The sequence below is a fragment of the Ranitomeya variabilis genome, chromosome 3 (assembly GCF_051348905.1).
Source record: "Ranitomeya variabilis isolate aRanVar5 chromosome 3, aRanVar5.hap1, whole genome shotgun sequence".
NCBI lineage: Eukaryota > Metazoa > Chordata > Amphibia > Anura > Dendrobatidae > Ranitomeya > Ranitomeya variabilis.
In genome coordinates this window covers 783496991-783641169 of record NC_135234.1, presented here as the reverse complement: position 1 = coordinate 783641169, position 144179 = coordinate 783496991, and the positions used below count along the sequence as shown (strand labels likewise).

At 48.2% G+C, this 144179-nt stretch overlaps 1 protein-coding gene across 1 annotated transcript; it reads left to right on the top strand.

The window, feature by feature from the left end:
• Nucleotides 1–65571: 65571 nt before the first annotated feature.
• Nucleotides 65572–142579, top strand: LOC143817516 (uncharacterized). The gene is made up of 12 exons (XM_077298994.1): nucleotides 65572–65704; nucleotides 87182–88112; nucleotides 111129–111190; nucleotides 111350–111452; nucleotides 111676–111761; nucleotides 112458–112558; nucleotides 129603–129673; nucleotides 137002–137109; nucleotides 138985–139055; nucleotides 139301–139418; nucleotides 140556–140720; nucleotides 141353–142579. The coding sequence occupies exons 2-12, from the start codon at nucleotides 87255–87257 to the stop codon at nucleotides 142115–142117; spliced, it is 2508 nt and encodes an 835-aa protein (XP_077155109.1). The 5' UTR covers nucleotides 65572–65704; nucleotides 87182–87254; the 3' UTR covers nucleotides 142118–142579.
• Nucleotides 142580–144179: the final 1600 nt, after the last annotated feature.

The window sequence follows — 144179 nt, the reverse complement described above, 5'->3', positions numbered from 1 at the left end:
AATCTGTAACCATGGTAATCCAAGCACTAAGACATCATGTAGGTTATACAATACAAGGAAACGAATAATCTCCTGATGGTCTGGGGTAAGACGCATAGTCACTTGTGTCCAATATTGTGGTTTATTGCTAGCCAAAGGTGTAGAATCAATACCCTTCAGAGGAATAGAAACTTCCAACGGCTCCAAATCAAACCCACAACGCTTGGCAAAGGACCAATCCATGAGACTCAGAGCGGCGCCAGAATCCACATAAGCATTCACAGTCACAGATGATAAGGTACAAATCAATGTCACGGACAAAAGAAATTTTGACTGCAAGGTACCTGTAGAAAAAGATTTATCAACCTTTTTATCAACCTTATTTATACGTTTAGAGCATGCTGATATAACATGAGCTGGATCTCCACAGTAGAAGCACAATCCATTTTTGCGCCTGTAATTTTGACGTTCGCCTCTAGACAAAACACGATCGCATTGCATATGCTCTAATGCCTTTTCAGAGGTCACCGCCAAATGGTGCACAGGTCTTTGCTCAGAAGACACCGCCATATGGTGCACAGGTTTTTCCTCAGAAGACCCCGCCATATGGTGCACAGATTTGCGCTCCCGCAAACGCCGATCAATCTGGATAGCCAATTTCATGGCATCATTCAGACCTGTAGGCACAGGGAACCCCACCATGACATCCTTCACGGCATCAGAGAGACCTTCTCTGAAATTAGCTGCTAAAGCGCACTCATTCCATCTAGTAAGCACCGACCATTTACGGAATTTCTGGCAGTATATCTCAGCTTCATCTTGCCCTTGGGAAAGAGCTATCAAGGCTTTCTCAGCCAAAATCTCCAAATTAGGTTCTTCATAAAGCAACCCCAAAGCCTGAAAAAACGCATCTACATTTAACAACGCAGGATCCCCTGGCGATAATGCAAATGCCCAACTTTGTGGGTCGCCGCGCAGTAGAGAGATAACAATTTTAACTTGTTGAGTCTGATCACCAGCAGAGTGAGATCTCAGAGACAAAAACAATTTGCAATTTTCTCTGAAACTCAAAAACCGGGATCTGTCTCCGGTAAAGTATTCAGGCAGAGGAATCTTAGGTTCAGACATTGGAGCACGTATAACAAAATCTTGTAGGTTCTGTACTTTTGTCGCAAGGTTATTCAAACCCGCAACTAAACTCTGTGGATCCATGTTTCAAATGGGTGTAACCCAAGCATTCAGAGGTTAAGAGGAGAGGAGAAAAAAAAAAAAAAAGGCTGAAGACTGCAGTTAAAGCAAGGAATACAAATGATCAAACTAAGGTGCACTTTCAAACACAGAAAAAAAAAACCTTTTCTTCTCCTTCCTACTTTAGTGCATATTTTAACACATAGATTTTTTACAGGCCGGCCAAACTGTTATGGTTACCCCAATGACCAGGGGAATAAAAATACAAAACAGACTAGCTCTCGGGTGATGGAAACTAAGGTCGACCGTGACCTGAACCTGACCCAACACTTACAGTAGCCGGGGGATGTACCTACGATGCCCTAGACACCACGCGCCAGCCGGAGATCTAACTACCCCTATAAGAGGAATATACAGGCCTGCCTTACCTCCAGAGATGAACCCCAAAAGATGATAGTAGGCCCCCACAGATATTGACGGTGAGTTCAGAGGAAATGACATACGTAGGATGAACAGCAGATTTAGCACAGTGAGGTCCGCTTACTAGATAGCAGAAGGACAGGAAAGAGTTACTTCACGGTCGACCTAAAAATCACTATTCAAAAACACCATCCAGAAATTACTTTAAACTCCAGTGACAACTCATGCCACTGGAGTAGTAATTTTCTGTCCACAAGAGCTTCCAGCACTGAAGAGTCACATTGCAGATAGCTGGACAAAAATAGCAAAACAAGAAACAAAATTCAACATAGCTGAACTGGAACTTGAGGCAGGTGAATGCAACAGAATGCTACTAGCACATTGTTGGCCGGCATGTGACTAACAGCCAAGCAGCCTTAAATAGGAAACTCCCCAAGAGGGTGGCGACAGGTAATCAGAGATGGAGGAAGGCACATAAGAGACACTACCATAACAGACCACCGGGGGAGCCCACAAACCGAATTCACAACAGACACATTACTGATCTGTGAGTGATGGGCATCACCAGAAGAAGACACATTACTGATCTGTGAGCGATGGCCATCACCAGAAGAAAACACATTACTGATCTGTGAGTGATGGCCATCACCAGAAGAAGACATGTTACTGATCTGTGAGTGATGGGCATCACCAGAAGAAGACATGTTACTGATCTGTGAGTGATGGCCATCACCAGAAGAATACAGGTTACTGATCTGTGAGTGATGGGCATCACCAGAAGAATACATGTTACTGATCTGTGAGCGATGGCCATCACCAGAAGAATACAGGTTACTGATCTGTGAGTGATGGGCATCACCAGAAGAAGACATGTTACTGATCTGTGAGTGATGGGAATCACAGAAGAATACATGTTACTGATCTGTGAGTGATGGGTATCACCAGAAGAATACATGTTACTGATCTGTGAGCGATGGCCATCACCAGAAGAATACAGGTTACTGATCTGTGAGTGATGGGCATCACCAGAAGAAGACATGTTACTGATCTGTGAGTGATGGGAATCACAGAAGAATACATGTTACTGATCTGTGAGTGATGGGTATCACCAGAAGAATACATGTTACTGATCTGTGAGTGATGGGCATCACCAGAAGAAGACACATTACTGATCTGTGAGTGATGGCCATCACCAGAAGAATACATGTTACTGATCTGTGAGTGATGGGCATCACCAGAAGAATACATGTTACTGATCTGTGAGTGATAGGAATCACCAGAACAAGACAAACTACTTACAGTGGGTACGGAAAGTATTCAGACCCCTTTACATTTTTCACTCTTTGTTTCATTGCCGCCATTTGGTAAATTCAAAAAAGTTCATTTTCTCTTATTAATGTTCACTCTGCTCCCCATCTTGACTGAAAAAAAACAGAAATGTAGAATTTGTTGCAAATTTATTAAAAAAGAAAATCTGAAATCTCACATGGTCATAAGTCTTCAGCCCCTTTGCTCAGTATTGGGTAGAAGCACCTTTTGAGCTCGTACAGCCATGAGTCTTCTTGGGAATGATGTAACAAGTTTTCACCCCTGGATTTGGGGATCCTCGGCCATTCTTCCTTGCAGATCCTCTCCAGTTCCGCTAGGTTGGATGGTGAACGTTGGTGGACAGCCATTTTCCAGTCTCTCCAGAGATGCTCCATTGGGTTTAGGTCAGGGTTCTGGCTGGGCCGGTCAGGAATGGTCACAGAGATGTTTTGAAGCTGCTCCTTTGTTATTTTAGCTGTGTGCTTAGGGTCATTATCTTGTTGGAAGGTGAACCTTCGGCCAAGTCTGAGGTCCAGAGCACTGTGGAAGAGGTTTTCATCCAGGATATCTCTGTACTTGGCCGCATTCATGTTTCCTTCAATGACAACCAGTCATCCTGTCCCTGCAGCTGAAAAACACCCCAATAGCATGATGCTGCCTCCACCATGCTTCACTGTGGGGATTGTATTGGGCAGGTGATGAGCAGTGCCTGTTTTTCTCCACACATACCACTTAGAATTATCACCAAAAAGGTCTATATTCATCTCATCAGACCAGAGAATATTATTTCTCATAGTCTGGGAGTCCTTCATGTGTTTTTTTAGCAAACTCTATGCGGCTTTCATATGTCTTGCACTGAGGAGAGACTTCCGTCAGGTCTAGGAAGACTTCTGGTGGTCCAAAACTTCTTCCATTTAAGGATTATGGAGGCCACTGTGCTCTTAGGAACCTTGAGTACTGCAGAAATTCTGTTGTAACCTTGGCCAGATCTGGGCCTTGCCACAATTCTGTCTCTGAGCTCCTTGGCCAGTTTCTTTGACCTCATGATTCTCATTTGGTCTGACATGCACTGTGAGCTGCGAGGTCTTATACAGACAGGTGTGCGCCTTTCCAAATCAAGTCCTATCAGCAGGGCCGGACTGGGACTAAAATTCAGCCCTGGCATTTGAAGTTACACAGGCCCACTTGTCACATGGTGACTGTATAATATCTTTGTACACTTGTAGGCAGGGCCGGTTTTAGGCAAAGTGGGGCCCTAGGCAAAGTTTAAAATGGGTCCCCAAATGCTAACATATTGCACATCACACAGAAGCCTTTCTGTTGTATTTACGTGCGCTGAGTTCAGGCCCCTAAACGAGTTTGATCGACAATACTGAAGTTGTTCAACGCTTGTTTCCCGGCCTCTTTCCACCAGCTGAGGAATAATGATGAGACAGAACGATCACTAATAGATCACCATACAGTATCATGTTTTCAGCAGCACATCTACAGTTTACACTGGCAATGTGCTGCTGACAACAAGGCTTTTTGTTCCAGCAAAAACAATCCGAATATGCAGCATTTTACTTGTTTAGTAAAATACACCCCATAGTCCTCCATATATTATAATGTGCTCCATAGTCCTCCATATAGTATAATACACTCCCTATAGTCCTCCATATATTAAAATACACTGCTCAGTCCTCCACATAGTATAATACACTCCTCATAGTCCTCCATATAGCATAATACAATCCTCATAGTGCTCCATATAGTATAATGCACCGCCACAGTCATCCATGTAGTACAATTCACTTCCCATAGTATAATGCACCCCATAGTTCTTCATATAGTATAACGTATTCCCCATAGTCCTCGATACAGTATAATGCAGCCCACATATAGTATAATGCAGCCACCCCAGAGTATAATGCAGCCACCCCAGAGTATAATGCAGCCACCCCAGAGTATAATGCAGCCACCCCACAGAGTATAATGCAGCCACCCCAGAGTATGTAACCCCCATAGAATATAATACAGCCCACCTCCCCATAATATATAATGTAGCCCCCCATAGAATATAATGCAGCCCCCCATAGTATATAACGCAGCCTCCCCCATAGAATATAATATACCCCCACAATAGTATATAACACAGCCACATAGTACATAACATGGCCTCCCCCATAGAATATAATATACTCCCCATAGTATATAGCAAAGCCCGCATATTATATAGCACAAACCGCATAGTATACAGCACAGCCTGCATACTATAGCACAGCTCGCGTAGTAGATAACACAGCCCACACAGCAGTATTCAGCACAGACCACACAGTAGTATACAGCACAGACCACACAGTAGTATACAGCACAGCCCACGTAGAAGTATACAGCACAGTCCACACAGTAGTATACAGCACAGCCCACAGAGTAATATATACAGCACAGCCCACAAAGTAATATATACAGCACAGCCCACAAAGTAATATATACAGCACAGCCCACAGAGAACTATATACAGCACAGCCCACAGAGAACTATATACAGCACAGCCCACAGAGAACTATATACAGCACAGCCCACAGAGAACTATATAAAGCACAGCCCAGAGTACTATATACAGCACAGCCCAGAGTACTATATAAAGCACAGCCCAGAGAGTACTATATACAGCCCAGCCCAGAGAGTACTATATACAGCACAGCCCACAGAGTACTATATACAGCACAGCCCAGAGAGTACTATAAACAGCACAGCCCACAGAGAACTATATACAGCACAGCCCACAGAGAACTATATACAGCACAGCCCACAGAGTACTATATACAGCCCAGCCCAGAGTACTATATACAGCCCAGCCCAGAGTACTATATAAAGCACAGCCCAGAGTACTATATAAAGCACAGCCCAGAGAGTACTATATACAGCACAGCCCACAGAGAACTATATACAGCACAGCCCACAGAGAACTATATACAGCACAGCCCACAGAGAACTATATACAGCACAGCCCACAGAGAACTATATACAGCACAGCCCACAGAGAACTATATAAAGCACAGCCCAGAGTACTATATACAGCACAGCCCAGAGTACTATATAAAGCACAGCCCAGAGAGTACTATATACAGCACAGCCCACAGAGTACTATATACAGCACAGCCCAGAGTACTATATACAGCACAGCCCACAGAGTACTATACACAGCACAGCCCACAGAGTATTATATACAGCACAGCCCACAGAGTACTATATACAGCACAGCCCACAGAGTACTATATACAGCACACAGTAGTATACAGCACAGAGCACAGCCCACAGAGAACTATATATAGCACAGAGCACACAGTAGTATACAGCACAGAGCACAGCCCACAGAGTACTATATACAGCACAGCCCACAGAGAGCTATATACAGCCCACAGCAGTATACAGCACAGAGCACAGCCCACAGAGAACTATATACAGCCCACAGTAGTATACAGCACAGAGCACAGCCCACAGAGAACTATATACAGCCCACAGTAGTATACAGCACAGAGCACAGCCCACAGAGAGCTATATACAGCCCACAGCAGTATACAGCACAGAGCACAGCCCACAGAGAACTATATACAGCCCACAGTAGTATACAGCACAGAGCACAGCCCACAGAGAACTATATACAGCCCACAGTAGTATACAGCACAGAGCACAGCCCACAGAGAACTATATATAGCACAGAGCACACAGTAGTATACAGCACAGAGCACAGCCCACAGAGAACTATATACAGCCCACAGCAGTATACAGCACAGAGCACAGCCCACAGAGAACTATATACAGCCCACAGTAGTATACAGCACAGAGCACAGCCCACAGAGAACTATATATAGCACACAGCAGTATACAGCACAGAGCACAGCCCACAGAGAACTATATACAGCCCACAGCAGTATACAGCACAGAGCACAGCCCACAGAGAACTATATACAGCCCACAGCAGTATACAGCACAGAGCACAGCCCACAGAGAACTATATACAGCCCACAGTAGTATACAGCACAGAGCACAGCCCACAGAGAGCTATATACAGCCCACAGTAGTATACAGCACAGAGCACAGCCCACAGAGAACTATATACAGCCCACAGCAGTATACAGCACAGAGCACAGCCCACAGAGAACTATATACAGCCCACAGCAGTATACAGCACAGAGCACAGCCCACAGAGAACTATATACAGCCCACAGTAGTATACAGCACAGAGCACAGCCCACAGAGAACTATATATAGCACACAGTAGTATACAGCACAGAGCACAGCCCACAGAGAACTATATATAGCACACAGTAGTATACAGCACAGAGCACAGCCCACAGAGAGCTATATACAGCCCACAGCAGTATACAGCACAGAGCACAGCCCACAGAGAACTATATACAGCCCACAGCAGTATACAGCACAGAGCACAGCCCACAGAGAACTATATACAGCCCACAGCAGTATACAGCACAGAGCACAGCCCACAGAGAACTATATACAGCCCACAGCAGTATACAGCACAGAGCACAGCCCACAGAGTACTATATACAGCCCACAGCAGTATACAGCACAGAGCACAGCCCACAGAGAACTATATACAGCCCACATCTCTTCTCTTCCTCCCCTCACCTCCTCCGAGAATGGCCCCACAGTCCAGAAAAAAAAAACACTCTCCTCACCTCTCCTCGTGCCCAGCGTTGCTTCCTGGTTCCTGCTCCTGTCTCAGCAGCTGCAGTCTGCCCGGGACACAGCAGGTGCGCGATGATATGACGTCATCGCGCACCCGCAGTGTCCGAGGCAGAGCGGGGAATGATGGGAGAGGAGCGTCTGTAGACGCTCTCTCCTCCATCATTGCATTCAACTGTACCGGCGTCTATACGCCGGTATAGTTGAATGCGACGGCGGGGGCGGCGGATTGAGCGGCCCACCACTGGCACCGGCCCTTCTGGCATTTGCCAGAAGTGCCCTATGGCCAGTCCGGCCCTGCCTATCAGTGTAATTACACACAGCTGGACTCCAATGAAGGAGTAGAACCATCTCGAGGAGGATCACAAGGAAATGGACAGCATGTGACTTGAATATGAGTATCTGAGCAAAGGGGCTGAAGACTTATGATCATGTGATATTTCAGTTTTTCTTTTTTAATACATTTGCAAAAATATCTACATTTCTGTTTTTTTTTTCAGTCAAGATGGGTTGCAGAGTGTACATTAATGAGAAAAATAATGAACGTTTTTGAATTTACCAAATGGCTGCAATGAAACAAAGAGTAAAAAAATAAAATGGGTTTGAATACATTCTGTACCCACTGTGTCTGTGAGTGATGGGAATCACCCGAACAAGACAAGTTACTTACAGTGGGTACGGAAAGTATTCAGACCCCTTTAAATTTTTCACTCTGTGTTTCATTGCAGTTGGAGAGCCATGGTACAACCAACAGACAAAGGAGGTTATTACTTTACTTTGAAATAGGTTGACCCCACTGGCAAAACCACGCAGCAAATAATTATAGATCTGTGTCATGACTCAGCTGTCAGGTGACCTGGGACCAGGGGCTCCTTCCCTGTCCCTACCACTAGGGGGTGCCGTAGCCACCCTAGCGTTATCTCCTGAGTTAGCCTTCCATCTGTTCTCTTCCCCAACCCAGGGGAAGGGAATTATCACACTTACAAACCACGCAACAGTCACAGATAACTCCTCCAAAACTCCTTCACATATTCTTCACTCCTTCACCTCTCCTCCTAAGCTGTGCAGTAAATGCTAACACTGACTAGGATTTGAATCAGGACCCAAATTATAAAGGGGATAGGAGTAGCTAACTGAGCTCCGCTGAGAGCTCAGAGTTTCCAACATGGCCGATTATTCCCTGTTCTGCCGAAAGAAATAAACGCCATTAAAACAAAGGAGAAGTGCTTCTTCTCAGTGCAGGAGTAGGAGCAATCAGATGCTACAGTTTTCTGGTTTCTCTCTGCTGCAGTAACCTCGTGACAATCTGCTGCAGGTTGACGCCAAGCAAGCCTGTCACTCGAGACTCGAGCCCTGATCAAGGGAAGGCCAGCCAAAGCATAGGAGGTACCGCTGCAGAGGGCCTACCTGTGGTTGCCGGCCACATCCGTAACTACAATAGCGTGGACCCCAAACCTGCAGATGGCCTTGCAGTAACTCAGTGCAGATGATTGTGAGGGACATCTAAACCTGATTCAGCAATACCGAGAGGCTAAGAGAGACGAGCGACAGGCCCAGGCTGGGAGAGATGAAAGACAACCCTAGCGACATTACCAGCTAGAGTTAACCCGAATCCAGAAGAAGCCATCAACGCCCGCAGTCTGTCAGGGTGGTGGAAGAGTTAGGTCCACAGCCTGTCAGACAAATGGGAAAGCTTTGTCAGCCCCTAGGGAGACAGCCTACATAGCCACTGTTCTCCGCAGCCAGAGTGCCCAGAAGGCATTTAATACAACTGCATTCAGGACCCTCATCAGCCAGCACGATAACACACTAAGTTACTGATCCAGAGCAGGTACCAGAGGGTTCCTGTGAGGTTGGGGCCTTAGCTTTATTTCTTTTTACCTCTAGCCAGGAGTCTGAGACCTGTCTGGTGTCGCCGAGTGACCTCGCGGAGAAGTCCATCTCCGAATCCCACAAATAGAGGGTACTGAGGGATCCAGGAAGGTGAGGCTGAGAAGCTGGGCTTTGGGGGACGACCTGTAAATCTGTCCCCATGACTTCTCAAAGAAGGGGAGGTGTCATAGAAAAATTATAGTCCCTAATGCCGCTCTCCTGCACTAAATCTCCAGAAGACAGACCTGGTAATCTAAACCTCTTTTGGGTTTAACATAGGGAAAGAGAGGAAATTACACATAGCTGAGAAGGGACTGAACTAATTAAAACTCCTTTTGAAGCCCAGGTGACTGGAAAATGATATCTATTGTTCTAAAGAGCCATAAAGTCTAAGGGTACCGTCTCACTATACGATTTACCAACGATCACGACCTGCGATGTTTTACACTGGTAACCAGGGTAAATATCGGGTTACTAAGCGCAGGGCCGCGCTTAGTAACCCGATGTTTACCGTGGTTACCAGCGTAAAAGTAAAAAAACAAACAAACCGTACATACTCACCATCTGATGTCCGTCAGGTCCCTTGCCGTCTGCTTCCCGCTGACTGAGTGCCGCCGTAAAGTGAAAGCAGATCACAGCGGTGACGTCACCGCTGTGATCTGCTCTCACTTTCCGGCCGGCAGACAGTCAGAGCGGGAAGCGGACGGCAAGGGACCTGACGGACATCAGATGGTGAGTATGTACGGTTTGTTTGTTTTTTTACTTTTACGCTGGTAACCACGGTAAACATCGGGTTACTAAGCGCGGCCCTGCGCTTAGCAACCCGATGTTTACCCTGGTTACCCGGGGACCTCGGCATCGTTGGTCGCTGGAGAGCGGTCTGTGTGACAGCTCTCCAGCGACCACACAGCGACGCTGCAGCGATCGGCATCGTTGTCTATATCGCTGCAGCGTCGCTTAATGTGAAGGTACCTTAAGGTTTGTAGATTGAAAATGCAGAATCTGCTAGGATGAAAGAATATGTTTGTCCCGGTTCACAGGGAGATATCTTTATCTTCTCCACCGCTCACACCAATTTGTCATGAGCCGGGGTTGCTTGGTTGCCCCTGGTTCCTTTGTGAAGGGGATTTATCTATATCCTACTTCCCAGTTCCGGTTTGGAACTTGCAGCTCTCTGGCGCCCCTTTACCCTCAGGTCAGTCAGGGTACTGCACCTATGGTAATTAGTCGCCAGAAAGGCTGCCTGCTATGTACTGGCTATTGGGCATGCTGCAGCGAGGGCGATATCACTACTCCCACTCTGGCGGTAACAATAATTATCAACACCGTCCGTCGCTACAAAGATTCCCAACGACACAGGACAAATCCGCTGTCACCAGCTCCGATTTCTTAGCCCCTTCATGACCTTGAGATTTTCCGTTTTTCCGTGTTTGTTTTTCGCTCCCCTCCTTCCCAGAGCCATAACTTTTTTAGTTTTCCGTCAATATGGCCATGTGAGGGCTTATTTTTTGCGGGACGAGCTGTACTTTTGAATGACATCATTGGTTTTACCATGTCGTGTACTAGAAAACGGGAAAAAAATTCCAAGTGCAGTAAAATTGCAAAAAAAAGTGCAGTCCCACACTAGTTTTTTGTTTGGCTTTTTTGCTAGGTTCACTAAATGCTAAAACTGACCTGCAACTATGATTCTCCAGGTCACTACGAGTTCATAGACACCTAACATAACTAGGTTCTCTTTTATCTAAGTGGTAAAAAAAAAAAAATGTGCCATTTTCCGATATCCGTAGCGTCTCCATTTTTCATGATCTGGGGTCAGGTGAGGGCTTATTTTTGCGTGCCGAGCTGACGTTTTTAATGATAGCATTTTGGTGCAGATACGTTCTTTTGATCGCCCGTTATTGCATTTTAATGCAATGTTGCGGCGACCAAAAAAACTTAATTCTGGCGTTTCAAATTTTTTTCTCGCTACGCTGTTTAGCGATCAGGTTAATGCTTTTTTTATTGATAGATTGGGCGATTCTGAGCACAGCGATACCAAATATGTGTAGGTTTGATTATTTTTTTATTGATTTCTTTTGAATGGGGCGAAAGGGGGGTAATTTAAACTTTTATATTTTTTTTATTTTTTTTTTCACATTTTTTTTACTTTTCACACGGACCAGGAGTGTGACTTGCGAGAAATACGCAGCGGTGTTAGTGAAAAGCCGGTAATTCAATTGCCGGCTTTTCATTTCTCCTTCCCAAACCCGACAGGATATGAGACATGATTACATACAGTAAACCATCTCATATCCCCTTTTTTTGCATATTCCACACTACTAACGTTAGTAGTGTGTATGTGCAAAATTTGGCCGCTGTAGCTTGTAAAATAAAGGGTTAAATCGCAGAAAAAATTGGCGTGGGCTCCCGCGCAATTTTCTCCGCAAGAGTGGTAAAGCCAGTGACTGAGGGCAGATATTAATAGCCAGGAGAGGGTCCATGGTTATTGGCCCCCCTGGCTACAAACATCTGCCCCCAGCCACCCCAGAAAAGGCACATCTGGAAGATGCGCCTATTCTGGCACTTGGCCACTCTCTTCCCATTCCCGTGTAGCGGTGGGATGTGGGGTAATGAAGGGTTAATGTCACCTTGCTATTGTAAGGTGACATTAAGCCAGATTATTAATGGAGAGGCGTCAATTATGTCACCTATCCATTATTAATCCAATTGTATGAAAGGGTTAAAAAACACACACGTTATTAAAAAGTATTTTAATGAAATAAACACACAGGTTGTTTTAGTATTTTATTGCTCTCTCAATCCATCCGGAAGACCCTCGCTTGGCAAAATAATAAACCAACAATATACATACCTTCTGAAGGGGTTAAATAATTTTACAGCCAGGAGCTGCGCTAAAGCACTCGCTCGTGCCTGTAAACCCTGGGTGCTGAAAGGAAAGCTGGGTGATCTGTACTTACATTGAGTCGCGGTGAGGCGCCCTCTGCTGGATGAACTCACATGAACTCAAGCGTGGGAACTTTTCCAAGGCTCCAGTTCATGAGAACATCCACCAGAGGGCGCATCACCGCGACTCAATGTAAGTACAGATCACCCTGATTTCCTTTCAGCACCCGGGGTTTACAGGCACGAGCGAGTGCTTTAGCGCAGCTCCTGGCTGTAAAATGATTTAACCCCTTCAGATGGATTTACTTCGTGGGACGTGACAGTTCATCAGAAGGTATGTATATTGTTGGTTTATTATTTTGCCAAGCGAGGGTCTTCAGGTGGATTGAGAGAGCAATAAAATACTAAAACAACCTGTTTGTTTATTTCATTAAAATACTTTTTAATAACGTGTGTGTGTTTTTTTAACCCTTTCATACAATTGGATTAATAATGGATAGGTGACATAATTGACGCCTCTCCATTATTAATCTGGCTTAATGTCACCTTCCAATAGCAAGGTGACATTAACCCTTCATTACCCCATATCCCACCGCTACACGGGAGTGGGAAGAGAGAGGCCAAGTGCCAGAATAGGCGCATCTTCCAGATGTGCCTTTTCTGGGGTGGCTGGGGGCAGATGTTTGTAGCCACGGGGGGGCCAATAACCATGGACCCTCTCCTGGCTATTAATATCTGCCGTCAGTCACTGGCTTTACCACTCTGGCGGAGAAAATTGCGCGGGAGCCCACGCCAATTTTTTCCGCCATTTAACCCTTTATTTTAGCAGCTACAGCGCCCAAATTTTGCACATACACACTACTAACATTAGTAGTGTGGAATATGCAAAAAAAAAGGGGATATGCTCCACTAAACTTCTTTGGTGGGAGTACTTGCAGGTTCGGTCCTTCCTGGCCTCTTTGAATTTGCCAAGGGGTTCGAACTGTAGACTCTCTCCCTTGGAACTGTTGTTTGCCGGTGGAGACGCCCCGAGCAGGGGAATCTCTTCCCTCTACTCAATTTTTTCAACACCTGACTCTGACGCAAGGCTCTATTTCCAGTTTGCTTGGGAGAAGGATTTAGGGCGGAGTTTGTCGGATGAGGAATGGGAGCGTTGCTTCCTGATGAACCATAAACTCCCGAGTTCCAGTGAGGCCTCGGAGAAGGGGTATAAACTGCAATATAGGTGGTACCTCACACCTGACAGGTTACACAAATTTTCTCCCTCAATTTCAAACTGCTGCTGGAGGTGTGGAAATGGCATTGGCTCCCTTTTGCATATCTGGTGGGGCTGCCCCTTGATTAGAACATTCTGGGACCAAGTGTTCCGAAATTATGGTTTGATCACAGGCAAGCACATCACCGATACTCCGGAGATTGCATTGCTCTCCATGATTCCCGGTTCGGTGGGATCCCAAAAAAAGGACATCCTTAAATTTTGCCTAGCGGCTGCTAGGATGGTGGTCCCCCGCCGATGGCGAGACCCGGTTCCCCCCGATGTTGTGGAGTGGTTTTCAGAATTTGAAACCATCTTTAGGATGGAGGAAATTGATGCAGACCTTTCACAGACAAGGGTCTCCTTTTTAGGTATCTGGACTGAATGGATTCTATTTAAAGATTCTGCTCGTTTCCCTGACCTGTTTACCTGAATACACCTGTCTATTCTACAGTCGATTACTAAGCTACTCTTCTTTTCGTGTTCTCATTTTATATTTCTTTTCTTGAGCCCCACCTACTTGGGCTCCCCCCTCTATTTCCTCCTCTTTCTATCTCCCCCCTGGGTGAGCTGATCACCTTCCACCAGCTCGGTGTGATAGGTCTGTACCATGATTTACCAGTTACTTTTATAATGTTACTATTTGTGTGCATGTCTCGCTCTAGGGGACATGGGCGCACTGATTTTAGGTATGCTTTCTTTTATTCACGGTAATGAAAGTCCTCGCCTGTTGCGGGGGCAAGGAGTTATTGCTTATATGTTAAAGTTACCGTAGTCATTCTAGAGGGTTTACTCCCTCTAATTTTTTTTTTTCTTTTCTTTCTTTTATGTAAGATTTATGCAAGGTTTGTGAACGAGTATTTTTTGTGTTACTCTTCTCGAACTGTATATTATAAGAAAAAGTACTTTGATCATTGTCGTAGTTTTCAACTACTGTTTTTCTTGTAAAATTCTCTTCTCTTTAATACAAATATATTTACCCAGAAAAAAAGGGGATATGAGATGGTTTACTGTATGTAATCATGTCTCATATCCTGTCGGGTTTGGGAAGGAGAAATGAAAAGCCGGCAATTGAATTACCGGCTGTTCACATGTATCGCGCTGAATTAAATATAAATACAGAATATATATGTGTGTGTCTCAATGACATATATATATATATATATATATATATATATATATATATATATATATATATATATATATATACTGTATATATGTTTTAACGAACATTTGGGCACATAAATCCATTAGATGACGGTTTTGCAAGCCAGTACGGATGCCATACGGAGGATGCCATGCGCAAAATACGCTGACACACCCTGCCTACGGATGACATACGGATCACTATTTTGGGGACTTTTCTGCGTATTACGGCCGTAAAAAACGGACCGTATTTACATACGCTGAGTGTGACCCCGGCCTTAAGCACATAGTTATACATCTTATTACTTCTACCCAAATGTATTGATTACCCTGCAGAGTTTAGTGTCATCTGGAAATATTGAAATTCTACTCTGAATGCCTCCTACAAGGTCATTAATAAATATGTTAAAAAGAAGAGGGCCCAATACTGACCCCTGTGGTACCCCACTGCTAACCGTGACCCAGTCCGAGTGTGCTCCATTAATAACCACCCTTTGTTTCCTATCCCTGAGCCAGCTCTTTACCCACTTACACATATTTTCCCCTATCCCCATTATTCTCATTTTATGTATCAACTTTTGTGTGGCACCGTATCAAAAGCTTTGGAAAAGTCCATATACACTACATCCACTGGGTTCCCTTGGTCCAGTCCGGAACTTACCTCTTCATAGAAATTGATCAGATTAGTCTGACATGAACGGTCCCTAGTAAACCCGTGCTGATACTGGGTCATGAGGTTATTCCTCTTCAGATACTCCAGTATAGCATCCCTTAGAATGCCCTCCAGGATTTTACCCACAGTAGAGGTGAAGCTTACTGGCCTATAATTTCCGAGTTCACTTTTTGTCCCCTTTTTGAATATTGGCACCACATTTGCTATATGCCAGTCCTGTTGCACAGACCCTGTTATTATGGAGTCTTTAAATATTAAAAATAATGGTCTATCAATTTTATATATTTTACTCCAAAAAGGTAGGTAGCGTTTACCGTAGTATGAAAAGGTATCATAAAAGTAGACAGGTATCGTATGTACAATAAAATTACAAACAAAAAGGGATTAAAGTTGAAAAACACCAAGGTTACTTACTGGTAGCCGGTTTTTCCGGAACCCATGACGGCACACCTGAGAGAGGGGATCCGCCCAGTCAGGACAGGAAACCCTACTGAAAATAAAAGGGCGGTACCTCTCTGTCGCTTCAGTTGGTTTTCAGAGCATGAGAGGCCTTCCTGGTTAGTACACATGGCAATCCAATACCACATTATATTAACTAAGCACACCCAAAACAATAGTGCACACCGAAGGGGTGATAAAGGGGGGGAATATACGGGTGCCGTCATGGGTTCCGGAAAAAACGGCTACCAGTAAGTAACCTTGGTGTTTTCCCTTCCCCCATGACGGCACACCTGAGAGACTTTTGTAGAATGAAACCTTAGGGAGGGACCACCGCTTGTAGCACCCTTCTACCAAAGGTTAGGTCAGCAGAGGAAGAAAGATCTAGCCGGTAGTGCTTGAAAAAAGTTGAGGGTGAGGACCAGGTAGCGGCCTTGCAAATTTGATCAATTGATACCTCAGCCTTTTCTGCCCAGGAGGTAGCCACGGCTCTGGTGGAGTGAGCCTTGATGCCTTCGGGAACTGGAGTGCCACCCGCAGAGTAGGATAAACTAATGGCCTCCCTAATCCATCTGGCAATAGTATTTTTAGCTACCGCACACCCTCTTTTGCTACCCTGAAAGGCTATGAATAGGGTTTGGTCTTTCCTCCACTGACTAGTCATAGATATGTATTGTAACATAGACCTTCTCACATCTAACATGTGGAACTTTAGTTCCCCTGGATTTTCAGGATTACTACAGAATGATGGTAAAGTAATCTCTTGACTTCTATGGAACTTTTGAACCACCTTGGGGAGATAAGCCGGGTCTGGTCTTAGAACAATCCTGTCATCAAAAACCTGAGTATAAGGAGGGCATATTGACAGGGCCTGTAAGTCACTTACCCTACGTGCCGATGTTAAGGCTACTAGTAAAACTGTTTTAAGGGTAAGCAACTTAGGTGATAACTCCTGCAAGGGCTCAAAAGGCTGTTTAGTTAGGGCTTCTAAGACTAAATTTAGATCCCAAGGAGGGATTTTTGGGATAATGACCGGCTGAGATCTACTACAAGATTTTATGAATCGTGAGACCCATCTATTTGAGGCAAGATTACAATTATATAGGGCCCCCAAGGCTGAAACCTGAAATTTAAGGGTGCTGGTTGCTAACCCAAGATGTAATCCTGCTTGCAGAAACTCTAGGATAGGACCTACTGGAGCCACCTCCCCCAAAGGTTCACCCAGGAATTCAAGAAATTTTTTCCATGTCCTACCATAGATCCTAGAGGTTATGGGTTTTCTGCTTTTCAACAGGGTGGAGATTAACACTGGGGAGAATCCTTGGCGACTTAGTAACGCCCTCTCAAATTCCAGGCTGCGAGATGGAAGCCCTTCACCTGAGAGTGGGTTACTGGGCCCTGGGTTAGCAGGTCCGGAACCTCTGGCAGAATCCATGGGTCTGTTACCGACATCTGCCTTAGAAGGGAGAACCATGGTCTCCTTGGCCAAAAAGGAGCTATGAAGATGATTTTTGCCTGATCCTCTCTGATCTTCCGGATCACAGCTGGAATCATCACTATCGGGGGGAACGCGTAGGCCAGAGAAAACTTCCAGGGTATCAGTAGGGCATCTACTGCGAAGGCATGTTCTCCTGGATTCAAGGAGCAGAACTTTCTGACTTTTCTGTTGTGAGAGTTGGCAAACAAGGCTATCTCTGGTGTGCCCCAGGCTTGGACTATTTGTTGAAATATCTGGGGGTTTAAGGACCATTCCCCCTGCCTTAAGCCTCTGCGACTCAGGAAGTCCGCTTGAGTGTTTTCTATGCCTTTGATGTGCAACGCCGACAGATGACAGGTGTTGTTCTGCTAGTTGAAAGAGTAGATTTGATGCATTCATGAGGCCTTTGGATCTCGTACCCCCCCTGATGATTGACATACGCCACCACTGCTCGATTGTCCGTCAGGATTCGAGTATGGCGACCCCGAAGTAAAGGAAGAAAATGTCTTAGGGATTTCTCCACTGCCCATAGCTCTTTTTCGTTTGACCCATAGTATTTCTCTCGTATGGACCAGGTTACTTGTACAGAGTGAGACCTCAGGTGAGCCCCCCAACCTGTACCGCTTGCGTCAGTCGTGATGATGTCTATGACCGGATTTTTCCACTGGACCCCCATTGTCAGGTGGTTTTTCACCGTCCACCAAACTAGGGAATCCCTTACGCCCAGAGAGAGACATAGATTTCCTTCTAAATGCCCTCTTAACAGTTTTTGAGCTGAGAGAACTTCCCACTGTAGTTGTCTTAAGTGGAATTGTGCCCATCCTACCGCCGGAATACACGATGTTAACGAGCCTAGTAGGGACATCGCCTTTCTCAGAGTCATTGTTGGCTGGCGTATTGCTGTACTGGCCAGGTTTATTATTTTGTCTACTTTGTTTTCTGGAAGGAGGCAGAGCTGACGTTCGGAGTCCAGTATTAACCCCAGGAAGGACTGTAATTTTACTGGCAGTAGTCTTGACTTGGGGATATTTATTAACCAGCCCAACTCCACTAGAGTTGATGTTACTACTGATACTTGATGAGTACACAAAAAAGCACAGTGAGGTCAAAAATACTCTGTTGTAAAAAAATCACAGTAATAAGCAAGTGCTAGTCAAAAGATGTAAAGAAAACAGGGTATTTAGTTGATACGTTTTTTTGCAAAAAAATGTATACTAAGCTGCTCCACCAAATCGCCAAGGTATACCCTTATAGAGCAGTCCTAACTAATGTATGCAATCCCTATCTGATGTATTTAAAACCTGATTATCTGTATAGTACCTGTATAAGCAGGGTTCAGAGAGAAAAAAATATACATGTGGACATGCAGGATGGAACAGCTTAAATGCAAATGACCCACAGAGGAGTGGTGGACTCCCCAGTCTTGTAGAAACAAGAGAACAATTATAGAACCAGAAACACATGGGCTACTTGCACACTGAACAAGTCTGTAGGAACCTGTTCACACCACCAGAAAACTTGAAGACACAAAAAAGCACAGTGAGGTCAAAAATACTCTGTTGTAAAAAAATCACAGTAATAAGCAAGTGCTAGTCAAAAGATGTAAAGAAAACAGGGTATTTAGTTGATACGTTTTTTTGTACTGCTCTATAAGGGTATACCTTGGCGATTTGGTGGAGCAGCTTAGTATACATTTTTTTGCAAAAAAACGTATCAACTAAATACCCTGTTTTCTTTACATCTTTTGACTAGCACTTGCTTATTACTGTGATTTTTTTACAACAGAGTATTTTTGACCTCACTGTGCTTTTTTGTGTCTTCAAGTTTTCTGGTGGTGTGAACAGGTTCCTACAGACTTGTTCAGTGTGCAAGTAGCCCATGTGTTTCTGGTGATACTTGATGAGTGCAGTGGGACTCTGACCTTCCTATTATAAGGAAATCGTCCAGATATGGGACGATGACTACATCCCGGGACCGGAGGTACGACATTACTTCCACCATTACCTTGGTGAAAACCCTGGGAGCTGTAGACAGACCGAACGGAAGGGCTGTGTATTGATAATGCTTTACCTGATTCTGAATATAGAGAGCTACTCTCAAGTATTTCTGATATTCCGGATGTATTGGTATATGGTAATATGCATCCTTCAAGTCTATTACTGCCATGAAGCAGTGTTGGAAAAGAAGTTTTATGGTCGTATTTATAGACTCCATCTTGAAAGAGTAGTTCTCTATAGATTGGTTGAGTTTTCTTAGGTTTATAATAGTTCTCCAAGAACCATCCGGTTTTTGGATTAAGAAGAGGGGGCAGTAAAACCCGTCTCCTTCCTCCCGAACCGGGACCTCCTGAAGAACCTTTTTGTGGATAAGTCCCAAGACTTCGGTTTCTAGGGCAGATTGTTCCTGCTGGGACTTTCTTCGGGGACTTATTATAAAGTTTTGTCTGGGTGGACAGATGAATTTTATTTTGAGGCCGTCTCTGATAATATTTATGACCCAGGTACTGGGGGAGATATTTACCCAGGCCGGAAAGAAGAGGGAGAGTCTTCCTCCCACTTCTGGCGTAATGTCATTGGGGGGATTTTTTTGCCGATGTAGAGGGCCCTTTAAACATATAGCCCGATCCTCTCTTATCCCTAAAGTCCCAGTTTTTTCTCTCCCCTGGGGGGCGACCTCTATTATATCTTCTCCTCCGAAAAAAAGGTTTTTTGGAATCTTTAGGGATATTGGGAAATACTTTCTTTTTATCTCCTGCATGTTCCAGGATCTCTTCAAGTTTTTTCCCAAAGAGAAGTTGGCCGTCACATGGAATGGAGCACAGCTTGTGTTTAGATGGCAAATCCCCCGGACAACCTTTGAGCCAAAGGGCTCTTCTTGCCGCATTAGACAAGCTCGCTGCTCTGGCGGTTAGTCTTGCGGAATCCGCAGAAGAGTCTGATAAAAAGGCTGCTGCTCCTTGCACTAAGGATATATTGGCAAGGATGTCGGTTCTGGGTACTTTGTCCCTTAGCTGATCCTCTATCTGCTGTAGCCAGACCATTAGAGCACGAGCCGTACATGTTCCAGCAATCGCTGGCTTCAGGCCCCCCACTGAGGCTTCCCAGATATGCCTCAGAAAACCATCTGCTTTTTTATCAAGCGGGTCTCTAAGAACACCCGAGTCTACTAATGGAAGGGATGATCTTTTTAGACATTTGGCTACTGCTCCGTCAATTTTTGGGACCTTTTCCCAGGGTTCAGAGTCTTTATCCTCAAAGGGATATCTCCTTTTGGATGAAGAGGGTAAAGAACCCATTTTTTCAGGTCTTTTCCACTCTTTCTCAATTAATGCTTTTATTTTTGTATTAACCGGAAACGTGCGTTTCCTCCTCTCTTCTAAGTCACCAAACATGACATCTTCTAGTGACCTAGGTGTCTTCTCCTCTTTAAGACCCATTGCAAATCTAACTGCTTTGACTAATTTGTCCACATCCTCAGTTGGAAAGCATGGACGACCTCCTGAATCACTGTCCGAGGAGGAACCTGAAGAGTGGACCGAGGCCGGGGAAGTAGAGGGAGATCGGGATGTTTTATGACTCCCCTGTCTCTGAGAGGCATCCGACTCTGTAGACGCCTTACGGCTTCTCCCTCTCGGTTCGTTAAGGGCCAATTTCAAGGAGTCTTTTATTTCAGCCTGTATTATGGCTTTAAGGCTAGTGGCGAAATTAGGGGTCTCCTCTTGTATCGTCTTACTAATGCAGTTAGCACAGAGATCCTTCTGATACTGAACTGCAAGCGGGTCTTTACAAAGGGAACACTCTCGGTTCTTTGTTTTACCACTAGCTTTCCTGGACCCCTAGTGATCAAAACAGAGAAAATGGACCCTGTTACGATAAGGGATACATTCACGTAGATCACTCACCACCACCAACAATCAAGGGTACCGATTTTGGAGGCTGGACCGATGCACGTGAAGCGTCCCTCCTGGACGCCGACGAATCTTGCCGGACAGAACGACCACTGTTCCTACCACTTGAGCGGCTGCTCCTGGTATGCTGGTGGCTCGGCAAGGCATCTGGTGAGAGCTCCTGCTGCTGCTGCTGTGAAGGCGGCTGCTGCTGCTGCTGCTCCTGTTGTCCTACTTCCATGGTGAAGTGTTGAACATGAGCACGTCTTCTGCGGTCCAGCACCCTTTTATGGGGGGACCACTGCACTCCCCGCCTCCTTCGGTGCCCAATAGTGGCCCCTCCCCTTCTCTGCCATGCCGCCGGAGTCCTTTTTTTACCGGCCGGCGTTTCTTCATGGGCGCCGCCATCTTGGATCCGGCGCCTGCCCCTGACGTCACACGGGCACGCCCATTCCGAGCGTGCCTGGCGTGTGACGTCAGACGAGCGACCCGGAAGCGGCCGCCGCACCTGGACGCCGGCAGAGAGGGGAGAGTGGCGTGGCAGCCATGGAAGGAACCCGGTCCTCCAACCATGCTGCACAACGCCCGCACGGACGCAGCGACCCGGGGGACCTGCGGACGGCGCCTCCAGGACCCGAACCTCCGACGCACAGGCGCTGCCTGTTCTTCCACGCCGGGACGGGACCTGGGTAAGTCGAACCGCCGTGTTCAGCACAAGGGTCCCTGTCAGGACAGGAAACCCAACTGAAGCGACAGAGAGGTACCGCCCTTTTATTTTCAGTAGGGTTTCCTGTCCTGACTGGGCGGATCCCCTCTCTCAGGTGTGCCGTCCTGGGGGAAGGGAAAACACAGTTCGTTCATATCATTTCATCTCATGGTTGACCATGTGCTGTGGGGGATGGGCACACTTCTAGATGCATCACAGATCTGTCTCTCAGCTAGACCAGGGACAAAAAGAATAGTGAGGACTGATGTCTCACTCACTTACCTCCCTGCCCAAACCAAGGCACTCCCCCTGTGGTGACCTCACTCAGAGGCTGAATACTCCCCTTTCTTAGGGTTATGACAAACAATTTCTATACATAACTCGCTGTATGAACCTCATAGAAGAACGACACAAGGATCATGATGCTCACCACGTCAGGGGGGTTCTTTTAAGTATAAACACAGCGTAGGTATATGACCTGCTTAGGGAGAAACCCGTTCCTTGCCTTTCGTTGGGTTTAGCTCCTAGCGATTTCAGTGAGGTATAGATCTCTGTGTGGACATCCAGAATATGCAACTTTATCTCGCTATCCCTGATCAGTGCCAGTATACATAACTTTTCAAGAACAAAAGAGTCCCATGCAGTTTGGGAATTGCTATACCAGTTATAGCTAGTATCAGGCAGGAGGGGGGGGATGAAGGGTTTAGGGACAGGACTGGCTTTGCAGCACAAAGCCATAAAAATTCCTCAGTTTAGCTGGCACGCTGGTCTCACATGACAGCCATATAGCAGGGGGAGAGAGTTGCCTCCAGGCTAAGAGAGAAGAGCTTTCTAGGCAGAGTGAAGAGGTGGGTCTGAAAAGCCCACAGCATGTGTCTGAAAAGCCATGGACCTTTTAGGTATATACTCAAAACATGGCATATTCATATTATCATGACACCTCCCTCTTTTGGACTGCACTAAGGAGGCAGAACCTCTTGGTACTCCTCCATGCGTACATCGGCAGGTTCGCCCCGGCAGGACAACCCATCTGCATTGCCATGCATGCTGCCCTTTTTGTGTTGGAGGGCAAGGCTCCAGCGTAGCAACCTTCCGTTGGTTCCACACATGGCTTGTAGCCAGCGCAGAGGGTTGTGGTCAGTCACCACAGTGAAGGTGCGACCGTACAAGTAGGGCTGCAAACGTTGCAGGGCCCAGACCATGGCCAGGCACTCCTTCTCCATGGTGGAGAAGGCCACTTCCCTCGGCAGAAGCTTCTGGCTTAGGTACAACATGGGGTGCACTTGGTTCCCCGAGACGACCTGGCTGAGCACAGCATCGAGGCCAAACTCGCTGGCGTCAGTCTGCACCAGGAACGGTGGACTGCGGTTGACTGCTTTTATCACAAGAGAGTTACACAGGGCTGTTTTCAAAAGCCTGGAAGGCCCCCCTCATAGCCGTCCGTCCAGTTGACTATTTGGGGTAGCTTCTTCCTGGTAAGTTCCGTCAAGGCTTTTGCCAGGCTACTGTAGTTCGGTACGAAGTGCCTATAGTACCCTACAGTGCGCAGGAAGGACATCACCTGTTATGACCCCAGTGGACAGGGTCTCAGAGGAACGTGTAAGTCTGCGAGATTCAAAAATCCAGCTCATAGGGCTGTGGTAACTGGGTTGACCAAATAGCTACTCCTAACGCCAACACTAGAAGTAGCCGGGGATCATGCCTACGGTGATCGCTAGATGACTCGCGCCAGCCGGAGAATCTAACTACCCCTAGGAGAAGAAAACAAAGACCTCTCTTGCCTCCAGAGAAAGGGACCCCAAAGCAAGATACAAGCCCCCCACAAATAATAACGGTGAGGTAAGAGGAAATGACAAACACAGAAATGAACCAGGTTCAGCAAAGAGAGGCCAGCTTACTAATAGCAGATTACAGCAAGATAACTTATCTGGTCAACAAAAACCCTATAAAAATCCACGCTGGAGATTCAAGAACCCCCGAACCGTCTAACGGTCCGGGGGGAGAACACCAGCCCCCTAGAGCTTCCAGCAAAGGTCAGGATACAGATAGGAACAAGCTGGACAAAAATACCAAACAAAACAAAAGCAAAAAGCAAGGAAGCAGACTTAGCTTGAAATACAGGAACCCGGATCATAGGACAAGAGCACAACAGATTAGCTCTGATTTCAACGATGCCAGGCATTGAACTGAAGGTCCAGGGAGCTTATATAGCAACGCCCCTGAACTAACGGCCCAGGTGAGGATATAGGAAAAGACAGAAGCTCCAGAGTCAAATCACTAATGACCACTAGAGGGAGCAAAAAGCAAAATCACAACAGTACCCCCCCCCCTTAGTGAGGGGTCACCGAACCCTCACCACGACCACCAGGGCGATCAGGACGAGCGGCGTGAAAGGCACGAACTAAATCGGCCGCATGAACATCAGAGGCGACCACCCAGGAATTATCTTCCTGACCATAGCCCTTCAACTTGACCAGGTACTGAAGCCTCCGCCTGGAGAGACGAGAATCCAAGATCTTCTCCACCACGTACTCAAACTCGCCCTCAACCAACACCGGAGCAGGAGGCTCAGCAGAAGGAACCACAGGCACAACGTACCGCCGCAACAAGGACCTATGAAACACGTTGTGGATAGCAAACGACACAGGAAGATCCAGGCGAAAGGATACAGGATTAAGGATTTCCAATATCTTGTAAGGACCAATAAAACGAGGTTTAAATTTGGGAGAGGAAACCTTCATAGGAACAAAGCGGGAAGAAAGCCACACCAAATCCCCAACACGTAGTCGGGGACCCACACCGCGGCGGCGGTTGGCAAAGCGCTGAGCCCTCTCCTGTGACAACTTCAAGTTGTCCACCACAAGATTCCAGATCCGCTGCAACCTATCCACCACAGAATCCACCCCAGGGCAGTCAGAAGGTTCCACATGACCCGAAGAAAAACGAGGGTGGAAACCAGAGTTGCAGAAAAACGGCGAAACCAAGGTGGCGGAACTAGCCCGATTATTAAGGGCAAACTCAGCCAACGGCAAGAAGGTCACCCAATCGTCCTGATCAGCAGAGACAAAACACCTCAAATAAGCCTCCAAAGTCTGATTAGTTCGCTCCGTCTGTCCATTAGTCTGAGGATGGAAAGCAGACGAAAACGACAAGTCAATGCCCATCCTACTACAAAAGGATCGCCAGAATCTGGAAATGAACTGGGATCCTCTGTCTGACACAATATTCTCAGGGATGCCGTGCAAACGAACCACGTTCTGGAAAAACACAGGAACCAGATCGGAAGAGGAAGGCAGCTTAGGCAAAGGAACCAAATGGACCATCTTGGAGAAGCGATCACATATCACCCAGATAACAGACATGCCTTGAGACACCGGAAGATCAGAAATGAAATCCATGGAGATATGTGTCCAAGGTCTCTTAGGGACAGGCAAGGGCAAGAGCAACCCGCTGGCACGAGAACAGCAAGGCTTAGCTCGAGCACAAGTCCCACAGGACTGTACAAATGACCGCACATCCCTAGACAAGGAAGGCCACCAAAAGGATCTGGCCACCAGATCTCTGGTGCCAAAAATTCCTGGGTGACCTGCCAACACCGAGGAATGAACCTCGGAAATGACTCTGCTGGTCCACTTATCAGGCACAAACAGTCTGTCAGGTGGACAACAATCAGGCCTATCAGCCTGAAATCTCTGCAACACACGTCGCAGATCTGGAGAAATAGCTGACAAGATAATACCATCCTTAAGAATACCAACAGGTTCAGCGACTCCAGGAGCATCAGGCACAAAGCTCCTGGAAAGAGCATCGGCCTTCACATTTTTTGAACCTGGTAAATACGAGACAACAAAGTCAAAACGGGAGAAAAACAATGACCAGCGGGCCTGTCTAGGATTCAGGCGTTTAGCAGACTCGAGATACATCAGATTTTTGTGATCAGTCAAGACCACCACACGATGCTTAGCACCCTCGAGCCAATGACGCCACTCCTCAAATGCCCATTTCATGGCCAACAACTCCCGATTGCCCACATCATAATTTCGCTCCGCAGGCGAAAACTTCCTAGAGAAAAAGGCGCAAGGTCTCATAACAGAGCAACCAGGGCCTCTCTGCGACAAAACGGCCCCTGCTCCAATCTCTGAAGCATCCACCTCAACCTGAAAGGGAAGCGAGACATCAGGCTGGCACAAAACAGGCGCCGAAGTAAACCGACGTTTCAACTCCTGGAAAGCCTCCACGGCAGCAGGAGCCCAATTAACCACATCGGAGCCCTTCTTGGTCATATCCGTCAAAGGTTTCACAATGCTAGAAAAGTTAGCGATAAAACGACGGTAGAAGTTAGCGAAACCCAAGAACTTCTGAAGACTCTTAACTGACGTGGGTTGAGTCCAATCATGAATAGCTCGAACCTTGACTGGGTCCATCTCCACAGCAGAAGGGGAAAAGATAAAACCCAAAAAGGAAACCTTCTGCACTCCAAAGAGACACTTTGAGCCCTTGACAAACAAAGAATTTTCACGCAAAATTTTAAAGACCATCCTGACCTGCTCCAGATGCGAGTCCCAATAATCAGAAAAAAACAGAATATCATCCAGATAAACGATCAAAAATTTATCCAGATAGTTCCGGAAAATGTCATGCATAAAGGACTGAAAAACTGAAGGGGCATTAGAGAGCCCAAAAGGCATCACCAAGTACTCAAAATGACCTTCGGGCGTATTGAATGCGGTTTTCCATTCATCCCCTTGCTTAATGCGCACAAGGTTGTACGCACCACGAAGGTCTATCTTGGTAAACCACTTGGCACCTTTAATCCGGGCAAACAAGTCAGACAACAGCGGCAAAGGATACTGAAATTTGACAGTGATCTTATTTAAAAGCCGATAGTCAATACAAGGCCTCAAAGATCCGTCCTTTTTAGCCACAAAAAAGAATCCTGCACCAAGAGGGGAAGAAGACGGACGGATGTGTCCTTTCTCCAGAGACTCCTTGATATATGAACGCATAGCGGTATGTTCAGGTATCGACAGATTAAACAGTCTTCCCTTAGGAAATTTACTGCCTGGAATCAAATCTATTGCACAGTCACATTCCCTATGAGGAGGCAATGCACTGGACCTGGACTCGCTAAAGACATCCTGATAATCAGACAAATACTCAGGAACTTCCGAAGGCGTAGAAGAAGCAATAGACACAGGCAGGGAATCCTCATGAATACCACGACAGCCCCAACTAGACACTGACATAGCCTTCCAGTCAAGGACTGGATTATGGGTCTGTAACCATGGCAGCCCCAAAACAACCAAATCATGCATTTTATGTAGAACGAGAAAACGTATCACCTCGCGGTGTTCAGGAGTCATGCACATGGTAACCTGTGTCCAATACTGCGGTTTATTTTCTGCTAATGGCGTAGCATCAATACCCCTAAGAGGGATAGGATTTTCCAATGGCTCAAGAATAAAACCACAGCGCTTAGCAAATGACAGATCCATAAGACTCAGGGCAGCACCTGAATCTACAAACGCCATGACAGGATAAGATGACAGTGAGCAAATCAAAGTTACAGACAGAATAAACTTAGGATGCAAATTACCAATGGCGACCGGACTAACAACCTTAGATATACGTTTAGAGCATGCTGAGATAACATGTGTAGAATCACCACAGTAGTAGCACAAGCCATTCCGGCGTCTATGAATTTTCCTCTCATTTCTAGTCAGGATTCTATCACATTGCATCAAATCAGGTGTCCGTTCAGACAACACCATGAGGGAATTTGCGGTTTTTCTATCACATTGCATCACATCAGGTGTCTGTTCAGACAACAACATGAGGGAATTTGCGGTTTTGCGCTCCCGCAACCGCCGGTCAATTTGAATAGCCAGGGACATGGTATCATTCAGACCTGTGGGAATGGGAAAACCCACCATAACATTCTTAATGGCCTCAGAAAGGCCATTTCTAAAATTAGCGGCCAGTGCACACTCGTTCCAATGTGTCAGCACGGACCATTTCCGAAATTTTTGGCAATACACCTCAGCCTCGTCCTGGCCCTGAGACATAGCCAGCAAGGCTTTCTCTGCCTGAATCTCAAGATTGGGTTCCTCATAAAGTAAACCGAGCGCCAGAAAAAACGCATCAATATCAGCCAATGCCGGATCTCCTGGCGCCAACGAAAAAGCCCAATCCTGAGGGTCACCCCGTAAGAATGAAATAACAATTTTTACTTGTTGAGCAGAGTCTCCAGACGAACAAGGTTTCAGGGACAAAAATAATTTACAATTATTCCTGAAATTCCTAAACTTAAATCGGTCTCCTGAAAACAGTTCAGGAATCGGAATCTTGGGTTCAGACCTAGGATTTCTGGTAACATAATCTTGTATACCCTGCACACGAGCGGCAAGCTGGTCCACACTTGTAATCAAGGTCTGGACATTCATGTGTGCAGCAAGCTTAAGCCACTCTGAGGTAAAGGGGAAAAGAAAAAAAAAAAAAAAAAAATGAGAGAGGGAAAAAAAAACCTCAAAATTTTCTTTCTTATAATCCCACTTCTGCAATGCATTAAACATTTAATACAGGCCTGGCATACTGTTATGACCCCAGTGGACAGGGTCTCAGAGGAACGTGTAAGTCTGCGAGATTCAAAAATCCAGCTCATAGGGCTGTGGTAACTGGGTTGACCAAATAGCTACTCCTAACGCCAACACTAGAAGTAGCCGGGGATCATGCCTACGGTGATCGCTAGATGACTCGCGCCAGCCGGAGAATCTAACTACCCCTAGGAGAAGAAAACAAAGACCTCTCTTGCCTCCAGAGAAAGGGACCCCAAAGCAAGATACAAGCCCCCCACAAATAATAACGGTGAGGTAAGAGGAAATGACAAACACAGAAATGAACCAGGTTCAGCAAAGAGAGGCCAGCTTACTAATAGCAGATTACAGCAAGATAACTTATCTGGTCAACAAAAACCCTATAAAAATCCACGCTGGAGATTCAAGAACCCCCGAACCGTCTAACGGTCCGGGGGGAGAACACCAGCCCCCTAGAGCTTCCAGCAAAGGTCAGGATACAGATAGGAACAAGCTGGACAAAAATACCAAACAAAACAAAAGCAAAAAGCAAGGAAGCAGACTTAGCTTGAAATACAGGAACCCGGATCATAGGACAAGAGCACAACAGATTAGCTCTGATTTCAACGATGCCAGGCATTGAACTGAAGGTCCAGGGAGCTTATATAGCAACGCCCCTGAACTAATGGCCCAGGTGAGGATATAGGAAAAGACAGAAGCTCCAGAGTCAAATCACTAATGACCACTAGAGGGAGCAAAAAGCAAAATCACAACAATCACCTGCTTCTTAGTCCTGGGGGTGGGCCAAGACGCGATCGCATCCACTTTCCCAGGCTCTGGCCTTATGGAGTTTCCGCCTAGCCGGTGCCCCAGGTAGTGGACCACTCTCATGCCCATCTGGCACTTTCCCAGCTTGATGCTCAGACCGGCTTGGTAAATTCACCTGATCACCTCCAGGAGATGCTGCAGGTGTTCAACCCAGGAGGTACTGAAGATGGGAATCTCATCCAAGACAGATATTTGGCGCCAGCTAACCACTCAAGCAGCTCCTCGATGCACGGCATAGGGTGCGCATCAGAGGCTGTAATATCATTGAACCCCTGTAGTCCACGCAGAACCGGGTGGTCCGATCCTTCTTTGGCATGAGAACTACAGGTGAGGCCCACGTGCTCTTTGACCGTTGAATCACCCAAGCTGTAACATCTCATCGACCTCCTGGCGCATAACCTGATGCACCTTGTCAGAGATCCAATAGGATGTTCACCGTAGTGGGGCATGATTCTAGGTGGGGCCTAGAACTCCTGGCTAGGGGCAGCCAGAAGCGATGTCAGGGTCCCTTCCCCACGGGAACCCTTTGGGACCTGCTCTGGGTCCATCTCTGGTTCAGTCACCCCTGTGACTGAGGAGGGTTCCAGAAGGCAGAACGTTATCTGCGTTCTGGACACTCTGACTACGGGTGACAGCAGCTGGGGATTTCCACAGACCCATCAGCCGGCGCTGCTATGGGTTCTACGTCCCCACCCCCAACATCTCAGGAGCAGTGCTACTTATGGGGCAGTTACCTGCCTCTGTGGCACTGGTCAGTTGCACCGTGTCACAAATCCCACCATGCTGCCACCAATATGTCACGGATCCCACCGGATATGTCAGGGATCCCACCACTATGTCACGGTTCACGGGGAAGATACCTTTATAATCCCCACCACTCACACCAATTTGTCACGAACCGGGGTTGTTTGGTTGCCCCCGTTTCCTTCTGAAGGGGTTTATCTATATCCCACATCCCAGTTCCAGTTTGGAACTTGCAGCTCTCTGGCACCCCCATTACCCTCAAGTCAGTCAGGGTACTGCACCTAGGGTAAATAGTCACCAGAAAGGCTGCCTGCTGTGTACTGGCTATTGTGCTCATGGGAACAATAATTATCAACGCCGCCATCACTACAAAGCCTCCCAAATGCACAGATCAAAGTATGCTGCCACCAGCTCCGATTTTCAAAGTATTGACGGGTCCGGAGCCAACCCAATCAGTAGCATAATTTACTTTAGAGGACGCGACAGTTCGTTTAGAGCATGGAGACACATGCTAGTAATTTTATATTTTACTCCAAAAAAAGGCAGTGTTTACAAGGTATAAAAAATATATTATAAAGAAGACAAAATCATGTGTACATTACAATTACAAATGAAAGGATTAATATTGAAAAAACACTTACATAGCATTCAGATCATTTCATCTCCTGTTTGCCCATGTGCTCAGGAGATACATCAAGATGCATGTCACATCTATAGAGCAGCTGGACCCCGGGCAAAAAGACTTTAGAAGACTGCTCGCTTCACTACTTGTTTCTTAGCCTAAAACCCTGGCACTCCCCCTGCAGTGACATCACTTAGGGGCTGAAACCTCCCCTTTACTTAGACTTAGGAAAACTATTTTTTATGCCTAGCTCGCTGTAGGAATCTCGTATCTGAAATACACCCGGATCACGAGGTGCGCAATGTCAGGGCGATTCTTTTAAGTGTAAAGACGGAGCAATTACCTGAACCGTTTACTGAGAAATCTGCACTTTGCTCTCATTGCGTTTAGCTGCTAGAGGTTTCAGGGAGTGATAGATTTATCGATGGACATCCGGAATATACAATTCCTATATCTCTAGCCCGGATTGGTGCCAGAATATGTCACTTTAATAGAACAAAGAATCTCATGGTGGCTACACCAGATTCAACTAGCGTGGGAGGGGGAATTAATAGTTTTAGGGAGACTGCTCTGCCTGCAGCATAGAACCATAAAAATTCTTCAGGGAGGGATTTAGGATTCACACACACACAAGCAGCAGGCACAGAGAGAAGAAGGGGGGTCGGAATGGCCCACATCATGTCTGGAAAGCCATGTAACCTTCTGAAACTAAAGTCTCAATATGACATTTTTACATCATCGTGAAACACGGCATCACCTTCCTCACGGTTCCCATGCATCTCCCCATTTCCCTTAGCACCATCGCTTGCTCCGGTTAGGGGTTCCTCAGCCATCCCACTCTGTGGAGAGATGTGGCTGAGCACTCCTGCACCTGTGAACACATAATTCTTAGGAAATAAATGTTAGGCAGGTAACACATGCACATTTTCATCATCGCTATCATCAGCATTCGATCAAGGAGAGGAGTCAGGGACATAATATGCAACCATCCTCCCCAAATCAGTCCCCAATAAAACATCAGTGGGCAAGTTATCGGACAGCTCCACTTCCTTCACCCAGCTCCTGCCATCCCAATCTATATACACCCTGTGCCATTGACAGGGGACAGAGGAAGCTCCCAATCTCTGTGACAGTCAGGGCTTTCCCCGGAATAATCTCTTCAGGGGCCGCCAGTTCGGGTCGGATGAGGGTGCGTTCAGCCCCGGTGTCCTTGAGCGACATGGCCCGCATGGTGAAGTGCTGCACGTTGTCATACACCCTCCCAACCACCCCACCTACCAAAAGAACTGCTGCATTAGGCCCTGAGGCCTTGGCTGGGTTTTTTTTCTGCTTGTATGGACAGTGGGCGCTGATGTGACTATTCTGCTTGCAGGAAAAACATTGGCAAGGGCCAGTGGTAGGTCTGATGCATCGGCAATCTGCTCTGCTTTAGTCACATCTTTGGGCTCTCTGTCCATCACGAACTGTCGCACCTCAGCTGAGCAAAGATATAAGAACTAGTCTTTGATCATCAGGTCTCCCAGCTGCTCAAAAGGTGGTCACTGAGAGTCCTTGGATCCACTGGTCAAAGTGGGTCCCGAGTCCATGCGACACATCGCCGTAGCTGTCGTGTGGGCCACGATGGAGGTTCCAGGACTTTCTACGGTAAACCTCAGGTGTAAGCTGGTACTTTGTTATCAGGATCTGCTTGATGGCCTCATAATCTTCATCTTGGTCTGGCAGGAGAGAAGCAAACCCCTCCAGAGCTTTGCCTTTTAGCCCTGAGGTCAGGTATCGGGTCCATTCGTTATCCGGCAGCCGGTACTGTCGGCAGGCTTTCTCAAAGACCCACAGAAAAGTGTCCATGTCCCCATCCTTTTCCATCACAGGAAAGTGCTCTGGCCGAGGTTTTGGGAACTGCGCGTTGCTGGACTCACTGCTCTGCATGATATATGGTACGGCTCTGAGATGGCCAGTCGCAGTTCATCGTCCCTCCGGACTTGGGCCTCTTGCTCAGCTGTCTCCGCTTCCCGCCGGGCTCTTTCCGCCTCTCGCTTTTCCACTTTATCTTGGTATTGCTGGATCAGCTGCAGACGTCCATCACGGTCATCAGCGAGGAGTTATTTTAAGGCCGCCAGCAGGTGGGGGTGCAATCTGCCCTGGTTGCTAGTAGGGCCGGCATTCAGTGTTTGGACCTCTGCTGCAGCACCATTTTTGCTGATGCTGGCTTCTTCGTTCACTGGGCTCTGATGCGGGCTTGGTCAGCTTCAAATTGTACCAGTTCGGTGACCAATTGAGCCTTGGTTTTGCCATGGGGGTCCAGGCCGTGGTACATGCATTCTCCAACAAGAGTGTCCTTCTTCTGCTGGGTGTACCAGCCTTCTCCTTTTGCGGCCATCATTGCCAAATAAAAGATGGGATTAAAAAACAAAGAGAAAGGGAGGAGGTAATCACAAGTACACACTATTGTCTCAGGACTACTAAACACTGAGGTTTTTTTGCACCAAGTCCTCACAAGAACTGTGGAAGTTTTTGGTGAGAGGAATGATTGCTCAAACCAGATCACTAATGCTCTATTATCCCACCTCTGCCACCAATATATCATGATTCACAGGGAAGATAACTTTATTATCCCCACCACTCACACCAATTTGTCATGAACCAGGGTTGTTTCGTTGCCCCTGGTTCTTTCTGAAGGGGATTTATCTATATCCCACTTCGCAGTTCTGGTTTGGAACTTGCAGCTCTCTGGTGCCCCCTTACCCTCAGGTCAGACAGGGTACTGCACCTATGATAATTAGTCGCCAGAAAGGCTGCCTTACTTTGTACTGGCTAATGAACACACTGCAGTGAGGGCGATATAACTACTCCCACTCAGGTGGGAACAATAATTATCAATGCTGCCAGTCTCTACAAAGCCTCCCAAACGCACAGGACAAATCCCGCTGCCACCTGCTCCAATTTCTTAATCATTAATGGGTCCGAAGCCAACCCAGATTAGTAGCGTAATTCACTTCAGAGGACATGACTGTACTTTATAGAGCAAGGAGAGACAAAGCTAGTAATTTTATATTTTACTTCAAAAAAGGCAGGCAGTGTTTACAGAAGTACAAAATGATATTATAAAGAAGACAAGTATCAAATGTACAATACAATTACAAATAAAATGGATTTAAAGTTTAAAGAACACTTACATTTCGTTCAGATCATTTCATCTCCTGGCTGACCATGTGTTCTGGGGACACATCTAGATGCATATCACACATCTGTCTCACAGCTAGACCCTGGACAAAAGAGATCCTTAAGATTGATGTCCCACTCAGTTATCTCCCAGCCGAAAACCAAGGCACTTCCCCTGAGGTGACCTCACTCAGCGGCTGAATCCTCCCCTTTTCTTAGAGTTATGACAAACCATTTTTATACATACAGTACAGACCAAAAGTTTGTACATACCTTCTCATTTAAAGATTTTTCTGTATTTTCATGACTATGAAAATTGTACATTCACACTGAAGGCATCAAAACTATGAATTAACACATGTGGAATTATATACTATATCAAAAAATTGTGAAACAACTGAAAATATGTCTTATATTCTAGGTTCTTCAAAGTATCAACATGTCAAATGTCAAACAGTATCAAATGTCTTCAACATTTGCTTTGATGACTGCTTTGCACACTCTGGCATTCTCTTGATGAGCTTCAAGATGTAGTCTGCAGGCTAAGATAGTGAGTTTTTCTAGGCAGAGTGAGAAGAGGGGGGGTCGGAAAAGCCCCCAGTATATGTCCGAAAAGCCATGGACCTTTGATGTATATACTCAAAACATGGCATATTCATATTATTGTGACTGTGACCTCACTCAGAGGCTGAATAACCCCTTTCTTAACATTATGAAAGGCCATTTTTACACATATTTTGGAGTATGAACCTTGTAGCAGAAAGACAAAGTTATCACTATGCTCAGCACGTCCTGAAGGTTAATTTAAGTGGAAACACGTTTTGGCTAGGAGCCCCAGTTAAGCAGTAATGTATTTCTCACTTTCGGCTAAGCGCTGGGCTCCCCAAACCCACCAGACAGGAGCCCTGTCCCTGCGATTTCTGGAAATGTCAACAGCCTATTTCTGTGACTATCCTGTTTTGATATATTTGGTCTTAAAGGACCACTGTAGCTACACAAAGCAATTGCCATGCTTTGCTACTCTTTACTTTCGGCTTCACAGTTGCAAACAAAGATATTCCTGAGGGAGGGGAAAAAAGGGTGTAGCAACTCTGTGTCATCCGTTATTTACCAGCAACCCGCCATCCTTGCCATACACTTTGGGAACCCTGGGGACCCCCTCTTCACCTGTGGGAAGCATCACCATCTTGCTAACACAACATCACCCCAGAGGACCCCTTTTAGCAGCGTTGGTCCCCCTGACTGTTGTGTATCCGCTTTTTGGGCTCCCCTGGTGGTTGCTGGTGGTACTGGTGACTTGTTTGCACTTTGCTGCTTCTGTTCACCTGCTTCCATCAGTGTTTGGGAGTTTCCTATTTAGCCTTGCTCTCCAGTCATTTCCTTGCCGGTCATCATTGTAACCAGAGCCTTCGGTTGCATGTTCCTGCTACTAGTCTGCTGATCAGCTAAGTGGACTTTGTCCTTTTGTTTTGTATCTTTTGTCCAGTTTGCAGTTTTTGTAATTCTCTGTAGCTGGAAGCTCTTGCGGGCTGAAATTGCCACTCCTGTGTCATGAGTTGACACAGGAGTCTTAAAGTAATTTCAGGATGGTTTTTGAAAGGGTTTTCAGTTGACCGTGAAGTCCTCTTTTGTATCCTTCTGCTATCTAGTAAGTGGACCTCTCTTTGCTAAATCTACTTTCATACTGTGTATGTCTTTTCCTCTTAATTCACCGTTATTACATGTGGGGGGCTGCTATCATCTTTTGGGGTATTTCCCTAGAGGTAAGCCAGGTCTGTTTCTTCCTCTACCAGGCGTAGTTAGTCCTCCGGCTGGCGCGTGGCATCTAGGAAGCCGTAGGTATGCTCCCTGGCTACTATTAGTTGTGTGGTAGATTTAGCTCACGGTCAACTCGAGTTTCCATCACCCGAGAGCTCGTTCGTTATTTATATGTTTCTTACGTTCCCTTGCCATTGGGAACCATGACACCTGACCAAGACCCACAGGTGGCGTCACGAATAAATTATATTATCAAATTCCCTTTAAAGACCTTTCCCCTTTTAAGTGAGCGCCCAGGGCCACGGACCGGGTCGCAGCCACCATGACATCCCCTTTAAGAGCGACCGGACCCGGTACCGAGTATCCCCATTGCCCTGGTTGGTGACTCACCATCATCAGCTTTCGGTCGGGGAGGGGAGTCAGGGACATAATATGCAACCATCCACCCCAAATCAGTCCCCAATAAAACATCAGTGGGCAAGTTATCGGAGAGCCCCACTTCCTTCACCTCGCTCCCGGCACCCCAATCTATATACACCCGGGCTATTGGCAGGGGACAGCGAATGCCCCCAATGCTGGTGACAGTCATGGTTTTCAACGGTATAATCTCTTCATGGGCCGCCAGTTTGGGTCAGATGAGAGTTCGTTCAGCCCCGGTGTCCTTGAGGCCTTGAGTGACATGGCCCCCCACCGTGACGTGCTGCACATTGTCATACACCCTCCCAACCACCCCACCCACCAAAAGAACTGCTGCATTAGGCCCTGGGGCCTTGGCTGGGGGTACCTCTGCTTCTCCGGACAGTTGGCGGTGATATGACCAGTCCGTTTGCAGAAAAAACACTGGCGAAGGTCAGTGGTAGGTCTGGAGCTGTTGGCAACAGGGACAGGACCTCTGGTGAGTTGGCTGGCAGGGGTACTGGGGTTGATTGCAGGCTTACCAACTCTCCAGCTGGCGGTGACTGGCTTCCGCACTTCTGACTTAATGTTGGCCTCATAGATATCGGCAATCTGCGCTGCTTTGGTCACGTCTTTGGGCTCTCAGTCCATCACGAACTGTCGAACCTAAGCTGGACAAAGATGTAAGAAATGGTTTTTGATCATCAGGTCCCTCAGCTGTGCAAAGGTGGTCACTAACAGTCCTTGGGTCCACTGGTCAAAGTGGATCCCGAGTCCATGCACCACATCGCTGTAACTGTCGTGTGGGCCACGTTGGAGGTTCCGGAACTTTCTACGGTGAACCTCAGGTGTAAGCTGGTACATTATTATCAGGAAAGAGAATAATGGATCACAGGGACCCAAGCAAACGACCAAAAAAATCCAAATAATAATGTATATAAAAATATTAAATTTTATTATTGCACAACATTTTTTAAAACATGTATACATACATCACATATAAGAAACAGGTGAGGCATAATGCTGTGGGGTGTGCGCAGACACCACTAAAGAGCATACTAAGGACGCACGGAGCCGGGAACAAAACATACACCCATGCAGAGAATAGTAATGAGCAAGGGGTTAAGGTAGCTACAATCCCATCCTGCTATGCTGATGAGATGTTAACCCCGACATCCACATAGAAAGACGAAAGGTCCGAGTTCAAACAGTTATAACAAGTGTACATTACCTCCTAGTGGGACAGGCGGGTGAAATGTATCCAGGGTCCGTGCGCCCTCCCCGACGCACGTTTCGGTAATTAAACCTTCCTCAGGGGGAGTCAGGGCCTGCTTGATGGCCTTATAGTATTCGTCTTGGTCTGGTGGGAGAGCAGCAAACGCCTCCAGAGCTTTGCCATTTAGCCTTGGAGTTAGGTATCGGGCCCATTGGTTGTCAGGCAGCCAGTACTATCTGCAGGACTTTTCAAAGGCCCTCAGAAAAGTGTCCAAGTCCCCGTCATTTGCCATCACAGGAAAGTGCTCTGGCTGGGGTTTTGGGAACTGAACGTTGCTGGACTCAATGCTCCATGTGGTAGATGGTACGGCTCTGAGTTGGGCCATGAGCAGTTCATGGTCCCTCTGAGCTTGGGCCTCTCGTTCGGCCCGCTTTTCCACTTTCTTGTGATATTGCTGGATCAGCTGCAAACGTCCATCACAGTCGTCGGCAGGGAGTTGTTCCAAGGTCGCCTGCAGGTGGGGGTCTAATCTGCGCCGGTTGAAAGTAGGGCCAGCATTTAGTGGTTGGACCTCTGCTGCAGCACCATTTTCGCTTGTGCTGGCTTCTGTGTCAACTGGGCTCTGAGAGCTGTCTTGAGCTGCTTCCCATTGCACCAGATCCACGACCAGTTGGCTCTTGTTTTTGCCTGCAGAGTCAATCTGCTTCGACAAGCACAGGCAAGAGTGTACTTGGTCTGCTTCTTATAAAAGGTTTCTCCCAGCATAGCCATGGTTGCCAAATAAAAAGATAGGACAGAAAAAAGAATAGAAGGGAAGGGGGTAATTCCCTATTACTACAGACCCTCTCATCCCTTGGCATCACAGACTTGGCCCTATCCTGGATTTCGTCATACCTAACTGACCGAACATTCAGCGTCTCCCATTCACACACCACCTCCTCACCTCGCCCCCTATTTGTCGGAGTCCCGCAAGGTTCAGTTCTAGGGTCCCTGCTTTTCTCCATTTACACTTTTGGCCTGGGACAGCTCATAGAATCTCACAGTTTTCAGTATCATCTCTATGCTGATGACACACAGATCTACATCTCTGGACCAGATATCACCTCCCTACTAACCAGAATCCCTCAATGTCTATCCGCTATTTCATCCTTCTTCTCCGCTAGATTTCTAAAACTTAACATGGACAAAACAGAATTCATTATCTTTCCCCCATCTCACGCGACCCCCCCAACGAACCTATCCATTACAGTAGACGGCTGCCCACTCTCCCCAGTCCCACAAGCTCGCTGTCTCGGGGTAATCCTTGACACTGATCTCTCCTTCAAACCATATATCCAAGCCCTTTCCACTTCCTGCCACCTTCAACTCAAAAATATTTTACGGATCCGTAGATTCCTCAACCAAGAATCTGCAAAAACCCTAGTCCATGCCCTCATCATCTCCCGCCTCGACTACTGTAACCTCCTGCTCTGTGGCCTCCCCTCGAACACTCTCGCACCCCTCCAATCTATTCTAAACTCAGCTGCCCGACTAATCCACCTATCCCCCCGCTATTCCCCGGCCTCTCCCCTCTTTCAATCCCTTCACTGGCTCCCCATTACCCAGAGACTCCAGTACAAAAGCCTAACCATGACGTACAAAGCCATCCACAACCTATCTCCTCCATACATCTGTGACCTCGTCTCCCGATACTTTCCTGCACGCAACCTCCGATCCTCACAAGATCTCCTTCTCTACTCCCCTCTTATCTCCTCTTCCCACAATCGCAAGACAAGATTTCTCTCGCGCACACTGGAACTCTCTACCACAACATATCAGACTCTCACCTACCATCGAAACCTTCAAAAAAGAACCTGAAGACCCACCTCTTCCGACAAGACTACAACCTGCAGTAATCACCGATCGACCAAACCGCTGCACGACCAGCTCTACCTTCACCTACTGTATCCTCACCCATCCCTTGTAGATTGTGAGCCTTCGCGGGCAGGGTCCTCTCTCCTTCTGTACCAGTTGTGACTTGTATTGTTCAAGATTAGGGTTGAGCAAAACGGATAGGACATTTTCAAAAATCGCCGACTTTCGGCAAAGTCGGGTTTTGTGAAACCTGACCCGATCCCAGTGTGGGATCGGCCATGCTGTCGGCGATCTTCGCGCCAAAGTCGCGTTTCGTATGACGCTTTCAGCGCCATTTCTCAGCCAATGAAGGTGCACGCAGAGTGTGGGCAGCGTGATGACATAGGTCTCGGTCCCCACCATCTTAGAGAAGGGCAGGACAGTGATTGGCTTGCTTTCTCCGGCGTCACAGGGGCTATAAAGGGGCGTGCACGCCAACCGCCATCTTACTTCTGCCGATCTGAGCATAGGGAGAGGTTGTCGTCAGAAGAAGGGATATAGTTAGGGAGGAAATATTAACCCCCAAACCGCTTGTGCTGTAGCAATTTCCACTGTCCAACACCACCTTTTCTTTGCAGGGACAGTGGAGGCTAGATTTCTGTGCATCAGCTCTGTAGCTTATAAGGCTCCCTGATAGCTGCATTGCTGTTTGTACGCCACTGTGCAAACCAACTGCTTTTTTTAAAGCAAAAGTCCTGTTGCTCCTTTCTGCACAGTTCTATTGTTTATTTGTCCACACTTTTGTGTGCAGCAGTCCTATTGCTGCCATACTTGTCCTGAGATCATTGTAGGGAGATTGTTATTGTAGTACCAGTCCCTTTTTATATTATATATATATATATATATATATATATATATATATATATATATATATCTTCCAGCCACTGTCTGCCACTGAAACTGTGTAGTGTAATACAGTGGGCCTGATTTTTGCAGCAGTGTCCCACACATAAAAATGGAGATTTATATTGCCACTAAGTGCATCTGCGTCCGTTCTGTTTGGCGTATATCTGCCAGCCACTTTCAGCCACTTATACTGTGTAGTGTAATACTGTGGGCCTGTTTTTTTTTTTTGCAGCAGTCTCCCACACAAAAAAGGGAGATTTAAATTCTCAACAAGTTTATATACACCTTCTACCTTGTTTTACAGTACCATATAAGGTTTGTTACTTTGGTTACATTTTCCCAAAAATGAGGAAGTCTGGTGGAAGAGGCCGTGGGCGGTCGTTGCCAGCTGGTAATGATGGTGGTGGTGGTGGAGCATCTGGTGGTAGTGGGAAAAGCACAATGGCACCTAAGGCTGGAGGTGTTGAGCCAGCGTCATCGTCTGGCTACACAAGGCCTCGAAGGCTCCCTTATCTGGGAGTAGGAAAACCGCTTTTAAAGCCGGAGCAGCAGGAAAAAGTTTTGGCTTTCCTTGCTGACTCAGCCTCTAGCTCTTTCTCCTCCTCTTCCGAAAGTTCCAAATTTAAAAGCAGCGAGTCGTCAGTGTGTGCTCCCGGGCAGGAACAAGTCGCTTCCTTGTGTCCTTCACCCAAACCAACAGTGAAGGATGCGGCAGGCGACACTACAGTTTACTCCATGGAGCTCTTTACACATACCGTGCCTGGGTTAGAAAGGGAAATAGTTCACAGCCCATTACAAGATGAATCGGACATGGAGTGCACTGATGCACAGCCACAGCTAGATTATTATGCTGTTCCATTGACTCAGATCACTACATTGCCCTCGCAGTGTACTGAGCCAGAATCTGACCCTGATGAGACGATGGTGCCCATTCCCGAACGCTATAGCACCTTACACGGTGACACAGAGGAAGGTGCACAGGACAGAAGAGGAGGTGATAGATGACCCAGTTGTTGACCCAGATTGGCAGCCATTGAGGGAAGAGGGTGCCGCTGCCAGTAGCTCAGATGCGAAGGAGGATGATCCACAGCAGCCATCTACATCACAACATCTTTTATCTGGCAGGCCCGTATCAGACCAAAAACGTGTGTCAAAAACAAAACCAGTTTTAGGATAGCGTGGCCATCCGGTGAAAGTAGCACAGCGTGCAATGCCTGAAAAGGTATTCGATAGTAGGAAGAGTGCAGTGTGGCAATTTTTTAACCAAGATCCGAATGATCAGTGCAAAGTTATCTGTAAGAAATGCTCAAAGACCTTTAGCAGAGGGAAGAATCCCCTAAATTTAAATACAACGTGCATGCGTAGACATTTAACCAGCATGCACTTGCAAGCCTGGATTAACTACCAAACGTCGCGTTACGTTGGTGCACCCACTCAGAATGAAGGTAGTCAGCAACATTGCTTCCCTCACTGTAAGCCCACCGTTTAGGACACCACCTTCAGCAAATGCGGAGGTATCGTCGCAAGGCCAAAGCAGTCAGGGAATCACCAGGTTTTTGGTAGGAAACACTATACGTAGGTCAACATCAAGAATACCATCACCAACCCTCTCTCAATCCGCCATGTCCACCACCACCACCACCGCTGCTTGTTCCACCATATGCAGCTCTCCAGTCAAGCTCACCCTACAAGAGACTCTCGTTAGGAAAAGGAAGTACTCATCCTCTCATCCGCGTACACAGGGTTTGAACGCCCACATTGCTAGACTAATCTCGTTAAGAGATGATGCCCTACCGGTTTGTTGAAAGTGAAGCTTTCAAAGTCCTGATGGCCTACGCAGTACCACGCTATGACCTACCCAGTCGACACTTCTTTGCGAGAAAAGCCATCCCAGCCCTCCACCAGCATGTCAAAGACCGCATTGTCCATGCACTCAGGCAATCAGTCAGTAGAAAGGTGCACCTCACAACAGATGCATGGACCAGTAGGCATGGCCAGGGACGTTACGTGTCCATCACGGCGCACTGGGTTAATGTGGTGGATGCAGGGTCCACAGGGGACAGCCATAGTGGGACAGTTCTGCCTAGCTCATGGTCTAGGAAACAGTTGGCGGTAGGCGTTCGACACCCCTCCTCCTCCTCCAGAAGCGAAAGCTCGTCCAGAGCGCAGTCGCCCTACCACTCCATCCGCAGCTGCCAGTGTTGCACACCCATTATGGAACAGCAAGTGGTAAGCGTCAGCAGGATGTGTTGGAAATGAAGTGTTTGGGCGACAACAGACACACCGCGGAAGTTCTGGCCGAGTTCTTGCAGCAAGAAACTCATTCATGGCTGGGCAGTGTACATCTTGAGGCAGGCAAGGTAGACAGTGATAACGGAAGGAATTTTATGGCTGCCATAGCCCTTTCACAACTGAAACACATTCCTTGCCTGGCTCACACCTTGAACCTGGTGGTGCAGTGCTTCCTGAAAAGTTTTCCGGGGTTACCAGCCCTGCTCCTGAAGGTGCGAAGACTTTGCTCTCACATCCGCCGGTCGCCCGTACACTCCAGATGTATGCTGAACCATCAGCGATCGTTGAAGCTTCCCCAGCACCGCCTAATAATCGACCGACATTGCAACAAGGTGGAACTCCACACTGCACATGCTTCAGAGGCTGTGCGAACAGAGGCGTGCTGTAATGTATTTGTGGGAGGATACACATACACGGGCAGGCAGTTGGATGGCAGACATGGAGTTGTCAGGTGTGCAGTGGTCGAAGCTACAAGACCTGTGTCAAGTCCTTCAGTGTTTTGAGGAATGCACACGGCTGGTAAGTGCAGACGACGCCATCCTAAGCATGAGCATCCCGCTAATGCGTCTGCTGATGCAAAGTTTGACGCACATAAAGGAGCAGGCGTCTGCAGCCGAGGACGAGGGAAGCCTTGATGACAGTCAGCCATTGTCTGCTCAGGGACCTCTCCTGGACGAGGTGGCGGATGAAGAGGAGGAGGAGGAGGATGATGGGGATGAATATTTATGGGAGGAAGAAGCTTCTCAGGGGGCAATAGAAACTGGTGGCGTTGCAAGGTCAGGTACAGGTTTTTTGCGGGAGACAAGTGATGTTGAATTGCCAGAAAGTGCTCCTCAACCCAGCACAAGCAGTGATTTGACACCTGGAACATTGGCCCACATGGCTGATTATGCATTGCGTATCCTAAAAAGGGCCCCCCGCATTATCAAAATGATGACCGATGACGATTACTGGTTGGCCTGCCTCCTGGATCCACGATATAAAGGGAAATTGCAAAATATCATGCCACATGAGAACCTTGAGCAAATATTGGCTACCAAACAAGCAACTCTTGTAGACCGTTTGGTTCAGGCATTCCCAGCACACGGTGGCGGTGATGGTTCTCACACGAGCTGCAGGGGGCAACATGGCAGAGGTGTTAGAGGTGCACAAATCAGAAGTGGTGTTGGACAGAGGGGTTTTATGACAAGGTTGTGGAGTGATTTCGCAATGACCGCAGACACGACAGGTACTGCTGCATCAATTCAAAGTGACAGGAGACTGCGTTTGCCCAGTATGGTTACGAACTACTTTTCCTCCCTTATCAATGTTCTCCCTCACACGTCATTCCCCTTTGATTACTGGGCATCTAAAATAGACACCTGGCCTGAATTGGCAGAATATGCATTACAGGAGCTCGCTTGCCCAGCTGCTAGTGTGCTATCAGAAAGAGTCTTCAGTGCTGCTGGTTCAATACTGACCGAAAAAAGGACACGTCTGGCTACCAAAAATGTTGATGATCTAACCTTCATTAAAATGAACCAATCATGGATTTCTAATTATTTTGCCCCACCTTCCCCTGCTGACACGTAGCTTTCCTGTAAAAATGTCTTGCTTTTGGCCTCCTCTTACTGACTGCTCCAATTCCTCCATTTGCAGCTGCTGAATGTCCACCATAGGCCATTTTTACACCTCCCTAAATGGGCTGACTCCCCCCACGGGGCCGTGGTCACCACTTGGCGCAAGCACCCTTGCGAGTGCCGTTTGCCTGGACAGGTGGGTGTGCCCACTCTTGGGCGACGGCACTGGCACAGGGTCCCTCATAGTACAATGAAGTGACTCTGGTGGTGGTGGTGCACACCCAACGTCAGACACACCGTCGTAATATGAGGTGTCATGATTCCCCAATGGCATGGGAACATCAGAAACACAAAAATAACAGACTAGCTCTCGGGTGATGGAAACTCAAGCTGACCGTGACCTAAATCTACCACACAACTAACAGTAGCCAGGAAGCATTCCTACGGCTGCCTAGATGCCATGCGCCAGCCGGAGAACTAACTACGCCTGGAAGAGGAAGGAACAGACCTGGCTTACCTCTAGAGAAATTCCCCAAAGATGATAGTAGCCCCCACGTATATTAATGGTGAGTTCAGAGGAAAAGACATACACAGTATGAAGGTAGATTTAGCAAAGAGAGGTCCACTTACTAGATAGAGGAAGGATACAAAAGAGGACTTCACGGTCAGCTGAAAAACCCTTTCAAAAACCCATCCTGAAATTACTTTAAGACTCCTGTGTCAACTCATGACACAGGAGTGGCAATTTCAGTCCACAAGAGCTTCAGTAACAGGAAATGACAAAACTGTAAACTGGACAAGAAAAACAAAACAATAAGGACAAGAGTCCACTTAGCTGATCAGCAGACTAGTAGCAGGAACATGCAACTGAATGACTCAGGTTACAATGATGACCGGCAAGGAAGTGACTGGAGAGCAAGGCTAAATAGGGAACTCCCAAAACTGATGGAAGCAGGTGAGCTGAGGCAGAAAAGCACACACAAGTCTCCAGTACCACCAGCCACCACCAGGGGAGCCAAAAAGCGGATCACAACAGTACCCCCCCCTTAAGGAGGGGGCACCGAACCCTCACAAGAACCGCCAGGGCGACCTGGATTAGCCCTATGAAAGGCACGAACCAAATCCGAGGCATGAACATCAGAGGCAGTTACCCAAGAATTATCTTCCTGACCATAGCCCTTCCATTTAACCAGGTACTGGAGTCTCCGCCTGGAAATACGGGAGTCCAAGATCTTCTCTATAACGTACTCGAATTCACCCTCAACCAGCACAGGAGCAGGAGGCCCAGCAGAAGGAACCACCGGCACCTCGTATCTCCGCAACAACGACCGATGGAACACATTATGGATAGCGAAAGATGCCGGAAGGTCCAAACGAAAGGAAACAGGGTTAATAATCTCCAAAATCCTATAGGGACCGATGAACCGAGGCTTAAATTTAGGAGAAGAAACCCTCATTGGGACAAAACGGGAAGACAACCACACCAAGTCCCCAACACGAAGGCGAGGACCAACCCGACGCTGGCGGTTAGCAAACCGCTGAGTCCTCTCCTGGGACAAATTCAAATTGTCCACCACTTGTTCCCAAATCCGATACAACCGATCCACCACAGCATCTACTCCAGGACAATCCGAAGACTCCACCTGACCAGAAGAAAAACGGGGATGAAACCCCGAATTGCAAAAGAAAGGGGAAACCAAAGTGGCAGAACTGGCCCGATTATTAAGAGCAAACTCCGCCAACGGCAAAAAGGCAACCCAATCATCCTGATCCGCAGACACAAAACACCTCAAATACGTCTCCAAAGTTTGATTAGTTCGCTCCGTCTGGCCATTAGTCTGAGGATGGAAGGCAGACGAAAAAGACAAATCAATGCCCAACCTGGCACAGAATGCCCGCCAAAATCTAGAAACGAACTGGGTACCCCTATCAGAAACGATATTTTCAGGAATACCATGCAAGCGAACCACATTTTGAAAAAACAAAGGAACCAACTCAGACGAGGAAGGCAACTTCGGCAATGGCACCAAATGAACCATCTTAGAAAAACGGTCACACACCACCCAGATAACAGACATCCTCTGAGAGACAGGAAGATCAGAAATAAAGTCCATCGAGATGTGCGTCCAAGGCCTCTTCGGAATAGGCAAGGGCAACAACAACCCGCTAGCCCTAGAACAACAAGGCTTGGCCCGAGCACACACATCACAAGACTGCACAAAAACACGCACATCACAAGACAGAGATGGCCACCAGAAGGATCTAGCCACCAAATCCCTGGTACCAAAAATTCCAGGATGACCCGCCAGCGTAGAAGAATGAACCTCCGAGATGACTCTACTGGTCCAATCATCAGGAACAAACAGTCTACCAGGTGGACAGCGATCAGGTCTATCCGCCTGAAACTCTTGCAAAGCACGTCGCAGATCTGGGGAAATAGCGGATAATATCACCCCATCCTTAAGGACACCTGTAGGTTCCGAATCACCAGGGGAATCAGGCTCAAAACTCCTAGAAAGGGCATCCGCCTTCACATTCTTAGAACCTGGTAGATATGAGACCACAAAATTAAACCGAGAGAAAAACAACGACCAGCGCGCCTGTCTAGGATTCAGGCGCCTGGCAGACTCAAGATAAATCAGATTCTTGTGATCAGTCAAAACCACCACCTGATGTCTAGCACCCTCAAGCCAATGACGCCACTCCTCAAATGCCCACTTCATGGCCAAAAGCTCCCGATTACCAACATCATAATTTCTTTCGGCGGCAGAAAATTTTCGAGAAAAGAACGCACAAGGTCTCATCACTGAGCAATCGGAACTTTTCTGCGACAAAACCGCCCCCGCTCCGATCTCGGAAGCATCGACCTCAACCTGAAAGGGGAGAGAGACATCGGGCTGGCGCAACACAGGGGCAGACGAAAAGCGGCGCTTAAGTTCCCGAAAGGCCTCCACAGCGGCAGAGGACCAATTGGCAACATCAGCACCCTTCTTAGTCAAATCCGTAAGAGGCTTAGCAACACCAGAAAAACCAGTTATAAATCGACGATAAAAATTAGCAAAGCCCAAGAACTTCTGAAGACCCTTTAGAGAAGTAGGCTGCGTCCAGTCACAAAATAGCCCGAACCTTGACAGGGTCCATCTCAACAGAAGAAGGGGAAAAAATGTACCCCAAAAAGGAAATCTTTTGAACCCCAAAAACACACTTAGAACCCTTTACACACAGAGAATTCTCCCGCAAGACCTGAAAAACCCTCCTGACCTGCTGAACATGAGACTCCCAGTCCTCAGAAAAAATCAAAATATCGTCCAAATACACAATCATAAATTTATCCAGATATTCACGGAAAATATCATGCATAAAGGACTGAAAAACTGAAGGCGCATTAGAAAGGCCGAAAGGCATTACTAAATACTCAAAGTGGCCCTCAGGCGTATTAAATGCGGTTTTCCACTCATCCCCTTGCTTAATTCGCACCAAATTATACGCCCCACGGAGATCAATCTTGGAGAACCACTTAGCCCCCCTTATGTGAGCAAACAAATCAGTAAGCAGCGGCAACGGATACTGATATTTGACAGTAATTTTATTCAGGAGTCGATAATCAATACAAGGCCTCAGCGAGCCATCCTTTTTAGAGACAAAGAAAAACCCAGCTCCTAAAGGTGATGAAGAAGGACGAATATGTCCCTTTTCCAGGGACTCCTTAACATATTCTCGCATGGCAGCATGCTCAGGTACAGAAAGGTTAAACAAACGACCCTTTGGAAATTTACTGCCTGGAATCAGATCTATGGCGCAATCACACTCTCTGTGGGGAGGGAGAGAACCAATTTTAGGCTCTTCAAAAATATCCCCAAAATCCGACAAAAATGCAGGAATCTCAGATGGAATAGATGACGAGATAGGAACCAAAGGTATGTCCCCATGAGCCCCCCGACATCCCCAGCTTAACACAGACATAGTCTTCCAGTCAAGGACTGGGTTATGAGACTGTAACCATGGTAATCCAAGCACCAAAACATCATGTAAATTGTACAACACAAGGAAGCGAATCACCTCCTGATGGTCTGGAGTCATACGCATAGTCACTTGCGTCCAGAACTGTGGTTTATTACAAGCCAAAGGTGTAGAATCAATACCCTTCAGAGGTATAGGGACTTCCAGAGGCTCTAAATCAAACCCACAGTGCCTGGCAAAGGACCAGTCCATAAGACTCAGAGCGGCGCCAGAGTCCACATAGGCATCCACGGTAATAACTGATAATGAACAAATCAGAGTTACAGACAGAAGAAATTTAGACTGTAAAGTGCCAATAGAAACAGACTTGTCAACCTTCCTAGTACGTTTAGAGCATGCTGATATAACATGCGCGGAATCACCACAGTAGAAGCACAAGCCATTTTTGCGCCTATAATTCTGCCGCTCGCTTCTTGACAGAATTCTGTCACATTGCATTTTCTCTGGCGTCCCTTCAGAAGATACCGCCAAATGGTGCACGGTGTTGTGAAATTGGATTCTGGGCTCCCCCGGTGGCCACTTGTGGAATTGTACTTGTGTGCATCATCCCCTCTGTTCACCTGCTCCTATCAGGATGTGGGAGTCGCTATATAACCTTGCTCCTCTGTCAGTTTCATGCCGGTCAACAATGTAATCAGAAGCCTTTCTGTGCATGTTCCTGCTACTAGACAACTCCCAGCTAAGTTGGACTTTTGTCCTTGTGTGTTTTTGCATTTTGTTCCTGTTCACAGCTGCTGTTTCGTTACTGTGTCTGGAAAGCTCTTGTGAGCGGAAATTGCCACTCTGGTGTTATGAGTTAATGCTAGAGTCTTAAAGTAATTTCTGGATGGTGTTTTGATAGAGTTTTCTGCTGACCATGAAAGTGCCCTTTCTGTCTTCTTGCTATCTAGTAAGCGGACCTCGATTTTTGCTAAACCTATTTTCATACTACGTTTGTCATTTCATCTAAAATCACCGCCAATATATGTGGGGGCCTCTGTCTGCCTTTTGGGAAAATTTCTCTAGAGGTGAGCCAGGACTGTCTTTTCCTCTGCTAGGATTAGGTAGTTCTCCGGCTGGCGCTGGGCATCTAGGGATAAAAAAAACGTAGGCATGCTACCCGGCCACTTCTAGTTGTGCGGCAGGTTTAGTTCATGGTCAGTATAGTTTCCATCTTCCAAGAGCTAGTTCTCATATATGCTGGGCTATGTTCTCTCGCCATTGAGAATCATGACAGTTTGACCGGCCCAAAAAAAAGGGTTAAATTACTGGCTGAGAAAGGAGAGAAAAAAGAAGTCTGCTACAATTTTTTTTTTTTTTTTTTTTTTCCCTCTAGTTCTGAGTGTGCTCTTAATTGAATCACTTGCTAGTCTGCCTATACTGCAGCCTTCCTCTCTTTCTCTCCTTCTACTCCTTGAATGGCTCTGTGTTCACCTGTTTCAAATGGATCTTCAGAGTGTAGCTACAGGTTTGAATAATCTCGCCACAAAGGTACAAAATTTGCAAGATTTTGTTGTTCATGCACCTATGTCTGAGCCTAGAATTCCTTTGCCTGAATTCTTCTCGGGGAATAGATCTCACTTTCAAAATTTTAAAAATAATTGCAAATTGTTTTTGTCCCTGAAGTCTCGCTCTGCCGGAGACCCTGCACAGCAGGTCAGGATTGTAATTTCCTTGCTCCGGGGCGACCCTCAAGACTGGGCTTTTGCATTGGCACCAGGGGATCCTGCGTTGCTCAATGTGGATGCGTTTTTTCTGGCCTTGGGGTTGCTTTATGAGGAACCTCATTTAGAGCTTCAGGCGGAAAAGGCCTTGATGTCCTTGTCTCAGGGGCAAGATGAAGCTGAAATATACTGCCAAAAATTCCGCAAATGGTCTGTGCTTACTCAGTGGAATGAGTGCGCCCTGGCGGCGATTTTCAGAGAAGGTCTCTCTGATGCCATTAAGGATGTTATGGTGGGGTTCCCTGTGCCTGCGAGTCTGAATGAGTCCATGACGATGGCTATTCAGATCGATAGGCGTCTGCGGGAGCGCAAACCTGTGCACCATTTGGCGGTGTCTACTGAGAAAACGCCAGAAAATATGCAATGTGATAGAATTCTGTCCAGAAGCGAGCGGCAGAATTTTAGACGAAAAAATGGGTTGTGCTTCTATTGTGGTGATTCAACTCATGTTATATCAGCATGCTTTAAGCGTACTAAGAAGCCTGACAAGTCTGTTTCAATTAGCACTTTACAGTCTAAGTTTATTCTATCTGTGACCCTGATTTGTTCTTTGTCATCTATTACCGCGGACGCCTATGTCGACTCTGGCGCTGCTTTGAGTCTTATGGATTGGTCCTTTGCCAAACGCTGTGGGTATGATTTGGAGCCATTGGAGGCTCCGATACCTCTGAAAGGGATTGACTCCACCCCATTGGCTAGTAATAAACCACAATACTGGACACAAGTGACTATGCGTGTTAATCCGGATCACCAGGAGGTTATTCGCTTTCTGGTGCTGTATAATCTACATGATGTTTTGGTGCTGGGATTGCCATGGCTGCAATCTCATAACCCAGTCCTCGACTGGAGAGCTATGTCTGTGTTAAGCTGGGGATGTAAAGGAACTCATGGGGACGTACCTTTGGTTTCCATTTCATCATCTATTCCCTCTGAGATTCCTGAATTCTTGTCTGACTTTCGTGACGTTTTTGAAGAACCCAAGGTTGGTTCACTACCTCCGCACCGGGAGTGCGATTGTGCCATAGACTTGATCCCGGGTAGTAAATACCCTAAGGGTCGTTTATTTAATCTGTCTGTGCCTGAACACGCGGCTATGCGAGAATATATAAAGGAGTCCTTGGAAAAGGGACATATTCGTCCTTCGTCATCTCCCTTAGGAGCCGGTTTTTTCTTTGTGTCTAAGAAAGACGGCTCTTTGAGGCCGTGTATTGATTATCGACTTTTGAATAAAATCACGGTTAAATATCAATATCCGTTACCACTGCTTACTGATTTGTTTGCTCGTATAAAGGGGGCCAAGTGGTTCTCTAAGATTGATCTCCGTGGGGCGTATAATTTGGTGCGAATCAAGCAGGGGGATGAGTGGAAAACCGCATTTAATACGCCTGAGGGCCATTTTGAGTATTTGGTGATGCCTTTTGGTCTTTCTAATGCCCCTTCAGTCTTCCAGTCCTTTATGCATGACATTTTCCGCGATTATTTGGATAAATTTATGATTGTGTATCTGGATGATATTCTGATTTTTTCGGATGACTGGGACTCTCATGTCCAGCAGGTCAGGAGGGTTTTTCAGGTTTTGCGGTCTAATTCCTTGTGTGTGAAGGGTTCTAAGTGTGTTTTTGGGGTTCAAAAGATTTCCTTCTTGGGATACATTTTTTCCCCCTCTTCCATCGAGATGGATCCTGTCAAGGTTCAGGCTATTGGTGATTGGACGCAACCCTCTTCTCTTAAGAGTCTTCAGAAATTTTTGGGCTTTGCTAACTTTTATCGTCGATTTATTGCTGGTTTTTCTGATGTTGTAAAACCATTGACTGATTTGACTAAGAAGGGTGCTGATGTTGCTGATTGGTCCCCTGATGCTGTGGAGGCCTTTCGGGAGCTCAAGCGCCGCTTTTCTTCCGCCCCAGTGTTGCGTCAGCCTGATGTTGCTCTTCCTTTTCAGGTTGAGGTCGACGCTTCTGAAATCGGAGCTGGGGCGGTGTTGTCGCAGAGAAGTTCCGACTGCTCCGTGATGAGACCTTGTGCTTTTTTTTCCCGTAAATTTTCGCCCGCCGAGCGGAATTATGATATTGGGAATCGGGAGCTTTTGGCCATGAAGTGGGCTTTTGAGGAGTGGCGTCACTGGCTTGAGGGGGCCAGACATCAGGTGGTGGTATTGACTGACCACAAAAATTTAATTTACCTTGAGTCTGCCAGGCGCCTGAATCCTAGACAGGCGCGCTGGTCGTTGTTTTTCTCTCGGTTTAATTTTGTGGTGTCTTACCTACCGGGTTCTAAGAATGTTAAGGCGGATGCCCTTTCTAGGAGTTTTGAGCCTGACTCCCCTGGTAATTCTGAGCCCACAGGTATCCTTAAAGATGGAGTGATATTGTCTGCCGTTTCTCCAGACCTGCGGCGGGCCTTGCAGGAGTTTCAGGCGGATAGACCTGATCGTTGCCCACCTGGTAGACTGTTTGTTCCTGATGATTGGACCAGTAGAGTCATCTCTGAGGTTCATTCTTCTGCGTTGGCAGGTCATCCTGGAATCTTTGGTACCAGGGATTTGGTGGCAAGGTCCTTCTGGTGGCCTTCCCTGTCACGAGATGTGCGAGGCTTTGTGCAGTCTTGTGACGTTTGTGCTCGGGCCAAGCCTTGTTGTTCTCGGGCTAGTGGATTGTTGTTACCCTTGCCTATCCCGAAGAGGCCTTGGACGCACATCTCGATGAATTTTATTTCGGATCTGCCTGTTTCTCATAAGATGTCTGTCATCTGGGTGGTGTGTGACCGTTTCTCTAAGATGGTCCATCTGGTTCCCTTGCCTAAGTTGCCTTCTTCTTCCGAGTTGGTTCCTCTGTTTTTTCAAAATGTTGTTCGTTTGCATGGTATTCCGGAGAATATCGTTTCTGACAGAGGGACCCAATTCGTGTCTAGATTTTGGCGGGCATTCTGTGCTAGGATGGGCATAGATTTGTCTTTTTCGTCTGCTTTCCATCCTCAGACTAATGGCCAGACCGAGCGGACTAATCAGACCTTGGAGACATATTTGAGGTGTTTTGTGTCTGCGGATCAGGATGATTGGGTTGCTTTTTTGCCTTTGGCGGAGTTCGCCCTCAATAATCGGGCCAGCTCTGCCACCTTGGTGTCCCCGTTTTTCTGTAATTCGGGGTTTCATCCTCGATTTTCCTCCGGTCAAGTGGAATCTTCGGATTGTCCTGGAGTGGATGCTGTGGTGGAGAGGTTGCATCAGATTTGGGGGCAGGTGGTGGACAATTTGAAGTTGTCCCAGGAGAAGACTCAGCTTTTTGCCAACCGCCGTCGTCGTGTTGGTCCTCGGCTTTGTGTTGGGGACTTGGTGTGGTTGTCTTCTCGTTTTGTCCCTATGAGGGTTTCTTCTCCTAAGTTTAAGCCTCGGTTCATCGGCCCGTACAAGATATTGGAGATTCTTAACCCTGTGTCCTTCCGTTTGGACCTCCCTGCATCCTTTTCGATTCATAATGTTTTTCATCGGTCATTGTTGCGCAGGTATGAGGTACCGGCTGTGCCTTCCGTTGAGCCTCCTGCTCCGGTGTTGGTTGAGGGTGAGTAGGAGTACGTTGTGGAAAAGATCTTGGACTCTCGTGTTTCCAGACGGAAACTCCAGTATCTGGTCAAATGGAAGGGATACGGTCAGGAGGATAATTCTTGGGTCACTGCCTCTGATGTTCATGCCTCCGATCTTGTCCGTGCCTTTCATAGGGCTCATCCTGATCGCCCTGGTGGTTCTGGTGAGGGTTCGGTGCCCCCTCCTTGAGGGGGGGGTACTGTTGTGAAATTGGATTCTGGGCTCCCCCGGTGGCCACTGGTGGAATTGAACTGGTGTGCATCATCCCCTCTGTTCACCTGCTCCTATCAGGATGTGGGAGTCGCTATATAACCTTGCTCCTCTGTCAGTTTCATGCCGGTCAACAATGTAATCAGAAGCCTTTCTGTGCATGTTCCTGCTACTAGACAACTCCCAGCTAAGTTGGACTTTTGTCCTTGTGTGTTTTTGCATTTTGTTCCTGTTCACAGCTGCTGTTTCGTTACTGTGTCTGGAAAGCTCTTGTGAGCGGAAATTGCCACTCTGGTGTTATGAGTTAATGCTAGAGTCTTAAAGTAATTTCTGGATGGTGTTTTGATAGAGTTTTCTGCTGACCATGAAAGTGCCCTTTCTGTCTTCTTGCTATCTAGTAAGCGGACCTCGATTTTTGCTAAACCTATTTTCATACTACGTTTGTCATTTCATCTAAAATCACCGCCAATATATGTGGGGGCCTCTGTCTGCCTTTTGGGAAAATTTCTCTAGAGGTGAGCCAGGACTGTCTTTTCCTCTGCTAGGATTAGGTAGTTCTCCGGCTGGCGCTGGGCATCTAGGGATAAAAAAAACGTAGGCATGCTACCCGGCCACTTCTAGTTGTGCGGCAGGTTTAGTTCATGGTCAGTATAGTTTCCATCTTCCAAGAGCTAGTTCTCATATATGCTGGGCTATGTTCTCTCGCCATTGAGAATCATGACAGCACGGGTTTGCGCTCCCGCAAACGCCGATCAATCTGAATCGCCATTGTCATGGACTCATTCAGACCTGTGGGCGTAGGAAACCCCACCATGACATCCTTAACAGCATCAGAAAGGCCCTCTCTGAAATTTGCCGCTAGGGCACACTCATTCCACTGAGTAAGCACAGACCATTTACGAAATTTTTGGCAGTATATCTCAGCTTCATCTTGCCCTTGAGACAGGGCTATTAAAGCTTTTTCAGCTTGAATCTCCAAATTAGGTTCCTCATACAGCAACCCTAAAGCCAGAAAAAACGCATCCACATTGAGCAACGCAGGATCCCCTGGTGTCAATGAAAATGCCCAATCTTGAGGGTCACCTCGCAGCAAAGAAATCACAATCTTAACCTGCTGAACAGGATCTCCAGAGGAGTGAGGTCTGAGAGAAAGGAATAATTTACAATTACATTTGAAATTCAGAAACCGAGATCTATCTCCGGAAAATACCTCTGGTGTAGGAATCTTAGGTTCAGAAATAGGTGTACGTATAACATAATCTTGTAAATTCTGAACCTTCGTAGCAAGATTATTTAAACCTGCAGCCAAACTCTGAGGGTCCATCCTTAAACCGGAGAGATCAGAGCCATTCAAGGATTAGAAGGAGAGAAAGGCAAGGCTGTAAATAGAGCAGAAATACAACTGAGCCAACTAAGTAGCAAACATGAGAGGAAAAAAAAAAAAAAAAAAATCTACAGACTTCTTTTACTCTCCTTTCTTCTGCCAATTACTTTAACAGTGGCCGGTCATACTGTCATGATTCCCCAATGGCATGGGAACATCAGAAACACAAAAATAACAGACTAGCTCTCGGGTGATGGAAACTCAAGCTGACCGTGACCTAAATCTACCACACAACTAACAGTAGCCAGGAAGCATTCCTACGGCTGCCTAGATGCCATGCGCCAGCCGGAGAACTAACTATGCCTGGAAGAGGAAGGAACAGACCTGGCTTACCTCTAGAGAAATTCCCCAAAGATGATAGTAGCCCCCACGTATATTAACGGTGAGTTCAGAGGAAAAGACATACACAGTATGAAGGTAGATTTAGCAAAGCGAGGTCCACTTACTAGATAGAGGAAGGATACAAAAGAGGACTTCACGGTCAGCTGAAAAACCCTTTCAAAAACCCATCCTGAAATTACTTTAAGACTCCTGTGTCAACTCATGACACAGGAGTGGCAATTTCAGTCCACAAGAGCTTCCAGTAACAGGAAATGACAAACTGTAAACTGGACAAAAAATACAAAACAAAAAGGACAAGAGTCCACTTAGCTGATCAGCAGACTAGTAGCAGGAACATGCAACTGAATGACTCAGGTTACAATGATGACCGGCAAGGAAGTGACTGGAGAGCAAGGCTAAATAGGGAACTCCCAAAACTGATGGAAGCAGGTGAGCTGAGGCAGAAAAGCACACACAAGTCTCCAGTACCACCAGCCACCACCAGGGGAGCCAAAAAGCGGATCACAACAATGAGGGGCCCTGGGCCAGTACCGCCGCCCACGAGAGTGTTCCCCCCCAGCTCAAACTGCTCTACCACTTGCAATACTTACCTCTCCCTGCTCCACCACTGTGTAGTCTGTGCTGTTAAATCCTTCAATGGCACTGCCAATACAAATTTATTGAAATGATAGATGATAGTAAAAATATACAGGTGCCCTGCCCTCCATTTAGACCTGTGAATACTGTGCGCGAACTACCACTGTCTGCTACTCAGCAGAGGAACCTACCCCTGTACCTAGCTATGCCACCTGTTTATTTAGGAACGTTTTTTTTGCAGACATTTAGCCCACTTTACTATTTTGGCCAACTTACTGTGTCAGCCACTTCTTCCAGTTGTCCTCCACCGAACAAAGCAATGTCGCCAATTTACTCCTGTTACCAGTTTAGAACAGCATAGAGCCTACTTTTTTATTTTAGGCCTAGTAAGTCTGTCTGCACCACTCCTTGCAATCGTCCTCCGCTGACCAAACCAATGCTGCCTGTGTACCCCTGTAACCCATTTTCAACTGCATTGAGCCAACTTTTTTATTTGAGGCCTAGTAAGTCTGCGCCACTCCTTGCAATTGTCCTCCGCTGACCAAACCAATGCTGCCTGTGTACCCCTGTAACCCATTTTAAACTGCATTGAGCCTACTTTTTTATTTTAGGCCTAGTAAGTCTGTCTGCGCCACTCCTTGCAATTGTCCTCCGCTGACCAAACCAATGCTGCCTGTGTACCCCTGTAACCCATTTTAAACTGCATTGAGCCTACTTTTTTATTTTAGGCCTACTACATGTGTCTGTCTGCGCCACTCAATACAGCTGTCCTCCACTGAACAAAGCTGATCTTCAATCTTCATGCTTTCGGCCTATATTTTGAATATGAAAATGCATTTGGCCTACTAGTTTGGTTGGCCCCTACTAACGGTGTCTGCCGCTCCTTGCTTTTCTCCTCCACTGAACAAAGCTGAGCTTCAATCTTTAGGCTTTCGGCCTATATTTAGAATATGAAAATGCATTTGGCCTACTAGTTTGGTTGGGCCCTACTAACGGTGTCTGCCGCTCCTTGCTTTTCTCCTCCACTGAACAAAGCGGAGCTTCAATCTTCAGGCTTTCGGCCTATATTTAGAATATGAAAATGCATTTGGCCTACTAGTTTGGTTGGGCCCTACTAACGGTGTCTGCCGCTCCTTGGTGTTCTCCTCCACTGAACAAAGCAGTGCCGCCTGTTTACTCCTCTTACCAATTTTGAACTTCATTTAGCCTACTTTATTATTTGGGCCTACTAACTGTGTTTCCTCCTCATCCTGCCCATTGCCAAGCCACTGCTAGATGAGTCTGCTGGTACATTGACCCAGACCACTACATTCCCCTTGCACTCTACACAGCCAGAATCTGACCCTGGTGAAAGTCAGGTTCCCCTTCCCGCATACTATACCACCTTACACGGGGACAAAGAGGAAGGTGCAGATGAAAGTGCAGGTTCCTTCATCAGGTGTGGGGGGGCATACTCGTTGGCGACGTCACTGGCGCAGGGCCCCTTATAGTACGCAAAAGTGCCTCTGCCGGTGGGAGGCGCCCCCGCCGTCAAACACACAGCCGTACTTTGAGGGGCCCTGTGCCAGTGCCAATGCCAACGTGTGTGCTCCCCCTGCTTGCTCAGGATCACAGCACTTGCAAAGTTGAAATACTGACCTCTCCCTGCTCCACCGCCGTGACGTAGTCCGCGTTTCCTGGGCCCACGAAAAACTTGAGCCAGCCCTACCCCCACACAATTTTAGCCAAATGACCCCCAATTTTCAATGTCTAACTATTATTATAAGGTAAATTAAGATTGACAAGCTTAATTAACAACAATGGATGTTTTTGGCATTAAAATGGGCACTGTAGGTGTTTTCCTGTCCTCCACTCACTGCCGACTTTGCTTCCCCGTTGACTTGCATTGGGTTTCGTGCTTCAGTCGGATCCCCGACTTTTCGCATTGATTGGCCGATTTCACCTGACCCGACTTTTGACAAAGTCGGGTTTCGCGAAACCTGACTCGATCCTAAAAAAGTAAAAGTCGCTGAACTCTATTCAAGATTATTGTACCTGTTCTTATTATGTATACCCCTCCTCACATGTAAAGCGCCATGGAATAAATGGCACTATAATAATAAATAATAATACACACTATTGTCTCAGGAATAGTAAACACTGAGTTCGTTCTCCAAAACTTTTTTGCACAAAGTCCTCGCTAGAACTGTGCAAGATTTTAGTGAGAGGAATGATTGCTCCATTGATTGATCTATTATCCCACTGTGCTGCCACCAATATGTCACGATTCACAGGGAGGATAACTCTATCATCCCCACCACTCACACCAATATGTCATGAAGCGGGGTTGTTTGGTTGTCCAGCTCTTTCTGAAGGGGATTTATCTATATCCCACTTCCCAGTTCCGGTTTGGAACATGCAGCTCTCTGGTGCCCCCTTACCCTCAGTTCAGACAGGGTACTGCACCTAGGATAATTAGTCGCCAAAAAGGCTGCCTTACTTTGTACTGGCTACTGGGCACACTGCAGCGAGGGCGATATCACTACTACCACTCTGGCGGTAACAATAATAATAAAAAAAAGTCCGTCATTACAAGGTCTTCCAAACGCACAGGACAAATCCGCTGCCACCAGCTCCGATTCCTTAATTAATAATAGGTCCGTAGCCAACCCAAATTAGTAGCATAATTCACTTCAGAGGACGTGACAGTATGCTATAGAGCAAGGAGAAACAAAGCTAGTAATTTAGATATTTTACTCCAAAAAGGTAGGCAGTGTTTACAAAATGTTAAAAGGATATTATAAAAGAAGACAAGTATCATATGTACAGTACAATTACAAATAAAAAGGGATTAACAGAAGAAAATCGACTTACTGTTCTTTCATATCATGGTTGACCATGTGCTGCGGCGGAAGGGCATATATCCCAGTGCATGACAGATCGGACTCTCAGTTAATTCCTTGGATAAAAGACTGGTGAAGACTGAACTCTCACTCACTTATGTCCGTGCCCAAAACCAAGGCACTTCCCCTGTGGTGACCTCGCTCAGAGGCTGAATACTCCCCTTTCTTAACATTATGAAAAGCCATTTTTACACATAATTTGGCGCATGAACCTCATAGCAGAAAGACAAAGTTATCACTAAGCTCAGCACATCCTGAAGGTTAATTTAAGTGGAAACACGTTTTTGCTAGGAGCCCCAGTTAAGCAGTAATGCGTTTCTCACTTTCGGCTAAGCGCTGGGCTCCCGAAACCCACCAGTCAGGAGCCCTGTCTCTGCGGTTTCCAGAAATATAAAAACAGCCTATTTCTGTGACTATCCTGTTTTGATATATTTAGTCTTAAAGGACCGCTATAGCTACACAAAGGAATTGCCATGCTTTGCTACTCTTTACTCTTCACAGTTGAAAACAAAAACATTTCTGAGGGAGGGGGGAGAGAGTGGCTTAGAATTTCACTGTGCTAGCAGGCAGAGAAAAGAAGGGGGGGTCGAATCCGCAGCGCGTGTCTGTCCTCAGCTCTTGGATGTAGCAGAGCTCAGTGTGCGTGATAATAGACAAATACCTCATGTTCCTAACATGTGGCCTGGAGTTTTTTTTTATTTTTTTACCCCAAAATACTGTAAACACCTAGGGTAACAGACAGCAAAAATAGTGGAATATAGGCCAGAAATGCCACAATTTGGAGACCAAAGCTAGATCTGGAGTCTGATGGAGATAGAACACATACCGTATATGGCCTGGATTTTTTTGGGCCCACCAAAATTGTGTCAATAAGCAGGCTATGACACTAAAAGAAAAAAAATGTTGGAGTACTAAAATTGTAAAATATTTAGTGCAATGATATGCAAAGTGATAATATAAGAACTGTAGCTAAAGATTTTTTGGCCAGCTAAAGATTTTTTGGTCAGCAAAATGGTGTCCAAAAATGTTGTAAGACGCTCCAAAAAAAGCTACAGTAACAAAAAAAGGCCAGAATGTTATGCGCACTCAGATGTGATGCCTGGGACGAAAAAAGCCATTTTAAATTGTTAGATTTTCACACTCTTGTATTGAAATGTCTGTCTTATTGAGAATTTCACAAGAAAAACAATGGTGTGCTTGGTTTTAACTTAACTTTATTCTTTCATGCGTTATTTACATGTTTATGACCACTTATAAAATGTGTTCAAAGTGCTGCCCATTGTGTTGGATTGTCGATGCAACCCTCTTCTCTCACTCTTGACACACTGATAGTAACACCGCAGAAGAAATGCTAGCCCAGGCTCCCAGTATACATTGTTTCAGATGCTGCACATCCCGTATCTTCACAACATAGACCATTGCCTTCAGATGACCCCAAAGATAAAAGTCTAAGGAATTCATATCGGGAGACCTTGGTGGCCATTCAACTGGCCCACGACGACCAATCCACTTTCCAGGAAATTGTTCATGTAGGAATGCTCGAACCTGACACCCATAATGTGGTGGTGCATCTGCACGCTGCCGATCCTGTGCTGCACTCACCTCTCTCATCTACACGCTGCCGATCCTGCGCTGCACTCACCTCTCTCATCTACACGCTGCCGATCCTGCGCTGCACTCACCTCTCTCATCTGCATGCTGCCAATCCTGCGCTGCATTCAACCCGCTCATCTGCACACTGCCAATCCTGCGCTGCACTCACCCCACTCATCTACACACTGCCAATCCTGTGCTGCACTCACCCCACTCATCTGCACACTGCCGATCCTGTGCTGCCCTCACCCCACTCAACTGCACGCTGCCAATCCTGCGCTGCACTCTCCCCACTCATCTACACACTGCCAATCCTGCGCTGCACTCAGCCCACTCATCTACACGCTGCCAATCCTGGGCTGCACTCACCTCGCTCATCTGCACGCTGTCTATCCTGCGCTGCACTCACCTCATTCATCTGCACGCTGCCAATCCTGCGCTGCACTCACCTCTCTCATCTGCATGCTGCCGATCCTGTGCTGCACTCACCTCTCTCATCTACACGCTGCCGATCCTGCGCTGCACTCACCTCTCTCATCTGCATGCTGCCAATCCTGCGCTGCATTCAACCCGCTCATCTGCACACTGCCAATCCTGCGCTGCACTCACCCCACTCATCTACACACTGCCAATCCTGTGCTGCACTCACCCCACTCATCTGCACACTGCCGATCCTGTGCTGCCCTCACCCCACTCAACTGCACGCTGCCAATCCTGCGCTGCACTCTCCCCACTCATCTACACACTGCCAATCCTGCGCTGCACTCAGCCCACTCATCTACACGCTGCCAATCCTGGGCTGCACTCACCTCGCTCATCTGCACGCTGTCTATCCTGCGCTGCACTCACCTCATTCATCTGCACGCTGCCAATCCTGCGCTGCACTCACCTCTCTCATCTGCATGCTGCCGATCCTGTGCTGCCCTCACCCCACTCATCTGCACGCTGCCAATCCTGCGCTGCACTCACCCCACTCATCTACACACTGCCAATCCTGCGCTGCACTCAGCCCACTCATCTACATGCTGCCAATCCTGCGCTGCACTCACCCCACTCATCTACACACTGCCAATCCTGCGCTGCACTCAGCCCACTCATCTACACGCTGCCAATCCTGTGCTGCACTCACCTCTCTCATCTGCATGCTGCCAATCCTGTGCTGCCCTCACCCCACTCATCTGCATGCTGCCAATCCTGCGCTGCACTCACCCCACTCATCTACACACTGCCAATCCTGCGCTGCACTCAGCCCACTCATCTACACGCTGCCAATCCTGCGCTGCACTTACCCCACTCATCTACACACTGCCGATTCTGCGCTGCACTCACCTCGCTCATCTGCACACTGCCAATCCTGCGCTGCACTCACCTTAGTCTTCTGCACACTGCCAATCCTGCACTGCACTCAGCCCACTCATCTACACGCTGCCAATCCTGTGCTGCACTAACCTCTCTCATCTGCACGCTGCCAATCCTGTGCTGCACTCACCTCTCTCATCTGCATGCTGCCAATCCTGTGCTGCCCTCACCCCACTCATCTACACACTGCCAATCCTGCGCTGCACTCACCCCACTCATCTACACACTGCCAATCCTGCGCTGCACTCAGCCCACTCATCTACACGCTGCCGATCCTGTGCTGCACTCACCCCACTCATCTACACGCTGCCGATCCTGCGCTGCACTCACCCCACTCATCTACACACTGCCAATCCTGCGCTGCACTCAGCCCACTCATCTACACGCTGCCGATCCTGTGCTGCACTCACCCCACTCATCTACACGCTGCTGATCCTGCGCTGCACTCACCCCACTCATCTGCACACTGCCAATCCTGCGCTGCACTCACCCCACTCATCTGCACACTGCCAATCCTGTGCTGCCCTCACCCCACTCATCTGCACCATGCCAATCCTGCGCTGCACTCACCCCACTCATCTACACGCTGCCAATCCTGCGCTGCACTCACCCCACTCATCTGCACACTGCCAATCCTGAGCTGCACTCACCCCACTCATCTACACGCTGCCGATCCTGAGCTGCACTCACCCCACTCATCTACACGCTGCCGATCCTGCGCTGCACTCACCCCACTCATCTGCATGCTGCCAATCCTGTGCTGCCCTCACCCCACTCATCTGCATGCTGCCAATCCTGCGCTGCACTCACCCCACTCATCTACACACTGCCAATCCTGCGCTGCACTCAGCCCACTCATCTACACGCTGCCAATCCTGCGCTGCACTTACCCCACTCATCTACACACTGCCGATTCTGCGCTGCACTCACCTCGCTCATCTGCACACTGCCAATCCTGCGCTGCACTCACCTTAGTCTTCTGCACACTGCCAATCCTGCACTGCACTCAGCCCACTCATCTACACGCTGCCAATCCTGTGCTGCACTAACCTCTCTCATCTGCACGCTGCCAATCCTGTGCTGCACTCACCTCTCTCATCTGCATGCTGCCAATCCTGTGCTGCCCTCACCCCACTCATCTACACACTGCCAATCCTGCGCTGCACTCACCCCACTCATCTACACACTGCCAATCCTGCGCTGCACTCAGCCCACTCATCTACACGCTGCCGATCCTGTGCTGCACTCACCCCACTCATCTACACGCTGCCGATCCTGCGCTGCACTCACCCCACTCATCTACACACTGCCAATCCTGCGCTGCACTCAGCCCACTCATCTACACGCTGCCGATCCTGTGCTGCACTCACCCCACTCATCTACACGCTGCTGATCCTGCGCTGCACTCACCCCACTCATCTGCACACTGCCAATCCTGCGCTGCACTCACCCCACTCATCTGCACACTGCCAATCCTGTGCTGCCCTCACCCCACTCATCTGCACCATGCCAATCCTGCGCTGCACTCACCCCACTCATCTACACGCTGCCAATCCTGCGCTGCACTCACCCCACTCATCTGCACACTGCCAATCCTGAGCTGCACTCACCCCACTCATCTACACGCTGCCGATCCTGCGCTGCACTCACCTTGCTCATCTGCACACTGCCAATCCTGTGCTGCACTCACCTCGCTCATCTGCACGCTGTCTATCCTGCGCTGCACTCACCTCACTCATCTGCACGCTGCCAATCCTGCGCTGCACTCACCCCACTCATCTACATGCTGCCGATCCTATTCTGCCCTCACCCCACTCATCTGCACGCTGCCAATCCTGCGCTGCATTCAACCCGCTCATCTGCACACTGCCAATCCTGCGCTGCACTCACCCCACTCATCTACACACTGCCTATCTTGCGCTGCACTCACCCCACTCATCTGCACACTGCCAATCCTGTGCTGCATTCACCTCGCTCATCTACACGCTGCCGATCCTGTGCTGCCCTCACCCCACTCATCTGCACGCTGCCAATCCTGCGCTGCACTCTCCCCACTCATCTACACACTGCCAATCCTGCGCTGCACTCAGCCCACTCATCTACACGCTGCCAATCCTGGGCTGCACTCACCTCTCTCATCTGCATGCTGCCGATCCTGTGCTGCCCTCACCCCACTCATCTGCACACTGCCAATCCTGTGCTGCACTCAGCCCACTCATCTACATGCTGCCGATCCTGTGCTGCACTCACCCCACTCATCTACACGCTGCCGATCCTGTGCTGCACTCACCTCTCTCATCTGCATGCTGCCGATCCTGTGCTGCCCTCACCCCACTCATCTGCACGCTGCCAATCCTGCGCTGCACTCACCCCACTCATTTACACACTGCCAATCCTGCGCTGCACTCAGCCCACTCATCTACACGCTGCCAATCCTGTGCTGCACTCACCTCTCTCATCTGCATGCTGCCGATCCTGTGCTGCACTCACCCCACTCATCTACACACTGCCAATCCTGCGCTGCACTCAGCCCACTCATCTACACGCTGCTGATCCTGCGCTGCACTCACCCCACTCATCTGCACACTGCCAATCCTGCGCTGCACTCACCTCGCTCATCTGCACGCTGTCTATCCTGCGCTGCACTCACCTCACTCATCTGCACGCTGCCAATCCTGCGCTGCACTCACCCCACTCATCTACATGCTGCCGATCCTATTCTGCCCTCACCCCACTCATCTGCACGCTGCCAATCCTGCGCTGCACTCACCCCACTCATCTGCACACTGCCAATCCTGTGCTGCCCTCACCCCACTCATCTGCACCATGCCAATCCTGCGCTGCACTCACCCCACTCATCTACACGCTGCCAATCCTGCGCTGCACTCACCCCACTCATCTGCACACTGCCAATCCTGAGCTGCACTCATCCCACTCATCTACACGCTGCCGATCCTGCGCTGCACTCACCTTGCTCATCTGCACACTGCCAATCCTGTGCTGCACTCACCTCGCTCATCTGCACGCTGTCTATCCTGCGCTGCACTCACCTCACTCATCTGCACGCTGCCAATCCTGCGCTGCACTTACCCCACTCATCTACACACTGCCGATTCTGCGCTGCACTCACCTCGCTCATCTGCACACTGCCAATCCTGCGCTGCACTCACCTTAGTCTTCTGCACACTGCCAATCCTGTGCTGCACTCACCCACTCATCTACACACTGCCAATCCTGTGCTGCACTCACCTCACTCATCTGCATGCTGCCAATCCTGTGCTGCACTCACCCACTCATCTACACGTTGCCAATCCTGCGCTGCACTCACCTTGCTCTTCTGCACACTGCCAATCCTGCGCTGCACTCACCCCACTCATCTACACGCTGCCCTCACCCCACTCATCTGCACGCTGACAATCCTGCGCTGCACTCACCTCGCTCATCTGCACACTGCCAATCCTGTGCTGCACTCACCTCACTCATATGCACACTGACAATCCTGCGCTGCACTCACCCCGCTCATCTGCATGCTGCCGATCCTGTGCTGCACTCACCTCGCTCATCTGCATGCTGCCGATCCGGTGCTGCACTCACCTCGCTCATCTGCATTCTGCCGATCCTGTGCTGCACTCACCTCGCTCATCTGCATGCTGCCGATCCGGTGCTGCACTCACCCCGCTCATCTGCATGCTGCCGATCCTGTGCTGCACTCACCTCGCTCATCTACACGCTGCCGATCTGGCGCTGCACTCACCTCGCTCATCTGCATGCTGCCGATCCTGTGCTGCACTCACCTCGCTCATCTGCATGCTGCCGATCCGGTGCTGCACTCACCCCGCTCATCTGCCTCTTCCTCCTCGACATCCAGGAAACCACATGTGCAGACAACAGGTTAATACGTGGAACATGTGAAGATTGGGGCCCGAGGATGTGCAGATAAATACGAAAACCCCAGGCCTAAAACATAGAAATAAATTAGTGTTATCCCTTGGGCTCCGCAGACCCTCTGGGTGGCCCTCCAGTTACAGGAGATGACTTTGGACCAGGTGTAGAAACAACAAGTCATTAGTCCCTGGAGGCAGAACATGGGCCAGGAGTGATAGGGTTAATGGCTCCGGGTCAGGGCTGGCCTGAGATTGGACCTTGGGATTGGGATTGCCTGTATTGGAGGATCAGTTTGGACACTGGAGCATGAAGACTCCACACTGGAGGCCATAGTGAGGAGAGGGCTTCAGGCCCCTGAGAAGGTGTGTAATGCAGGGGCCACATGTACTGTATGTGGAGAGTGGGGGGCCGCACCTCATCTTTGGGATTGGGGCTGAATAGCCACAGGGTCCAGGTGATGCATCGGGAGACTGACGGTGACCCAGCGCCCCCTGATGTGCGCCCCCTGATGTGCTCCCACCAATTCCAGGTCAGACGGCCATGTGCCAGACTCCATCACTGGCCATATCACACGAGTATCCACACCGCCACTGGGGGGCAAGACAGGACAGGGTGTGGGACCCAAAAACATCCACATCATGTGCAAGATGAGAGCGACCGCCATCACATAGTGACATCACGGTGTCCTCATACACACGTGGATCCGGGACAGCGGGGGCTACAGTCCTGTATTACTCCTCATACACACCTGGACCCGGGACAGCGGGGGCTACAGTCCTGTATTACTCCTCATACACACGTGGACCCGGGACAGCGGGGGCTACAGTCCTGTATTACTCCTCATACACACGTGGACCCGGGACAGCGGGGGGCTATAGTCCTGTATTACTCCTCATACACACGTGGACCCGGGACAGCGGGGGCTATAGTCCTGTATTACTCCTCATACACACGTGGACCCGGGACAGCGGGGGCTACAGTCCTATATTACTCCTCACACACACGTGGACCCGGGACAGCGGGGGGCTATAGTCCTGTATTACTCCTCACACACACGTGGACCCGGGACAGCGGGGGGGCGCTACAGTCCTGTATTACTCCTCACACACACGTGGACCCGGGACAGCGGGGGGCGCTACAGTCCTGTATTACTCCTCATACACACATGGACCCGGGACAGCGGGGGGCGCTACAGTCCTGTATTACTCCTCATACACACGTGGATCCGGGACAGCGGGGGGCGCTACAGTCCTGTATTATTTCTTGTGGACCCGGGACAGTTGGGCGCTACAGTCCTGTATTACTCCTCATACACACATGGACCCGGGACAGCGGGGGGCTACAGTCCTGTATTACTCCTCATACACACGTGGACCTGGGACAGCGGGGGGCTACAGTCCTGTATTACTCCTCATACACACATGGACCCGGGACAGCGGGGGGCTACAGTCCTGTATTACTCCTCATACACACGTGGACCTGGGACAGCGGGGGGCTACAGTCCTGTATTACTCCTCATACACACGTGGACCTGGGACAGCGGGGGGCTACAGTCCTGTATTACTCCTCATACACACGTGGATCCGGGACAGCGGGGGGACGCTACAGTCCTGTATTATTTCTTGTGGACCCGGGACAGTTGGGCGCTACAGTCCTGTATTACTCCTCATACACACATGGACCCGGGACAGCGGGGGGCTACAGTCCTGTATTACTCCTCATACACACGTGGACCTGGGACAGCGGGGGGCTACAGTCCTGTATTACTCCTCATACACACGTGGACCCGGGACAGCGGGGGGCTATAGTCCTGTATTACTCCTCATACACACGTGGACCCGGGACAGCGGGGGCTACAGTCCTGTATTACTCCTCACACACACGTGGACCCGGGACAGCGGGGGGCGCTACAGTCCTGTATTACTCCTCACACACACGTGGACCCGGGACAGCGGGGGGCGCTACAGTCCTGTATTACTCCTCATACACACATGGACCCGGGACAGCGGGGGGCTATAGTCCTGTATTACTCCTCATACACACATGGACCCGGGACAGCGGGGGGCTACAGTCCTGTATTACTCCTCATACACACGTGGACCCGGGACAGCGGGGGCGCTACAGTCCTGTATTACTCCTCATACACACGTGGACCCAGGACAGCGGGGGGCTACAGCCCTGTATTACTCCTCATACACACGTGGATCCAGGACAGCGGGTGGCGCTACAGTCCTGTATTACTCCTCATACACACGTGGATCCGGGACAGCGGGGGGGCGCTACAGTCCTGTATTACTCCTCATACACACGTGGACCCGGGACAGCGGGGGGCGCTACAGTCCTGTATTACTCCTCATACACACGTGGATCCGGTGTAACAGGCCAAAGTAACCCCGTCCCAGATTAACCCCGGGTATAATTTGGCCTAGGCCAGAGTATACCCCGGGGTATAAACTGGCCTAGGCCAAACTATACCCAGGCATAAAATGGCCTAGGCCAAACTATACCCCGGGGTGTAAAATAGCCTAGGCCAAACTATACCCCTCCAGGCCACATTATACCCCCCAGGGTTAAAGTGGCCTAGGCTACATTTAACCCTGGGTATATTTTGGCCTAGGCCAAACTATACCTAAGGATGTAAAACAGCCTAGGCCAAACTATAACAGGCCACACTATACCCTCAGGCCAGACTATAGCCTTTTACTGGTTGCTATGGGATTTTACATGGCCACTTTATCCTAGCAACGCCCTGGATACGGTTGGAAAAGGGGTTTATCTACCTTGGGGGGCACCCTCACAGCACTGCGGGGAAGCCGGGGAACCCTTTTACTGGTTGCTATGGGATTTTACATGACCAATTTATCCTAGCAACGCCTTGTATACGCTTGGAAAAGGGGTTAATCTACCTTGGGGGCACCCTCACAGCACTGCGGGGTGGGTGGGGATCCCTTTTACTGGTTGCTATGGGATTTTACATGGCCACTTTATCCTAGCAACGCCCTGGATACGGTTGGAAAAGGGGTTTATCTACCTTGGGGGCACCCTCACAGCACTGCGGGGAAGCCGGGGAACCCTTTTACTGGTTGCTATGGGATTTTACATGACCAATTTATCCTAGCAACGCCTTGTATACGCTTGGAAAAGGGGTTAATCTACCTTGGAGGACACCCTCACAGCACTGCGGGGTGGGTGGGGATCCCTTTTACTGGTTGCTATGGGATTTTACATGGCCACTTTATCCTAGCAACACCCTGGATACGGTTGGAAAAGGGGTTTATCTACCTTGGGGGCACCCTCACAGCACTGCGGGGAAGCCGGGGAACCCTTTTACTGGTTGCTATGGGATTTTACATGACCAATTTATCCTAGCAACGCCTTGTATACGCTTGGAAAAGGGGTTAATCTACCTTGGAGGACACCCTCACAGCACTGCGGGGTGGGTGGGGATCCCTTTTACTGGTTGCTATGGGATTTTACATGGCCACTTTATCCTAGCAACGCCCTGGATACGGTTGGAAAAGGGGTTTATCTACCTTGGGGGCACCCTCACAGCACTGCGGGGAAGCCGGGGAACCCTTTTACTGGTTGCTATGGGATTTTACATGACCAATTTATCCTAGCAACGCCTTGTATACGCTTGGAAAAGGGGTTAATCTACCTTGGAGGACACCCTCACAGCACTGCGGGGTGGGTGGGGATCCCTTTTACTGGTTGCTATGGGATTTTACATGGCCACTTTATCCTAGCAACGCCCTGGATACGGTTGGAAAAGGGGTTTATCTACCTTGGGGGCACCCTCACAGCACTGCGGGGAAGCCGGGGAACCCTTTTACTGGTTGCTATGGGATTTTACATGACCAATTTATCCTAGCAACGCCTTGTATACGCTTGGAAAAGGGGTTAATCTACCTTGGAGGACACCCTCACAGCACTGCGGGGTGGGTGGGGATCCCTTTTACTGGTTGCTATGGGATTTTACATGGCCACTTTATCCTAGCAACGCCCTGGATACGGTTGGAAAAGGGGTTTATCTACCTTGGGGGCACCCTCACAGCACTGCGGGGAAGCCGGGGAACCCTTTTACTGGTTGCTATGGGATTTTACATGGCCACTTTATCCTAGCAACGCCTTGGATACGCTTGGAAAAGGGGCTTATCTACCTTGGGGGCACTGTCGCAGCATTGCATGGAGGCTGGGGAACTCTTTTCCTGGTTGCTAAGCGATTTCAAATGATCAATCTAAGGTACTTACACCATGTAAAACCCTATAGCAAGCAGGGTGCCCCCAAGGTAGATAAACCCCTTTTCCAAGCATATACAAGGCATTGCTAGGATAAAGTGGTCATGTAAAATCCCATAGCAACCAGTAAAAGGGTTCCTCGGTGTAACAGGCCAAAGTAACCCTGTCCCAGATTAACCCCGGGTATAATTTGGTCTATGCCAGAGTATACCCGGGCATAAACTGGCCTAGGCCAAACTATACCCCGGGGTGTAAAATAGCCTAGGCCAAACTATACCCCTCCAGGCCAGATTATGTAACTAATCTGGGGTTAAAGTTGCCTAGCCCAATTTATACCTCTCAGCTCATATTATACCCCAATGAAATCATTTGCATTGAGTGATATACACAAGAATTACTTAATGCTTCAACATTTTATTGAGAAACCAAACTGACAATTCTTAAAGAGTACCTCCCACTATACAAAACTTTTGCCCATGGCAAAAGTAGTTGTAAAGGGGGGTATTTGTAATGCATATGCATTACAAATACCCCCCCATTTTATAGTTACCTTAGGGGGGCTGCCCGATTACCCCCCCTCGCTAACCGCCGCTGCCCGTCTCCTGGTAGACGGGGTCCCCCTCCTGCCGCTAGGTGGCGCTGCCTCTCCATGCGCCGACGTCACAGCCAGGCGCCATAGAGGAGAGCGGCACCTGGCTAGTGCCGTTGGAGCTTGTAGAAGCAGAGCCAGCACCACCTAGCGGTGGGAGGGGGGGCAATAATTTCTCATTAGCTATAAGTCACTTATCATGCAATGCAATTATCTGGGGCAACAAATCGCCCAACAGTCATTCTGTGTATTATGACATTTAGTCTAGCATGTCCTTGCTACCAAATTAACGTTTAAAGCTAAACACTGATAACAACATTGAAATGATCGTGCTTATTTTCAAGATACAGTGCATGTTCAGTTGTTGACTGCAGATTGAAGCTTGCAGGATATGTCAACCAATCCATGGAGTCACCGACGTTTGTGTAGATTATTATGTCGCAACTCAACAGATTCGCCGTGGTCATGATCTCTGCATCAGTTGCCCAGACTCCATCACGAGAGATTCCAGAGATGTTCACATATTCATTCACATTTTGGTTCAAGTAGTCCTGTAGTTTTTTTGTCAAGTCAGTTTTCATATGGTGGATGACTTTATCTCTGAGAAGGGAATGGTTGTCCTCTGTTCCTGTCAAGATGTAGCTGATGGCCCGGAAGAAGCAGTTTCCATCACCTTTGGTTTTATATGTACGCCGTGGTTGTTCAAGGTCTCGTCTGCATCCACAGTATACAACCTTACTAAACGTAAGGCCAAGAGTGGTGCTAAGATACTTCCTTCTTGAACTTGGTAGTAGGTTGAAAGCCTTAGTTTGCTTATTTTTCTGTGTGGCAGAGTCACTGGAATAATCATCATCGGATGGTGGAGAAGCCTCTTTATCCTGGTAAATCTTTAGGTTGCTGGTGTGGTATGTGTTGCTTAATATCTTGCCAGTTTTGTTGTTCTTAAGTTTTACTCGTCCCTTGGTCAAGGATTCCACAACTAAATAAGGTCCAATCCAGCGTGGTTCCATCTTTGAACCTATGCGTTGAATACGGCGCTGATTCTTGATATAAACTATGGTACCAGCAGTGATTTCTTTGTTGCTTTTGTGTCGGCGATCAAAGGCACACTTCTGGTGTTCTTGAGCAGAGTGGATGTTGGTACTGACGTCTGAGTGCAGCTTTTTAAGAATGCTTGACAGTGTATTTAGCACATCAGGGGTGGCATGATCTGAAATGGGCATGGGATCCACCGTATCATCTTTTGAGGGATTAAGGTCCATGGGAAGCTTGGCCTTCCGTCCATACATGACCTCAAATGGAGTAACCTTGGTTGAAGCATGCACAGATGTGTGATAGGCAAACAGAACACCAGGGATGAATTGATCCCAGTTGTTTCCTTGGTCATTGACAAGCTTACTAAGAGCTTCTTTAAGTGTCCGATTATCACGTTCCCGCTGGCCATTTGTTTGTGGGTGGTATGCAGATGAAATACGGTGATCTGTTTGAAAATGTTCCATCAGGTTGTCAATGATCGAGTTTACAAACTCTCGTCCCTGGTCGCTAATCAGAGTCTCCATACAGCCAAGGCGACAGATAACGGAGTACAAAAAATTTGCCACTGACTTGGCACTCTTATCTGGGACAGCTGTTGCTTCAGTCCATTTGGAGAAATGATCAGTGGCAGCAACTATATATTTGTTGCCATTTGATGTTTCCTGAAGAGGGCCAATCATATCAATCCCAACTAAGCTCCATACTTTTCCAGGCACTGATATACTGTTGAGTGGTGGAGCTTCCTTTGTGATTTTGGGATTTATAACAAAACATTTTTGACAGGCTTTCACATACTGGTGAACGTCATTTTTCATTCCCTTCCAGTAAAACCGGTCAGAGATTTTGGCTAAAGTTTTATCTCTGCCAAAATGGCCCCCAGATATTGGGTTGTCATGACAGGCCTTCAGGATATTTGGCAGTCGACTTTTAGTAAGAACCTCCTTTTCCCTATGATAAACAATTCCTCCTTGGGCTCGATATGGCTTTGCTGTTTGTCTAAACTGGGACTTGGCATTTGCACGTTTCTCAGGAGGTAGATCGTAGGTATACTGAGGGTACCTTTGTTCTGTTGCAGTGTAGAATCTCAAAAGCTGGTCATACAATTGATCTTCCATGGTTGTCAAAATTGGAAAAGATTTGGTGTCATAGAGAGCAGAGAGGTGTCATAGAGAACATACAAAACAAGTTATCATTAACTATGCACTGACAGGACAGCGCCATCTACTGTCAGTTCAGATCTGCACACTTTTCAACAAATAAGCAATAGGGTGAGAAAAACAGTGAAGTGATAACATTATGGCCTAGAGAAATACTATAAAAACTATTTTATACCCCCTGGTATAAAGTTTATCCCCCGGGGGTATACTATGGCCTAAGTCAGCTTTTGAATTTTTGTGCTGTTTCCTTCCTCAGTAAAAGGGTTCCCCGGCTTCCCCGCAGTGCTGCGAGGGTGCCCCCATGGTAGATAAACCCATTTTTTAAGCGTATCCAAGGCGTTGCTAGGATAGAATGGCCATGTAAAATCCCATAGCAACCAGTAAAAGGGTTCCCCACCCACCCCGCAGTGCTGTGAGGGTGCCCCCAAGGTAGATTAACCCCTTTTCCAAGCGTATACAAGGCGTTGCTAGGATAAATTGGTCATGTAAAATCCCATAGCAACCAGTAAAAGGGTTCCCCGGCTTCCCCACAGTGCTGCAAGGGTGCCCCCAAGGTAGATAAACCCCTTTTCCAAGCGTATACAAGCCGTTGCTAGGATAAAGTGGTCATGTAAAATCCCATAGCAACCACCTAAGGGGTTAACCACCTATCCTTAAGTGCTGCGAGAGTGCCCCCAAGGTAGATAAACCCCTTTTTCAAGCGTATTCAAGGCGTTGCTAGGATAGAGTGATCATGTAAAATCCCATAGCAACCAGTAAAAGGTTTCCCCACCCACCCGCAGTGCTGCAATGGTGCCCCCAAGATAGATAAACCCCTTTTCCAAGCGTATCCAAGGTGTTGCTAGGATAGAGTGATCATGCTATATCCCATAGCAACCAGTAAAGGGGTTCCCCACCCACCCCTCAGTGCTCGTCAGTGCCCCCTAGGTATACAAAGCCCTTTTCCAAGCATATCCAAGGCGCCAAGACAACGAGCTGGCACGAGCAGGGCTGAAGATTTCATGTCACATGTGACTATAGGGAGGGGGTGGGGCTTAGAAAGGGAGATCCCTGGCGTCACCAGAGGTGGAGGAGCTTGAAAAGGAGCAGTGCCCGATGGGAGGGGGAGCTGTGACCTAGAAGAATGAGCAGCTTTCCCTCAGCTTACCCTGGGGGGTATAATCTGGCCTGGAGGGGTATACTTTGGCCTAGGCTATTTTATACCCCGGGGTATAGTTTGGCCTAGGCCAAAGTATACCCGGGGTATAATCTAGCCTAGGCCACTTTAACCCCGGGTATAGTCTGGCCTGGGGGTATAATCTGGCCTGTTACACCGGGACAGCGGGGGCTACAGTCCTGTATTACTCCTCATACACACGTGGACCCGGGACAGCGGGGGGCTATAGTCCTGTATTACTCCTCATACACACGTGGATCCGGGACAGCGGGGGGCGCTACAGTCCTGTATTACTCCTCATACACACGTGGACCCGGGACAGCGGGGGGCGCTACAGTCCTGTATTACTCCTCATACACACATGGACCCGGGACAGCGGGGGGCGCTACAGTCCTGTATTACTCCTCATACACACGTGGACCCGGGACAGTGGGGGGGGCTATAGTCCTGTATTACTTCTCATACACACGTGGACCCGGGACAGTGGGGGGGGCTATAGTCCTGTATTACTCCTCATACACACGTGGATCCGGGACAGCGGGGGGCGCTACAGTCCTGTATTACTCCTCATACACACGTGGACCCGGGACAGCGGGGGGCGCTACAGTCCTGTATTACTCCTCATACACACATGGACCCGGGACAGCGGGGGGCGCTACAGTCCTGTATTACTCCTCATACACACGTGGACCCGGGACAGTGGGGGGGGCTATAGTCCTGTATTACTTCTCATACACACATGGACCCGGGACAGCAGGGGGCGCTACAGTCCTGTATTACTCCTCATACACACATGGACCCGGGACAGCGGGGGGCGCTACAGTCCTGTATTACTCCTCATACACACGTGGACCCGGGACAGCGGGGGGCGCTACAATCTTATATTACTCCTCATACACACGTGGATCCGGGATAGCGGGAGGCGCTACACTCCTGTATTACTTCTCATACATACGTAGACCCGGGACAGCGGGGGGCGCCACAGTCCTGTATTACTCCTCATACACACGTGGACAGCCGGGGGCGCTACAGTCCTGTATTACTCCTCATACACGCGTGGACCCGGGACAGCGGGGGGCGCTACAGTCATGTATTACTCCTCATACACACGTGGACAGCCGGGGGCGCTACAGTCCTGTATTACTCCTTGTACACACGTGGACCTGGGACAGTGGGGGGCGCTATAGTCCTGTATTACTCCTCATACACACATGGACCCGGGACAGCGGGGGGCGCTACAGTCCTGTATTACTCCTCATACACACGTGGATCCGGGACAGCGGGGGGCGCTACAGTCCTGTATTACTCCTCATACACACCTGGACAGCCGGGGGCGCTACAGTCCTGTATTACTCCTCATACACACGTTGACCCGTGACAGCGGGGGGCGCTACAATCCTGTATTACTTCTCATACACACATGGACCCGGGACAGCAGGGGGCGCTACAGTCCTGTATTACTCCTCATACACACATGGACCCGGGACAGCGGGGGGCGCTACAGTCCTGTATTACTCCTCATACACACGTGGACCCGGGACAGCGGGGGGCGCTACAATCTTATATTACTCCTCATACACACGTGGATCCGGGATAGCGGGAGGCGCTACACTCCTGTATTACTTCTCATACATACGTAGACCCGGGACAGCGGGGGGCGCCACAGTCCTGTATTACTCCTCATACACACGTGGACAGCCGGGGGCGCTACAGTCCTGTATTACTCCTCATACACGCGTGGACCCGGGACAGCGGGGGGCGCTACAGTCATGTATTACTCCTCATACACACGTGGACAGCCGGGGGCGCTACAGTCCTGTATTACTCCTTGTACACACGTGGACCTGGGACAGTGGGGGGCGCTATAGTCCTGTATTACTCCTCATACACACATGGACCCGGGACAGCGGGGGGCGCTACAGTCCTGTATTACTCCTCATACACACGTGGATCCGGGACAGCGGGGGGCGCTACAGTCCTGTATTACTCCTCATACACACCTGGACAGCCGGGGGCGCTACAGTCCTGTATTACTCCTCATACACACGTTGACCCGTGACAGCGGGGGGCGCTACAATCCTGTATTACTCCTCATACACACGTGGATCCGGGACAGCGGGGGGCGCTACAGTCCTGTATTACTCCTCATACACGCGTGGACCCGGGACAGCGGGGGCGCTACAGTCCTGTATTACTCCTCATACACGCGTGGACAGCCGGGGGCGCTACAGTCCTGTATTACTCCTCATACACACGTGGACCCGGGACAGTGGGGGCGCTACAGTCCTGTATTACTCCTCATACACACGTGCATCCGGGACAGCGGGGGCGCTACAGTCCTGTATTACTCCTCATACACACGTGGACCCGGGACAGCGGGGGGCGCTACAGTCCTGTATTACTCCTCATACACACCTGGACAGCCGGGGGCGCTACAGTCCTGTATTACTCCTCATACACACGTGGACCCGGGACAGTGGGGGCGCTACAGTCCTGTATTACTCCTCATACACACGTGGATCCGGGACAGCGGGGGCGCTACAGTCCTGTATTACTCCTCATACACACGTGGACCCGGGACAGCGGGGGGCGCTACAGTCCTGTATTACTCCTCATACACGCGTGGACCCGGGACAGCGGGGGGCGCTACAGTCCTGTATTACTCCTCATACACGCGTGGACCCGGGACAGCGGGGGGCGCTACAGTCCTGTATTACTCCTTGTACACATGTGGACCCAGGACAGCGGGGGGCGCTACAGTCCTGTATTACTCCTCATACACACGTGGACCTGGGACAGCGGGGGGCGCTACAGTCCTGTATTACTCCTCATACACACGTGGACCCGGGACAGCGGGGGGCGCTACAGTTCTGTATTACTCCTCATACATACATGGACCCGGGACAGTGGGGGGCACTACAGTCCTGTATTACTCCTCATACACACGTGGACAGCCGGGGGCGCTACAGTCCTGTATTACTCCTCATACACACGTGGACCCGGGACAGCGGGGGGCGCTACAGTCCTGTATTACTCCTCATACACGCGTGGACCCGGGACAGCGGGGGGCGCTACAGTCCTGTATTACTCCTCATACACACGTGGACAGCCGGAGGCGCTACAGTCCTGTATTACTCCTCATACACATGTGGACCCGGGACAGCGGGGGGCGCTACAGTCCTGTATTACTCCTCATACACGCGTGGACCCGGGACAGCGGGGGGCGCTACAGTCCTGTATTACTCCTCATACACGCGTGGACCCGGGACAGCGGGGGGCGCTACAGTCCTGTATTACTCCTCATACACGCGTGGACCCGGGACAGCGGGGGGCGCTACAGTCCTGTATTACTCCTTGTACACACGTGAACAGCGGGGGGCGCTACAGTCCTGTATTACTCCTCATACACACGTGGACCCGGGACAGCGGGGGCGCTACAGTCCTGTATTACTCTTTGTACACACGTGGACAGCCGGGGGCGCTACAGTCCTGTATTACTTCTCATACACATGTGGACCCAGGACAGCGGGGGGCGCTACAGTCCTGTATTACTCCTCATACACGTGTGGACCCGGGACAGCGGGGGGCGCTACAGTCCTGTATTACTACTCATACACACGTGGACCCGGGACAGCGGGGGGCGCTACAGTCCTGTATTACTCCTTGTACACACGTGGACAGCGGGGGGCGCTACAGTCCTGTATTACTCCTCATACACGCGTGGACCCGGGACAGCGGGGGGCTACAGTCTTGTATTACTCCTCATACACACGTGGATCCGGGACAGCGGGGGGCTACAGTCTTGTATTACTCCTCATACACACGTGGACCCGGGACAGCGGGGGGCGCTACAGTCCTGTATTACTCCTCATACACACGTGGATCCGGGACAGCGGGGGGCTACAGTCTTGTATTACTCCTCATACACACGTGGACCCGGGACAGCGGGGGGCGCTACAGTCCTGTATTACTCCTCATACACACGTGGATCCGGGACAGCGGGGGGCTACAGTCTTGTATTACTCCTCATACACACGTGGACCCGGGACAGCGGGGGGCGCTACAGTCCTGTATTACTCCTCATACACACGTGGACCCGGGACAGCGGGGGCGCTACAGTCCTGTATTACTCCTCATACACACGTGGATCCGGGACAGCGGGGGCGCTACAGTCCTGTATTACTCCTCATACACACGTGGACCCGGGACAGTGAGGGGCGCTATAGTCCTGTATTACTCCTCATACACACGTGGACCCGGGACAGCGGGGGCGCTACAGTCCTGTATTACTCCTCATACACACGTGGACCCGGGACAGCGGGGGGCGCTACAGTCCTGTATTACTCCTCATACACACGTGGACAGCGGGGGGCGCCACAGTCCTGTATTACTCCTCATACACACGTGGACCCGGGACAGCGGGGGGCTACAGTCCTGTATTACTCCTCATACACACGTGGATCCGGGACAGCGGGGGCGCTACAGTCCTGTATTACTCCTCATACACACGTGGACCCGGGACAGTGAGGGGCGCTATAGTCCTGTATTACTCCTCATACACACGTGGACCCGGGACAGCGGGGGCGCTACAGTCCTGTATTACTCCTCATACACACGTGGACCCGGGACAGCGGGGGGCGCTACAGTCCTGTATTACTCCTCATACACACGTGGACAGCGGGGGGCGCCACAGTCCTGTATTACTCCTCATACACACGTGGACCCGGGACAGCGGGGGGCTACAGTCCTGTATTACTCCTCATACACACGTGGACCCGGGACAGCGGGGGGCTACAGTCCTGTATTACTCCTCATACACACGTGGATCCGGGACAGCGGGGGCGCTACAGTCCTGTATTACTCCTCATACACACGTGGACCCGGGACAGTGAGGGGCGCTATAGTCCTGTATTACTCCTCATACACACGTGGACCCGGGACAGCGGGGGCGCTACAGTCCTGTATTACTCCTCATACACACGTGGACCCGGGACAGCGGGGGGCGCTACAGTCCTGTATTACTCCTCATACACACGTGGACAGCGGGGGGCGCTACAGTCCTGTATTACTCCTCATACACACATGGACCCGGGACAGCGGGGGGCGCTACAGTTCTGTATTACTCCTCATACACGCGTGGACCCAGGACAGCGGGGGGCGCTACAGTCCTGTATTACTCCTTGTACACACGTGGACAGTGGGGGGCGCTACAGTCCTGTATTACTCCTCATACACACGTGGATCCGGGACAGCGGGGGGCGCTACAGTCCTGTATTACTCCTCATTGGTGATAAGTAGTGATGAGTGAGCACTAAAATGCTCGGGTGCTCGTTGCTCGGGTCGAGCAGATTGGAATACTCGGGTACTCGGCCAGAAGAACGAGCCCAATGTAAGTCTATGGGAGACCCGAGTATTTTTACCGCGATCCCCTCGGGGGTCCTTTTAATATCCAAAAACATCAGAAAATGATGGAAACACTGCTGAAACGACACAGGGACCTCATGGGGATCGCTCCGGGAAGCATTCCTGACTCCAAGGTCACAGCTGTAAGTAATGTGGTCAGAGGTTTACGCCAGTTTTACAGGCGCACAGTCAGGCTGCCGTCACACTAGCAGTATTTGGTCAGTATGTTACATCAGTATTTGTAGCCAAAACCTGGTGAGGAACAATCAGAGGAGAAGTATAATAGAAACACATGCACCACTGCTGCATTTATCATCCCCTCCTGGTTTTGGCTACAAATACTGATGTAAAATACTGATCACATACTGATAGTGTGACAGCAGCCTAAAACATACAAAAACGAAACCAAAATAGATTTTCCTGGGAAATATGTTAAGGAACATCCTTTCCAGGGTAATGATTTGTATATAAGGCAAAATAAATAACCAAAATCAAAAATGTTCCTCCACACCTTGGGCTATGTTCACTCGCAGCGTTTTTGATGCGTTTTCCAACTTTAAAATTGTTTTCAACCACTACCAATGCATTCACTGGGAAATGTCATTGTAACCCCCCTAGCTGGCCACGTGGTGTGTGACACATAAGCAGACCCATCTTGTTTCATTTATGAAGGAGGGACTCTTAAAGTCACAGGGCCTATTTTTATAGGGCCTTCAGGCGGCCTTTACTATTCTTAAAGGTCCAGCAGTCGGTCCTCACTATTCTTAGAGAGCCTCTAGAAAAGCTGCAGAGACACCATCACGTGTTTCTCAACGCAAGCAATGAATAGCCAGGTCTTTCACCGGGAAGGAACAACCACGGGAAGGGCAGCATCCAATAAAGGAAAACCACCTATGCCAAAACATGGTATCCATCCACAGACAGCTGTTTCGGGGTATTTGCCCCTCATCAGTGTGGAGTAGGAAACTGGCTATTAGGACCAGTGCCTAATGAAAAGGCCAGTTTCCTACTCCACACTGATGAGGGGCAAATACCCCGAAACAGCTGTCTGTGGATGGATACCAAGTTTTGGCATAGGTGGTTTTCCTTTATTGGATGCTGCCCATTCCGTGGTTGTTCCTTCCCGGTGAAAGACCTGGCTATTCATTGCTTGTGGAGCGCCCCCAGACGCAGGGCCGCGGGGTACTCGGTACCGGGCCTCTCTGTCTTGGTCTTGGGGTTGTCACGGTGGCTAGACCCGGTCCGTGACCCTGCTAAGGGGCGTCCAATGAAAGGTGTGATGATGGTGCGTGGTGCAACGTGCGATGAATAACGAGGACACAGGGTTGCAGTCTCTTTACCTCTTTACTGAAGGCTTCAGGATCCTCAATCCAGAGTACTGCTAACAGGGCTGTCTGAGACCGGCCGGTCCGATGGCACATCCAGAGTTCCCTTTGCAGGTGGAAATCAGTGTCTACCTTCTAGCGCCTGTGTGTTGTAGTACCTCCCTGCTGAGCACCACGGGATAGTCCTCACAACTGTTGTCTGTTTCTGATGTACTTTCTCACAACTTGTATCTGTTTTGATGTTCTTCTCCGTCCCCCAGATGATATGGATAGGACGCACCCGTATGACGGGTAGGCCTGGAGTTCTTCCGGGACCCTAGAGTCGCCCCTCTCCCACAGTTGCCCCCTATGTCTTCTTAGGTGATTTTGGTGAGACAGCCAACCTATAATTAACTGTCCTGCCGTTGGTTTGAAGTAATGCTTGGAGCCCAATACTTCCTCGGAGTTCCGGCTACGCGCCTCAGTAGGATGTTGCCTCGATCTTACGGCACGACTCCTACTGGTATTATCTTTTTGCTGTGATCTCGTTTCTCACTTCTCCACAATAAACCTCGCTTCTTGTCCTTTCTTGAGATACCGCCGCAATGTAGTGCAGGCGCGGTTCCTTAACGCTCTGTCTTGTTCGCTAGGCCTCTGTCAGGATCCCACCCCTGATAGGGACCCCCCTGAATCTTCCCCTGCAACACCCTCTGCCACAGGATGTTGCCTGGTTCCAACCCAGTCAGCTTCTGACTAACTTCCTATCCAGCCCCCAGTTTTACCAGATTGTGAGGAGTGGCCTAATACATAGCACCCTTAGCTCCCCCTGGAGGCCAGACTGTGAAGTGTATTGGTGTCTGTGATACCTGGTCAGGTGAACTCCTTCACTGCCATCAGACGTACCATCACCCCCCTTAGCGGCGGAGCATCAGTACTGCAACGATCAGGACTCTGGGGCGCTGCACTTGCGTTGAGAAACACGTGATGGTGTCTCCGCGGCTTTTCTACATGCATTTGCATATTTCCCATAAGGGATGGGGGCAGTGTTCTGGATCACTGCGTTGAGAAACACGTGATGGTGTCTCCGCGGTGTTGGATGTTTTGATCTCCCCGAGGTCATTCATCCTTATGTTTATTCTTAGAGAGCCACCAGCCGGCTATACTTTGTTGTTCCCATTATTAAAGGAAATCTGTCACCCTATTTTTGGCCTATAAGCTGCGGCCACCGCCGTCAGGGGCTTATCTCATTCTATAATGCTGTAGATAAGCCCCCAATGTATCCTGAAAGATAAGAAAAACAAGTTAGATTATACTCACCCAGGGGCGATCCGGGTCCGATGGGCGTCACAGATCCGGGTCTGGCACCTCCCATCTTCATGCACTGACGTCCTCTTCCTTGCTTCCTGTCGCGGCTCCTGCGCAGATGTAATTCTCTGTCCGGTTGAGGGCGCCGGGAAAGGTCAGAGAGGCCCAGCACCTGCACACAGCAGTACTTTACGCTGCACTCAACAGGGCAAATCAGTACGCCTGTGCCGGAGCCACGACAGAAGCAAGGAGGATGATGACATCGGATGAAGATTGGAGGCAGAGGCCCCGGACCTGCAACGCCCATCGGACCCGAACCAGGACTGCCCCGGGTGAGTATAATCTAACCTCTTTTTCTCATCTTTCAGGATACATCTGGGGCTTATCTACAGCATTACAGAATGCATTACGGAATGCTGCAGATAAGCCCCCAAAATGGGGTGACAGATTCCCTTTAAACAGTGTGTCCTTTATACTGTTATTGCGTATGCAGTGAGTGGCAGGGCTGCCCAAAATTTGAATGCACCCAACAACGCATTCAACAGATGTCACCACATGCAACCAAAGTTCCCAGTATTCACTTGGTACTCCCATACTGTCTGCTTACGCATTGAATGCAAGGCCTGCCCTGCCCCAAAGTTACATGCACCCCAATAAGCCTTTGAACACACGTACTGGATGGCCACAGGAAAACCAAGTTCACATTATTAGTCATTTGGTACTACCATAAAGTTTGCCCATGAAGTGAATGCAAGGCCTGCCCCAAATTTGCACAGACCCCAATCCCCCTTAGAATAAATGTGGAGCGGGTCTCCTATACTTGTAATGTCCATACACTAAGTGTATGGGCTGACAAATTTTTCGCCCTGGGGGGTACACATCAACATAATGTGTAAACATTTAAGAGTCAGCCTGTCTACATTTTCAGTTGTCAGGCTGATGCGCTTATCTGTTATAATTCCACCAGCGACACTAAAAACCCGCTCTGACAAAATGCTAGCAGCAGGGTAGGCGAGGACCTCCAAGGCGGAGAGAGCCAGTTCATGCCACGTGTCCAGCTTGGATACCCAATAATTATAAGGCACAGAAGAATCACGGATGATGTTGGTACGGTCATCAAGGTACTCCCTCAGCATCTTCCAAAACTTTGCACTCCTTGTGAGAGTACCCCATTCCTCAGGGCCTGGTTGATGGGAGGGTCTGAGAAAACTGTCCCAGAACTTTACCAGTGTTTCCCTGTCTCTGCTGGATTGGAGTTCTCTCTCACCTGTACTCCTTGGTTGTCCAACGAAATGTGACGTCTGCCGCCAGGGTTTTCATTACAACAATGGCCTTCTGGTATAGCACCATTTTAGTAGACCTGTCTGCCTCTGGAAGAAGAGATTGCAAGATCTCCTTGTAGCATGGGTCTAGAAGTTTCACCAACCAGTAATAACTGTCACCAAAAATTTTGAGAATACGAGGGTCACGGGAAAAGCAGGGCAACATAAAGTCAGCCATGTGTGCCAGACTGCTAACAGGCAAGACTTCTGTGTCCTCACCAATAGGGTGACTGACCATGCTGTCCTCGTCCTCCTCCTCCCTGTACTCAGGCCATCCACACTGAACAGACGGTATGACAGTTGTGCTTGAAGTACCATCAATAGCGCAGGAAAGTAGATCCTATTCTTCTTCCTCCTCCTCTTCCTCATAGTCAACCAATCCACGTTGGAATGAGATGAGGCTGGGCTGTGTGTAATCACCCTGTATGGTTCCTTGCTCCATCTTATCGTGCTCCACCTGAAATGCATCCTCGTTCATTGTGAGCAGAGAGCTTTTCAGAATACAGAGAAGCGGGATGGTGATGCTAATTATGGTGTCATCACCGCTCACCTTCTTGGTGGACTCCTCAAAGTTTTGTAGGATGGTACATATGTCTGACATCCATGTCCACTACTGAGGTCTTATGTGTGGAGTCTGAACTGAAGACCGATGGCCTTGTTGAAGCTGGTAGTCAACAACTGCCCTCTTCTGCTCACAAATCGTTTCCAACATATGCAGTGTAGAGTTCCAACGTGTGGGGACATCACACACCAGTCAGTGAGCCGGAAGCTGCAAACGATGCTATAGCACGGCAAGGGCGGCGGAAGCTGTAGCTGACCTTCTAAAATAAGCACACAGGCAGCATACTTTCAAAAGCAGATCTGGCAGCTGCAGGTAGCTTTTGAGAAACTATTGAACAACAAAGTTAAGCACATGGGCCAGACATGGTACATGTGTGACCTCGTCTCGCCTCAGAGCCGCCACCAGGTTCCGGCTATTGTCACACATGACCATGCCTGGATGTAGGTTCAGCGGTGTCAGTCACAGATCTGCCTGCTTTTTCAGAGCTGTCCACAACTCTTCAGCATTGTGCGGTTTATTACCTAAGCATATTAGCTTCAGCACAGCGTGTTGCCACTAGGCTGAGGCAGTGCTTCCAGCTTGTGCCTGATATGGTAATTTTGGAGATGGAGGCTGAAAAGGAGGAGGAGGATGAGGTGCAGGAGCTGTAGGCTGTGGGGGCAACCCTGATTGACGTAGGGCCCGCAATCCTCGGCGTCGGGAGGACGTGTTCCATCCCAAGGTCAGACTGGGTCCCGGTTTCCACTATGTTAACTCAGTGTGCCATCAGCTAGATGTGCCCACAAGCACTTATCCACGTGTCTGTGGTTGGGTGGACTTCTTTCTCAGTAACAGCATTGTTGAGGGCATGGCTAATGTTGTGGGACATGTGGTTGTGTAATGCCGGGACGGTGCATCGGGAGAAATAGTGGTGGCTGGGGTCTGAGTACCTTGGGACTGCCACCGCCATCAGGTTGTGGATAGTTTCCATCTCCATGAGCCTAAAAGGCAACATTTCGAGCGTAAGCAGACGAGAAATGTGTGAATTTAGTACTGTAGCCTGTGGGGTGTCGTTGGCAGTGTATTTACAAATGTGTTCCAATGACTGGGGTATAGACAACTGAAGGCTGCGCTGGGACAAGGACGTGGATGGGCTTGATGATGGTGCTAGTTGAGTGTGTGCAAGGACAGGCACTATGGACAGGGGATTGGCTTCCATGCACAACAGCGGAAGAAGCAGTAGAGACACATGCAGACAGTGTTCCTGGACCTTGGGGTTCGGCCCACCAAGTCGGGTGCTTTGCTGCCATGTGCCTTATCATACTGGTGGTGGTCAGGCAGGTAGTTTTGCCACCCCTGCTGATGCGGGCATGGCAGGATGTGCAAATGGCCTATTTAGGGTTATTGGCAGAGTCTTTAAAAAACAACCAGACTCGGAAAGACCTAACAATTGGACTGGCAACTTCCGTTGTGTTGGTATTACGAGTAACGGTTGCCCACTTTCGGTCTGCGGCCACCACACTGCTTCTTCCTGCTTGTTAGGCTGGTACGCTTCCCTCTCCCTTGTTCTGCATGTCCTCCTGCCAGCTTGGGTCTTTCTTGACTTTCTGGCAATTGTCTCATCATCTTCCACCTCTTGTGATATGTTCCCACTGTTGCCTTCGTGTGACTGTGGCTGCTCAAATATTTGGGCATCGCTACATGCGATCTCATCTTGCCCCACTTCAAGTGGACCAGGCAAGAGGCCTGAATCTGTAAATGGAAAAGTGGACAGCTCTTCAGAGTATCCAAGTGTATGATCAGTTGTCTCCGGGCACTCGGCATGGTGGGAGGAAGGATGATCAGGGTGATATGCGGTTCAGACTTACGGCTACTCAGACTTGACCGTACGGAAGACAGGGTGGTGGTGGTGGTGGCAAAGTGACTGGAAGCATTATCCACTATTCAACAAACAACCAAACAACCTTTGGACACTGCTCTGGGTTCAATAGTTGTGTTCTGCGGTCCCCTAGTAATTCGTTCATGAAGGTCGGGCGAGAAGATTGGGTGTTTGTTGTGGCACAATTTCTGCTTGCCCACAGCCTTGGACTCTGCATTCACCATCATGTCCACTTCCCCGTCCCTTGCCACACGCCTTGCCCATTTTAAATGGAGGACAATATTTTCCACGTTCACTACAAATGGCTGAGTTTGGAGAAAACTTATATGTGATCCGTGTGCGGGAAAACCACTGTTCAGAATATCTGGTCTATATTTTTATTTTCTTACAGGAAAATAGTGTCAAGATCTAGGGATTTTCATGCTGTACTATGAAAAGGATCTGGCTGTATTCTGCAGTTCCAACAACCAAATGGAGAAAAAAAGGGGGCTCTGGATTGATTTGGAATAAAGTAATCAGGATTAAGATGCAAAAAAAATTATTCCTGGCCACTGACACCTGGGGATATATATATATATATATATATATATATATATATATATATATATATATATATATATATATATATATATATATATATATAATGTGTATGTGTAATAGGCAGTAACAGCAGCAGACAGTAATGGAATGGACCCTCTTGATGTATGCGATGAAGTCTGCCACATACACTGCCTGCCTGCTACTGATGCCTATATACCCACATGCACTCCCTGCCTACCTAGCACTGATATCTAGATACCCCGTAATTAGTCATTAGAAGGACTGTTGGTGTAGCTGGATTTGTGGATTCTAAAATGGTAAACCCACACTAATACAATTATAATTCTATCCCTAGCTCAGCAGCACCTCTCCCTACACTGGTGATTCCGGAGCTGACTGTGACCAGCAGGGCGACACCAGGTCTGAAATAGATCTGATGACGCTGTGCGGCCAGCCAATCACTGCAATGCCACAACCAACATGGCTGCGGCATTACAGTGCATGGCAGACAATCCCTGCATGTTGATTGGCTCTCTAAAGAGCGCTAAATATGCAGAGTGGGGACCCGAGCTCCCACCGAATAATTCCGGAAATGCTCAGCGAGTACAGCAATGCTCGGGCGAGTAACAAGCATTACAGAGTATGCTCGCTCATCACTAGTGATGAGGTGTAGTGAAGAGTGAGTGTACTCGTTGCTCGGGTTTTCCCAAGCACGCTCGGGTGGTCTCCGAGTATTTGTGACTGCTCGGAGATTTCGTTTTCCTTGCCGCAGCTGCATGATTCACGGCTGCTAGACAGCTTGATTACATGTGGGGATTCCCTAGCAACCAGGCAACCACCACATGTACTCAGGCTGGCTAGCAGCTGTAATTCATGCAGCTGTGTCAACAAAAACTAAATCTCCGAGCAGTCATAAATACTCAGAGACCACCCGAGCGTGCTCTGGAAAACCCGAGCAACGAGTACACTCGCTCATCACTAATAAGGTGTAATCCGACCATACTCGCGTCCCCTCGCCTGCATGTCTCGTGCAAATAGACATTTCCTGCATACAGTATGTTGCGGATGTCGAACAGCAGCGAGACATGCAGCGATAGGGACTCGAGTATAATGTTAGAGCACAATGAAAATACTTGATTAGGACACGAGCGTGCTTGGATGACGTCTATTCGAGCACTCTCACTCATCGCTAGTCCTAGTCCATACGGAGCCAGGACCTCCATTCTCGGCAGATTTTTCTAGTTTTAGACATTGCTGGAGCTGTAGTTCAGTGCACTTACTCATGTTTCGCCGTTATGTTTTCTCACTATTCTGTATATTGAGCTTCGGCTTCTTCTGGTAACATTTTGGTGTTTTGTTTTTTTATCAGAGACTGAAGGTTTTCACTTGAGAATGTCCTGAGCAGCCACCACCACTGACAACTGCAGATTCAGACTCTTACTATGGAGCAGATGGATGAGGCAAAGGATGTCTCCATGGTAACTTCAAGGACCTCGCCATCCCCACCTTTACCTCCATGCCCACTAACCCTACCAGCCAATAGCCTCCCACTTCAGTCAGAAGTTTCTTTACCTCCACCACCTCCTCCACCAGGAAGATTTGCCCTGCCGTCACCGCCACCTCTACCATGTTATGGAACGTCCCTTCACAATGCTACGCCCCCACTGCCGCAGTGTTATGGAAAGTTCCTTCATGCTGCTCTGCCTCCACCACCATCCTCTTTTGTAACATCTCTTCCCGATGCTCCACTCTCACCACCAACATTTTATGGAATGGCTCTTCCTGTTGCCCCGCCACCACCACCACCACCATTTTATGGAACATTTCTTCCCACTGCTCCACCCCCACCACCGCCATCCGATGGAATATCTCTTCCCGTTGCTCCACCTCCACCACCATGTTTTGGAACATCTCTTCCATCTACTCCACCTCCACCACCACCATCTTATGGAATGTCTCTTCCTGCTGTTCCGCCCCCACCACCGCCATCTTATGGAACATCTCTTCCATCTGGTCTGCTCCCACCACCTTTTGGAACATCTCTTCCAGCTGCTCCGCACCCACATGTAGATCAGCGTAGACCAAAATTACGGAACTTTAACTGGGATGCTTTGCCCGCTGAACGAGTCCTGGGAGGCCGGAACCTCTGGACTTGTGGCCCTCAGGGGACCAGCCTGCAGATAGATGTGGTTCACATGGAGGAACTTTTCGGACAAAGGGAGGAACCACGTAAACTGCGAGGAACCAGGAGCTTCAAGTCCCGATCCCATCAAAGTGTCACCGAGCGCGACGTGAATGAGGTAGGAGACTAATTATTCTGTTATTTAGTATTGATCACATAGACCTCACTGAGCCGAACGTCTTCCATTGTGACTGAGTCACCTTGCTTCTCTAAGATGTTTGTCTCCATCTTGTCCTACCTGATTCATCGACTAGACCTTCATTCATCTTTGTGAGTGAAGCTTTAAGTTCAGATGGATTGTAGAAAAGTTTTGCCAAATTGAACGTTAAAGATTGTTAAATTAAGTAGGAAAGAAGAGCCAATGCTTGGCCCCGGCCCCCCCCCCCCCACCTCAGTGTCCTGCCCTGAGCCAGCTACCAATGCCACAATCCACCACAAAACTGCCATATAAAAAATATTTTTTTGCTTTATAAATTAGAATAGAAAGAATAAGTCCATATCAGAAGGACTCTGTTTTTAGAGAAGAGGACAAAGCTCCCACCCAGTAATCCATCACACACTACGAATAAGGTGCCGTTTGACAGGTGACAATACCATGGAAATTGGCTAAGAGTTAGAGTAATTAAACGTATTTTTATTATCCGCTTTTGCAAAAGTTATATCTTTGTAACATGCTCCATTACCTAATTTTGCTCCGTTTTCTCCAGCACCATGCTGCCCTGCTGTTATAGCTGCCTAGTAAATGTTTTTTAAAGCTGCTTTGAATTGCTGCTTTAGCAAGAACCCGTTCTCGAACACTATTTACAGGCATGCCTCGCACCGTTTAAAATTTCCCTCCACCTTTGAGTTTTTGTATACAGTGATTAAATATGGATTCTTGAAAAAATTAAAATTTGGGTGTGAGGAGTGTTACAATGTTAAAGAAAAACAGATAATAAACATTACATATATTGCTGTGTCGGTAGAAAACGTCAAGTGGATTGTACCCAAACCTAAACCATTTTTTCTTGCATCTGACTTGGGTATTGTTATGGAACCACTCAGCACCCAGAATATGTTGTGCAGTTATATGTATGAACAATGGGTTCCACGTGAGATGCATCAGCCCACAGGCTGCGCCCCTGGGCAGAGGGGACAAGATATCCCCCTTCTGTCCTCCCCCCCCCCCCCCCCCCCCCCACCTTTGCAATTCCCACAGTAAATATCAGCAGGCTCAGGCCACCTGCGGCTATTGTAATGTATGTCTGGCCTGCTGCTTTTCTATTGGCCTGCCCTCTGTATCTGTGTAATATATTTTGTGTCCTGTGAATAAAGTGTGTGAGACTGGAAATACGTGGAGAAGCAGTCAGCTTTATATGCTCTCATGTAATCAAGGAATTCCAGCTAGCGTCCTTCATTCAGACTCCAGCCAAAGCAAAGTGGACCTCCTGAAACACGGGGTGGTACTGAAAGAGGTACCCCAGCTTGGTAGACCCCGTTATACTGGTGGCAGCAGTGGGATGTGATACCCCTTCTACAGGAGGAAAGGAATGAATGGAAAACAACTACCAGAAGTTAGAGGACTACATTAAAAGATCTGGTGGAAGCCCAAGGGTTAATCGCCTGCAACAAAACATAAGCGGATTTGGTAGCAGCCATCATGGAACACGACAGTGCAGCACCCCCCAATGTGAACGTGGAGGAGACTGAATTCCAGAGGGAGGTAAAGAACAGACTGGCGTTCTGTGGCCCAAACCCTGCAGTAGAGATCATACGAGAGGTGATGGCTGGTGTGCATACTGATCTGAAGGAAAAGATGGCCGAGCGGACCAGGATAGAGCTAGCCAAGATAGAGATGGCAGAGCGGACCAAAGTGGAGCTGGCCAAGATGGAGATGGCAGAGCAGAGAGAGGAGAGTCAGCGAGCAGGGGGAGCTCTGGCCTCCCACCAGGTACCTTCAACAGTAAGCCACAAGAAGATCCAGTATAATGCCTTCCGACAGTTGGGGGAGGCAGAGGAAGACATTGATGGCTTTCTGCAGGACTTTGAGCGGCAGTGTGCCCTTCATCAAGTGAAGCTCGAGGAACGGGTTCAGATTCTGGCCAGCAAGCTGACAGGCCGGGCAGCAGACGCCTATTGCACGGTACCTGATGAGGACTGTATGGACTATGAGCGGATCAAAGAAGTGATCTTGGCCTGGTATGCGCTGACACCAGAGGCATACCGCCAAAAGTTCCGCGGACTTATAAAACAAATAACCGATACCCACGCTGAATGGGCCTGTCAATTACGGCGGTCACTGCTACAGTGGGTACAAGGGAGCCAAGCAACCACTAAGGAGGACGTCCTCCAGCTCTTTTTGTTAGAACGATTCTTTAATGGACTAACCCCCGAGACACACGAATGGCTTTGGGACAGGCGACCAATAACTCTTGAGGAAGCCGCTCGTCTGGCCGATGAACATCATGACGCCCGGAGGCCTCAGTTGTCCGGATCAAAGATGGACGCCCATGGACCTGGAGGGCCCCAAACCACCGAAGATTGTAGGGGGACCAGCTACAAACCCGGCCTACCACAGTTCCCCTGGGGCGCGATGCCACACCTCCCGTCAGCTGGGCCACCTGCAAAGACAATGTCCCAACCGGACTCAGCATACCCAGTGGCCAAAGGCGGGAACAGCTACCTTCAGCCGGGCCGCTGTACACTGCTACCAAGGCGAAGCTGACCCGGCATTGGGGGCCACAACTAATCAAGGGGTGGAAGAGATGGAGGAAGTGCTGCATGAAGTAGACCCCGTGCAGGCAGCCCGGGCAGATAACCGACAACAGCATCGACAGGTCGTGTGGGTTAATGGGAAAAGCATGCAGGGACTATGAGATTTCGGAGCAACTTTGACCCTTGTGAAGCCTCATCTCGTCCGGGACCAAGAGAAGACAGACCGGACAGTGGCAGTCCATGTAGCAGGGGGAGCCATACATCGACTGCCCACTGCCAGGATTCACCTGAACTGGGGAGTCACGGATGGCCTTGTTGAGGTCGGCTTGATGGAGGATTTGCCGGCAGACGTCTTGCTGGGAAATGACTTTGGGCCCATGTTGTCTGCCTTCTCGGTTGCCCCTCTGGCTGAGACATATCCTGTGACCACCCGGAGACAAGCTCGAGCTGCAGAGGCGGAATCACACTCGGAGGAGGCCCAGGTAAGACATCCCAGCCCTACACGTATTCCCATAGCCAGACACATTTCTTTGGCCACCCCAGCTGAATTTAAGAGGGAGTTACTTGAGGATCCTTCATTGGAGGGATATCGTGGGAAGGCACAGGAGGGGAGAGGGGTACTGGAAGGGGAACAGTTTATATGGAAGCAGGGACTCCTCTACCGGATCACAGAGCAGCACCACACAGGGACGAGCCCCACTATAAAACGACAGCTGGTAGTTCCCAAGAAGTATAGGCAGGAGTTACTGCGAATCTCTCATGACATACCCTTGGCCGGGCACTTCGGCGTCAGTCGCACCGGGCATCGTCTGACACAACTTCTTTTGGCCGGGGGTAACCTATGATGTTCATCAGTACTGCCAGACCTGTGACAGTTGCCAGCGCATTGGCAAGAGGGGAGATCGATGCAAGGCCGAATTACGCCCCCTCCCCATTGTGGAGGAACAATTTAGCCAAGTAGCGGTCGATCTGATAGGGCCATTAGCCAAACCCAGTCCGTCAGGGAAAAGGTATATATTGACAGTGGTAGATTATGCCACACAGTATCCAGAGGCGGTTGCGTTACCTAACATACTGGCAGAGACGATGGCGGCTGCCCTGCTCCAGGTTTTCCCATGGGTTGGATTTCCCCAGGAGATTATCTCGGACCAGGGTACCCAGTTTACAGCAGAGGTGACCAATCAACTGTGGAAGCTGTGTGGCTTAAAGTCCATTAGAAGCGCCCCGTACCACTCGTAAACCAATGGGTTGTGTGAACGCATTACCGGGACGTTAAAACAACTCATTGGGACTTTTACCAGGACCTACAGGGACTGGGAGAAATTCTTGCCACACCACCTTTTTGCCTATCGGGAGGTGCCCCAAGAATCCACGGGGTTCTCCCCGTTCGAACTGGTATACGGGAGACGGGTAAGGGGACCCCTAGACTTAGTGCTAGAACACTGGGAAGGGGAGGGCATCATAGAAGGGGTACCTATTGTACCCTATGTGCTGGAATTCCGGGACCGCCTACAGGAGCTGACCCAGGCTGTACGTGGGAACATGCAGGTGGCGTATGGTACGATCGGAGGGCCAGAGAGCGCACCTTAGAAATAGGGCAGAAGGTCCTGGTGTTAGAGCCCACTAGGCAGAACAAGTTCCAAGCTGCATGGCAGGGGCCCTACCAGGTAGTGGGGAAAATAGCCGACACCACCTATAATGTCGCTGATTGTGACGACCTCAGGGTTATTCGCATGTTCCACGGGGATATGCTGAAGCCCTACCGGAAGCGCCCTGAAGAGGTAGTGGCCATCTGAGCACCTGAAGCAGAGGATTTAGCCGGACTTCCCTTGCCTGATGTCTTAGGGGAAAGGACTCAGTCTGAAACATGGGACCAGGTACACTTGGGTGAAGACCTAGGCCCCTGGGAGAGACAGCAGGCGGAGGAGTTATTGAGGCAGGCACAGAGGATGTTTTCGGGGAGACCAGGGTACACTCGCCTGGCACAACACAAGGTTGAGACCCAGGATCAGACCCCCCTGCGACAACCCCACTTCCGCGTCCCTGAGTCTGTACGAGAAGGGATGCGACAAGAGATACAAGAGATGTTGCGTTTAGGGGTCATTGAAGAGTCAGATAGTCCCTGGGCATCCCCCGTAGTGTTAGTGCCCAAGAAGGATGGGACTACATGTTTTGTGTAGACTATCGTAAGCTCAATGAGAAAACAGTGACGGATGCGTATCCCATGCCGCGTGTGGATGAGTTGTTAGACCGGCTGGCAGGGGCAAAGTATTTGACCACCATCGATCTATGCAAAGGCTACTGGCAGATTCCCCTTAGTTCTGATGCTATTCCCAAGTCGGCATTTGTCACCCCGTTCGGCTTATTCCTGTTTCGAGTTATGCCATTCGGGATGAAGAATGCCCCGGCAACCTTCCAGAGGCTGGCTGACCGGCTTCTGGATGGTCTCCAGGACTATGCGTGTGCCTACCTGGATGGCATCGCCATCTACAGCGCGACATAGGAAGAGCATCTAAATCACCTAGAGACAGTATTGGACAGGATCCACAAGGCCGGAATCACCCTGAACCCAAACAAGTGTCACGTGGACAAAGCGGAGGTTCAGTATTTAGGACATTGGGTGGGAAGTGGGAAACAGCGACCAGAACCAGCCAAGATTGAGGCCATAGCCAAATGGCCCACCCCACGCACTAAAACCCAGGTCATGGCGTTTCTAGGGACAGCGGGGTATTACAGGAACTTCGTTCCCAATTACAGCAGCGTAGCCAAGCCCCTCACTGATCTGACCCGTAAGAACCAATCCCGCCAGGTAACCTGGACCCCAGAGTGTGAGGAAGCCTTCTGCCAGCTAAAGGACGCCCTCACGAATACCCCTGTATTGGCCGCACCCGATCCAACTAAACATTTCCTTGTTCACACAGACGCTTCTATGTTTGGATTGGGGGCAGTACTGAGCCAAGTCGGGCCGGCCGGCCAAGAACACCCGGTAGCTTACCTGAGTCGGAAACTACTGCCCCGTGAAGTGAGCTATGCGGCCATCGAGAAGGAGTTCCTGGCAGTAGTATGGGCACTCAAAAAGTTGCAACCATATTTGTATGGACGACAGTTTTCCCTCCTAACGGACCATAATCCCCTAGTCTGGCTTAATCGGGTCTCCGGAGACAATGCCAGATTACTGCAGTGGAGTTTAGCCCTACAACCTCTGGACTTCACCATCCACTACAGACCCGGCAAACAAAATGGTAACGCCGATGGACTAAGTCGACAAACGGAACTTGTACCAACCCCATAAACTTCGGTTATCCCCAAACCGATCCGTTAAGGACCAGACTGTGTATGCCGATCGCGTCGCTGAAAAGGGGAGCAATGTTACGGAACCACTCAGCACCCAGAATATGTTGTGCAGTTATATGTATGAATAATAGGTTCCATGTGAGATGCCTCAGCCCACAGGCTGCGCCCCTGAGCAGAGGGGACAAGATATCCCCTTCTGTCCTCCCCCCACCTTTGTAATTCCCACAGTAAATATCGGCAGGCTCCGGCCCCCCAGCTTTTATATGCTCTCATGTAATCAAGGAATTCCAGCCAGCGTCCTTCATTCAGACTCCAGCCAAAGCAAAGTGGACCTCCTGAAACATGGGGTGGTACTGAAAGAGGTACCCCAGCTTGGTAGACCCCGTTACAGGTATGCCGAATTTTAATTTAAATTTTTTCTTGTATCTTTGGAGTGGTCTCCCATTCGTGCACCCCTTACTGGAGTGCTGCATAGCCTCTTTTTTTGTAAATATGGATTCTTGCTAGAGCTACAGTTCAAAGCAGCTTGTAAAAGAGCATGAACAAAGCCAGTTAAAGCGCACTCTCAGCATGGAACTTATGAGAAAAGGTGAGGTGATGGGTAATAATAATAATTTTTATTAATATAGAGCCAACATATTCCGCAGCACTTTACAATAAAGCGGGGACATGTACAGACAATAAATTCAATACAAGTTAAGACAATTTAAACAGTGACATTAGGGGTGAGGTCCCTGCTCGCAAGCTTACAATCTACAAAGGTATATTTCAAAGACTGACAACTTGGCAAAGGCTGATCAATATTTCATGAGTAATTAATCTTATTTTTTAACAAAACTTCACTGACAGCTGAGGTCAGCGGAATTTGCAATATTAATGTCAGAAGTCTCTTTAACTGGCAAAGGTTATGGCTCATGTAGAGGAGCTGACCGCAATCAGTAAGTGACCACTCTTCAGTGATTGGTCATTACTTTTTGGCTCACAGTCTCCACCAGATGCTGTCAGGCAGCTCGCTCCTGTCTCCCTCTCTGCCTGTCTCCTGGGGGAGACGCTTCCCCAGCTCTCTCACACAGAGCCTGCGGAGAGTTCGGGCTCCATTTACGGGATCCTGCGAGTAATCTCTCCTGCATGAGGTGTTAGCGCCGAATGTTACAGCGGCCTACATGTTTGGGTTAGTAATGAGGCCACATGCACCACTGGGGTGATAACGGCCCGTGACTGTGTCCCTAAGTGACTGTGTCCCTAAGTCCCTGCCTCCTCCATTCATAAGACGCTGACCCATCAATGTCACATCCACAATGAAAGAATTCGTAACAGAAGAGTGACTTCAGTGTGTGTGTATGTATGTGTGTGTATATATATATATATACACACACACACTCCGTATATACAGGTGCTTCTCACAGAATTAGAATATCATGAGAAAATTAATTTATTTCAGTTCATACTGGCAAAAAGTGAAACGCACATATTATATAGTCATCACACACAGTGATCTATTTCACGTGTTTTTATTTCTGTTAATGTTGATGATTATGGCTTACAGCCAATGAAAACCCAAAACTCATTATCTCAGTAAATTAGAATACTTTATAACACCAGCATGAAAAATGATTGTAAAGTCCGAAATGTCGGCCTGCTGAAGTGTATGTTCAGTAAACGCACTCAGTACTGGGTCAGGGCTTCTTTTGCATCAATTACTGCATGTGGCACTGCTGAGGGGTTATGGAAGCCCAGGTTGCTTTGATAGCAGCCTTCAGCTCATCTGCATTGTTAGGTCTGGTGTCTATCATCATCCTTTGACAATGCACATAGATTCTCTATGGGGTTAAGATCAGGTGAGTTTGCTACCAATCAAGCCCAGTGACACTGTTGTTTGTAAACCAGGTATTGGTACTTTTGGCAGTGAGGACAGGTGCCAAGACCTGCTAGAGAAAAGAATTTCCAACTCCAATAAGCTTGGTCTTGATAAAACACAGTAGACCTACACCAGCAGATGACATGGCTCTGGCACTGTCTATTGGTCATTGTCAGGAAATAAGAAGTTCTGATTACTTCAATTACACATACAGAGCTCTCAGCTGCAGTTTCCTCTGCCTGCCAGCAAAAAGCTGGAATTCTAAGCCACTCTCCCTCCCCCCTGCTATATAGCTGTAATGTGAGAGCAGCATGCTAGCAACATCCACTGAGGAATTTTTATGGCTTTGTGCTGGGAAAGCCAGTCTTCTCCCTAAACCCCTCATCCCCCCCCCCTCCCGCCTGATACCAGCTATAAGTGGTACAGCAACTTTCAAACTACATGAGACTCTTTTTTTTTTTGTTCTTGAAAAGTTATGTATAATGGCACCGATCAGTGTTAGAGATATAAGGGTTACATATTCCGAATGTCCACCGAGAGATCTATAACTCACTGAAATCACTAGGATCTAGATCCAAAGAAATGCAACTAATGGATTTCTCCATAAGTGGGTCATATATCTAGGCTGTGTTTTATACCTAAATGAACCCCCATGACGTGATGAGCATCATGATCCTTGTGTCATTCTTCTATGAGGTTCATGCAGCGAGTTATGTATAGAAATGGTTAGTCACAACTCTAAGAAAGGGGAGTATTCAGCCTCTGATTGAGGTCACCACAGGGGGGAGTGCCTTGGTTTTGGGCACGGAGATAAGTGGGTGAGACATGAGTCTTCACTACTCTTTTGTCTTGGGTCCAGCTGCGAGACAGATCTGTAATGCATCTGGATGTATGCCCATAGGCCACAGCACATGGTCTGCCATGACATGAAATTACATAATGAACTGTAAGGGTTTCTCACCTTTTAATCCCATTTTATTTGTAATTGTACTGTACATACGACACTTGTCTACTTTTATAATATCTTTTTATACCTCTGTAAACACCGCCTACCTTTTTGGAGTAAAATATATAAAATTACTAGCTTCGTTTCTCCTTGCTCTCTAACATACTGTCACGTCTTCTGAAGTGAATTATGCTACGAACTTGGGTTGGCTCCGAACCCGTGATTAATTAAGAAATCAGAGCTGGTGGCAGCGGATTTGTCCTGTGCGCTTGGGAGACTTTGTAGCGACGGATGGCATCGATAATTATTGTTCCCGCTTGAGTGGGAGTAGTTATATCGCCCTCGCTGCAGCGTGCCCATTAGCCAGTACAAAGTTAGACTGCCTTTCTGGCGACTAATTATCCTAGGTGCAGTATCCTGTCTGACCTGAGGGTAAGGGGGCGCCAGAGAGCTGCGAGTTCCAAACCGGAAGTGGGATATAGATAAATCCCCTTGTTGCTTACCTTTCTTGTGGAGTGTCAATGACTGCCTTCTGGACATCTGTCAAATCAGCAGTCTTCCCCATGATTGTGGAGCTACTGAAACAGACTAAATGACCTTTTTACAAGCTTAGGAAGCCTTTGCAGGTGCTTTTTGTGAATTATTCTAATTTATTGTGATGATGGCTTTTGGATTTTCATTGACTATAAGCCGTAATCATCAACATTAACAGAAATAAACACTTGAAATCACTCTGAAATGACTCAATATAATGAGTTTCACTTTTTGTATTGAAGAACTGAAATAAATTCACTTTTTGATGATATTCTAATTTTTTGCAAAGCACCTGTATCATTGACGTTACAATACTGGGGACATGTGCAGTCTATAACAGCATCACTGACACACACAGTAGTTCTCCAGATACAGAAGGAGCGAGGGTTCGGCTGCTCTACAATCTATAAGGAAATAGGGTGTGGAGAAATAGGGGTTCAGCGGACAAAGTCCGCTAGCCAAAACTGCATGGACCAGGGATCATCCCACCGAAAGCCCACAAATTAGTCTCCCCCTTCTGCTGACTCTCAGGGATAAGAGCTGCTGTGACTTCAGTTTCCAGGTTTGACTACCCTACCTGTGGCACACACACAGAGGAGGTAACAAAAAGCTTAGAAAGATGACAGTCCATTGAGGAACAAGGCAAGTTGACCAGAGGGTCACAACCTGGCTTCTCCGAACATCTCAATGGAGCCAGGTGACCAGTGGGTCCTAATCCTGGTTTTCACAAACGTATCCATGGGGCTTAAGTGATCGGTTGGTCCAAATCCTGACTACCCCAAAGATATCCATGGGTTCAGCGATGGCCAATGGAGCATATCTGTATTCTTCCAGCTGAGGCCATGGTCTCCTAAGCTGGCATCCTGTAGAATGTCTAATCTGTATCCCTCGTGATGGAGCCATATTGTTCTGGCAGCTGTCTTGTAGAGTGTTTCCTGGCTGTGGTTCTGTAGAGTCTCTGGATGTCCTGTTAGAGGCATATCCCCATTATATAGTTCACAACTGTTGTCCTTCAAGCCAACATCCAGAGGTCAAGAGGAAGATGTGATGAGATTAACTCACATTGTTTGAGTATTTTATCAATTTGCGTAGTTTTTACTCCTCCGTTTTGCAAGTCAACAAGCCATAGGGTCCCACAGATATGGTCACTCAACATATTATCAAACATCCATGGTTCAACGACCCTGCATCACTGTCTTGCAAAGGTAGGAGCTGAGATAACATCAGCTAAACAAAAATCAATGTTTAAGACTCTTGACAAGTGTATGGTTCTTAACCAGCTGGAAATAGATATATGATTAAGATTAAATGCTGTGTCATCACATAGGGAGACATGGCAGGCAGAATGTGTCTTCATGTATGGTCCAGCCATCATAATAGGGGTTTTCATATAAAGCTGCAGGATCTGTCACCTGTCAGTATATGTACATGTATGATCCGGTCACCAGCAAGGATCTGCATATATACAGTCACCAAGTGCTATTTTGCTCATGGAAGATAAGGAGAAAGACAAGTAGGAGGCAGCAGATTGTGAGGAATATTCTAAGTTTGATCACCTCACTTCAATAATCTGACTGTCTAAAGAGATGTTTTTTTGAGCATGCTTAAAAATTTAGGGACTAGATATTTGATCATCTGGAGTAGTGCATTCCAGAAAACTGGCGCAGCACAACAGAAATCCTGGAGATGAAGGTGCAATGTTTAGATTATAGAGGATGTAAGCCTTAGATCAGTAGGAGAACGGACAGTACTGGAAGGATGATAGACAGATAAGCGGCGGAGTTGTAGGGCAGTGCAGCACTGTGGAGAGGACAGGCTACTTACATTTTCTTGCCATATTACCTGCACCAGTGACCCTATTCCCTCACATCTCCTCCAGTCCATTTCCCCGGCTGTCACCACTTAACTAACTAAAATATTTTTCTCTCTCTCGGGTCATCTTTCCCTCCTCATTTAAACATGCTAGCATACATCCATTACTTAAAAAACAACTGTGTTGCTAAGTATAAACCTGTCTGTAATCTTCCCTTTATCTCTAAACTCCTGGAACGCTTGGTCCAGTCCTGTCTAATCCGCTATCTCTCAGATCACTCTCTTCTTGATCCTTTATAATCTGCTTTCCGCTACTTAAACTCTACTGAAACCGCCTCACTAAAGTCTCTAGTGATCTACGAACAGCTAAATCTAATGGTCCCTGCTCCCTGCAGATTCTCCTGGATCTCTCTGCTGCATTCAGCACTGTAAATTCCCAGCTCTTCCCCACTATGCTCTGCTCTATCGGGCTCAAGGACACCGTTCTCTCCTGGTTCTCCTCCTATCTCTCTGACCACTTGTTTACTGGATCTCCTCTCCTCTTCCCCTTACTGTCGGGGTTCATCAGGGTTCAGTCCTAGGTATTCTCTTCTCCTTATACACTGCCCCTATTAGACAAACCATCAGTAGATTTTGTTTTCAGTACCATCTCTATGCTGATTACACCAATTATACACATTGTCATAGAAAATATTAAAATCTCTGTGGCTCTGTAGTGCAGGGGTATTCCCTCCATCCTCCCCTCTCTATTGCAGTATGAGACAAGAGCTAGCAATCAATGGTGCCGGTGAATTGCACAGTTTAGCATATGGGAAATGAGTAAGGCCGGTTTCACATTTGCGGTGGTGTCCACAGCATTTCTGACGCATACATCCGCTTGCGTCTTGATTTTCTATCTTTATCGTTGTAGACGCAGGTGCATGTTTGCCCGCGTTTGCCTACGCATGCATCTTTTCGCGGGGCGGAGCTAACGCACCATGTTGCAATTTTTGAGGTGGCAAATTCCATCAAATATGCGCAGGGATGCAGATGAGTGCGTTAAAAACCGCATTACTGTCTATGGGAACGCATGTCTTTGCGTACGCATGTGTTTGATGTGCTTGCGTACTTCGGGTTGTGCATGTCTGGGAACTCCGACCACTTTCCAGAAAACCATAGACCAGAACTTAGCACCCCACAAAAAGTATGCCGCAGCCCACCTAGATGACAGTCCTATTCGGGCAGGACTGGGGATGTCATCTTAGTAAAGTTCTGGCAATATTGGATGCTCTAAGGAAGGCAGGCTTTACCAATAACCAAAGAAATGTGCTCTGTGCATGTAGGATGCCAAGTAGCTGGACTACATGGTAGGTAGAGGGGATATAAAACCATAAAGCCCGTGGCGGTTATAATTGCAGTAGGATCCTACCTACCCATAAATTCAGGTTTAAAGCTAAGAGAGGATTCACATTAGGCAGGTTCCCAGCAAACCAGAGACCACCTTATTGTTGGCTACTAGGCAGGCATGAATTGGCCAAACTATGTGCCAAGCATCTCCATTTTTTTTTCTTATTATCTAGAGCAGTAATGCTATTCATATTTCATATTTACGTGCTTTAGCACTACAGAGTGCAACTTTTATTTGTTTGCTGTGATCTGAGTGAGATCTGGCAACTCAGAAAACAGGGTGCTACCGGGAAGTAGGTAAAATAGGAGCACCGCCGTCCTATGCTGCAGTCCATTGGCTTAGAGTTTATGAGACACCGGGTGGCTGTACGGCCAGCGGCATGAGAACAGATAACGCCATGGGTCTGATTACTCAGCTGCTGCTCAAATGCCTCCTGGGACTTTGGACCCCCCCAGGCCAGTGTGGATTTAGTCCTATTCTTTTAGAAGCCATCCCCCTTTGGGAACCCCAGAAAGGTGACCTTACCCCCTGCTTAACCACAAGGGGAACCCTCGACCGCCCGGTACCTTTCCACTAGGCCCACCAGGTTATCTGAATTTTGGGAATCCTCCTGGGCAACCAAGGACTGAATCTCTTCGGCAGAGAATTTGTGACCGGGGAGGTTTGTCCCTGTGAAAGCCCCAAAGGGACTGGGTTAAGCCCAGCCAAGCCAAGATCTCAACCTTAAGTTTGTCATACTCTTTGAAATCTTGCAGGGGCATATCATCAAAGTACGCCTTTTGTGGCTCTCTGGTGGCAGTCTGTCAGTCTGCCACCCTCTCAAACACTGCCACGAATGTCTCAACGTCCTCCCCCCCCCCCGGAGACCTCTTTTGCATCGTTGCTCTGAGTTTTCCTCACCTGAGTGTCATCTTTTCAGCCTGGAGGTGGTTCGGCTACCCTGACACAGCTTCTGCCAAGAGCATCATCTGTGACGGCTGCTGTTGTTGCTGCTGCCGCTTAGTTGTCTGCACCAGCTGTTTAATCAGCTCCTCCAATGGTTGCAGGTCGGCCTTGCACCACTATAGTGAGACCTGTCAACTCAGAAAACAGGCCTTTAGTCTGGTTTCGCAGCGCCAAGCCATAAACCATATGCTTTGGCAATGCTAACATGTACTTAGTCCTGCCAATAAAGCTCATTTGAATTTAATTGAATTGAACATTCCTGAGGGAGGGGGAAAAGAGGGGTTCAGGATTACACACGCAGGCACAGGAAACTGCAGCTGAGAGCCCTGTATGTGTAATTGAAGTAATCAGAACTTTCCTATTTCCTGACAGATGACATCTATCACGGCCACATGAAAGGTTGCTACATAAAATGAGAGTATTGGGACTTGGGGAAAATGTTACGTAGGTTGAATAATCCTCCGCTCCACCATCTTCTTCTCTTTTCTACATCAGTTCTACATTGTCTATCACCAAGTTTTTTATTACCCGCAATGCCATTAGTTGTGAGAACTAGTGATGAGCGAGTATACTCATTGCTCGGGTTTTTCCGAGCACGCACGGGTGATCTCAGAGTATTTGTTAGTGCTCGGAGATTTAATTTTCGTCGCCTCAGCTGCATGATTTACAGCTGCTGGACAGCCTGAATACATGTGGGAATTCCCTAACAGGCATTCCTCACATGTATTCAGCCTGGCTAGCAGCCGTAAATCATGCAGCTGCGGCAACGAAAACTAAATCTCCGAGCACTAACAAATACTCTGAGACCACCTGAGCATTCTCCGGAAAACCCGAGCAATGAGTATACTCGCTCATCACTAGTGAGAACCTCTGTCCTTGTGCAAGAGCTGCTATAGTGTCGGCCATTACTACCTTTTTTGGTCGGCGTTCCACAGTCTGACTGCTCTAACTGTAAAGAACCCTTTCCTGTTTAGCTGCCGGAATCGCCTTTCTTCCACCCGTAATGAGTGCCCCCTGGTCCTCAGTATGGTCCTTGGAAGTAATAAGTCCTGTGCCAGTGTTTTGTACTGACCGCACATACATTATACATAGAAATGAGATCTCCTTTGAGGCATATGTATTCTAAGCTAAACAAGCCCAACCTTTCCAACCTCTCCTCATGAGGCCTCCATCCCATGTTACATAGGAGAGGCCTCCATCCCATGTTATATAGGAGAGGCCTCCATCCCTTGTTATATAGGAGAGGCCTCCGTCCCATGTTATATAGGAGAGGCCTCCGTCCCATGTTATATAGGAGAGGCCTCCGTCCCATGTTATATAGGAGAGGCCTCCGTCCCATGTTATATAGGAGAGGCCTCCGTCCCATGTTATATAGGAGAGGCCTCCGTCCCATGTTATATAGGAGAGGCCTCCGTCCCATGTTATATAGGAGAGGCCTCCGTCCCATGTTATATAGGAGAGGCCTCCATCCCTTGTTATATAGGAGAGGCCTCCGTCCCATGTTATATAGGAGAGGCCTCCGTCCCATGTTATATAGGAGAGGCCTCCGTCCCATGTTATATAGGAGAGGCCTCCGTCCCATGTTATATAGGAGAGGCCTCCGTCCCATGTTATATAGGAGAGGCCTCCGTCCCATGTTATATAGGAGAGGCCTCCGTCCCATGTTATATAGGAGAGGCCTCCGTCCCATGTTATATAGGAGAGGCCTCCGTCCCATGTTATATAGGAGAGGCCTCCGTCCCATGTTATATAGGAGAGGCCTCCGTCCCATGTTATATAGGAGAGGCCTCCGTCCCATGTTATATAGGAGAGGCCTCCGTCCCATGTTATATAGGAGAGGCCTCCGTCCCATGTTATATAGGAGAGGCCTCCGTCCCATGTTATATAGGAGAGGCCTCCGTCCCATGTTATATAGGAGAGGCCTCCATCCCATGTTATATAGGAGAGGCCTCCGTCCCATGTTATATAGGAGAGGCCTCCGTCCCTTGTTATATAGGAGAGGCCTCCGTCCCATGTTATATAGGAGAGGCCTCCGTCCCATGTTATATAGGAGAGGCCTCCGTCCCATGTTATATAGGAGAGGCCTCCGTCCCATGTTATATTGGAGAGGCCTCCGTCCCATGTTATATAGGAGAGGCCTCCGTCCCATGTTATATAGGAGAGGCCTCCGTCCCATGTTATATAGGAGAGGCCTCTGTACTGTGTAAAATGTAGGTGTGAGGGACGAAGTAAATGTCTCTCCCCTACTGAAATGTGCCTCCACCCTTGGTATTCTACAGGATCATTGTTTTCTTTTAACTAAAACGCCAGGAAGAAGCTCTTTGAAGCCCTTAACACAAGGGTTCCACCCCGGCAGGTAAGTCCCCCAAAACTTCCAGAGACTTAGACCTCAAATGGGGGGTCAGGTACTTAGCCCACTGATCCGAGGCCAGATGGTGCTGTCGGCAGGTCTGCTCAAAGGCCTGCAGAAAGGAGTCCAGGACTCCATCCTTCTCCAGCAAGGGGAAGTCCTCGGCTCGGACCTTGGCTGTCTTTAGTTCCAGAGGTGCTATTGTGGGCAATAGGAGACCCTGCTGAGTCAACTCCAACTGATGCGGTCATCTGCAGCTTCACGGCATTCCACCTCCTCACGCTCTTGCTCTGCGTTCTGCCGCCTTGCACCCCTGCTCTGCTTTGCCTCCTTTCGCTCTGCCTGGTGTTCTGCTGTCTCCCGATCTGCCTGGCTTTCTGCCGCTTTCTGAGGGCTGTGTAGGCTTCCTCGTGCCCCGCCTCGAGACTCGCCAGGGCAGCTTGAAAGAGGGCCATCGTTCTGAGCTGTCCGTGGTGAAGGGCAGTAGGAGTGCATTCTCCTGCGGCAGGGTAGTGCAATGGCGGTGAGATGCTTGGGGAGCCTGGGCCCTACCTCAACCCCCCCCCTCTTGTCCAGCTTCGAGTGTTTGAAGCCAGTCTTTTCAGCCCTCTGTCACGGACACAGCAGCAACCTGAGCACCCGCACCTCTACAGTACTTGCACTCGGACTCTCTAGTGCTGAGCTGATCTTGGGACCCCAGCAGCCAAAGCTACTGCTGTTAGTCCTTAGTGTGTGGGAGTAGGGATCCCACGCACACTTATCTCGATCCCACTGCACTGCCACCAATCTGTGATGGATCGCACAGGGGAAGGGGGTGTCGACTTCGCTCACCTCAGGGGAGAGAAGAGAACCCAGAAGGGATCGGCTCTCTGGCGCCACCACTTGGCCCAGGTCAGTCGGGGAACTGCACCGAGGGCAAATAGTCACCAGAAAGGCTTCCCTTATAGGTACGAGTTATTGGGGCACTCACAGTGAGGAGGGATATACATCACCAGTCTAGGCTGGGGGCATATATGTAAACCTCCCGGCTGTCACTATCAGAGTTCCTCACTAACGCAGTATGGTATGCCGCCACCAGTTCCTTGTTATAAATAAGCCGTGTCCGACAACATGTTATGTTGGGTCAGAAACCAACCCACAGTAGCATATAATTGACCAGCCAAGTGTACGGACGAGGGGATTCATGAATCGAAATAAAAGAGCAGCCCAAGATTAATTTTATATTTAATCGCCGAAAGGCGCACTAGAAATATACAGGTGTGTGTGTATGTATATGTGTGTATATATGTATGTGTGTGTATATATCTAATATATAAAGCTGTATGTATGTATGTGTGTATGTCCGGGATTGGCATCTGAACCGTCGCAGCTACAGCCACAAAATTTTGCACAGTCACACGTCTGGACCCCGAGAGCGTCATAGGCTATGTTGTGAGGTGAAATTTTAACCCCGCGCTTTCCAATTCACTAAACAATTTTGCCCCTATCTACATAATGGGGAAAAAATGAAAGGAAAAGTGTTGGAGGCAAATTAACAGCTGCCAGATGTGAACAAGGGTGACTTAAAGAATGAGAGCGATGGCGCCAAAGAGTATATACCGTACAGTTGCTAAGGTGGGGCCCCGACATGGGATAATCACCACACCACCACGGGGATATGAACACACACACAAAATGCGCCACACACTACCATGTGCTCGAACACATATTCCACCCTCAGCGCACATTTCACCACACATACACCAACCTCGCCACATAAGTCGAAACACAAAAGTCGCCGCTCAAAACTCGCCACGCGCAAAACTCTCCACATGCAAAACTCGCCACATGTGCAAAACTCGCCACACGTGCAAAACTTACCTCATGGAAAACTCGCCACACGCAAAACTTGCACATGCGGAAAAATTGCCACATGCACAAAAGTTGCAACACATGCAAAAGTTGCCTCACACAAAACTTGCACATACTCAAAAGGCACCACACATAAAACTCGCCACGCGCAAAACTCGCCATGCGCAAAACTTGCTGCACACAACTTGCTACACTAACCTGTCACATGCAACTCGACACACAAAAACTTGCTACACGCATGTCGCCACACGCAACTCAACACACACAACTTGACACCCGAAACTCACCCTAAAACACACACAAGTCTGGTATTATCCTTCAAAAATAAAAATCTGTTTAATAAGCAGACAAACTACAAGAGCAACAAATGTACCATATAGGAATCCGGCAGCTGTCAGTCACATGACCTGTCTATTATGTGTATGTGTGAGCTATTATATACTGCCAGGGGGGAGGGTGTCCTGTTGGCTGGGGATTTATAAGGCTGCCAATTTAGCTTACAAATACTGAGGTAAAAATACTGACCAAATAACGTGTGAACGAGGTCTAATACAGGAGGAGATGACATACAGATATATACTATATACAGGAGGAGATGACACACAGGTATATACTATTTACAGGGGAGATGACACACAGGTATATACTATATACAGGAGGAGATGACACACAGATATATACTATATACAGGAGAGATGACACACAGGTATATACTATATAGAGGAGATGACATACAGGTACATACTACTTTCAGGAGGAGATGACATACAGGTATATACTATATACAGGAGGAGATGGCATACAGGTATATACTATATACAGGAGGAGATGACATACAGGTATATACTATACATAGGAGGAGATGACATACAGGTATATACTATATACAGGGGAGATGACATACAGGTATATACTATATACAGGAGATGACATACAGGTGTATACTATATATAAGGGAGATGACAAACATGTATATACTGAGGTGAAAATGAGAGGTGTGAGGTGAAAATGAAAAGGTGTGAGTGCAAAATGAGAGGAGTGAGGGAAAATAGTGGAGTGATCGGAAAATGACAGATGTGAGGTCGAAATGACAAGTGTTAGGGGGGAATGAGAGGAGTGAGGGGGAAAATAAGAGGTGTGAGGGAGAAAATGAGAGGTGTGAGGGAGAAAATGAGAGATGTGAGGGGGAAAATGAGAGATTTGATGGGAAAATAAGAGAAGTGAGGTGCTATAACTAACCACAGATATTTACTATGCCCAGGCAACGCCGGGCTCTTCAGCTAGTCTATATATATAATTGTCTAAGGGTTTTTCTGTCTGTCTGTCCCGTTTATTCATTTGCTGATTGGTCGAGGCCGCCTGGGCCTCGACCAATCAGCGACGGGCATAGCATGGCGACGATTATGTCATAATGGAAATCCCGCGTCTCTGATTGGTCGAGGCCGGGCACAGTATCGACGTAGATGTCATAATGGTTGCCATGGTGACGATGTCAAAAAGGTTGCCTCGACCAATCAGCGACGGGCACAGTCGGAATCATCATTGTCCATATACCACGGGGACATGCATATTCTACAATACCCGATGCGTTAGAATCGGGCCACAATCTAAAATATATATATATATACTAGATTGTGGCCCGATTCTAACGCATCGGGTATTCTAGAATATGCATGTCCCCGTAGTATATGGACAATGATGATTCCAGAATTCGCGGCAGACTGTGCCCGTCGCTGATTGGTCGAGGCAACCTTTATGACATCATCGTCGCCATGGCAACCATTATGACATCTATGTCGATACTGTGCCCGTCGCTGATTGGTCGAGGCCTGGCGGCCTGGACCAGTCAGAGACGCGGGATTTCTACGTCGATACTGTGCCCGTCGCTGATTGGTCGAGGCCCAGGCGGCCTCGACCAATCAGCGAATGAATAAACCAGACAGACGGAAAAATTATTTATTATAATATGCAGATATATATGCAGATATACAGGTATATAATCATGAGAGTAGTACAAGGGTAGGATATGGATGGGTTGCAATTACCTTATGTAGCATGTGACCACAGGGAGGCGCTGATGGATCACAGGTCCTAATCTTAGTTACAGGCATTCCTGGCTACATAGGCTAATGTTCCCTCCTGCCAGTAGAAAAAAAAAAACTAAGTCCAAAATGAGAGGCTGCCTTATATCTTCCTAGGCTGCTACCTCCCACACTCTGCTCTATACCACTCTATACCAAGGAAGGTGACGGGCACAACGGGGCATTCTTTGCGTCTGGAGGAGAGAAGGTTTTTCCACCAACATAGAAGAGGATTCTTTACTGTTAGGGCAGTGAGAATCTGAAATTGCTTGCCTGAGGAGGTGGTGATGGCGAACTCAGTCGAGGGGTTCAAGAGAGGCCTGGATGTCTTCCTGGAGCAGAACAATATTGTATCATACAATTATTAGGTTCTGTAGAAGGATGTAGATCTGGGGATTTATTATGATGGAATATAGGAATATAGGCTGAACTGGATGGACAAATGTCTTTTTTCGGCCTTACTATGTTACTATGTCACCCCTGGGCTTGTGCAGCCTTTCTCCTCCCATATCTGAGAATATGATTTTCTATCCAGAACTGTGGATGGCCCATAACTTTTTACACCCGAAGCTCTGAATGGGTGGGCGGTGCCACTGGGTTCTGCTGGATGTCATCTGCGCGTAGACTAAATATGCCTACCTGTTGTGAATTCTGCTCTTGGGTTACCTCCGGTGGTTGTTGGTAGTAATGCAGTTGTCCCTGGGTTGTAATCCTGAGCAGGTGTTCCTGCTGATTGCAGCTCTGACTGTGTATTTAGGTGTGCAGGATTCTTTAGCCCTTGCCAGTTGTCCATTGTTCTTGGAGGTTTTACATCTGTCTTGTTCCTCCTGCCCTGCTGCCAACTTGGCAAAGATAAGTGTCTGGGTTTTGTTTCTGCAGTACACATGCGGTATGCTTACAATTCAGTTCTATTCATTGTTTTTCTTGTCCAACTTAGACTGTGTTTGGATCTCTTCAGTCAAGTTGGATTCTCAGGAGATGCAGATATACATTCCATGTCTTTAGTTAGATAGTGGAATTTTTGTATTATCTGCTGTGGATATTTTTAGGGTTTTAATACTGACCGCTTAGTATTCTGTCCTATCCTTTTCTATTTAGCTAGAGTGGCCTCTTTTGCTAAATCCTGTTTTCTGCCTGCGTGTGTCTTTCCTCTAATACTCACCGTCAATATTTGTGGGGGGCTGCCTATCCTTTGGGGTTCTGCTCTGAGGCAAGATAGAATTCCCATTTCCATCTATAGGGGTATTTAGTCCTCCGGCTGTGTCGAGGTGTCTAGGATGTGTTAGGTACACCCCACGGCTACTTCTAGTTGCGGTGTCAGTTTAGGGTTTGCGGTCAGTATAGATTCCACCTTCTCCAGAGAAAGTCTCATGCGGCTCATGATCACCGGATCATAACACCTACCATACATAATTCCTGGTAGCTACAGGTGGCTGCCGGGCATGGGCGTGTGGGGTAAGGAATTTCAATTTCCGATTATGTGCTCGGCTAGTCTGATATTGCATTTTTTTGTTATAGGCCATTTTCCAGATTCATTACCTCAGCCTTGCTTTGACTTGTTGTGTCACGGTGTCTCCATGTGCTTCAGTCAGACTGTAATGATATTATGAATATGCTCATATTCAAAGTACCCTTCTAGAACTTTCCATTACTTTACTAGCACACCTAGCTCTGCTACATCTTTTTAGATTGCAAATGACCAGCACCCAAGCTGTAGCTGTGATCCCCCTCACCCCTCCTTCTCTCTCTGCCTGCTTGTGTAATCCTATACTCCTTTTCCCCTCCCTCAAGAATGTGTTGTGAGCAGCCCCACTTAGCCGTGTGCAAAAGCACATGGTTGGGGGGTAATCTTTGTTCCTGTAAATTTTCAAATAATGGCACCGATTATTGATACAGGTGTGAAACTTACATTTTTAGCATTTGCATCGGTAGAGCTACCCTCCCGTGCGTTTTCGAAGCTCCAGCAGAATCTGAGAAATGTATTACTGCTTACCCAAGGCACATAGCCAAGTCATGTTTGGATTCAAATTAACACAGGGTTTGGGTAAATCAGTGTGGCAGTACTTTATTAAACCACAAACGGCCAAAAAACACAAAATAGTCCCAGCAAAATACCCAAGATGGTGCAAAATTACAGAGTCTCACTCTTCTGCTGGCTCACCAGGATAAGAGCAGCTGCGCCTTCTGGGCTTCCAGGGCCGACTACCCCACCTGTGGCATGCACAGAGAGAAGGTAACGACAAGCTTAGGAAGGTGACAGTTCATTTAAGTATAAAGTCAGTTAACTGGAGGGTCACCATCTGGCTTCAGCTTCCAGAGCCGACTATCCCACCTTTGGCATGCACAGAGAGAAAGCAATAAGTTTAGGAAGATGACAGTCTATTCAGGTACAAGGCCAGTTGACCAGAAGGTCACAACCTGGCTTCTACGAACATCTTCATGGAGCCAAGTGACTGGTTGGTCCCATTCCAAGCTTTCACAAATGTATCTATGGGTCAGTGATGGCCAATGGAGCAGATCTGCATTCTTCCAGCCGGGGATATGGTCCCCTAAGCTGGCATCCTGGAGAATGACAAATCTGTGTCCCTCATGTTGGAGCCATGATGTCTTGGCTGCTGTACCGTAGAGAGACTCTGGTTCTTTTAACCTCTGTATCTCCTGGTTGTCTGGAGTTATATCTCATGTTACAGAGGCATATAACCTCTATTCATAGTTAACAACTGTCCTTTACCAGCATTCGCAGGTAAAGGAGAAAAATGGAGATGAGACCAACTCGCATTGTTTGATTATGTAATCTATTTGCATAGTTTTTCCTCCTCTGTTTTGCAAGTCCAGAAACTAGCTGGCCTGGACAATATGTAATCAACATATCAGCAAACATCATTGCACCCTGCATGAAAGAAGTCAAGATTTCAGACTTTTGCCTAACTGAAGGAAAAAAAACAAATTCATAAGACAGCATATAGATAAGTCTACTCTTTCTGGCTTGCTGAAAATAGACATCTGGTGAATTAAGATAAAATGCTGTGTCATCACACTATGTGTAAGCATATATATCTAATACGTAAGCGTATGTGACCCATGCATACCCAAAACTTAAGCAAATGTACCCCATATCAGTGTGGATAATAACGACAGTTCACCACTCACTCAGGACCTCCTGCAGCTCCATGGATGGAAAACTCCAAGAAACTAATTTCTGTGAATGTTGGAGAATATTCCGATTGTCGCTGTGACCACGAGGATCTGGATTACAGCACACTGTGACCATCTAATGGATTACATAAAATCAGAACCCCACAAACCATGAAGGCCTGTCCTCTGCTTTACCTGGTGCTGTATCTGTGTGATGCCTTTCATATCTTCATTTTTCTTCCTGTAGACATCTCTGCTGGATTCTAAGCGAAGCATGAATCTCGGCATCTTCTTGAAGCAGTTCAAGAGGTAAGGCCGGGGGACCATGGGAGCGTGGCCAGGAAGGGGGATTGCATGACTAAGGGCGCGTGGCTGAGAAGGGGTGGTCAGATGACTGGGGGTGTGAGGGAATAAGGCTAAGGTGGGGGCCTTAACCATTCTGATCCTTCTCCATCATTGTCTCCTCAGACCTGTGCCGGTGATGGTTGCAGACATAAAGCAAGGAGTGGGATCGAACTTTGGGGCAGAAAAGTTGGGGGAACTGTTGCGACTTCTCCCAGAAAAAAATGAGGTAAGTGGATGAGCTGTACAGAGAGCTTCTCCATAACCTGAGGTCATCACCTATAAGAACAGTTCCCAGCAGACCTCACATCTGCCCTTCATACAAGACCATCCACGTATAGCCTCCCCTCGAGTACAGTTTGATGGCCTCAGCTGCCTCCCTTGGAGTATAGTGTGATGGCCTCAGCTGCCGTATAGCATGATGTCCTCTACTTTTCTCATTTGTGATACAGTTGAAGAGACTTCGAGCCTTTAAAGGAGACAGAAGCCGCTTGTCTGATCCAGAACTTTTTATGGTGATGTTGGTTGAAATTCACAGGTGAAATTAGACGACAGTTATCCTCTTACTGACCCCATGTCCTCTCGACCCACAAACACAATGTCCTCTTCAGCCCATCACTCAGTCACACGCTGACCTTTATTTACTTTCCACTCCCATCTCTAATCTCTCATCTCTCTCCTTACTAATTCTCCTCTCTGGGCCTGCCGGCCCCTGCCCTCGCCTCCTCTCTGGGCCCCTGCCCCCACTTCCTCTCTCTGGGCCTGCCTGCCCCCGCTTCTTTTCACTGAGCCAGCCTGCCCCCTCCCTTGCTTTCTCTCTCTGGGCCCGCCGGCCCCCACCATCGCCTCCTCTCTGGACCCGTCTGCCCCAACCCTCGCTTCTTTTCTCTGGGCTGGCCGGCCCCTTCTCTTGCTTCCTCTCTCTGGGCCCACCTGGCCCTCACCTCCTCTCTGGGCCCGCCTGCCCCCACCCTCGATTCCTTTCTCTGGGCCTGCCTGCCCCCTCCCTCGCTTCCTCTCTCTGGACCCGCCTGGCCCTCACTTTCTTTCTGAGTCTGCCTGCCCCCGCCCTCGCTTCCTCTCTGGACCCTCCTGCCCCAACCCTCGCTTCCTCTCTCTGGGCCCACCTGCCCCCACCCTCGCTTCCTCTCTCTGGGCCCCCCGGTCCCCACCCTCTCCTCCTCTCTGGGCCCTCTGGCTCACTAGTTCATTGACCCTCATTTTTCATTTCTAGTTTCCATCGGAGGCTTCAAGTAATGATCCTGAAGGAAGAATTCTTTCCACAGCTGAATTCCTTGAAGCAAGCAGTGGAGGTGCAGATGGCGGCTGCTACTGGTGAGGTTTGTGGTCTTCTGGACCATTTGTTCTACACTAGTGTTCACAATAATAGCCGTGTGTTCACAAACATGAGTTATCTCAGTCTTTACACTGGTCTTTATCTCCAGCATTGGGAACATTGCACGCTGTTTTCTAATTCACAACATGAAGAAAAATGTAGATAATCTTTATCTGCTTCACAGAAAATAACAGAAAATGAACATTGTCCGTTCTAATAAACAACAGTGTCTGCATGTTTCTTTACTATTCTTTGAGGATTTATCATGCCTGAGAATCACGAACCTATTTAGTTTTACCCACAGTTTTTTAGAACGGCTTCACATCTATGTTGCATGGAGTCACCCAACTTCTGGCCCCGGTCACCTGTTATTCCAGCCCAGAATGCTCAGACTACATCCCACTATTTTTTGCCATTGGCCTTGTCTCAGTAATGGCATTTTTGATGTCACCCCACAAGTATTCTATGGCATTAAGGTCTGGGGATCGGGTTGGCCATTCCATTACCTCAATTTTGGTGGACTGGAATCAGGATTTTGATGGTTTACTGGTGTGTTTAGGGTTGTTGTCTTGTAGTAACCCCCATTTCAAGAGCATATCCTCTTCTGTGTAAGGTAACAAGACGTCTTTGAGTATTATAATATCTGCAAACTGGTCCATGATCCCCAGTATGTGGTGAATAGGTCCGGCACCATAGTAAGAGAACCATGCCCATATCATGATGCTTGCACCACCATGCTTCACTGTCTTCAGAGTTTACTGTGGCATGAATGCAGAGTTTGGGGGTCGTCTGAACTGTCTGCAGGATTTGGACCCAAAAAGAACAATTTTACTTTCCGCAGGTCACAAAATGTTTCTCCATTTCTCTTTGGACCAGTTGATGTGTTCTTTGGCACATTGTATCCTCTTCAGTACATGTCTGTTTTTTAACAGCGGGACTTTGCGGGGACTTCTTGGTAAGAGTCTAACGTCACACAGACCTCATCTAACTGTCACAGTACTCAAAGGTAACGTGAGACTGTCTGTGATGATCCTGGAGCAGATCACTGGTAACGTGAGACTGTCTGTGATGATCCTGGAGCAGATCACTGGTAACGTGAGACTGTCTGTGATGATCCTGGAGCTGATCATTGGTAACGTGAGACTGTCTGTGATGATCCTGGAGTCGATCATTGGTAACGTGAGACTGTGATGATCCTGGAGCCGATCACTGGTAACGTGAGACTGTCTGTGATGATCCTGGAGCAGATCACTGGTAACGTGAGACTGTGATCATCCTGGAGCCGATCACTGGTAACGTGAGACTGTCTGTGATGATCCTGGAGCAGATCACTGGTAACGTGAGACTGTCTGTGATCATCCTGGAGCCGATCACTGGTAACGTGAGACTGTCTGTGATCATCCTGGAGCCGATCACTGGTAACGTGAGACTGTGATCATCCTGGAGCCGATCACTGGTAACGTGAGACTGTGATCATCCTGGAGCCGATCACTGGTAACGTGAGACTGTCTGTGATGATCCTGGAGTCGATCACTGGTAACGTGAGACTGTGATCATCCTGGAGCCGATCATTGGTAACGTGAGACTGTCTGTGATGATCCTGGAGTCGATCACTGGTAACGTGAGACTGTGATGATCCTGGAGCAGATCACTGGTAACGTGAGACTGTCTGTGATCATCCTGGAGCCGATCACTGGTAACGTGAGACTGTGATCATCCTGGAGTCGATCATTGGTAACGTGAGACTGTGATGATCCTTGAGCCGATCACTGGTAACGTGAGACTATCTGTGATGATCCTGGAGTCAATCATTGGTAACGTGAGACTGTGATCATCCTGGAGCCGATCATTGGTAACGTGAGACTGTCTGTGATGATCCTGGAGTCGATCACTGGTAACGTGTGACTGTCTGTGATGATCCTGGAGTCGATCATTGGTAACGTGAGACTGTGATCATCCTGGAGTCGATCACTGGTAACGTGAGACTGTGATCATCCTGGAGCCGATCATTGGTAACGTGAGACTGTCTGTGATGATCCTGGAGTCGATCACTGGTAACGTGAGACTGTCTGTGATGATCCTGGAGTCGATCATTGGTAACGTGAGACTGTGATCATCCTGGAGTCGATCACTGGTAACGTGAGACTGTCTGTGATGATCCTGGAGTCGATCATTGGTAACGTGAGACTGTGATCATCCTGGAGCCGATCACTGGTAACGTGAGACTGTGATCATCCTGGAGCCGATCACTGGTAACGTGAGACTGTCTGTGATGATCCTGGAGTCGATCATTGGTAACGTGAGACTGTGATCATCCTGGAGCCGATCACTGGTAACGTGAGACTGTGATCATCCTGGAGCCGATAACTGGTAACGTGAGACTGTCTGTGATGATCCTGGAGTCGATCACTGGTAACGTGAGACTGTGATGATCCTGGAGCAGATCACTGGTAACGTGAGACTGTCTGTGATCATCCTGGAGCCGATCACTGGTAACGTGAGACTGTCTGTGATGATCCTGGAGTCGATCACTGGTAACGTGTGACTGTCTGTGATGATCCTGGAGTCGATCATTGGTAACGTGAGACTGTGATCATCCTGGAGTCGATCACTGGTAACGTGAGACTGTGATCATCCTGGAGTCGATCATTGGTAACGTGAGACTGTGATCATCCTGGAGTCGATCACTGGTAACGTGAGACTGTCTGTGCTGATCCTGGAGTCGATCATTGGTAACGTGAGACTGTGATCATCCTGGAGCCGATCACTGGTAACGTGAGACTGTCTGTGATGATCCTGGAGTCGATCATTGGTAACGTGAGACTGTGATGATCCTGGAGCAGATCACTGGTAACGTGAGACTGTCTGTGATCATCCTGGAGCTGATCACTGGTAACGTGAGACTGTGATCATCCTGGAGCCGATCACTGGTAACGTGAGACTGTCTGTGATGATCCTGGAGTCGATCATTGGTAACGTGAGACTGTGATGATCCTGGAGCAGATCACTGGTAACGTGAGACTGTCTGTGATGATCCTGGAGTCGATCATTGGTAACGTGAGACTGTGATGATCCTGGAGCCGATCACTGGTAACGTGAGACTGTCTGTGATCATCCTGGAGCTGATCACTGGTAACGTGAGACTGTGATCATCCTGGAGTCGATCACTGGTAACGTGAGACTGTCTGTGATGATCCTGGAGTCGATCATTGGTAACGTGAGACTGTGATCATCCTGGAGTCGATCACTGGTAACGTGAGACTGTGATCATCCTGGAGCCGATCATTGGTAACGTGAGACTGTCTGTGATGATCCTGGAGTCGATCATTGGTAACGTGAGACTGTGATGATCCTGGAGTCGATCACTGGTAACGTGAGACTGTGATGATCCTGGAGTCGATCACTGGTAACGTGAGACTGTGATCATCCTGGAGCCGATCACTGGTAACGTGAGACTGTGATCATCCTGGAGTCGATCACTGGTAACGTGAGACTGTCTGTGATGATCCTGGAGTCGATCATTGGTAACGTGAGACTGTGATCATCCTGGAGTCGATCACTGGTAACGTGAGACTGTGATCATCCTGGAGCCGATCATTGGTAACGTGAGACTGTCTGTGATGATCCTGGAGTCGATCACTGGTAACGTGAGACTGTCTGTGATGACCCTGGAGTCGATCATTGGTAACGTGAGACTGTGATCATCCTGGAGTCGATCACTGGTAACGTGAGACTGTCTGTGATGATCCTGGAGTCGATCATTGGTAACGTGAGACTGTGATCATCCTGGAGCCGATCACTGGTAACGTGAGACTGTGATCATCCTGGAGCCGATCACTGGTAACGTGAGACTGTCTGTGATGATCCTGGAGTCGATCATTGGTAACGTGAGACTGTGATCATCCTGGAGCCGATCATTGGTAACGTGAGACTGTCTGTGCTGATCCTGGAGTCGATCATTGGTAACGTGAGACTGTGATCATCCTGGAGCCGATCACTGGTAACGTGAGACTGTCTGTGATGATCCTGGAGTCGATCATTGGTAACGTGAGACTGTGATGATCCTGGAGCAGATCACTGGTAACGTGAGACTGTCTGTGATCATCCTGGAGCTGATCACTGGTAACGTGAGACTGTGATGATCCTGGAGCAGATCACTGGTAACGTGAGACTGTCTGTGATCATCCTGGAGCCGATCACTGGTAACGTGAGACTGTCTGTGATGATCCTGGAGTCGATCATTGGTAACGTGAGACTGTGATCATCCTGGAGCCGATCACTGGTAATGTGAGACTGTGATGATCCTGGAGCCGATCACTGGTAACGTGAGACTGTCTGTGATCATCCTGGAGCTGATCACTGGTAACGTAAGACTGTGATCATCCTGGAGCCGATCACTGGTAACGTGAGACTGTGATGATCCTGGAGTCGATCACTGGTAACGGGAGACTGTGATCATCCTGGAGCCGATCACTGGTAACGTGAGACTGTGATCATCCTGGAGTCGATCACTGGTAACGTGAGACTGTCTGTGATGATCCTGGAGTCGATCATTGGTAACGTGAGACTGTGATCATCCTGGAGTCGATCACTGGTAACGTGAGACTGTGATCATCCTGGAGCCGATCATTGGTAACGTGAGACTGTCTGTGATGATCCTGGAGTCGATCATTGGTAACGTGAGACTGTGATGATCCTGGAGCAGATCACTGGTAACGTGAGACTCTGTGATCATCCTGGAGCTGATCACTGGTAACGTGAGACTGTGATCATCCTGGAGCCGATCACTGGTAACGTGAGACTGTGATGATCCTGGAGCAGATCACTGGTAACGTGAGACTGTCTGTGATGATCCTGGAGTCGATCACTGGTAACGTGAGACTGTGATCATCCTGGAGCCGATCACTGGTAACGTGAGACTGTGATCATCCTGGAGTCGATCACTGGTAACGTGAGACTGTCTGTGATGATCCTGGAGTCGATCATTGGTAACGTGAGACTGTGATCATCCTGGAGCCGATCATTGGTAACGTGAGACTGTCTGTGATGATCCTGGAGTCGATCACTGGTAACGTGAGACTGTGATCATCCTGGAGCCGATCACTGGTAACGTGAGACTGTCTGTGAAGATCCTGGAGCCGATCATTGGTAACGTGAGACTGTCTGTGATCATCCTGGAGTCGATCATTGGTAACGTGAGACTGTCTGTGATGATCCTGGAGTCGATCACTGGTAACGTGAGACTGTCTGTGATGATCCTGGAGTCGATCACTGGTAACGTGAGACTGTGATCATCCTGGAGCCGATCATTGGTAACGTGAGACTGTCTGTGATGATCCTGGAGTCGATCACTGGTAACGTGAGACTGTGATGATCCTGGAGTCGATCATTGGTAACGTGAGACTGTGATCATCCTGGAGCCGATCATTGGTAACGTGAGACTGTCTGTGATGATCCTGGAGTCGATCACTGGTAACGTGAGACTGTCTGTGATGATCCTGGAGTCGATCATTGGTAACGTGAGACTGTCTGTGATGATCCTGGAAACGATCACTGGCTGAGCCTTTGCCATTATGACTATTCTTCCATCCATTAGAATGGTTGTCTTCCATTTTCTTCAACATCTCTCCGGTTTGGCTTTCCATTATAAAGCATTGGAGATCATTTTAGCTGAACGGCCGATCACCATCTACACTTCTTTATAAGTTTTACCTTCTCCAATCAATATTTCTGCTCAAAGTATGCTGTTCTTCTGAGCAGTGTCTCCAACGACCCATATTTCTCAGGCTTTCAAGGAGAAATACATGCACAAAATGTCCTGGCTTCACCCTAAATAAGGGCCCCCTAATTCACACCTGTGTCTAGTGATCAGTGAATTTGTTCGGAAAACGATCACTAAACATACATTCGGCACAAATATGGCACATTCGGATTTGTGATCGGAAACACGAGCAAAATGTTATAAAATCGGAAACACGAGCAAAATGTTATAAAATCAGTAACATTCTGTAAAAGTTCGGGAAAATATTTGCGTTGCCACAAAAGTATTTTCAGCACATTAGCAACGATAATAGTGGTGTATCATGAGCGTTTGGCACGTGTTTGATGAGGGGAGGGGGTTTGCAGAGCTCAGAGGCGCGGCGTTCTTGTAAAGTCATTTTTTTCTTTGGCTAGCCGCAATATGCGCAAAGTTATCAGGGCGCAGGAAATATCCACAATGTCCTGACACAACGGCTTGTGTCATTGGCTGCTGAAATCATGTCCCTCTCCATATAAATAGTGGACATCTTGTTTTTGACACTAACAGCGCAGTGAGGCTGCTCCTGACGCTGGCACTGTTGGCAGCAAGATTTTAGCTAGTTAGTTAGGTGGTTGTATATCAGTCAGATTGTGTAGCTAGATAGTGTCCAGTGTGGCTGTTATATTAAAGGTACCTTCACACGAAGCGACGCTGCAGCGATAGCGACAACGATGCCGATCGCTGCAGCGTCGCTGTTTGATTGCTGGAGAGCTGTCACACAGACCGCTCTCCAGCGACCAACGATGCCGATGTCCCCGGGTAACCAGGGTAAACATTGGGTTGCTAAGCGCAGGGCCGCGCTTAGTAACCCGATGTTTACCCTGGTTACCAGCGTAAAAGTAAAAAAAACAAACAGTACATGCTCACCTGCGCGTCCCCCAGCATCTGCTTCCTGACACTGACTGAGCGCCGGCCCTAACAGCAGAGCGGTGACGTCACCGCTGTGCTTTCACTTTCACTTTAGGGCCGGTGCTCAGTAAGCCCTGCGCTTGGTAACCCGATGTTTACCCTGGTTACCAGTGTAAAACATCGCTGGTATCGTTGCTTTTGCTTTCAAACACAACGATACACAGCGATCGGACGACCAAATAAAGTTCTGGACTTTATTCAGCGACCAGCGACATCACAGCAGGATCCTGATCGCTGCTGCGTGTCAAACTAAACGATATCGCTGCAACGTCACGGATCGCTAGTGATATCGTTACAAAGTCGTTTCGTGTGAAGGTACATTTACCTTCCAGCATTTTCTTTCTATTTTGGCCATTACTGAGGTCCACAGACAAAGCCAGCAGGGCACATGTCCTACACGTGTGTTGTGCGCTGCTTCTATTGTGCTCCATGCACGAGTATAGCATTCTAAATAATATGACATCTCTAGCTAAATGTGAGACAGCCGTGATATGAACCTGTCTGCAGACCTAAGGCACATTAAAAAAAATTATAATTTTTCAGTTGCAAAAAATTAGACAACCCGCCGTATAACACTTTGTCATTTGGTTGGGTTGAAATTAAGCTGTAGAGGCCTGATCCAGAGGCCACAAACAAACTCTTCTGTTGTTCACGTCATACAGTAGGGGACCTGACTATAAATTAGTTTGTAGCATACAGTGTGTTACAGACCTGATTCAGACTCTAATTTTTTGTTGCTAATACTGTGCTCCTACCACATGACTGAGCAAGGTTGTAGTGGAAAGGGAGTTAGACTTGGTGTTCAAGATGTATGTGGGGTAGGTGGTAATGTTTGTGAAAGCACTAGTGAAGCAATGTCACGTCCTATACAAAGACAACTTATGTTACTGGACAGTCTATACACTACTATCTTTCTTTCAAAGATGCACAGCGGTATGCCTTGTTGATGATGCCCAGAAAGAGCATGTACTCAAGTGGATGGCAAGCGCAGCTTCAAGTGGCCTCTCCTCCGCTTCCTCCACCTCAACATCACACTCAGTACAGTCTGCAGAGATGGCACCCAAATTCCTCTTGCTTCCCCCCACGTCCCAACTATTGAGTCGTTCAACTGACTGTATGGAACCACAGATGGGTGAGTCTGAAGAGCTGTTTACACATTCTATGCCATGCTCATCAGAAGTGTACTCAAAAGCTTTGCAGAGTCAAGAGGAGGAAATCTGCACCGATGCCCAACATTTTTTTAGCTTGGATCCGAGGCAGGAAGAAGTACGGTCCAAACAGCTTTCAAACCCTTGTCATCGGATGTTAACCCCGGGAGGAAGTGATCATGATGAGTTTCAGATATCTGAGGCTCACGAGGACTGTACTGTGCTGTCAGGGCAAGAAGAGGAGGAGGGTGACTCCAAGGGCGAGGGATGTGATAACACAGAGGATGATGATGTGTTAGATCCCAGTTGGCGTGAACATAGAGGAACACAGTTGAGTAGGTCATCTGAAGAGAAAGACGAGGAGGTTACATTGCAGACACGAAGTGATGCAGCCATGACAAGCAATGAATCCTCAGCCACAACTGTGACTAGCAGCATCCGTGGGTCTGCAGCTCGCAGGGGTGGCAAGGGTTTGCCTAGCTTGCATCTTTTTTTACTTCAAAGGATGAGCCAACTCATGTAATCTGCCAACTTTGCAAAAAAACTGAGTAGAGGTAAAAAGAACAATAATTTGACTACTGCATGTATGAACCTTCACATGAGCAATCAACATGCTTTACTGTGGGAATCCCACTGTGCAGAAATGCGGACCAGTGGTCCTCAACAACCATCAGGCACCCCATCAATTGCTGCTTCTGCTTTTTCCTTCTCCTTTGTTACCGTGCCAACTATTAAGATGCTGGTATTCGACTGCAGAACCTTCGGTTCTTTACCCGCTCCAGTCACGCTGCTGTCTGCTGTAATGGAAGTGAATATGCCTGCTGTTTTTGACCGATCTTGGAGAACGAGCACACCACAAGTTTCTCAATCCACCGTAACATCTCCGCCTGCACCTCTCTCATGGTCCAGGAGTTTGTCCGGTTCACCATACTCCGCCCTCTCTCAGCACTGCAGCAAGCCCATGGTTCCGCTGTTGTGGTCATGTAAAAGATTTTACTCCTACGCATGACAAAGCTAAGAGGTTGAACTTCACCATCTCCAATATGTTGGCCATGGAAATGCTGCCTTTCCATGTGGCAGATACAGACGGTTTCCAAAAGCTGTTGGTCGTCGCAGTCCCACAGCACCAATTGCCCAGTCGCCATTACTTTTCTAAGAAAGCTGTGCATCCACTACACCAGATTATCACAGACAATATCATCCTTTCCTTGACAAAATCTGTCTGCCAGGGTGCATTTCACTGCAGAAACTTGGATGAGTAAGCATGGCCAAGGGTATTACATCTCGCTGACTGGGCACTGGGTGACTCTGGTGGCTGTGGGGACAGGTGCTGCTCTAAAAGTCTTGGAATCCCCAAGGCTTGGAGGACAAACCTCTACATTTAACACTTCTCCAATGCTTCTGCCTCCTCTATCTCCTCTAGGGCCTCTGCCTGCACTCCCAACCTCTGCCTTAATGAGAGACGCGTTCCAACAGTACAGAGCGAATCCCCACCACCTCCAAACTGAGCAGCCAGGGCTCATTGCCATCAGGCAGTATTAAAATTGATATGCCTTGGAGATCGCAGTCATACAGCTGAAGAGTTGTGGACAGCTCTCCAGGCTGAGTTTGATCAATGGCTGTCTCCGCTGAACCTGCATCCAGGGAAGGCAATGTCTGATAACACTGCGAACCTGGTGGCGGCCGTATGGTGAGGCAAGCTCACACATGTGCCTCGCATGGCTCATGTCCTCAACCTGGTGGTAAGGTTTTTTCACCGCCACTATCCTGACCTGGTTGAGCTTCAGAAACCACGTAAGCTGTGTGCTCATTTCTTCCGTTCGCACCCCTATGGTTGGTCATTGATTTGCATCGATACAGAGGTCTTTGTCCATGCCAGTTAATGGGTTGATATGCGATGAGCTGACACGGTGGAATTCCACTCTGCACATGTTGTAGCGACTGTGGCAGCAGCAACGAGCCCTGATGCAGTATGCTGTGTTGTATTGCCTGGACTAACACAGTACGGATTTGGCGCATATCACGATTAAAAAAGAAAAGAATGTCCAGCTTCACCGAGTCCGTAAAAAAGAGTTTTCTTTATTCACAAACTTTAAACATGGAGGATACAGACTTCAGCACGAACCATATGGGTAAGAATCGCAACGCGTTTCTGGAGACTAAGCTCCCTTAATCATTGTCATGATTAAGGGAGCTTAGTCTCCAGAAACTCATTGCGATTCTTACCCATGTGGTTCGTGCTGAAGTCTGTATCCTCCATGTTTAAAGTTTGTGAATAAAGAAAACTCTTTTTTACGGACTCAGTGAAGCTGGACATTCTTTACTTTTTTGGACTTTATACGCCTGGACACAGCGGGTCCATGCTCCCGAGGTTTGGTTTATGCATCACAGGTGAGCTGGTTTATATTCCTTCTTTTTAAGCATATCACTTTTACAGAGTGGGCACAGATTAAGGACCTCTGCACCCTTCTGCACAGTTTCGAAATGGCTACGAAGATGGTTAGTGCTGACGACTGGAGAAGACTTTGAATAGCCTGAGGGAGGAGATGGTGGTGCCAGAAGAAGAGAAAGCAGAGGAGGCTGCGGAAGGGATAACATAGTCTTGGACTTAAGGTACCGTTACATTAAGCGACGCTGCAGCGATATCGACAACGATGCCGATCGCTGCAGCGTCGTTGTGTGGTCGCTGGGGAGCTGTCACACAGACCGCTCTCCAGCGACCAACGATGCCGAAGTCCCCGGGTAACCAGGGTAAACATCGGGTTACTAAGCGCAGGGCCGCGCTTAGTAACCCGATGTTTACCCTGGTTACCAGTGTAAATGTAAAAAAAACCAAACAGTACATACTCACCTTCTGCTGTCTGTCACACGTCCCTCGCCGTCTGCTTCCCGCACTGACTGTGAGTGCCGGCCGGAAAGCAGGGCACAGCGGTGACGTCACTGCTGTGCTCTGCTTTCACTTTACGGCCGGCGCTCAGTCACGGATCGCTATCGTTATCGTTGTAAAGTCGCTTAGTGTGAAGGTACCTTTAGAGACAATCGTCGCACAGGCGTGTGCCAAGGGAGGGTGAATTACTGTGATCGGGGGGGGATGGGCAGGTGATAACAGACAAACTGTTAGTGAAGGTGCAAGATCAGTAGAACAAATGGAGGAGGAAGAGGTAATGGGCGAGCTACTGCCAGATGAAGAGGATAATCCTCGCCTCTGTTGTTTGTAGTTGGTGGAAGGGGACGGAGGTAATGAACCTCATTGTTACCCAGCCACCAACACAGCATGGGCTTGAACACCATGGTAGAGGCCGACATATGAGTGCCTTCTTGCTGCACTATTTGCAACATGATCCCCATATAGTAGTGATTAGGTATACTGCTGACTACTGGGTTGCCACTTTATTAGATCCACGTTATAAAACCAAATTTTGCCAGACTCTTCCCACCCTAGAAAGGGACCCGTGAATGCTGGAGTATCAAAACACACTTTTACGCTACCTTAAGAGAGCTTTTCCCCAAGACTGAAGTGAAGCCGTTAGCATTGCAGTCTTAGACTTCCAACCTCCAGCCCGTCAATTCGTCAACACCAAAACATTAGCAGCAGCAGTGGTGGAAGGGGAAGAAGCAATTCCTGTAAGTCCTTTGACACTTTTTTTTTTTTTAGACCATCTCGTGCACCAGCACAACAGAGTCCAAGACTTACACGTGAATGAATGGAGAGGATGGTGCAGGAGTATCTAGAACTGAATAGCAATACCATCAGGGAGGGTTTGGACCCTTTCACATTTTGGTCTTCCAATATGGATGCGTGGCCTGAGCTCACCTCACATGCCTTGAAGATTTTATCATGTTCGGCAGCCAGTGTTCTCTCAGAACGTGTCTTCAGTGCTGATGGTGGTGTCCTGATGCATAATCGCTGTTGGCTGTCCCCTGAAAGTGTAGACCTCCTAACTTTCATTAAAATGAACAAGTCATGGATGTCCAAGGACTTTTGCACCCCAATCGCAGACTGTACAGACTAGAGGATATTGCATTTTTTACTGTGATGCATTAATGTCCCGTAACTGCACTCTGTGATATCTTTAGTGTGGCTTCTGTGCTTGCTGCTGCTGCTGCTGATGTTAACACAAACTTGTGGAAAAGTGAACAGTCATGGTTGGTCTACATCTGCTGGGATAGCTGTAGTGGAAGACGTATCGGTCCCAATTATACTATTTATATTCTCGTGACAGTTATTCCACTTTGGTGCTGTCAGGCCCTCATTTTTTAAAATGTGAACACTCCTGGTTGGGTGTCCATCTGCTGGATTGGGTGTAATGGAAGAACTGTTGATCCCTATTATACTATGTATACTGTGGTGAAATTGATGCCACTTTGGTGTCTGCCAGTAATTTTTGGAAATGTAAACACTCCTGGTTGGGTTTCCTTCATGCATGTTGCCTGTAGCTGTAGGCCTCCACTTCCTTAATATAATAATAATAATAATAATAATAATAATAATCTTTATTTATATAGCGCGAACATATTCTGCAGCACTTCACAGTTTAACAGTTTCAAACACAACAGTCATAAGTAACAACGTTAACAATACAATAATTAAAGCACAATAAGCCGCCCCTGCTCGTGACAATCTACAATGAGGTGGGGGAGATGCAAAGTACAGGTGTGTATTTACAATGATGTATCTACAATGATGGTCCGGCCATCTTGAGGGAGTGGGGGAAAGATGGAGATAGTGAATGGGCTACAGATGCGCCCTTACACATAAAATGACTTTGATTAGGGAACGTGATAGGCCACTCTCAACAAATGTTTTGAGGGTGCACCTAAAACTATGCAAATTGTGGTCCTAATTTCTTGGGGTAGAGCATTCCAGAGGATTGGCGCAGCACAGGAGAAGTCTTGGAGTCGGGAGTGGGAGGTACGGATTAGTGCAGAGGTTAGTTGAAAGTCATTTGCAGAGCGCAGCGGTTGCCGATAGACAGAAATAAGGGAGATGTAAGGGGGTGCCGCACTGTGGAGAGCTTTGTGGGTGAGAACAAGTGCTTTGAATTGGATTCTATAATGAATGGGCAGCCAGTGTAACGACTGGCGAAGAGTGAACGAATCTGACTACCGATTAGCCAGGTAGATGACCCTGGCTGCTGCATTAAGGATGGACTGAAGAGGGAAAAGTCGAGTGAGGGGGAGGCCAATTAATAGAGCGTTACAGTAGTCCAGGCTGGAGTGGATTAGGGCAACGGTGAGGGTTTTTGTGGTTTCCATGGTGAGAAAAGGGCGGATTCTAGAGATGTTCTTTAGGTGTAGGCGGCACGAGCGGGCAAGAGATTGTATATGGGAAGTGAAGGAGAGATCGGAGTCAAACATAACACCCAGACAGCGTGCCTGCTGCCGGGGTGCCACCCACCGAGAGGGAAATGTCAGATTTAGGGCAGTTAGTAGACGGTGGGAGCAGAAGTTCAGTTTTGGAGAGGTTGAGTTTCAGATAGAGAGCGGACATGATGTCAGAGACTGCGGACACAGTCACTGGTGTTCTGTAGTACAGCGGGGGTAAGGTCAGAGGATCATGTGTATAGTTGTGTGTCATCAGCGTAAAGATGGTCCTGAAAGCCAAATCTGCTGATGGTCTGTCCAATTGGGGCCATGTAGAGAGAGAAGAGAAATGGGCCAAGGACTGAGCCCTGCGGTACCCAGACAGTGAGAAGAAGAGGGGATGAAATGGAGCCAACGAACGAAACACTGAAGGAGCGGTTAGAAATGAAGAGAACCAGGAGAGCAGTGTCCTTAATGCCTTGTGACTGGAGCCTAGAGAGTAGGAGAGGGTGGTCAACAGTGTCGAAAGCTTCAGAGAGGTCAAGAAGAATGAGCAGAGCGGGCACCGTTAAACTTTGCTGTCAGGTCATTGGTCACTTTGATGAGTGCAGTGTCTGTCGAATATAGGGGGCGGAAGTCAGACAGTGAAGGGTCTAGGAGAGAGTGGAGAGGTAACGAGTAAGGTGGGAGTAGACCAGGTGCTCCAAGAGTTTAGGGATGAAGGGGAGATTGGAGACTGGTCTGTAGTTGTTTGTGCAGGATGGGTCAAGAGAGTTTCCTTAAAGGGAATCTGTCACCTCATTTTGCCGCTATAAACCGCCATTAGGGGCTTATCTACAGCATTCTGTAATGCATTCTGTAATGCTGTAGATAAGCCCCCAATGTAACCTGAAAGATAAGAAAAACAAGTTAGATTATACTCACCCAGGGGAAGTCCGGGTCCGGCGCCTCCCATCTTTATACGATGTTGTCATCATCCTTGCTTCTGTCATGGCTCAAGCGTAATTCTCTGCCCTGTTGAAGGCAGAGCAAGGTTCTGCATTGCGCAGGTGCCGGGAAAGGTCAGAGAGGCCCAGCGCCTGCGCAATGCAGTACTTTGCTCTGCCCTCAACAGGGCAAATCAGTACGCCTGCGCAGAAGCCGCAACAGAAGCAAGGAAAAGGACGTCACCGTATGAAGATGGGAGGACCCGGACATGCGATGCCCATCAGACCCGAACTGCACCGGACCGCCCCGGGGTGAGTATAATCTATCTTTTTTTATCTTTCAGGTTACATCAGGGGCTTATCTACAGCATTACAGAATGCTATAGATAAGCCCCTGATTCCGGTGGCCACAGCTTATAGTGACAAAATGAGGTGACAGATTCCCTTTAATAATAGAGTAATGATAGTGTTTGACGGAGGAGGGGAAGATGCCCGAGGAGAGGGAGAGATTAAAGATTGTAGTTAGGAGAGTTGTGACGACTGAAGGAGATGTGAGGGAATGGGGTCGGTTGTGTATATAGTCGGACGAGGAGAGGAGCCTGGAGACTTCTTCTTCTGTGATGGATCGAATGTGGAGAGTGAGCCAGGGGAAATGCAGGGAGGGATGAGAGTCACAGCAGTTAGTGGCTGGGAGCGGATTTCCTGTCGGACATGATCTATTTTCTCTATAAAGTGGGAGGCCAGGTCATCAGCACAAATGTCTGTGATAGGGTCTTGTGGTTTTGGCCTGAGGAGGGAGTGAAAAGTGTCAAAAAGTTTCTTGGGGGTTGTTGGATAGTGAGGAGATCAGAGTGGTGAAGTAGGTCTGTTTGGCGAGGTGAAGGGCAGAGTTATAGGTCCTTAACATAAATTTGAAGTGTAAGAAGTCTTCTGGTGTGTGAGTTTTCCTCCATAAGCGTTCAGCACACCTGGAGCATCGCTGGAGAAATCGGGTTTGTGATGTGAGCCAGGGCTGTTTTCCTCTGTGCTTAGAGGTTCTGAGGGTGAGGGGAGCTACTTGGTCCAGGGTGCTTCTGAAAGTGTTATTGTAGTGGTGAACAGCCAGATCAGGACAGGAAAAAAAGATTGGGGACAGTGATGAGTGTAAGGAGTCTGTGAGTGTATGAGGGTTAATGGCATGTAGATTTCTGAATGTGTGGTAGGTAGGAGTGTGCTGGGGTGGGCGAGGAATTGAGCGCAAAGGAGAGAATGTTGTGGTCAGAGAGGGGAAGTAGTGAGTTATCTAGGTAGGAGATTGAACAGAGCCGGACAAAGACCAGGTCAAGGGTGTTACCGTCTTTGTGTGTCTCAGAGGTTGAGAGCTGTGAGAGGCCTAGAGAAGTGGTTAGTGATAGAAGCTGGGATGCAGATGTAGAAGTGGGGCTGTTAATGGGGATGTTGAAGTCTCCCAGGATAAGGGTTGAGGAGTTGAAGTGAGGCAGCCATGCTGAGAAATGGTCCAGGAAGTGGGTGGGTGAGCCTGGGGGCCGGTATATGACCGCTACTCTGAGGGAGAGGGGACGAAAGAGCCTGATAGTGTGGACCTCAAAAGAAGGGAATGAGAGTGATGGAGTTGGTGGGATGACCTGGAAGGTGCACTGTGGGGAGAGAAGTATGCCGACTGCACCACCAGGTCTGTTTGTGGGTCTCGGGGAATGGGAGAATTGTAAGCCACCATGTGAAATGGCAGCAGGGGAGACAGTGTCAGAACCCTGGATCCATGTTTCAGTGAGGGCCAACAGATTCAGACAGTTGTTCAGAAAGTAATTGTGCAGAAAAGGAAGTTTGTTACATACAGACCGTGGATTCCAAAGGGCACAATTGAAAGAAGGATATGAAGGAGTGCAAGTAATATTAATAAGATTAGTGTGGTTTTGATATGAGGTAGAATAGGGGTTGAGGTTGGGGGAAATATCAGAAGGAGTTAGGAGGATATAGAGCAAGTAGGTATTGGAATTGTAAGAAGTTTTTTTGTGCAATGTGTTTGGGCAAGATGGGCTGAGGTTTGGACACAACTACCCCTGTTACTATCCTTAGGTTTTTCTGACAATAGAAGTCTACAAGAATGATATTTGTGCCACCTGAGTGTAGCTCGGGATGAAAGCAGGTAGAGGTGTTCCATGTGGTATCAGGGCTCCCAGCACAGGAGGTCTACACCGATCCCTCACCCACCTCATCTGTGACGTTCATTGGAAAGCTGTAGATGCCGTCCCAGACCCCGATACCTCATGCCTGGCTGATTGCTGCAGTGCCATGCTACAGTTTGTACTCTGGGTGAATTGAGGCCACTTTTCTGGAGTCTGCCCCGAATTTAATGTGTTTTGGCCATATTTGGGGATGTTATAAAGTGTTGTGCATGCGTTTGTTTTTGCCTCCCATTGACATGAATGGAGTTTGGTAATGTTCAGCGAATATTGCAAATTTGGCGATCGTAATCCAAACCAAACATTGAATTATTCGCTCATTTCTACTCGTCTCTTCACAGAATGATTGACCTGACCAATTGATCTCCACACTGATATTATTGTGATCACCCACTTGTCAATTATTCTAATACACAGTCTGGTGGTTCTCTTATCTACTGCACCAGCTGGTAAATTGTGGGACACGTGGTGATATCATTTATACCAAACACACTGATTTATCTGCTCCGTTATGTTGGACGGAGAGTATTCTGAACACTACTGTATGTGAAAGATGAAGCCGCTTTGCTATTCTCTTTCCATTTTGCTAAAGTTTTTTTTTTTTTTTAAATTTCCACAATCAGAATAGAAGGTTGGAGTCCGTGTAAATCGGAGCCTAAACTCCAGACCCAACTCTTGGCTCTGCCCTAATAACTCAGGGGATCACACGAGACCCTGCGGTGCCCCCAGCCCTAATCCGCCCCCGCTCACCATTGTGTCCTGTCTGGTTTCAGAGCTGCTGCTGTGCGAGGATTTACACATCGTCATCCACCTGGTGCTGAAAGCTGGAAACTACATGAATGCTGTGAGTACCGCGGACCCCTGTGAGGACCCCGCGCCCCAAATATCCCAATGTTTGGGGTAACGTGGCAGCTAAACCTGGCCTCATCAAACGTCGCTCAATTGTTTTAATGTAAGATATGTAAATACTTTCAGGCCAAAAAATATCTTGTGAGCGACACGGCCATTGTCTCATCAGGAAAATGAAATCTGCAGCTTTTGGAGCAGTGAGACCCCTAAATGAGGCGAGATAATGAATGGGACGTGAGGATGGGGTGATGCCCCCGAAAAATGAGCCAGAGCAAAACTGTTTAGGGTATTGTTACAGATAGAGAGTGTGATAGGTGGTGTCTGCTGTCAGTCCTGCAGTACTCGGGGTGTCTGCTGTCCATCCTGCAGTACTCGGGGTGTCTGCTGTCAGTCCTGCAGTACTCGGGGTGTCTGCTGTCCATCCTGCAGTACTCGGGGTGTCTGCTGTCCGTCCTGGAGTACTCGGGATGTCTGCTGTCCATCCTGCAGTACTCGGGGTGTCTGCTGTCCATCCTGGAGTACTCGGGGTGTCTGCTGTCTGTCCTGCAGTACTCGGGGTGTCTGCTGTCCGTCCTGCAGTACTCGGGGTGTCTGCTGTCCGTCCTGCAGTACTCGGGGTGTCTGCTGTCCGTCCTGCAGTACTCGGGGTGTCTGCTGTCCATCCTGGAGTACTCGGGGTGTCTGCTGTCCATCCTGCAGTACTCGGGGTGTCTGCTGTACATCCTGCAGTACTCGGGGTGTCTGCTGTCCATCCTGGAGTACTCGGGGGTGTCTGCTGTTAGTCCTGCAGTACTCGGGGGGGGGGGGGGGGTGTGTCTGCTGTCAGTCCTGCAGTATTTGGGGATGTCTGCTGTCCGTCTTGCAGTACTCGGGGTGTCTGCTGTCCGTCTTGCAGTACTCGGGATGTCTGCTGTCCGTCTTGCAGTACTCGGGATGTCTGCTGTCCGTCTTGCAGTACTCGGGGTGTCTGCTGTCCATCCTGGAGTACTCGGGGTGTCTGCTGTCCGTCCTGCAGTACTCGGGGTGTCTGCTGTCCGTCCTGCAGTACTCGGGGTGTCTGCTGTCCATCCTGGAGTACTCGGGATGTCTGCTGTCCGTCCTGCAGTATTCGGGGATGTCTGTCCTCCGTCCTGCAGTACTCGGGGTGTCTGCTGTCCATCCTGGAGTTCTCTGGGATGTCGTCCTCCGTCCTGGAGTTCTCGGGGATGTCGTTCTCCGTCCGGCAGTACTCGGGGATGTCGTCCTCCGTCCTGGAGTACTTGGGGATGTCTGTCTTCCATCTGGCAGTACTCGTGGGGGTGTCTGCCGCCGGCCTGCAGTACACGGGGGAAGGGGGGGGTGATCTGCCAGCCGTCCTGCAGTACTTGGGGAGGGGGGTCTGCCATCTGTCCATCCTGCTGTACTTGGAGGGTGTCTGCTGTTTGTCCTGCTATACTTGTCTGTTAAAAGGCAGCAGTTCTCACACATCGTCGGAATTTGTCTGACGGAAGTGTAAGCAAAGTGGCCCATTAGCGACCCTGTGTATCTATCTATTTTTATTTTACATTGGGGAATACAGTATTTAAGAAGGGTGGTGTCCAAGTAGTAGACCACTCCTTTAATAGCGCAAGTTGATATAAACTCCTCTTTAAGTTAAGCAATGAGACGCTTAGCATGTTAGGATGATTATTTGCTTCCCATGGTGGTGCTCATACACTGCCGGTAAAATGGAGTATGATCTATGAGCTGTAGAAACATGATATTCACTTTTTGCATCCAAGTACCAACCCCGTCTCTTATCCAACTTGAGGCTTCTCTTTGTCTTCTGTCTCCCTCTCGACCCTTGCCTCATCTTCTGTCCCCCTCATGACATCACTCTCTTCTCCTGTCCACCTTATAACCTCTTCCTTGTCTTCTGTCCCTCTCGCTACCCCTCACTCATCTCCTGTCCACCTTGTGACCTCCCACTCATCTTCTGTCCCTCTCGCTACCCCTCTCTCATCTCCTGTCCACCTTGTGACCTTACCCTTGTCTTTTGTACCTCTTATTACCCCTCTCTCATCTCCTGTCCACCTTGTGACCTCCCACTCATCTTCTGTCCCTCTCGCTACCCCTCTCTCATCTCCTGTCCACCTTGTGATTTTCCTTCATGTGTAGTGCTGGATCTGGCACCCTGTAACTGAAGTTATTAGTTAAAACACAAACCGCTCCTCTTTAAAATGATCCTATTAAAGTAGGCGCCCACTCCCAAATTCAGATACTAAATTTTACACAACATCCTAGGTAAGTATACCACCACAGGATTAAGAGAGTGAATCAAAAAAGATAATTTTTATTAGATCAATAACATGATAAAATACAGAAGTAAAACAATTAGGAAAGGTGCAGAAAAAGAAAAGAGGGACTTTGGACGCAAAATAGTAAAATTTTCTGTCTGGTAAAATAACGTGACCCTACCTAGAGCTCCAAGTAGCCACAATGAGACTATAAGGGATTTTGTGCGAAGTGCTACAAACACTAGAATTAATTTTCGTCCTTTTAGTAAATAGCCTATACATTATAGCATATATGTAATCAATTTGCAGAGGCCAGAATGCAGACCTAGAATGTATATCCATCTTTTACCAAATTGGTATCTATAGTTAATAACGTGCATCCTGGAGAAGCAGGGCGAAACGTGCACGTCGGGGCAGAGGGACGGGACTCGTTTAAGGCTCTGTTACTCTGCCAGGATCCATGTAAAAAATGCTGAGATCTTCCTTTAGCACTATGTCACCGTACATTCAGAGTATCTCCCTTTGTGTTCTGTAACTTTGACAGTGTTCTGCTCCAGTACGAGACCTGTATGGTAATTTTCATTGTTTGCAGACCAGGATGCAGGATATTAACTAGAGATACCAATTTGGTAAAGATTGATATACATTTACTCCCGTAATCCTGTGGTGGTATACTTACCCAGGATGTTTTGTAAGAAGTCTAGTTGTAGATTTGCCGATCCGTTTCGGGAACATTTTTGATCCACTTATATTAATGGCACATGCTTTGCAGCCCATCCTATTCCTACTATGTGCCCTCTGAGATCTAGGACCAGGTGTGATTGATGGCAGCTGCCATCTTAGAATCAGTAGCATGACAGATCGTACAGGGAAAGGGGACTGTCGACTTCACTCACCTCTCGGGAGGGGAGAGAATGACCCAGCAGGGATTGGCTCTCTGGTGCCCACACCTACCTCCGGTCAGTCAGGGAACTGCACCGAGGGCAAATAGTCGCCGGAGAGGCTTACCGCGCCCCCAGTGAGGGGGGATATACATCACCAATCCAGGCTGAGGAGATATATACCTATACCTCCCGGCTGTCACTGTCAGGGCTCCTCAACAACACAGCACGGTATGCTGCCACCAGTTCCTCGTTAGATATAAGCCCGTCTGACACCAAGCTTATATCGGGTCAGAAACCAACCTTGTGGTAGCGTATAATAACCAATCGAGCGTGCGGAGGTGGGGATTCGAGATAAAAAAAGCAGCCCAAGATTAGTTTTGTATTTAATCGCCGAAAGGCACACTAGAAAGATACAGGTGTATATACAGCTCTGGCAAAAATTAAGAGACCACTGCAAAATGTTCAGTTTATCTTATTTTTCTCTTTATAGGTATATTTTTGAGTATAATGTAAATTGTTCTTTTATTCTAGAAACTACTGACAACATCTCCGAAGTTTCAAGCAATAAATTTTGTAATTTATTTTCTAAAAATAAAAAATGTTAAAAATAACAAAAAATGCATTGCTTGCAGACCTCAAATGATGCAAAGAAAACAAGTTCATAATCATTTAGAAACAACAATACTAATGTTTTACCCCAGGAAGAGTTCAGAAATCAATATTCTGTGGAATAACCATGATTGTTAATCCCAACTTTCATGCGTCTTGGCAGCTCTCCACCAGTCTCACACACTGCTCCTGGGTGACCTTATGCCACTCCTGGTACAATAATGTCAGCAGTTTTTCTTTGTTTGATGGCTTGTGACTATCCATCATCCTCCTGATTACATTCCAGAGGTTTTCAGTGGGGTTCAGGTCTGGAGATTGGGCTGCTCATGACAGGGTTTTGATGTGGTGGTCCTTCATTCACACCTTTATTGACCTAGCTGTGTGGCATGGCATTGTCCTGCTGGAAAAAGCAGTCCTCCGAGTTGGGGAACATTGCATGAGCAGAAAGAATCAACTGCAATAACCTTGTATGCGGCTTGATTCATACGTCCTTCACCAAGAACAACCTGCCCAATTCCACCCTTGCTGAAGCAACCCCAGATCATCACCGATCCTCCACCAAATTTCACAGTGGGTGCAAGACATCGTGGCTTGTACGCCTCTCCAGGTCTCCGTCTAACCATTAGACGACCAGGTGTTGGGCAAAGCTGAAAATTAGACTCATCAGAGAAGATTACCTTACTCCAGTCCTCTATGGACCAATCCTTATGGTCTTTGGCAAACTTCAGCCTGGCTTGCCTTTGCTTCACATTGATGAAAGCTTTTTTTCTAGCTTTACATGACTTGAGTCCTGCCTCTAGGAGCCTGTTACTAACTGTTCTTGCCGTTCTTCACCCCAGCTGCCATTTGCCATTCCTTTTGTAGGTCACTTTGACATCCTGCGGTTGCTGAGTGACATTCGATTAAGAGGAGGGTCATCCCGGTCAGTGGAGAGTTCGCCCTCTGCCGGTCTGTAGCTTTGTTGTCCCCAATGTCTGCTGCTTGACCTTGTTATAATGGACTGTTGTCTTAGAAATTTTAAGGATGGACGAAACATGATGCTCACTGTGTCCCTCTGCTAGTAAAGCCAGAATTGAGCCTTTATTTTCCTCACTCAGGACTTTTCTTTTCAACTCCTTTGGCATGGTTGTTGTTTTTTAATTCCTATTACTTTTGGGATATTCCTAGCACTTGTTTTGCCATCCAGCTTCTCCTACTGCAAGAGGATTGTGAACACCACAGCAGGGTTTTTATACTTTCCTTCATTAAATAAGCACATTAAGTAGAATGAGGCATCCTCTGGTTGGAATTCAACTGACCCTGGAATGGAATGGCTGTCAGACATGTAGAGAAGCTGATTTTTATGAAACTGTGCAGTGGTCTCTTAATTTTTGCCAGAGCTGTATATACAAGAACTAGCTCCATCCTACTCCCCCCATCCTGTCATGTGCTGCCCCCATCCTGTGCCCCCATTCTGTCATGTGCTGCTCCCATCCTGCGCCCATCCTGTCATGTGCTCCCATCCTCCACCCCCATCCTGCACCCCCATCCTGTCATGTGCTGCTCCCATCGTGCACAATCATTCTGTCATGAGCTGCTCCCATCCTGTGCCACCATTCTGTTGTAATGTGCTGCACCCATTCTGCCTGTTCCTGTTTCCATTCTGCCATGTTGCTCCCATCTTTCTCTCTCCGGCTCTACTGCCCGAGGGCGGCTGTGCTGAGTGCGGGGGCGGCTGTGCTGAGTGCGGGGGCGGCTGTGCTGAGTGCGGGGGCGGCTGTGCTGAGTGCGGGGGCGGCTGTGCTGAGTGCGGGGGCGGCTGTGCTGAGTGCGGGGGCGGCTGTGCTGAGTGCGGGGGCGGCTGTGCTGAGTGCGGGGGCGGCTGTGCTGAGTGCGGGGGCGGCTGTGCTGAGTGCGGGGGCGGCGGTGCATGGCGGTGCTGAGCGTGCGGGCAGCTGTGCTGGGGGCCTGAGGAGGCAGGGACACCGGCGCGCTGTGGGGGTCAGGTGCCGGAGTCGCCGCTAGCTCAGGCCCCTGGCACTTGCTATATTTACCTGTCCCCCGTTCCACCGCTCCGTCTTCCTGATCCTCTGGCTGTGACTGTTCAGTCAGAGGGTGGCGTGCATTAAGCGCGTCATCGCGCCCTCTGAACTGAACGTCACAGGCGTCCGCGCTTTCCGGCGCCATTTTCTTGAAGACACGCAGTGTGTCTTCAAGAAAATGGCGCCGGAAAGCGCGGACTGCGCAGGCGCCGATTCTGGGAGCAGGGGGACATTCATGGCCCGGAATCGCGTCGGTGGAACGGGACAGGTAAGTATTGCATACTCACCCTCCTGGCTCGTCCCTGCTTCTCCGTTGGAGATCGCGGTGTGCGTTCAGCGCTTACGCATACCGCGATCTCCTGGGTGCGTCACTCTGTGGGGTCCAGACTTGCGCAGTCTATAAAGGCTTTGGACAGAGTGATGCTCCCAGCGTTATATTATAGATAATATACAAGTATACAGTGAGGAGTGTACTACAAGGGTAGGATACAGATTACAATTACCATGTTATGCAGCATGTGATCACAAGTCCAAATCTTTTTTTATGTGATTCTCAGGCTGTATCAGCTAACGGGCCTCATGCCAGTAGAAGAATTGAGTCCAAAATGAGGAGCTGCCTATTATCCCCTAGGCTGCCCCCTCCCACATGCTGTGCTCACCCTGGCCTGAGCAGCCTCCTTCTCAACATATTTGAGAGCATGGTTTTCCGTCTGGAACTGTGGAGGCTCATAACTTTCCGCCTGAAGATCTAAATGGGACGGTGGCAGCGCCACTGGGTTCTTTTGGATTTTCTGTGCAGGGAAATCAAATACTGCTACTGTATTTATTTTCTGGTAGCTATGCTTTATAACCCAATAACGCAGAGTTGTAGAGGTGGCTGTCTGGTATGGGCTTGTGGGGAAAAGAATGCAGATTCCGATTAAGTGCTTGGCTAGGTTCAGAGATATTGCATTCTTTTATTATAGGTCATTTTCTAGATTCAATCTCAGAGCCTGGTGCTGTTGAGTCGGGGATCTGCGGTGCCAATATGTCAGTCCAACAAAGGAAGCCGGTTGGTAACCGCACAAGAGTTCACACCCCTGTGATAATTACTGGATGTGGTGCTGGGGGGACACAGGGTCTATGGCCTTTGGCCCCCCTGGAGAGAGTTTCAAAGGCCTATTTACTTGAGCTAATTAAAAAAAAAAACAAAAAAACATTGGTCTTCCTTGTCCAAGGAAGTGCCTTTGCTTGGGAATGAGGTCCCATTGTTCAGTGTATATTTGACTTCCCTTTTGGCCTGGGGGAATGTCAAAGGTGGGGGGCTGAGTTTGGAGCAAGAATTTTGTGCCAAACTGAATCTGATAGGGAATTCCATCAGATATCAAAATGATAACACTTAGATATTATTTTCTCATATCTCTTAAGTAGATAAAGCATACTTTTTTTACTATATAAAAGGATTTGGAACAATGTTCAATATTTTACGGCGCATTCATTTATCTTATATTGTACATTATTCGGCAACCCCCTATGAAGTCTATTCATTATGACTGCATGTTCTTTGCTTTGTAGGGTGGATACGCAGGGAGTGCAATGGGATTCCGCATGGGATCGCTTTTAAAACTGGCCGACACTAAAGCAAATAAACCGGGAATGAACCTGATGCACTTTGTAGCAGGGGTGAGTGGTGGCTTTGCTGTAGACAGGAGGGCTACATGTACCTTCCTGGCTATATACAAGGTGGGTTAGGAGTGGGCGATGGGGCCCTACTGTAGCGAAAATAACTATTTGATCCAAGTTTTCTCATCTACAAAGAATGGAGGAGAATCTAAAGATAAAATCCAGAAAAATCACATTGTAGGATTTTTACGATTAAATTTCATTTTATTGCATGAAATAAGTATTTGATCACCGACCAACCAGCAAGAATTCTGTCTTACAGTGTCAAACATTACTGTTAGTAATAGACTATGCATCATGGAAATCCTGCAGGCCATGCAAGATCCCACTGCTCACGCCAGCACATGTCCAGGCCCATTTGATGTTCGCCAATGACCATCTGGATGATCCAGAGGAGGCATGGGAAAAAGTCATTTGGTCAAATGAGCCCAAAATAGATACCAAAAAGTTCAACTCAACGCATCATGCTTGGAGAAAGCACGAGTACAACCCCAAGAACACCATCCCAACCGTGAAGCTTGATGGGGGAAAGATCATACTTTGGGGGTGCTTTTCTGCAAAGGGAACAGGACAACTGCACCGTAATGAAGGGAGAATGGATGGGGTCATGTATTGCAAGATTTTGGCCAACAACCTCCTTCCCTCAGTAAGAGCATTGAAGATGGGTTGAGACTGGGTCTTCCAACATGACAATGACCTGAAACAAACAACCAGGGCAACTAAGTAGTGGCTCCTTAAGAAGCATTTCAAGGTCCTGGAGTTGCCTAGCTAGTCTCCAGAGCTGAACACAATAGAAAATCTTTGGAGGGAACTGAAACTCCATGTTCCCCAATGACCGCCCCGAAACCTGAAAGATCTGTATGGAGGAGGGGGCCAAAATCCCTGCTGCAGTGTGCACAAACTTGGTCAAGAACTACAGGAAACATCTGACCCCTGTAATTGGAAACACAATTTTGGTTTCTGTACCAAATATTAAGTTTGGCTTTTCTATTGTCTCAAATACTTACAGTATTTCATGCAATAGCATGCTAATTAATTATATAAAAATCATACAATGTAATTTTCTGGATTTTATCTTTAGATTCTGTCTTCCACAGGTGACGTGTGTCTACGATAAACATTACAGACCTCTCCATTCTTTGTAGGGGGAAACCCTGCAAAATGCAGTGTATCAATTTTCCCCATTTTAGCTGGCTGCAAATAGACTGGGTGGAGGGTGGATCGACGGGAACCTTTCTGCAGATAGCCTAGGTGTGGCGGAAGGCAACAGGACCATGCATGGTTGCAGGTAGACAGGGCAATTGAGACCTACCTAGCAGCCGATAGTCTGGGAGGGTCATGAGGTTGGAGAGAGGGACCTACCTGACTGCAGATAGGCAAGGGAGGGGATTGTGAGTGGGGGTGCAAAAAGGTCCAACCTAGCTGCAGTAGACAGGGAGAGGGGTGGTGGACCTGTCTTCCTACAGATAGACGGGTAGAGGGTGACAGAGGCCTGCAGATAGACAGGGGGAGGTGGTGGGGTGACAGGTGGGGACCTACTTTGCTGAAGGTAGGATGGGACTTACCCTGTTGTCAATGGAGTAACTTGAAACTTTTGGGCCACAAAGCAAATGCTCCAACGGGGCCCTCAATTATTGCAAGTCTTTAATAGCCATGGTCTTTTTATATAGGCAAAAGCGACTTTTGGGGCCCATTGGCTCCAAGGCACAGTTGTGATTGCAACCCCTGCACCTATTATAGTTACGCCCCTGAGAGTTGTAGATTAGGGAATGAAGGCTCAGACATGATTGTTGGGGCTTGCCTGGCTGTGACAAGTATAGTGGCAGGCAGATAGGGCTGGGTGGCTGGGACTTACCGATCTTCTTTAATACGCAGGAAGCCGAGAGAAACAATCGTTCACTTCTGACTTTCCCGGAAAAGCTGCCACACATCAGCCAGGCATCTCGGTGAGGATTTCTTTATATTGATCAATATAGCCTACATATACTCTTCCAAGGGGTTGGTATGGAGGTGATGGGGTTATATACAGGACGGTGGTCACATTAATACGTTGTGTTATTAGCTATTGGTTTGCTTTTTCTACAGTCTGTCGTGATCAGCTGATTCTCTTCCCCAAGTACATGAGGGTAAATCTATCCTCCAATTATTGGTGTGACCTTACACCAACCATTAACAGAGTCTTTCTATTTAGTATCACGTCCCAGGAGGTGGAGAGTGACTTGGAGACATTATCTCAGAGACTTCAGAGCACCAAAGAAGCCCTCCGAGATCAGCCAGACCTTAGACATGAAATGGCGCCATTCCTGCAGGTGAACAGATTCCACTTTCTACTCTTGGTAAATTTAAGGCCTGACTCACCCCAGCGACTAAACTCATACATGGTGAGAAACCCGGATCTGCGAAAGGGTTTCCTGTTTTGGAAACTTATTTTGCATCCAGGGTCTCAAACAGGACATGTCATTGCTGAGGTCCCATCACTAATGGCTGCAGGAAGTCACAAGTCACTACTGCAGGGCTAATGGATGTAATGCATATAATCGGTCAGCCATACAGATCACATCTACAGTGCGTCCACCACAGAGAGATCTGCAGCTTCAGGGGTTTACCCCGCTAAGAAAGGCTTGGTGGTGACATCCATCATAGATGTGCATTATTGACCGTACTGTCTTAATTCAGGCTTTTCCCAGAGCATTGTCTTGTACTCACGGAGCTGCAGTATCGGCCTCGGCCACGGACAGGAGGGGCAGATGAGTTTTTTGTTTCCTGAAATGGTTTTAAAGAGTTTTTCTTGAATCGTGTTTTGTTTCACAGTTTTGATTGGACCATGCTGATGAGTGCGTTCCTCCTGCTGCATGGCGCACTCATCATATGGACTGGGACACACAGCGTTTTTCACTTGCAATTGTTTTGCTTTTGCCCAATGCACTTTCCTCGTCTTGCGATGCCCAACTGTTCCACAGCACATACCCCGCTGTAGCAGGTCTAAATAACCAGGACGCTCATTGTCATATACAGAGCATTCCTCCACATCCAATTTATGTTAAAGAATGTTGTGATGAAGGTCCTGTGACGGACAGAAAACTTTCATAACCATTTTTGTCTGGATGCACAAATAAAAGGAAGCTCTATTTTGCTCACATACTGAGTGCCAAGTTTATTACATTTTGATGGGTTGGACGCCTGACTTGAGCACCAACAGCACCATTACTAGAGAGTGCCGTGTTTTTCTACACTATCTCAATAATGACAGTCACGTAGTTTATGCAATCCAACCATCAAGAAAACTTGGCTCCTGAGCCTTGTCTTCATCTTCAGATTGTACAGGAGTTAAATGATGGTGGAAGGACCGGCTAGACTTTGATCCCTCAATCTGCAGGGTCTCCTCTGTGTATAGACATGGTTGGATCTGGTGGGGTCACAAACTTTTTTTTTTTTTTGACTCGCAGGTGGCAGAGGTAGAGCTGTGTGAAGTGCTCTGCTCCTTGCAGAGTATGCAAGATGCTCGGCGGGCCTTAATGGACTATTTTTGTGAAGATGAGTCCAAGTTCCGGTTGGAAGAAATGTGTCTGGTCTTCACCAGCTTCTGCGCCAAGTTCATGTCTGCTATCCAGGTGAGCAATAAACCATTCATTTCAGGTTCCTGACAGATGCAGATTCACATGACGTTGGCTGTCATTTGGTGACAATTATTTACCACACAGTGATGATATTTTGGTTGATGTCTGGGATCTTCAGAAGAAGGAAATGTGGGTCTGAAAATGAGGTGTAATAAGAGCTGATGGTTCCGTTTGCAGATTACCTCCTTCATCCCCAGTCTTAGATCAGGATGGTCCAGTGCCTCGCTTTAATTACTCCTTTTATAAGAAATTGTAGCGAGACCCTCAGGTCGGTATTCCTGTTTAGATGGGGGGAAACCCCCTAAAGCTGATGTTGTGGTTTAGGACTCCCTATAACCCGGGCTGCCCCCTTCCCTCTTACGCTCATTTGAAGTCATTATATAATTGCAGACGGCGAGATGACCGGTTCCACCAAGTAACAGGTCATAAGATAAATGGACATGGTATCCTCGACATTTCTAATCCTGCCATAGTCTGCTCCATCTGTATTCGTTGGGTTATGCATTCAGTACAGTAAAGAGCTGGTCCTATTTCCCATGGTGTACCTCAAATACGACCATTTCTTGCTACTGTTTGTAAAGGACAGTCGTTATACATGAAATATTATCTAATCTTCTGCTTTGTAGGAGAACAGAGAACGTGAAAAAGCCGAACACAGGAAGGAGCGTCTAGAGAAACGTCGTTCTATAGCGAGTTGTTCCTCACAAGATAAAGATCTCCAAGATGTTGAATTGGAGTTTTTGATGCTTCGTCTGCCTCGCAGACGCCCAAGTCGAGGTCCACGACCACTTCCTCGAAGTCACTCAACTGATGTCCTTAATACTTCACCCACTTGTGGTACACTGTGGAAATCCTCTGCTGGAGCCTCAACCAACATGACTGTGGAGCCCATCAGAGAAGAGGATGACATTGCAGCAGAGAGCCAAAGTCATGGATTGAGGAGACCAAGAGAGGAGAGCACGGAAAGTGAAGGACATCCAGAGACTCCGGGCAAGATTAACAGGAGACATACCCTTGGTAGCCTCCCTTCTTGCAAAACTGAGGAGAGGCAATCTGTTCGTACCTCCCCAGTTGCATCTTCTAAGGATTCAATGATAATACCTTGTGAGACAGTCTCCAGTTCTTCTCCATGCACTACAAATGCTAATTCCTGCAGCCAAGTTCTAAAATCATGGACTGCAGATAGTTCCCAGAAGGACCCCCCCTCTCCTACCTTAGGCACCCCAAGCCCCTTCCGCCTGGGTGGACTCTTCCATAGGAGAGGAAGTTTAAAGAGTCCTGAACCTCTGACCATCCAACTAGCAGATGGCTCCCCAAGAGGAGGCAGTGAGGCCTCTGCACTTACCACCTTTCTAAGACGATTTGACAATGCGCTTCGCTCACCTAAATAGGGCACAAACTTTGGTGACATTAGGAAAAGACAGTGTCCATCAGTTATTGAGGCCTCGTGCAGACTGTCACCAGCAGGGCACACAATGATGGAGGAATCATTGCTTGGCTTCTGGGAGAGGCGGTAATACCCAGGCACTGATCTTTATGTTGGTTTTAATCACTGTCTGGTCATAGAGGTCACAGACATGACAGGACTATGAGCCATGGTTACTAGGAGTCCAGGAGGAGGAGTAACAAGCACAAGCAGGACTCTTCTGTTCCGCTCTCCTTATTTATAGCACTTTGATCTGGGACATTAGTAGAAGACACCAAACCAGCATTTTACAGTTCTTAATGTCCAACTGGTGTCCCCATCCTGCCCCTGGCTGGGTTAAACTTTAAATGTCTATCTCTTTCGTTTTAACTGTGAACAGGACAGATTGTATGAGGATTTAATAAAGTGGATTTGTTCTGGTGGAATTAAGCTCTCTGTCTCGCGGTGCTGTGGTGACGAGCCCTGTAACGTGTAGTAGTTGTGGCGGTGCAGGACTACTGTATGCACTGCCGGCAGAGAGTAGTCTTAGAAGGACACGATATGTCCCCAGTATGACCTGCAGGTCATGAGAGCATTTAGATTTGAGTCTGGCCTTCCCAGATGTTCGTCACAAGAAGCCCACACTTGGGTCTTCTGCAGGAAGGCAGTTGTCTGCCATTATTCAGTGCATGATCTCCCAGTAGTCAAAAGGTAAACACTGTGTGCAGAATTATTAGGCAAGTTGTATTTTAGAGGATTATTTTTATTATTGATCAACAACTATGTTCTCAAACAACCAAAAGACTCATAAATATTAAAGCTTAATATTTTTGGAAGTTGGAGTGGGTTTTTTAGATTTGGCTATCTTAGGAGGATATCTGTTTGTGCAGGTAACTATTACTGTGCAGAATTATTAGGCAACTTAATAAAAACCAAATATATTCCCATCTCACTTGTTTATTTTCACCAGGTAAACCAATATCACTGCACAAAATTTAGAAATAAACATTTCTGACATGCAAAAACAAAACCCCAAAAAATGAGTGCCCAATATAGCCACCTTTCTTTATGATGACACTCAGCAGCCTCCATCCATAGATTGTCAGTTGCTTGATCTGTTTACGACCAACATTGCGTGCAGCAGCCACCACAGCCTCCCAGACACTGCTCCGAGAGGTGGACTGTTTTCGCTCCCTGTAGATCTCACATTTTATGAGGGACCACAGGTTCTCTATGGGGTTCAGATCAGGTGAACAAGGGGGCCATGTCATTATTTTTTCTTCTTTGAGACCTTTACTGGCCAGCCACGCTGTGGAGTAGTTGGAGGCATCTGATGGAGCATTGTCCTGCATGAAAATCAGGTTTTTCTTGAACGATACAGACTTCTTCCTGTACCACTGCTTGAAGTCGTCTTCCAGAAACTGGCAGTAGGTCTGGGAGTTGATCTTCACTCCATCCTTAATCCGAAAAGGTCCCACAAGTTCATCTTTGATACAGCCCATACCAGTCCCCCACCTCCACCTTGCTGGCGTCGGAGTGGAGCTCTCTGCCCTTTACTGATCCAGCCTCTGGCCCATCCATCTGGCCCAACAAGAGTCACTCTCATTTCATCAGTCCATAAAACCTTTGAGAAGTCAGTCTTAAGATAAAACGTCAAGACTGGGCCAAGAAATATCTTATGTTTCTTGTTCAAAGGTGGTCGTTATTCAGCCTTCCTTACCTTGGCCATGTCCCTGAGTATCGCACACCTTGTGCTTTTTGTTACTCCAGTAACGTTGCAGCTCTGAAATATGGCAACACTGGTGGCAAATGGCATCTTCACCTTTGATTTTCCTCAATTCATGGTCAGTTATTTTGCGCACTTTTTGCCCAACATGCTTCTTGGGACCCTGTTGGCTATTTGCCATGAAACGCTTGGTTGTTCGGTGACCACGCTTCAAACGTTTAGCAATTTCAAGACTGCTGCATCCCTCTGCAAGATATCTCACAATTTTGGACTTTTCAGAGCCGGTCAAATCTCTCTCCTGACCCATTTTGCCAAATGAAAG

Bases quoted from the DNA above. Each gene is read 5' to 3' on its own strand.
- LOC143817516 (XM_077298994.1), top strand. From the start codon at position 87,255: ATGGAGCAGATGGATGAGGCAAAGGATGTCTCCATGGTAACTTCAAGG. The intron at 129,674-137,001 runs GTGAGTACCGCG...TTTGCTTTGTAG, and splicing joins CTGGAAACTACATGAATGCT to GGTGGATACGCAGGGAGTGC. The intron at 139,056-139,300 runs GTGAGGATTTCT...CTTTCTATTTAG, and splicing joins CACATCAGCCAGGCATCTCG to TATCACGTCCCAGGAGGTGG.